Below are 144,179 nucleotides of genomic sequence, written 5' to 3' on the forward strand. Positions count from 1 at the left end.
TTACATATTTTGTACGTCAGGTTTGGGTGAAGAACTAGGGGAGGACAAATTGGTAGGAAGGACCGGATTATCCTTGGGCAGTGGTGGCTGGGGCTTGGCATGCTTGAGTGCACCAGCTCTACTGAACCCACCGAAGTAGAAGGTGCGACTGGGGAGCACTGGCCTTGGAGGTGGGGCAGACTCTGGAAAGTGGGGGGAACGGAGACTGCTCGGAAGGTAGAGCAGCCCCTCTCCTTGGAGGCCACCCTCATATACATCCAACACTAAGTGACTACTGTGTACCGCAGACTGCAACAGACTCCAGAGACTCCTTCACCTTCAGCCAGGGTAACAGCCCCAAATGATGAGAATGCCTTCGTGTGTGGAAAGAGACATCTAGAAATTAAAAATCTCACAATATCTCATAGGAATACATCCCCTTCATAATTGTTTAAGATTTAAAGTGTTACATAGAATTATTCTAATTCAAACCACAAATATAGTTTGAGGGCTTTTGAATATGGTCATTTATTCAACAAATCTTTATTGAGTTCCTACTCTATGGTGGCCACTAGGGCTAGGACCTAGGGACACGATGGTGAAAAATAGATTATTTCTAATGCAGTTTACCACTTATCCACCAAAGACAATGCTGAGGCATCTTCTTTTCTCTTTCGCAGAGGCAGAGGCCAAATTAGCTTAACTTTTGAAATGTAGAGATTGACTCTTGCTTAGAGCCCCAGAAAATAGGGTTAGGTGAACATGTTATATGCTGGTGTTAGATCACTGAAATATTAATTTAGAAGGCTGATTGTAATGGAGAAAAATATAATTTGATACAAAATCTTTCATTCATAGTGTTTTCCTGTAGTTTTTACCTTTCTCACAGCTGTTTCGGTCTCCTTTTAATACTGTAGGGTAAGTCACTGTGAAATCAGGAATGAGTGAGCATGTACCCTCTGTCTTCAAAGCTTGGCACACAGGCCTATGAACTTGGAAAGAGAACAAAGCTTTCTAATATGATAAACAAAGAAAATGAAGATTAAAAGCCTGGTTCCCTCTTCCTTGCATCAGCACATATCAGTTGTCAGACAGCCCTGAATAATCTACTCCTCCTGTTCCTGAAAGGTAAACAGTTATTATTAAATCATTTCCAAAAGGAGGTATATCTTAATTTTAAATAAAAATGGCACAAATGAAGTGACAATGCAACAAATATGAGAGAAACTTTCAGAATCACAATATTTGGATTTCTGATTCTTTCCCCCAACTATTACTCACTCTACTCTCTCCAGTGGTCCCTGAAACCTCACCACCACTGACATCCTGATAAACACTAAAAGGAAGAAGGAAAACAATCTAAAAGGCAGGATGGGTGTGGCAGTTAGAGAGGTCATGGTGAAAAAGAAGGAAAGTGCAGCTGCTCAAGTGTATGCAGATAAGTCATTAGGTTGAGGGCTGAAAGGGAGTGTGTGAGATTGCAGAGTGCCCACGTGGCCACTGACCACAGGCTTCCAATTAAGGAACACAACCTTCAGCTTCTTTTGTTTAGTTCTGACTTCCAAACAAAGCAAGTTGCAAGACCAGTCCCAACATCTCATTAAGCAACGGAAAGCTTGCTTCCTTTGGGAAAAGCCAGTAGAGGTGTCTCTTTATGCCCTCTTATTGCAAAAAGGGACAGATTTCTCCTGGCTTCTGCTAGTGGAGAGGACTTGCAAAGGCTGTGGTGGCAGAGTGCAAAGAGCATGGTATCTAGAATAAGGTATCAGTCCATATCCCATCCAATGCTGTTAATTACCCTCCCTGGGTCCCAAATTCTTTGTCTGTAAAGTGTGGAAGACTGAATAAGTAAACAAGACTCTAACTTTCTAAAAAGACTTCTTTCTGCTTTTTCCCTGTTTAACTCTTTCTTCTTTAAAAAAGCTTAAACTGTAAAATCATAAACTAGCCTACCTGCTTTCTGTATACCTAAGGTTGATATCATGCATTTTCTCAATGACATGATTAAGTTATGTTTAAAGATATGCGTGCACCAGTGCCAGGATGACACCCTCTGGGGTCTCTGCTACCAGTGTAGTCCAGGGACACATGCTCAGGACCCTGGTGTCAGGTCAGTGTCCCAGTCTGGACCTACTGCCCATTTTCCAGCTGATGCTTTCTCGGGAGACAATACCTTCCTTTCCAAAATGTTTACTGTTTGCTTAGAACAATGTTGGATAGGTCTTCATCTGACCCAGTACCCAAACAATCAGCTTATGCTATTTCTCCAAAGCACAATTAATTCACATAATTTTTTCAAGTCATCTGGACCGCTTCTTTGCATTAAAAAACATTTAAGATATCACCCAACTCTGGCCTGAAAGTTTTGGAATATCTTGTGGTATCACCATTTCTAAGTAGCTTAGTGGTCTAATGGTCATAATTAACTTAATCAGCCAAATATAAAACCTGTTCTATACTGCCCTGGTAGGAGTCAAATTCTAAATGTATTCATAACTTAATAAATTACAAGTCAAGAGTTGTGACACCGAGTTAACTTTCCTCCAGCCCTTGTTAGCTCAGGCTCCCAGATTTCTGCTTCAAGTTGGGAATTGCCAATACACTGTTCAAAGCATGCCATACCCATGAGTCACATCTTATCATCTTTCATATCCATATGACAGACCAAGCCCCATTTGCTGTTTAAATTTTATTATCATTGTCATTAATAATAAACCAATAGAAATAGGGTAACGAAGGGAAAAGTTCAGGATAAATAACTTCTTCCTTACAAACTAGAACACATGCGGACACACACATCCTCCTCTGGTGTGAGTTATTTCCTGCCCACATTCTGTCCTACAGCACAAATAGTCATACAAAACAGTCCACAGAACAATGTGAGCAGCTCAGCCCAGCTGTGTAAAGTCTTCAGCTGGTTCTTGGTCTAGATTACCAGCTTCTCCACACTAAGCGTACTAGTGGTTTCATCCTCTTCATTTGACCCAAAATATCCCAGGAGGTCCAGCATCCTCTGCTCGGCCTCTGTGAGGAATTGTCACAATTCCTCTGGAGGAATTGTCATAGAAGGCGAACTCCGGGTGGGCGGGGAAGCTGACACTTGTCTTTCCTACATTGAGAAGGGCTCAGAGGACTGACCCTCTGGTAGCTTTCTTTAGGGGATGTGGGGGAAGACTGCTTTCTTGAGACACTGCTGTGACTGGGGGACGGTCCCCTGCGGGCTCTATGAGGCTCTGTTCTCTCTCAATTCCTGCCACTAATCCTGCCTGGCGATTCCCCAGGTCTGGTTTCCTTGAGGGCTGCCCCTCACCGGGACAGGGCTTAATGGACCACCGGTTCCCCCTGTCCCTTGGGAATGCTCCAGTTTCTCAGGAAACAGGTGGGCGCTGCGACTCTGAGGCCTAAATCTGTCCTCTGCCTGGTCCCAGGTCGGCGTCCTGGAGCTGCAAGGGGGGCCTGCTGTGGCGTCAGGGTGGACATGCTCCTCTCCCTGAACGGCCGGGCTTGCTTGGTTTCATGAAAACTAGCCGTCCTTCTGAAGTGGGGATCCCTGGGGTGTGGGTCCTCTCCGACCGGCCCCCTCTGCTGCCCACATGCCTCGTCTGTGACTTGCGGATCAGGGTCTGGCTGGGGCTGATGGCACAGCCGGCCTGAGACACACTGAAATCCAGCCTGGGGGGAGGCCTTTCCCCGGCACTGACCGCAGGCTGGTCCAGAAATGGGGATTTGATCCGGAACTTGTTTGCTGCAGCTTCTTCTGAGCTTTCCAAGTCTAAGGGGGGCTGGCGGCAGCGTCAATGGCAGTGTCCGTCAGGGGACTCTGAGACACGTGGTACACTTTGGTGGTTTCCGTCAGACCTTTCTTCTTCATCTCCTTCAACTGCTGCTGGGCAAGGCGGTAGCTAAACAGAGGGGGGATTATCTTCTGGGCCTTGGGCTGGAAGCTCTCACCGCCGGGGGCATCATCCACGAAGGAGGCAGGAACACTCCGCCTGCAGGTCAGAGGGATGCCCAGGTCCCCCGGGCTCCCCGCGGGCCCGTCATCCCCCTCCGAGAAGCTCCCGAGCTGCTCACTAAGCTCGCAGATGTTCTCCACGTCCGAGTCCTTCTGGAAGCCGGGGAGTGAATAGAGCTGTGTCCAGCTGGGGTGCTACACTTGGGGGGCGGCCAAACTTCCTCCACAGCGTGGTGAGCACGGTGGCGATGACGATGAACAAGCACAAGGATATACCAGTGACCGTCACGATGTTGTTGGACCTCACTGGAACCTGGGGCTGAAGGGGAGATGGGCTAGATGGCCAGAAAGCTGCAAAAAAAAAAGGGGGGGGGGGGAAACAAATGTATTCTCCGGTATTGTTTCCTCCGTGTGGTTCTAAGGGCTCGGAATGGCTTGATCTAACTATCTAGCAGTTAAGGAAAGAAGGAAAATAAACAATTTCTGATCTTACATATGGATCTCTGCTGGCAGCTGAACCCAAACAAGGTCACCACCAAAGGGGGAACACCACAAAAACAGAGACTCATAGAAGTGAGGCGACTGGGTAAGCCACGATCAAGCTGATGCCTGTGCTTGGCAGCTCCCGCTGAACTCACCTTAAATTTTCTGCATAGAAGCAGCATGCAGGAAATTTCAAGGTAAAATCAAGGTTTTCACTTACAATAATGCAGACATGGTGTCTAGTTAAACATACCTATGAGAGGCACATTGGAAAGTTTTACCAAGTATAAAATTTGAAATGCAAAATGATTTAGATATGTTAAATTTAGGTAGCCTAATTTGCACATTGTAAGAGAAACTAATTGATGAAAATAAGATTGTCGGCAATATAATACAACTCATTTCCCCCTTCTATTTAATAATATCCAGAAACCGTCTTTGCTAAGTGCTAAAGCCGCTGTTTTTCTCCCTCTTCTATTTTCAGCTGCCCACTCGCCTTCCTACTTTCCGTGTGGTGTGGGTTCATCTTCTTTTTCCCTGCCCTCTCAAACTGCTTTGTCCAGTCTGAATTCCATATCTGACATTTCAGTTTCCTTTTAGTTGAAGTCCACTTCCCTTCTCGAGGTAAAACCACTGCTGCAGTTTGGTATGCACCGTTGCACACCTATTCTATGCATTTATACTATGTGAATAGACACATTTGGGTATATATAAATATGGGTTTATTGCATATATACATATATATACACATAACTTTTTTTGCAGTTTTATATAATTGAGATCATGCAATGAAGTGTTCTTCAGATTGCTGTTTTCGTGTACTAATATGTCTCCGGAGCTGTGAACATACAGGTCTGTTACACCATAACCCCAGCTCCTTCTGACAGCTATTCCAAACTGTGGACTTACAATGGGTATTTAACCTCCCGTTATTGACATTTCTGGTGTTTCTATTTTCTTTCTTCTTTTTTTTTCCTAGTATAAACAAGGAAGCAATGACTACTGTATTAGTTATCTACTTCTGCCTAACACATTTCTCTAAAATTTAGTGGCTTAAGAGTATAATAGTATTCATAATTGTTCCCAATGTTTGTCAGTCAAGAATGTTTGAGCTGCTTGGCTGGGTGGTTTCTGGCTCAGCATTTTTCTTGGGTTTGCAGTTGAGATGTTGACTGGGGCTTCAGTCACCGAGGCTTGACTAGGACTGGAGGATCCACTTACTCCTAGGGCTGGCAAGTGGGCGTTGGCTATTGGTGAGAGGCCTTAGTTTCTCCACACATGGGATGCTCCACAGGGCTGATTGAGCGTCCTCACAGCATGGTGCTTGTTTCCCCCAGAGCTAGAGATGCTGGCTAAAAACGCAGTAACGCCTTTCATCACCCAACCTCAGCAATCACACATTGCCAATTCTGCCACACTCTACTCATTAGAAGTGAGTCACTAAGTCTAGCATTTTTGAAGGGAGAGGTGTTAAAGAATTTGTGAACATATTTTAAATCCATCATTTTTACCCTTATACATCATGTTTGTGTACTCACATAAATATTTCTTTAGAGTAGGTTTCTAGATCTGGAATTGCTAGGCCAAGTAATATATGTACTTTTCATTTTGATAATTCCTGTGTCAGAAACTGTTAATTGTCCCTCCAATATCCATTTTATCTCTTCTTTCTTTTAGCGATTAATCTCCTGAGTTTTAGGTGGGTACAGGTTGAGAATATATTTTCCGCCTGCCTTGCTGCTACAGGGGGACATGTAACTAAGTTCTGGCCTGTGGGAAGTACTGTGTGAAACTTCTGGGTCATGTATTTAAAAGAAGCTGTTGTTCTACTTCTGCTTTCCCCATGGAGAAAGCTGTTTGGAGCACAGATATGGTGGTGAGAGGCAGCTTCTACCAGGTGATGCAGACAACATCCTTGGAGATGGTGACGAATTGCACAGAAAGAAGCCCAGTCCCTGGATAATCTGTAGAGCTGAGCCACCCTTCTTTCCAGGACTTGCCTCCAGCTGAGACTTTCCTATGAGAAAACAAACAAACAAACTTGCATCTTGTTTAAGCTGCTGTTATTTACTGTGCTTTGCCTCCTAGAAGGGCCTCCCGAAGGACGTATGACCTATGAGTATCCATTTCCCCCAACCTTGTCCACACTAGATAGTATCAGTCTTTAAAAATTTACCCTTTGCTTATGACTTTATAAGCCCCTTCATGTGCTACTGTACCAAATGCTAGGGACAGGCTGAAGGATATTGATATGAAATTCAAGAAAAAGTAAAACTACCACAATCTGTATTCCTAGAAAGCACAAAGATACAGTGTTGCTTTTGAGAAAGATGCTCCTACAACTGTGAAAGTACATAGACATTCCTCCAAAAGGCTCTGCAGAGATGCTGTGCCTGCCCTCAAAGGCATGACAGCCTAGCCGGGGCGGAACATCTGGAAATAGACAACTGCAGTACAAAGTGGAGCAGTCTGGCCGCGCAGGGCGTGGGGCTGACCCAGGGAGCTGGAGGAGGGAGCTGGGGCTGTGCAGCCCGTGAGGCCCCTGCTGTATGGGGGCTCACCTTCACAGGGCCAGCAGCCCCTCACCAGGGGAGTGAGAGCAACACCAGCGTGAAATTCCAGGCCTATTGTGAAGATGGGAGGAAATAATACATGAAACGGGTTGCATCCACAGCGCATGGACTTAGCAAATGCTCAGGAAAGACAGCTGTTACAATTAAGAAGCCATGAAGGAAAGTCTCCAGAACCCCCAAATTTCCTTTCTGTGCCCTTTTGTCCTCTCACTGGTGACTCCCATAAACTTTGTTTTAGTAACCATCCCCTAAATCTCCACCCCTGCAAAAAAACCCTCCTGCTTTTATAAAAGATATAAATCCTGTTTCTCACTGGGGTGAAAATGATGGGTACAGTTTGATGTACCACTTCTGTTGCATTTACACTTTAGTGCGGGACATACTGTGTTTGGTTACACCATGGGGAGGAAAGTCTATAATTATGACATTTCAGGCATCAGCAAAGCTAAATGGGGGGCACTCTGGCCAACTGGGAGTGCTTCACTGACGCTGTTAAAATCATAATCTTTAGGGAGCTGGCTGGTTCGTCCCCTTCCCTTCCCATCTCTCTTCTTCTCTCTCTGCCTACCCCTGCACACCTCCCCTCCCATCTCTTCTCCTCTCCTCTGCCCTCCTCTCTCCTCTCCTCTCCTTTCCTCTCTCTGTCTTTTCCTTGCCTAAATGGCCATCTGAGTCCCTGATGATTCAATGTGATGACGTTTCCATGGGCAGGTGTGTGTCTTGTTTAGTCACATTAAAAATAAATCACTTGGCCACACACAGTCGATGCATCAATCTGTTACTTTCCTCTGCTTTCCAGGAACAGATTGCTCAAAAACTAAACAACTGTTGGGTGAAATGCGAGCGAGAAAGGAGTGAGGTGAAGGGAACAGAGCCCTTCCAAACTTGCCCTTCAGGCTTCCCCCCCAATCAGAAAGGGAATCAGTCATGCCCACAATTATGCCAAAACGCAGTGTCTTGGTTGCATTCTTTGGACCAGTGACAGTGAGCTGAGGAAAAAATCTGGTTTGGAGAGGAGAGGTGGGGCTTGCGTTTACCAAATGAACACCTAGTATGTGTCAGGCTCTGTGCTTTCTTTTGCATCTGTTCTCTTCTTTTTTGGGGGGAGGGGGCAGGCACAGGGTTCGCTCTGTCACCCAGGCTGGAGTGCAGTGGCTTCATCATAGCTCACTGCAACCTCAAACTCCTGGGCTCAAGAGATCCTCCCACCTCAGCCTCCCAAAGTGCCACCATGCCCCGCCAGCATCTGTTCTCTTCTAACGGGGAATCAGGATCCTGGCTGAGGGACCCTGGACAATTTCACCTTTTAGGATCTCAGTTTCTTCAGACTAAAAACATTAAATGTTTTCTAATAATTCTTTTTGGCATGATGGAAAAGTCTTGGGGTTAATTAGACCCAGCTCCACTGCTTTGCACAAATTACTTAACATCTCTGAGCCTCAGTTTCTTTATCTCTAAAATGGGGATGCAACTCAAGATCAAATAAGATAATCTATTTGACACCTTTTTAATATAGGCAGCTAAAAATGATGGCGTTTAATTTCTCCCTCATATCATATACACATTTTCTCCCTCTTAGCAATTTTATAATTTTTACAGATTAAGGTGGCAGTTTTCCAGGAGGTATGAGTGGGTGACTGTGTGTGTGTGTGGGTGGGGGGGGGTTCTCTTTATCCTTGATGAAAACAGTCCCAGGGAGAGATAGCTGAGTTTTCTGCAAAAATCTTGGCGCTACAGAAAACCAGATCTATCCTCCATAAAATGCCTTGGGCATTCAGTCAGGGGGTAGCAAGTGTCCTAAGATGTCCCTGATGAACCATGCCTCCCCATAGTCATGTCCCTGTGTGATCCTCTCCCATATTGAATCTGGCCTGGCCTGTGGCTTTCTTTAACCAAAAAATGTTTTGGAAATGATACTGGATACTGAGCCAATTCTGGGTCTAAGTCTTAAGAATCCCTGGAAACTTATACTTTAGTACTTTTGGTATCCCTGAGCCAATACGTAAGAAGTTTGGTCTTTCTGTGCTGGAGAAACCACACAGAGAGAACATGTGAAGGAGACACCTTGAGGATATGTGGCTGGTGGGGGAGGGAGGCCCATCTGTCCCAGTGTCCCAACCACACCAGCCCTCCAACCGCTCCTCCAAGGCACCAACCACATGAGTGACCCCTCCTGGATGCTCCAGCACAGTCCAGCCTCCAGATGGCCACAGCCTCAGCTGATATCATGGGCAACAGAAGAACTGCCTGGCTGATCCCAGTCAGCCTGTGGACCCAGGAGAGCCGATAGAATGGTTGTCTTCAGGCATTCACTTTTGGAGTGGAGTATTACACAGCAGGAGACCATTGAAAAGGTCAGCAATATCTCTGGGCTTTGACTATGTTCCAAGCCATGTACCCTTACTAGGAGAGAGACAGAGGAACTGCCCTCAGGAACTTAGTTTGGGAAAGAAGATTGTGCATAGGCAAGCGTGTAGATTGTAGACATTTGCTAATGCACACACAAGTGTGTGCTTAGAAGCATGATGCAAACAGACTGGGTACTGATGGGGGTCACTGGGGCTGGGAGAGCAGGGCAGGGAAAACAATCTTCAGCTGGACTTTGAAGGAGAGGGCAGGTGACATGTCAGGGAATGGCTGGGGTGGGGTGGGACACCATTGATAGAAACATAGCAATAAAATTAGGAGAAGGTGGAGAGGGGCCCGATGAACTTAAAATTTGATATTAGCTGGACATAAGAATCATGGAGCTCAAAGGGGATTTTGCCAAGTCAGATTCTAAGCCTGCAGCGGGGACCTCAGGAAACCAGTTATTTCATGACCTTTACTTTCTTCATCCCGTTTGGTAAAAATATAACTTGCTAATGGCAGCATAATGCCTTCACTATTGTGTTATAGATGCCTGTGATTGTGGGAAACTTGCTCTTCAGCGCCCACCAGAATGGGCTCAGGGAGCCGTGCAGACCCTGTATGCAGAGAGCTCTAGCACGTTTCCCCCAAGACAGCTGGGGTGGGGGAGGGGGTGTCATCCGGGCTCCTCGGTTTGGCTGAGACATAAAAGGCTGGGGAAGCAGCAGCCGAGACCAGAGCTAATTGATTGGTAATTAGCAGGTTAATGGCTCACATCAGGGATAATGCAAGGCTGTAGCCATATGGTAGGAATGACTTTAAACTTTCCCCCTCTGCTTCTCTCCCCTCCCGGCGTTTGGTGGGACTTAGAAGCTGCTACCCGGGAAGATCTGGGTTGTGCTTGACTCCTCAGCTCCTCCCAGAGTCAGGGCAAGGCCAGAAGGTGATGGCCAGCATCGAGAAACACGGACTCATACGAAAATGGGCGGTTCTGCCATTCCCTTGAGGGACAGGGTGCAAGTGCAAGTTGGAGGGGGCAGGGACAGGCGCAAGTGGTCCCATCTCTAGATAGAGAAAGGTCAAGGCAGTCATTGTAGGAGGCAGTGTCACAGCCCGCCCTGCCCACACCCCTTCTAGAGAACACAGTCTGCCCACAGCTCCCAAAGGCGTAGCCCTGTGCTGCCCACACCCATCCCAGCTTCGGCTGACGGGACCAGACACGCTCTTGCTTTAAAACCTTTCGGTGACTCTTCATTGCTTTCGGAGTAAAATCAGAACTCTTTGCTCAGCCTGGAGGCCCATGGCCACACCCGTGCTCCTCTCCTGCTGTCTCCTGACCTGTCCTCCAGACGCCCCGAGATAGACGGAACCCACCCAGCACACGCACACTTCTCGGCCTTTGTGCATATCGTGAGCACAGATATGCCCTCGCCCTCCCCTGCTTTCCAGCTGGTGAAGTCCCACTCCTTCTTCAAGAGGACGGTCACAGTCATCATGCCCCCACGCTGACCTCGATTCGCCCTCCTCCAGGCCCCCCAGCACCTCAGCAGGAACCGCACTGGCATTTGCCCATTGAATTGGCACCGTCGGCCGATGTGTTTCTCTCTCACTCTGGGAGGGGTGGTGCTTCGTCTTGGTATCCTTGTCACCTGGCACAGTGCTTGGCATGAGGCAGGTATCGGCCAACACCTGTGAGTCGAACGAATGAGGGAGCGATTCTCTAAGGGTGATGCAGTAGGCCTCGGCTGATTTAATAGGGCTCTCCTCTCTGGGAGTCCAGCCTCACTGAAGCCCTGGGTTTGGGGCAGGTGCTTTTTGAGACCCTTCTGCCTGCTACCCGGAAAGCCAGCCTCACTTCCTGCTCACCATCACCGTCTCCTCATCACCAGCCTGAAATCCCAGGAGCATTTCCTTGTTTTCCTCTCCTGGAGAAGAAGAGCACAGAGCCAAAGAGCGGAGGGCTGCAAAGCATGGCTCGGATTTGATAAACAGGCAGGAGATTCAGCAGCAATCAGGAGAGAAGAACATGCATTATCCCTGGAATTCACAATGCCGTGCTAATGAGCAGGAGGGGTTGTGATTTGATCTCCTCCTGCCTCCTGCGTCCCAGGATTGGCTGCTTTGGAAAAGGACACAAGGAGGGGCGCTGTCACTGTGCCCTGGCACCCTTTCCCACACCCAAGCCTGCTTTTGCTGACCATTCGGAGCCTGGTGGTCCGCCCTGGGAGGGGAGAGCATTTTTTAGGCCCCCAGATGTGGCTTGGTCACAAAGGACCTGAAGACAAGGGGCTGCAGAAACCTCCAGGTGGCAATGGGGCTAGGGAAGGGGCCACACAAGATGGGGGACCCGCTATGACCTCCCCTCTGAAGAGGGCTAAGGCACAGAAAGTCTGAACATCCGGAAAATTTCTAAATCACCATTATCATTGATTAGCATCTATCAAGGTTTGTGACAGGCAGGAACAGTGATCAACACTTATTGAACCTTTCTCTGTGCCCAATACTTGGAGATTTACATTCGTTATCTTATCCAACTCTCTACCTCCACCCCAAACACACACACACTCTCACACCCACGAGCACACACTCCCACACACTCCCCAGGGTGAGGTGGGCATTATCGCCCTCATTTTCAGGGTGGAGAGAGAACTAAAACACCCAGCATTTCGTGACATCCTAACAAGGACTCCGGGGGCTTGGCTCCAGGTACCCAGGCTCCTCTCTGCAGTTACTCTCCACCATTTCACTCTGTTTTATTTCTCATAGCACTTACTCTCTGGAATGCCCTTGTTTCTTCATGTGTTTACTTGGTTTTGCCTGCCCTCCTCCACAGACTGCAATGATGATGATGATGGCCAACATTTATTGAAACATACCACACTCTTTTAAGCACCTCATGTACATTAACCCATTTAATCCTTCTCATTACCCTCCCTAATGGTACCATTGTTATCATCATCCCCATCTTACAGAGGAGGCCACTGCAAGCAGGGACCTTGATTTGTCTGTCCAGTTGAATCCCAACACCTTGAACAGTAGGAATTCGACAAACTCATCTACTTAACAGAACCACAGTGGGCTCTAATGCAGAGCCTGGGCGCCAACAATCTCCCAGACTGCAGCTTCCTGGCGCCTGGGAGATGGCCTGTGGCTCTGAATCCACTTAAGAGGCTCTGCCCCTCCATCCAGCCCTCTTCCCTCCATGCTTATTTTTCAAGGGCCTCCCATATGCAGAACTTGTGAACAGGGAGGAATCAGATCCAGTTCCTGCTCTCCAAGTAGATTACAATTACAATTTTATAAGCAGGGATAATCTATGTAGAAAAATTATGGTAAAATAAGATTTAAAGTAATAAAAAACAGTAAGAGAAACAAATAATGTGCTGTAATAATTTTGTCATTCATTCGTTCCTTCAGGAAGCATTCATTCACTGGGCTGAGGCTGAGAACACAGGGATGAGTAGCAAAAGCTTGGGGAGAGCAGGCTCCCGCCCAGCCCCCACCAGCCACATCTGTCTCCTGCCTACTCTTGGCCTGGCCTCCAGCAGGGCCTCAGAGGCTCTGGCCTGTGCAGTAAAGCTTGTAAGTGAGCCTCCCTCCCAGGCCTTTGGACTGATTGTCCCCTTCTGTATTCCTCTGGCCTCCCTCCCTGCTCCCTGGGGCTGGCAGGGGCCCCTGGGCCCCTGGCCTGGTTGCTCAGGCACAGAGCCATCTGCAGCCACCACACCCTGTGTCCTGCCTGCCCGGAGCTCTGCTGGGTGATTGATGGGGCTGCTCTTGCTCTCGCTCCCAAAGAGCTCCTTTGAATAATAACTTGGCAAAATTACTCTCTCTTTTTGCTTTCCCTATTTCTGATTCATTTGCTTTCTAAGTCATTCATCTCTTCTGAGTTAGAAAAAGAAACAGGGAGAAGAATGAGGAAGAGGAGGAGGAGGTGACACAGAGGAACCAGGGACCATGAGCCCCACCTCCTCATTTTACATAAAGGGAGCCAGAGAGCAGCTCTGTCACCAGCCTGTCCTGTTTCAGTGTGACTGTAAGGCTGTGCACCTCTGCCTCTGCCGGTAGGATTTGCAAATTAAACCTGATCTCTGGTTGTGGAATAAAAGCATGTGTGGGAGGTCTGGTGGGGGAAGAGGCAGGATCTTTCTAGGGCCCCTGAAGGTGCACCTTGAAAGGCAGCTGCCTACTCTACCCACCTGTGATGCTGGTCCTTTCAGCCTGCGGGATGGTGGAGTTTTCCCGTCCTTGAAGGAACGTGGCAGAGAAGGTAGAAGGAAGGAGAGGGAGGCTCGAGGGAACCACATCAGCTTAGTTTGATTACCAGGCACTGGGGAGGCAAAGCCCTCAAGGAATTCACAGACAAGTAAAATAGGTAAATGCAGTGCCGTGCAATACACGTGCTGGTAGAAGTAGGTACATGCGATGCGATTATACGGAGGAGGCTGTTTATTCTGCATGGAAGGGAACTGCATGGAAGGGAACAGCAAGGAAGACTTTACGGATGGGCTGATGATAAAGTGTTGTGAAATCTCACTGCGAAGGCCGGGGAGAGCTCTCCAGGTGTCAGGCACTGCAGAGGCAAAGGCTTGCGGGTGTGGAGCAGCGAGGTGTCCCAGCAGGAGCACTAAGTGGTGGTATCAGAGCAGGAAGAGCAAGATGGACATTGGCAAGACACGATAGGTGGGCAAGGGCCAGGTGGTACTGGCTGTAATAACAGCAGACTGTCACTGAGTGCTTATGTCGGGGAGGGCTTGTGTGCCAGACTCAGGAGTTTGAGAACTGCATTGGGAGAGTCATCTGCAGGAAGGTGTTCAGTCGGACCTGCGACAGCGTGGACGAGGGGTGAGAGCCAGGACAGGCTGGGCAGAGGAAGAACAGTCAGCAGTCTACTGCAACCGTCCAGGCAGAGAGCCATGTATGGACAGAGCCAAGATAGGGCCATGGGGAAGGGAGGGGCTTGAGAAGCATTTAGGATGCCGTGTGGACAGGCTTGGGGCTTGGCTGAAGGAGGAGGACATTAGAGATAAAAGCATCAAGGGTACCTCCTGGCACCACCAGCCGAATCAGAGATCACAGCAGCCAAAACATTCATGAAACACACCAACCGCCTACTATTAATAGGTGGTAGCACTATCTAGTCACTGGGGACACACAGACAAATCCTCCATTTTTCTTGAACATTCTTTGGGGTTATTTAAAGACAAGTTTAATCTGTGTATATAAACTCATATCCAGCCAAATTTGGGTGACTCTCAGTATTTTTTTCTTTTGCCGAAAAATGCACCCTTTTCTCCCCTGCCACACTAAACCTCACTGCCTCCTTTTCTTTCTGTATTTTTTTCTCTGCAGGCTACATTCACACAAATAGGGTAGTTACAGATGGCTCCATTTGTCCCTGAGTAGGATCAGGGCAGCCCCTTTGGGGCCATGGCTGGGTGGCTGAGGTTGGGAGGCCGGAAGCTTCCCTGGGCGTGCAGTCTCTTCCTAGCCATCTCTGCCGCTCGGCTTGAGTATTTTTCCCCTCGGGATGAATTTCCTCATAAAATAAATGTCTTGGCTGAATTAATCTTATTTTTAAAAGGAGAGAGTCATCATATTGTAAAGACAGATCATAAAAAGATGCATCAATCTGTCAGGAAGCTGGTTGAGATGAGTATTTGTTTAGCAGACAGTGTGCCCGGAGGCATCTGGACTTCAAGGCTGGGCCGGCGCTGGGCTTAGACCCTGTGCACACGCCTTCCCCCATGTGCCCATGGCCTCTGAAGCCTTTCTAGACCAGCTTTGGGCCTCGGGCCTTTTAATACTTAGACATTTAGGGCCAGCAGCTTTGCACGTGGATACAGGCAGTGTAGCAGCCTCCCACTTTGAAGAGGCCAGGGAGTGAGCCCCGACTTGGAGGACCAATCCCTCAGTTGATGTCCAAAACATTTTCACTTGAGAACTGAGTCATATTCGGGTCCTAGGTGACACTGCAGACAATCTCTGCATTTTTTTAAATTATGCAAACCAAACCTAAGTACATAGATGAAAAAGTAAACTGTTACACAGGTAATACGTGAAGTACATGGTATAAAATTATACACTGTGAAACGTTGCACAGGTAACACACAAGTACATAAGACAGGTGGAAGAAAAACATGGATATCCTCCTCTCCCGCGCCTCAGTTCACCACCGTGAACCATTCGGTGTGTGTCCTTCTAACCCTCTTTCTCTGCGTTTTTATCTGTTTATCTCCACATGGTATGCATATATCATTTGTCCTCTGTTATAGGAATAGGATCACATCAAACAGTTGGTACTTTTTTTCCCCTTTTACATAACATTCTATTTTAGGTTTAAAAAAAAAACTATAAAATTAATAAAAACTTAAACTTCAGAAGGGTAAAAGTAAAAAAAGCAAAAACCAAAATCCTTTCCTTCCTGTCCTTCCGTTCCCACTCTCCAGAGCAAACAAATAAAGTCAATGTATTTTTGTGTATCCTGTGGACATGAATATGCATATACAAGTATTTAAATGCATTCATATTTAATCTGTTCATTTGACAGATGAGGAAGTGAGAGCTCAGAGAGATCAAGCGATACACCCACGGTCACGCAGCTCACGGGGGCTGGGCGAATGCAGAGCTCTGTGTCCTGACTTCCAGGGGCCAACGGCTTTTCCACGGTGCACCTCCAAGGTGTCTGCCCAGAACTGGTCCCGACTGTGTCTCTAATCCCTCCCTACCTCGACCTTGTCTGCAAGGCTGGTGACACTTCCCCACATTGCCCATGCCACCCTCCCCTCCCACACACGCCCCCTCGGCTCTCAGTGTATTAATAGACCTCACTTGTGCAGCGTGTCTGGGCGGGCCCTGCCTGATCGTTTGTTTTGTGAATGCCTGCTGTCTCTGTCAGAGCTGTCCTCCGGGCAGAGCGGTGCTATAGAGCCTGGCAGAGTGGTTCAGTGGGCTTGTGTTTCCGCTTTTGTTCCTCAAACTGCAAATGACAGTTAGATGCGGGGGACCCTTTCCAGGGATAATTCCATGCAAGTAACCCTTTGCCCTGGTGGAACCACATCCAAGGGGGCAGGCCTATTACCCTCCCTCTGTGCCAGATCTCAGGGCCACCGCCTGACCTGGGGAGCTCACAGCTTGGCGGGGGAGGACAGGCAAACACACTGATGATCTGTGCTTTATCTGCAGTTAGCCTGTGTTTCTTCTCTCTTCTCTTTGTGGCTGTCAGCCTTATCTGTCTGGGGCCCAGATGTGTGATGTGTCTGCAGCAAGGCCAACATCTGGTGAAAGGAGAAAAGTCAGCCAGCCATATGGATGCGTTTGTTTCTGGTTGATGGCAGGATGGCGCCCATCTGGACATCTGGGAAGTATCCGATGGACAGAGTGAGCGTGCAGTACACACATATTTGATCCTGTCCACTGAGGGCAGAGCCTGGACTGATGAACTCTCCCCCAGCCAGGTCTGTTCGACTCAACTTGACCTTGCAGATGGACGTTGTGTTGCAAGGAGAAAAGAGGGAAGCCCAGAGTTGGACACTGGGTACCGGAAGGGATGTGTATGTGTCGGGGCATGAGGGACTGGCAGCTAGAGTAACTCTGATCTTGCAAATGAACTCTCTTGACGTCACAGTTCTGCCAAGGCTGAGCCTGGAGGTGTAGCTTAAGTGGGGAGCGCTGGAGTGGGGTGCGGTCTTCCCAGCCCCTTCCCTTTGATTCACTGCCACTCAGGAGCTGGTCTTGCTTCCCTGCAAAACACGCCCTCCCGAGATCCCTGATTCTGCAGCGCCCTCTCGTGGGTAACCGGAATCTGTCTGGAGAGAAAACCTTAGGACACAGGCATGTCAAGTCAAACGTGGGCGTATTAGATTCAAGTTCTTCCCCCTGTTCCTACCCACGGCCTAATATAAAATATATAAAATTCGAAACGAACAGCTGGCTTTTTACATACATGAGTGGGAGGCTGGTGGAAATCTGTTACAAGAGAGCAAAGAACTCAGGATGGGGCTCAGAGTGTGTTAGGGTGGTGTAGACAGAGACCGGACAAAATGCAAAATGGTGATGTGTGTGTGTGTATGAACTCCTGTGCTAAACAGATCCTGCCATGTTTCCAAATGACTTTGGTATATCCTCTTTACAGACCCCAGCTCTAAGTCAGGGCACCCTCGAGAATCTACTTCTGCGCTCTAGGTAGTGACAGGGTCCTGCCCGAGGCTTCCCAGGCCGATCACACACTCAATGGAAGGACATGGGTTCCAAGACTGTGTGACCTCAGGCTAGTGAAACTGCAGGTCTGAGTTCCCCCAGGCTTGAGGGGGCGTTAAACATGGTCCTGCTAGAAGGTCCCCAGCACAAGGTCTGCCAGCGCCGCCGACCCCAGCCCAGGAGACCAGGCTCACTGTGAGCGAGTCCCCTCCCCCTGCCCACCCCTGCTGACTACAGCCGCCTCTGCCTCTGTAGGGCTGAGGACCAGGTCCCACTCCTCTTGGTATTCTTCCTCCAGCTCCACCCAGAATCTTAAATGTGACATCCTCACCTGCTCTTTGTCTCTCCCAGTCTTCACAGTGTGTTTTACCCGCCCCCCAAGCCAGGCCCACCTCCCCCTTTCTACTGCTTCTTTTCCAAGAGAACTTTCCCGCCCCTGCCTTTGTTTCATTGCCTTCCACAGGCTTCTTCCATCCACCCACTTGCTCATCTCCTGCGTGCACCCCCTCATCTGCTGCACCCCAGCCCCACCTTAGGGAAGGGACCTCATCACCATGGTTATGACCCAGCCTCCTTACTCCCCCCTCCACACACACACACACACACACACACATACATCATGGACTTCCAACCCATGGAGAAGAAAGGCACCAACTACAAGCCCATTAGAAAACGCCTAAATCCGCCCAGCGCGGTGGCTCACGCCTGTAATCCTAGCACTCTGGGAGGCCGAGGCAGGCGGATAGTTTGAGTTCAGGAGTTCGAGACCAGCCTGAGCAAGAGCGAGACCCTCGTCTCAAAGAAAAGAAAAGAAAACGCCTAAATCCTACTCCCAGATGGCAGCCTTGGGGAAGGGTGTTTTTACACCATCAAGAAGACAACTTAGCAAGACTGACTGCGAGGTGGGGAATGCCCAGGAAACATGGGGTCCCCAGGGGCTCGTCATGTGGGGCAGATGGAAATGCCCGGCTCTAGGCCGAGGGGTGAGGCTGACCCTGCCCTCTGCCAGCGCTGCTCCTCCTCATGGCGTGTTCTGCTCCTCCTCATGGCGTGTTCGGAGAGCCCTTGCTGTCTCCACACAGACAGATACAGGTAGAGGCTGGAACACAGAGATAGAGGGGACCATGATGCAAGGACACAAAAGCCTGGGGTAACCACCAGCTGCATGGGGTGGGAGATGAACGTCTTGAGCACTCACCCTGGTGTCTCCTTTCACCCTCACAACGACTGTGACCGAGGGCTGGCATCAGCTCATGTCGCAGATGAAGAAACTGACGTGGGAGGTTGCCAGGGCCACACAGCCGGGGTGTGGCTGAGCTGAACAGCCAGTTCCAGCCTGCCTGACTCCCAGGCACTCGGCCTTGCTACAACCCCCAGCGAGAGGCACACACAGAAGCTGTGTCTGTCCTATTCCTCAGCGGCTCAGAGAAGGGAGAGAAGGGAGGGGCCAACAGCTAGAGCCAAGGGGCATGGAGGACACCCTGGGACAGGGGTGAAGACGCAGGGACGGGGGACACGCTGTTTATCCCTCCCTGTGGGAAGGGATTTGGGGCAAATACACATTCCAATTTCTGTTCCCAGATCATCTGGAAGTGGGACTGAGGAATCTGCATTTATAGAAAGCTCCTCCGAGGGGCAAGGTGTGCTGATGTCTGTACCTTACCTGGAAATGCATCAGAAAAACAAGATAAATCAACGATGGATAGAGGGAGGGACTGATGGACAAGATGGGATAAAGCGAACAGAGCAACGTGTCAACTGAGGAATCTAGAAGGTGGGTAACACTGTTCACTGTACAATTCTTGTCACTCTCTGCATGTTAGAAAAATTTTACAACATGATGCTGAGGGAAAAAGCTCCCAAATGACTGGGATGATTGGGCAGGTCTGGGACCACGATTGCAGGGGGAAGCTTCCTCAGAAAAATCTTGGCTGCCCTGGGAGGCCCTCTGCCCCCGGTACCCCCATTCTCGCATTCCAGCCTCCAGCCACTGGCCTCTGGTCTCCAGCTTCACAGCAAGCCCGGGTGCCCAGCAGCTGGACGAGGCACTGCCTTTCCCTAGGTGCTGGAGGAAGTTCATCTGCCCCGGTGCCTCCTATTCTCTGTGTAGGGCAGGATTAGGGGCCCCTGGGCTCTGTCCTGCTGGGTGGGGTGTCTGAGGCTGGGTCCCATGGGTGCACTTGCATGAATGGGATGGAGCAGACCCGTGGTATGCAGTTGGGGCAGAGCTCACAGACGTGCGGCTAGAAGTTCTCTTGGAAGGAACTGCTGGTAGTGGCCCTGCAGCACCTTGGCTGGAGCTGGGGAGCCGCAGAAGAAGAGATACACCTTGCCCTCCTCGGTGGCCACTTTCTGGAACACCTGGAGTAAGCGGGGTTGAGGAAAAACAGAGGGAGGACAGGTGGGGTCACTGGCTTGCTAGTGACTCACCCACCCACATGGAGGCAACAACATAGTGGATTGGCAGCAACGAGGGTCCCCATTATACACAAGGAATTTCATGGCACAACTGCTGGGCTTCAGAGCAGAGTCCAATCCTGCCATTCAATTAAATTTGCTCAATTTGCAACATGACCCAGACCCTCAGGTAGGGGCCCAGGACCAGATATAAACAAGACTTGGGCCCTCCACTCACAGGTCCGCCTCTGTGGGAGAGACACACTCTGAAACAGATGCCGCCTTGGAGTGCGATGGCAGAGACGTGCGCTAGGCGCTCCAGGAGCCCCGTGGGCATGTTGAGCTTTGTGGTAGTCCTCAGGCTGGCCACGTGCTATGATTTAAATATCTCTTTCCCAAAGTCAGTCTTTTCCCCCAAGTAAGCACAGTATTCCACCCCCAAATTCTGCTTATAAATTGCCTTTTGCCGAAAATCCTCTCTGATGCCCAAGCACCGCTGACACCCCCTCCCCGGCTGCCATGACCTAGGCCTGGGCCATCTGCAGCACTTTTGAAAGCAGCGCCTTCTGGGCCTCTTCCTGCAAACTATATGCCTGACTGGTAAGTGTGTAGGGAAGAAAAGTAACCATAAACCAATCTGAGAAATAAAATAGAAAGATGGCAAACGATTTTGTGTCTCAAGCCTCAGACTTGACGTTTCCTCAACCCTGTCCACTTGGGCCTTCTGACGCTCATTCATAGGTAATCAAGGCTGGAGGGGCCTTCGAGATCATATAGACTAACTTCCTCTCTGGACAAATGGGGAAACTGAGGCTAATTCTGAAACAAAGTGTGCTAATGATGGAGCCAGAATGTAGGCCCCCTGCCTTCCCGCTCTGAGGTCCCGTCTGGACTCTGGATGCTAACCTCATACTTTGCCCCTGTTAGGCCCTGGCCTTCCTGCCACCACCTCCAGCTCTCAGTGTCACCAGTCCCTGCAGGCTGTGGGGCTCCAGCGGCCTTACCCTGCTCCAGTCAGCCTGCCCAGGCTTGGTGTGCATCTGGAGCCCTGTGATCAAGTCCTTCTTCTTGGCCAGGATATCGAGGGCCATCTGCAGGCCAATGGCCTTCATATCATTCTTGCCCAGTGAAGATGGCATGTACATGTGCAGCTCCAGGAGGTAGCCTGGGGTGGGAGGAGAGGGTGGCTCTGAGGGTCAGTAGTGCTCATGATGGGAACAGGACAGGGTGTCAGCTGCTACCTCACCTGGGGGCTTGCAGGGAGACCAGGAGGTCTTGGAACTTACACCTTCAGCCAACCGTGTTTGCCTGGACCTGCTGTGTGGTCAGTGCTGTTAGAACGGAAGGAAGGCTCATCCCTTGAGCTGGGCCTACTATGTGCATGGCATGCATGAGTTATTTTATATCCACTGTTTAATGTGGGCTTCACAATCACTCCAAGAGTTAGACCTCATATTTATAGAAGGAGAAATGAATCCCAGGGCAGTGAGCAAGGCTGTCCTCGGGGTTTGTCCAAAGCTCATGCCCTTCCATGCCTTGTGATGTCTGCCCTCAGGCTGGCTAGGGACACAAGCATGCACACACGGAAAGGTGACTTAGAACAAAGAGTCAAGGACTGAGGGAATGGATCAGAGAGCAGCTACTGATATGTAAAGAAGGGCTGGGGACTGGGTTAGGTCTTGGAAAGGGCGCAGGATTCAAAGGGGAGGTGGAGGGAAGGCATGCTAAGGAGGAACAGCATGAGCAAAAGGCGAGAGGCTGGAACAAACGAGGTTTTCGAGGTTTTCGCGGGGCAGGGTGCGACTGCCCGGCTGGAGCAGAGGCTCCTGAGATGGGAGCAGGAGACACAGCTGGAAACACTGAGGCCAGGGTCTCGGGTGCCCAGCTAGGACATGGGGGAAATAGGGGAAGGTGGGGGGGTCTGAGCAGAGCAGGCATGATGAAAACAGCACGTTAGGAAAGGGAGTCTGAGGGCTAAAGAGACAGAGGAAGAGACTGGCACCAAGGAGCCCCATTAAGCTGAGACAGTGTTGGTCTGCCAGACACTGATTCTTCAGCCCTCAGGGTAGGTGGCGCTCCCAGGTGGGCACCTCTGTGTTCCAGCAGGTTCTCCTGTTTATCCAGTTGTGACATACATACAAGTGTTATCATGTTCTATGTGTGCCATGAAGGGAGAAGGATTGGCAAGCACTGCCTTGGACTGGTACACTGGTGCAAGCCAGAGGTGGTAGGGCCTGATCTGGGATACAGCAGGGAAGTTCCTGAGCTGACAGTCTCGTCACCCTCCTCCTCTCCCTCTCTCTCCAACCAGGCTAAAGGATTTATGTCAGCCCAACTTGCTCTCTATTGCTTCACCATAAGCTCATTTTTCATTTGGCCTAAGGTCTCAGCCACTGTTAAAATACAAATGGCCTTAAGAGAGACAGCACATTTCATATCACATGTCACTCTTGGTAGCACTGGGTGGGGTGGGAGGGAGATGTGCTGTGAGGGACGCCACCTGAGAGGAACCTGCCCCTCCTTACCCGCCCTTGGAGTCACCCTACCCCGGAGAGGGATGAGAGGAGACCGGAGGTGACACCACGGTGACAGGGAGAAGAAAAAGGGCCCGCAGAAGATGCCCTGGTGTGGCTCCCATACGGTTGTGTTGGAGACAGTCGTCCCATTCCTGGGGCAGCCTCCTAAGAAAATCATCCAAAGGAAGGAAAAAAACCACATGCACAAATATAGTAATTTCAGGGTTTTTGTTATGATAGTGGAGAATCAGGAATAAATGAAACGTCCAGTAGTAGGAGTTTGGTTAAATAATGTATGGCATAACCACTAACCATGTTATTTATTATACAGTCATTAAATACTACTACTTTTATTGAGCAGTTATTACTACTAATACTTCTACTGCTACTAAATTTACTGAGCAGTTACTATTACTACTACTACTGACACCATTACCACCACTACTACTAAATTTATTGAGCAATTGTTAAGCTCCAGTCACTGTCTGAGTCCTCTACAGATGATTCATCCTCCTGACAGTCCCATGAGGTGGGACTGTGTCCATAGTTTTCAGGTGATTTTTCAGATAACAGTTTTTGAGGCAAAGCCATTAAGTTCTGCAAAATAGTTAAGTTATATAGCTATTAAGATAGATCGTTCAAGGTTCTATAGCTATTAAGTATAGAATAAGGATTCAAACTCAAACAAAATAATTGAAGTTTAAGCTACAGAAATTAAAAACTATAAACCACCAAGTCTTTCATTCAAACCTTGATGTATAATTAAAGTTGAAATCAGAGGCCACAAGTTTCAGCTGCAGTTAATGAGAAAACTTGAAAGAAATTTGATGTAATAAAGTTGTTGACTCAAGTGGCTTTGAGAATGCAAAGCGCCGGGCTGGCTGTTACCCTTTGTTTACACAGATTAGAAAGAAGCAAATAGCAAATATTTATGTACCAGTAACTAGAAAATTTAAATTAAATCTAAACTTTTCCTCTAGCTTGTCATCATAAAATTGAGTTTCTAATGAATTAATATACATTAATTAATATAAAAGCATTTAGGAAAAAAGTCAATGCTATATAAATATTTGCTGTAATCGTTATTTACAAGAAAGGGCAAGGAGCTTTACTGTAATGTTCTGAGCTTTAATAGTTATCTTCCAAAGATTGTTGACTTGAACTTAAAGGCTTTGAATGTTTGTTATAGTAAACTGCATCTGTTTGAATAGTTTCTTGTAGAAAACTGTGTTTGATCACATGAACTTATACACTGTGTGTATCATAGGGGAATTTAAATTTTCTCATGACAACCTTGTGATAATTAAACAGCCAAATAAGATCTAGTTCCAACGAACTCAACCAATCTAGAAAAACTATACTAATTCTCTTAAAGTTAGAAACATATCTAAAGATACTTCTCTTTTGTATAGGTTATTTTATAAGTAAAGCAAAACAAAATAATGACATTAACTTTAAAACACAGTGCAAAACCTCAGTACTCCACAAAGATGTCTTATGAAGACTATGGTGTGACCCAGAGAAACATTTTATCATACCTAATAATGATGACAGTAAATGCTTAGTAAAAAATATAGGATCTGACACGTGGGTGGTGGGGAGGGAGATGTTGCAGGGGCTGGGGAGAGGACATTCAAACGTTCGTTTTTGATGAAAGTATAAAAGAAGGGACTAAAGAGTGAAAGATTTCATACATGCTGAGGTGTTGAGTCTTTATTTTAGATCATTGCCTAAACTTTTTGGTTGCCCCCTCATCAGAAAAAATGTCAAGTATTCATCCCCAGTAAAAATGTATGTGTTTATCCACGTTTGCCTCTACTAACAGATTATGTATATTACAAATGTATGTTACAGGAGAAGGAGCCATATTTACCCTACCATTTTAAACAACTAGAAAAATGGACAAAATACATGAAACAATGGTTTCCAGACATTGGTCAGCAGGTCGTGCAGCACTATAATTGCAGAGAAGGGAAACAGATGAAGTGAGCCCTACAACTGTTCCCCTCATTGCCTGATGCCAGTCTCATTGAAGTAAGAAGTTGGGATTCGGAGAGGCCAAGACAGCTAGAATTTGCTAGGTACACTACTGGAAAAGAAAACTGAAGAGAGAAAGAAAGGGAAAGGAAGAAAAGAGAGAGAGGAAGTGAGGGAGAGGAGGAGAGAGGAAGAGAAGAAATGAACCCATTAGATCTGGAAATCAAGATACAGTTTCCCCTGAGTCTTTGGCTGAATACTAATCTGTACACATGTGAAAGAAAATTACCAGAAAAACTAGGATGAGCAATACCTGGAGCTCAAGCAGCTGGAGATAGTTTGTCTTCCCATGAAGAGTGAATAAATCTTGCAATATACAGGGCATTAGGTAGAGTCCTCAGAAGCATATTACCATAGTACATTAACTTAACCCCATACTAATGGCTGCTCCAGATTTACCCCAACAAAAGTTAAAAGTGAGCGTCAAAAGGATGTGCCAGAACAAAGTACAGTACTATTTAAAGAAATACCACAAAATCCAGAATACAACAACATGATATTCATAACGTCTGGCATCAGATAAAAAATGACCAGGCATGTAACGAAGCCAGAGAGTATGACTTAACCAGGAGAAAATTAGTAATTAGAAACAGACCCAGAAATGACAGAATGATGGATTTAATGGACAAAAATGTGGAAATAATTATTGTAAATGTTATCAAGAACATCAAAGCAAAACAAAACAAAACAAATATGATGAGAAAAGAAATGGAATACATAAAGGAGACCCAAACAGAACTTCTAGAGGAAAAAAAATACAATAACAGAAATACAAGATGGATAGAATTAGCAGCTATTCTAAGTCCTTTGGTTTTCCATATAAATATTAAAATCAGTTTGTCAGTATCTATTTTTAAAAAACCTACTAGGATTTTGATTAGGATGGCAATGGTAGATAAGGTATTACAGAAGAAAAGATTAGTGAACTTGAAGACACAGCAATAGAAACTACCCATAATGAAGAGGAGATATGTGTGTGTATATACATATGTATATGTTTTATATATGTGTGTGTGTGCGTATATATGTGGGGGAGAGAAAGAGGGAGAGAACAGAGTCTTTGTGATCTGTGGGATAGTATCAGTGTAATTAAAGTGACAGGCAGGGGAAAAGGAAACAGAAAAAAAATATGTAAAGAAAACATGGCTGAAATTTTTCTAAATTTGGTGAAAACTATAAGCCCATATAGCCAAGAAGTTCAACTAACTCCAAATACAAGAAATATAAACCACACCAAGGTACCTCGTAAGAAAATTGCTGAAAACCAATGACAAAGATAAAAACGTAAAAGTGGTGAGATAAAAAGAGACAAAATGTGTGCAGAGGAACAGAGATAATGACAACAACCCTCTTGTCAGAAACTGTGCAAGGCACAGGACAATGGAAAGTCATCTTTAAAGTAACGAAAGAAAAAAAATCAACTGGTGACAACATCTTTCAAAAATCAAGGTGATATAAAAACTTTTGCAAACAAACAAAAGCTATAAGAATTTACCACCAGCAGACCTGCACTACAAGAAATGATAAAGGAAGTTCTTCAAGCAGAAGGAAAATTATACCAGATGGAAATCTAAATCTATGCACAATAATGGAATAGAGCCCAGAAATAGTAAATTTGCATATAAATACAAAAGATGTATTTTTCTGATTTTAAATCTCTTTTAAAAAGATTAAGGCAAAAAAAAAATTGTACTGTGGGGTTTATAACACACGTAGAAGTAAAATGTATGACAACACAGGCACAAAGGACAAGACAGGGGAAGTAGAGAAGTTCACTGTGGTAAGGGTCTTATCCTGTACAAGCAGTAGGATAACAGTATTTGAAGATAGACCATCATACGCTAAAGATGCGTATTACAAGTGCTAGAGCAACTACTTAAATAATAAAATAAAACAATCAAGTATAGTTAATAATCCAATAACAGAGGTAACATGGTATAAGAAAACTACATAATTAATCCTAAAGTAGGAAGGAAAAGAGGGAAAGAACAAAGAAGAGACGGGACAAACAGAACACAAGATGGCAGATTTGAACCGAATCGTATCATTAATTATGTTAAATGTAATGGGTTAAAAACTCTAGTTAAAAGACAAAGATGATCAAATTGGATTTTAAAAAAGAAAGACTCAGCTATAGGTTGTTTATAAGAAACTCACTTTAAAAATAAAAATGCAGATTGGTTAAAAGGATGGAAAAAGAAATACTATGACATAACTGAATTTTTAAAAGCTTGAGTGGTTCTACTGATATCAGGAAAAAATAGACTTCAGAACGAGGAATATTATCAGGGATAAAGAAGGACATTATATAATTTCCTGACTATAGCCAACTATAAGGTAGTTAGTTCATCAAGAACACATAAAGATCCTTAATGTGCACCCAATTTTGTTGTATAATGAAGAACGTGACTAGCCTTTGTTTCTGGTTCTTGGGAGGAAGGAGACTCTAAATCTTTGGAATTTCTGAACTAATAGGGGTGTCTTTGTTATGCATGAGCCCCTTGGATCACACCTGAGTTTATGCTAAGAAATGAGATGACTTAGGAAGGATGCCGGTCACCAGGAAGACTTACAATGTGATTAGAGGGTTGGGCCCAGAGTCAGGCCCAGTGCTGGTAGGGGGCCTGAAGATTGAGTTCAGTCATGTGGCCAATGAGTCCACCATGTCTACATAATGAAACTCCATAAAAACTCTGGCTGCCAGAGTTCAGGGGAGCTTCCTGGTTGGTGAAGACGTCCGTGTGCTGGAAGGGCAACGCACCTTGGTTCCGTGGGGAGAGGACCTGCTTCCCCAAACGCAAAGGCTTCATTGCTTCTGGTGGGGGCAGGACTTCTTGGTCGTGTCCACCTACCGGAGTCTCTTCCCTTTATGTTACAGAATCGGTGGTTCTCGGAGGACATCTCAGATCTGCAGCGGGGAGGGTAGAGAGTTACGGGTCTCTGGGAACGGGCAGTGTTAGGCATTTCTTAGAAGCTCCCCAGTCCTCGCTGATCTGACCAACTTTACAAAAAGGGAATTGCGTTTTCTGCCCTAACCAGTCAGGGAACACGGAGTTCTTTTCAGAGAGAACATCCGTGCTGTGCTGGTAAATTGCCTCCCTGGGGGAAAAATCAACAGCCTCAATTGTCAGCATCTGTCCATTTCTGTGGCGTGAATACTGCCACCACGGCTCCCACCCTAGCACTGTGTTTAATAACCAGCACGCAAAATTCCCGAAAACTCCGCAATGGCTGCATGTCTAATACAAGTCACTTTCAAAGCGTGACCAGAGAACATTCATCCCCACTCATCTGTCAGCTCCAGCCACACCTCCTGGCCTGGAACATTCTTTTCCCTCAGCCTAGAACAGCCTTTTCCTCTTCCCCAGCTGGCAAATTCCTTCAGTGCCCACCGCCTTGTCCGGCTCATTTGAAGTCACCACTTCGCTCTGAAGCGCTGCCCAGCTGCTCCAGGCTGAGAGGCGGGGTGTCCCTTGGCTCCCTCCAGGGGCTGCGCTGTGGGGTTGCTGACGGTGTGATCCCCGGGCAGGGAGCAGGCTGCAGGGCGTGGTACAGCCAGACAGACCCGTCCCAGTCAGTGCCAAACGGGCCTGTGGCATTTCCCGCTGGGGCAGGAGGCTGAGCTAGGAGCAGCCTTCACAGCCGTCGGGGCCCATCCGTCTGCCCACTAGAGAGGAGCAGGGGCTGAAGGCATGGGAAGGACTTGCCCATGTTCCCACGGGCGTCGGGTAGAGCCTGGGTCCCCTGACGCCTGCCTGGTGTCGTCACAGAGCGCATGTGGCTTCTTTGTCTGGGGCTGACCAGGCTGTTCCCCTAGTGCTGGGCATGGCCTCCTCGTGGAGGTCTGGAAGGTTCCCTGAGAGAGAGAGCTGCTCTCCTTTCAATTGTCCTTAATCCTCTGATGGCAACAGCGGAGGCTTTCATACTGGGCAATGGACTTTAACACCTCTGTACCACCTGCCTTCTCCCCCTCCCTGTTTCGTTTTAACAACGTGGGAAAGAGGGAGAGGGAGTGGCGGAGTACAGCCCCGCTCACAGCCTTCGCAGGCAGAACCTTCTAGCAAGAATTTAATATTAACGTGACTGTCGTTGTTTTTACTTTCAGAACTGTCCTCCGATTATGGCACATGATGTGGGTTTTCCATCAGAGATAAGAATCTAGATAGTCCTTTTGAAATACAGTAAAGTTTAAAGTAATGCTGGGATGTAAGAGAAAGATTAAGCCGAAAATATTATCGGTGAGCTGAATGTGCAAAAATTAGGAAGGCGGTAGGCAGGTGACCGGCTGCAGAAACACCCAGGTGATGTGTGGCCCTTAGGGCCTCTCTTCCGGGTTCCATGGAGAAGGCAAAGCAGCCCACACTCGGGCCTCCAGCCCCAGCCCCTCAGTCTTACAGGAACATCCCCCGCTTGGAAGCGGCTCCCCACCGTGCTCGTGCTGACTCCCGTAGGCCAGGCCTTGTCCCCTGGCCATGCGGCTCCCTGGGGCCTGTAGGATGTCAGCTCCGCAACACACCCTTGTCAGAGGCCACCACACCCTGTGCTGTGGTGCAGGGATGGGCGGCTAGAACCGCAAACCCTGCTTTGTTTTGAAACAGAAATTGCTCTATTATTTCAATCATAAAATCTATAAATGCTAGTTTTAAAAATCCAGATATTAGGAATGATTGCACAATAAAGTGAAAAAGTATCAGACCATGTTACTACCCTAAACCTTTTCTCTGTGCCCTTTCAGACTTTGTTTCTAACACACACACATTCTTTTACATAAATGGAACATACTGCTTTGCAACCTGCCTTTTCCACTTACCACATCTTGACTAGCTTTCCATGTTAACACATTTAAATTCACATAATCTTTTTTGAGGTGACTTACTATTCTAAGGATGATCAGTAATTTATTTCGCTACTTCCCTGCTGGGCATTTTGATTATGTTCATTTTCTCATTATTGTGAACCGCCATCCTATCTATTAATAAAATCGCACTTTTCCTTTCACTACCCCTTGCTCCTGATTTATTTTTCTTCATAGCATTTGTTATCACCTGGTGTATTACTTGTCTGTTTTGCTTGTTCCTTGTCTGTCTCCCCACTGGAAGGTGAGCAGTGACTGTCTATTTCGCTTATTGCTCTATCTCTGGCATCTAGAACAAAACCTGGAAAACAGTGGGTGCTGTGCTTAATCACTGTTTGCTAACGGGATGAATGAACAAGGGTCTGATGCCCTGAAGGACTCATACAACCTGTTTATCCACTGGCCTTGGGACCAGATGTGTAGCCAGATGGTGTCTGAGCCAGAGACACGGTGAGAGGGGAAGTAGGGTATGAGCTGGCCTGCAGCAGGGAGCAGGCCGGTCCCCCTGGAGGGATTGGTGCTGGGCCTCAGCCACTGAGTCCTGGTTTGAATGTCCTTCCTCAGGACCAAACTAGCAACCCTGGCCACGGGGCTTGGACAGCTGATCTCTCTGGCACAGACCTTGCTATCCTTCTTGATGGTCAACCTTAGCTTAAGAAGGGTTCAGGCTCCTCTACCAAGAAAAGGAACAGAGTGGTCACTATGCAATGGATATTATTTTTTATCCACCTTATGGATGAGAAGCTGAGGCTCAGAGAGGTTAAATAACTTGTCCAGGCCCCCAGGCAGGAAACCGTGGGATACGAATGCAACCGAGGCTCTCTGAGGCCAGAGCCTAGACACAAACCAGTCTCATCGCTCAGTTTCCCACATCCTCACACTCACCTTGTCCAGAGTTGAGCCGCCCTGCCCTGCCTTACCTTGCTCCATAGATGGCACCACTCAGACGCCTGAGACACGTCTTGGACTCTGTCCTGCCTTGCATCCCCAAACGCAGTCACCTTGAGTCTTTCTGTGATGTGCACCCCCTCCATCCCCTGGCCACTGCCTCAGGGGCAAGGCCCTCCTGAGCTGTCATCTTCATATTCACAAGAGCCTACCAAAGGGTCCCCTCCCAGCCTTCTTCCATAAAGAAATTTAGCTGGAATAGAAACTGCCCCAGCTTAATACAACATGTTCTCCCACCATGTGCGGGGGCTCCCATGGCTGCAGGGCAGGGCTCCCAGCTCAGGAGGCCCTTCGTGACCAGGCCTTGCTACCACTCCAGCTGATCCCTGGTAACTCAGCTCCAGCTAAGCCAACTTACCTGTGGTCCTCCAAGCACAGTTTACCCTTTCACAGCGCTGTGCCCCAGCCCTGCTGTTCCTCCTCTCAGCAATACTCTTCCCCATATTGTCTATCCACCAAACTCCTATGCATTCCTCAACATCCTGATATGGCATCTCCTCCCTCATTTTGAAGGCTTCTCTCGTCTCCCAAAGACAAAGGATTTAATATCTCCAGACATTCTACTTCTTTTCCCCAACATAGCCATGTACTGTAATGGAAGGGCTGACTCCCCCAGACAGTGCCTGAGCCTTCTCTGTGTCTCTGTGACCTAGTGCAGGGCCTGCCACCTTGTAGATACTTAATGTATGTCCTGAGCTGAGTGAGAATGCTCTACTGAGTCCTGGCCTTTAGTGGTGTCCTGCCTGCCTGTCATTCCTCTTCCTAAAGCCTCGCTCCCAGAGGGCTGGACTGGTCTTGCATTTTGCTTGTCTCCTCCATAGCCCTGGGGCTGCAGCTACACTCTTCCTATTTCCTTAGGGGCTAACAAGTATCCAATCACTCCACCCTGCCACCTGCTCCTGAGGGTGAGATGGGAAGGGTTCCCCTTGTACCTTGGAGGGGAAGAGATTGACTTCCATGATGCACAGGGCTGCCATGTGGGCCACTGTCAGCCTGATGGCATTCTCCAGAAAGAACAAGGTGCCAAGGACCAGCAGCCACTTCCAGAAGTTGGGCCCATGCAAGATGAGCAGGAGCCACATCAGGGGAGGTAGGACAGGTGGGTCCAACAGGACACCTGTGGGGAAGGAGGAGGGGCAAACTGTCACGGCTCATGGGCAGAGCCCTGGAACAGAGCCAGAGCTGAGGGCATCTCCCAAGCCAGGACGGTGCCCAGAGCCTTGACCTTCTCCTGGGGATGGGGTTGAGTAAGCGGTTGGGCTTAGGAAGCTTCATTAATTCTCTGTTCGGGGGGCTCGGCAAAGGGAGGTTGTAAGGTGGGATCGCTGATACCAGAGGCAAACATCTGAGCCATCTGCCAAGGACGTTCTGGGCAGAGGGGAGTACCCCCAAGGGGTCATGAGCATCAGTGTCCCCATCCCCTGACCCATCCTCAGGAGGAGGAAAGGAAAGACAGCAACAGCTTCCTGGGAGTGGAGAAAAAAAGAGCAGAAGACACTGGTCAAAGGAACAAGAATGCTGACTCCCACTTCAAAGGCTTGCTGCTGGCCCAGGGTAGCTGCGCTGTGTCTGTCTACTTCCGACGTGGTGGGGCCAGGCCAGGGGACAGTCAGGGTCTCCAAACCAAATCCTCTGTGACTTCCTGCGTCTCGAGGATAGTGAAGATGGAACATTTTCAGAGCACGTATGTGCCAGCTATGTAGGCAGTGGCTTCACATGTATACTATCATGTAATTCCTAAAATAACGTCAAAGGTGGAGAATTATACCTCCATTTTACACATGTGGAAATTGAGGCTCAGAAAGGCTGAATGAGTAAGTAGGCGGGTGGGGATTTGAAACCGGTGAGCCTGTGTTCCTTCCCCTTTCTCTGCTGTTCTGAGCCCAACTTAATCCAATCAGCACAAAGGGCTAAGCTGGCATAAAGGCAGGATCTTCCATAGCAAAACCTCTTCACCTGGCACATAAACTACAGCCCCGTGGCAGAACCCAAATCACATGCAAATAATATGCAGGCCAGCCTGGGACCTTCCTGGGATCTGGGACACAGGAGACACGGCAAGAAATGAAGATGGGAGCCCCGCCTGGGGAGAGGCAAAGGGACGGGCCTGGGGCACCTCCAAGTGGCCGCTCGTGCAGACGCAGGAGCTGGAGCAAGCGAGCAGAGAGCGACGCCCCTCGGGACGAGCCGCGCACCCAGCCAATGCCAGGCCTCTTGGTGAGCAGCAGCTCCCAGAACTGGACGGGGGTGACCTCCGCCTGAGCCTGGAGGCTGGAGACAAGCAAGAGACCAGCTCTTCCCACTCTGCCTTCCCTTTGGGAGCCCCGCCCCGCCCCATTAGATACCGTGCAGGCAGGGACTTTCGTCCAGAGTGCTGGCTTACCCAGGCACCGGTTCTCCGCCCACTGGGCGGGCTGGACACATAGGGGCTGTGCTCCGTGTGCTGGGCTGGGAGCTGCTCAGTCCTCCCAACACTCCTCCAGGCCACTCGCTGAAGTTCACAACATGGGCCACGGTGTGCACAAGGGACAGCCCAACCCTCCCACTCCATGAGCTGGTGGAACTGGATGTTCTGCCACAGTGGCAGGACCTGAGCCAGCCACGTGGCTTGCAGCCACGTGAAGCAGCGCCTGAGCACCAGCACCTGTCCAGGCAGAGTGACAGAGCTCCCCGAACTGGCTCTCTCCCTCCACCTTGTCCTTTCCCCGCCGCGTCTCCCTGCATCCTCCGGAGCTGGCTGTGCTTCCTGGACAGGCCCCCGCCCCACCGCCTGCCCCCAAGCCTTCGCTGCTCCCCTGGGTCCATGGCTGTGGTCTCCAAAGGAGGGGCTCCAGAATAGGGTGGGCAGAGAATGTTACAGAATGTCTGCTTGTGTTACTTTTTATCTAAACACATGAGAAACACAAGCCTTTCCTAATATTTAACACCTGCGTTGACATAGTGCCCTCATTTAGTTCATATGTCAGATAGGCACATGCCATGTGTAGTTCTCCAGGTGTCCTGGGGGAAGAGGAGGAATTCCAAAATGCAGAGAGGTTAACAGGGGTTCCCTCCCTTGCTTGCTCATGTGTTTTCAGTGTATTTTTGTGTGCCTGGTATGTGGACTTGCAGATTACGGTACCTGGCTTTAACTAAACTAAGCTATTGTAACTACTCTTCCCAGGAAGGGTAGCTAGAAAGATTCCCTACACAGAAACTGCAGATTGACAGCAATGTCAATAATGCAAGAGCAAGTGATCAGGAAGGTGAGTCACATGTCTCCCACTCCTGGTGTGAACTTCATCAGCCGTTATCAGGTTAACAATAAAACCCACTCTAACAAGAAGCTGGTACTAATTTTTTTAAATTTCAGCATATTAAGAGAGTACAAATGTTTAGATTATGTATATTGCCCTTGCCCCATCTGAATCAGAGCTTCAAGTGTGTCCATCCCCCAGACGGTGCTCACTGCACTCATTAGGTGTGAATGTACCCATCCCTTCCTCCCCGCTCCCATCTGCCTGACACCCGATGAATGTTACTATTATGTGGGCATATAAGTGTTGATCAGTTAATACCAATTTGATGGTTGGGTACGGTGCTGGACTTCCAGCACCATGTTGAATAGAAGCGGTGATGGAGAGCAACCTTTTCTGGTTCCAGTTCTAGATGAGAAAGCTTTCAGTTTTTCCCCATTCAGTGTGATGTTGGCTGTGGGTTTGTCATATATGGCTTGTATCCTTTTTAGGTAAGTCCCATCTATGCCTATTACAAAAGGGTGTTGAATTTTGTCGAATGCTTTTTCTGCATCTATTCAGAGGACCATATAGTCTTTGTGTAGTGTTTCTAAGAGAACAAAGGCTATAACGTGTCCTCTGATGAAAATGCATGTGTTAGATAAGCTTTGTTCAGGTATGAGTTAAGTGTGTGGCCGTAAGTTCAATGTTAACGAATGGATAATATATATTAAGTAAGGTGTCTTTAAACAGAGACACACATAAAACAAGGTTATGTGTTGATCATTTGACAAAAGTATTATGCGCAGAGGCTCACAGGAACCTAACCCTGTATTTCCTTCTAGGAGCACTGGGTTAGAATTCACTAATTCAGTGTTTACAGTGACTTCATAGAACATAACTACTATGAATAAAGAGAATCGACTTTATTTATAGATAAAGATTAAAAATAAATGAGCTAATTTTCACTTAGGGAATTGGAAAGAATAAAATACACGCATATACAAATGTAAGGATACACTATTAAATATAAAATCTGAAATTAAGGTACTAGAAAACCAAAAAAGTCAAAATGATAAATTTGTTTTGATTATGGCAATGGTTTTACAAATGTGTACATACAGTAGTCTTCCTTATCCACGGGCAATACTTTCTAAAACCCCCAGGGGACACATAAAACCATGGATAGCACCAAACTCTATATATACTATGTTTTTTTCCTATATATCCATACCAATGATAGTTTAATTTATAAATTAGTCACAATAAGAGATTAACAATAACTAATAAAAAATAAAACAATTATAATAATATACTCAAATAAAAATTATGTGAATGTGGTCTCTCTCTCTCTCAAAATACCTTACTGTGTGCTGTACTCAGCTTCTTCTTCTTCTTCTTGTTATCTGTCAATCTGATGACGAACAGGTCTACTAAATGACTAATGGGCGGGTACTGTGTACAGCAGGGATTCACTGGACAAAGGAATGATTCATGTCCCCAGTGGGACAGAAAGAGAGGACATGAGATTTCATCACACTACTCAGAACAGCATGCAATTTAAAATTTATGAATTGTTTATTTCTGGAACTTTCCATGTAATAATTACATTAATCCGTGTAATAATGGACCATGGTTGACCCCGGGTAGCTGAAACCATGGAAAGTGAAACCACAGATAAGGAGGGTTACTGTATTTCAAAATTCATCAAATAGTTCATTCTAAATATGCAGTTAATTGTACATTACTTGTGCCTCAATATAGTGAAAAACAAGTTGTTTCTTTAAAAAGACTAAGTAGAAAAGCATGATTAAGGAAAAAAGAGAGAGAGGAAAAAACCCAAATATACAATGTTAATATTGAGAAAGGCAATAGCACTCCCATAAGGAAGGGGCTACAGACATATGAAAATATTGTGTGCAAATGTTTGGTAGACTTAGAGAAATGCATTAATTTAAAAAAGAGGTAACAATCTCAACAGACTAATAATTATTTAAGAAATTAGAGAGGCAGTTAAATGCTAATCATTTAAAATAATGTCAGGACCAGCTTGTATTTATAGTTGAGTTCTATCTAATCTTCAAAGAACGATGAATCCAATGTCAAACCATCTTAAACTACAGAAAGAGATGGTAAGATTCCCAATTCATTTTACAAAGCTAGCGTTATCGAAACCCAATGAAGATAGCATGCAAAAAAGACAATTCTATACAAGTTTAACTTATAGAGACAAAAAACTCTAACTAAAATAAAACTGAGTTAAATCCAGAAGTCTACATAAAAAAACAATAATCCACCTTTACCATGAAGAACTTATTCTAGTAATGTAAGGATGGTTCAATATTAAGACATCTATCATAATTCATGATAACAAATTAAACAAGAAAAAGAGTCTTATTGTGTCAATAAATGCTGAAGGAAGCATCTGGTAAAATTCAACCTTCATTCTCAATTAAAACTATGAGAAAAATGGAAGAAAATTATCTAAATATGACATAGATGTTTACAAATTAATAATTTTCTCTCTTGCACTACGGCATCTGTAATGCTTGTTTAGTTTCCTTAGTTTATTGCATTAACTCCAATTTCTAAATATCATATAATATTATATATGGCTAGTTTCTGGGTTCGGAAAAAATAGACTAAAACCAATGATATATATCTATAGCTTATAGCTATAAATATAGCTATCTATACCTTATAGCTATAAATATAGCTATCTATATTTATTACATTTATTTTTAAATATAAAAATTGATATTGATATCTAAATATATGTATATCCATCTTTATTTACCTACCTCTCTCTTTCTCTCTCTCTCTAATATGGTTTATTTTAATTTTCATTTTACTTCTGAAGATGCTGAAGGACTTGCTGACCCCTTCACATGCAAACCAGTGCCTGCTTCTCTGAACTTGCCTTTGGGGCCTCACCTGCGCTCTGCTCACGTCCTTTCTCACCTGAGCCCCTGGCTCTTCTCAGGGCCCTCTCAAATAGGAATGATTTGGTGAATTTGCCTTCCCCTTTTTTTTCTCCTACACCCTCCACTTCTTGTGTCCTGGACCTCTGCTTTACCTCAGGTCTTTCCTCTCCAGCACACCTCAGCTCATCCCTTCTTCTCTCCTGGCCTCCGTGTCCGTGGCCTGAGGAACTGTGTAGTGAGTGTGCCCAACATGGGACCCGGCCTCCCATGGCTCCCTGTCCCGCCCCTCTGTGTCTAGGGTTTCCTGCTCCATCCGATCTCTCCTGCCCCCTCCAACGTTGCTCCTTTGGGCAATAAAATTGGTTCCATCAGAAAATAATATTAACTGAAAAATGAAGAATACAATATTATGTATATTAACCATTATATTAGTGCAAAATATGTATATGGATAAATGCAAATGTGGATAAATAAGCACACATTTTGTATGATGTTGCATACATTCTCCTCCTTTTAAAATACCATTTGATGCTAATATCTTCATTGATAAGGGAAATAAACATGAATCTAGTCTTATTTTTTTCTGTGTTTTCATGGAAAAAAATGAATCTAGTCTTAAAAGAGGAAAGGATTGTGGTTAACTGGGCATGAAAATCCCACAGAATCTTGAGTCGGGGGTGATTCTTCCCTAGAATTGGAATTAGAGTTTCGTTGACAAGAGGCTTTTGTCACCATGAACAGAGAGACCTCAGAGGGAATGAAAGAATACTGCAGATACGAGTTGGGTCCCACTTTCAGAATTCCTTATGTACATACACCAATCATGGAACCAGAGACACTGCCCCTTAGAGATCTATTTGGTTGGTCTTGCCTAAAATTTCCACTCTTTGTTCTGAATGAAATAGTCTTTAAAAGGGAGAGCTAGGGGAATGGTCATGTATGATGTAAGTGAAACTTTCATTGGGATGCTGGGGAGAGGGCAGGAGCTGCCTGATGAGTTCTGGACCCCTGTCAGATCCATGACTTCTCTCTGGTCCAATGCATTAATTATAACCCTGAGGTACGTTGAGGAATAATGGATTGAGTTATCATTTCAAGGGTCTGTCTTAGTGTGGTAAAAAAAAGCACATAACATAAAATTTACCAAGTACCTGTTTTTAGGTGTAGTGTATGGTGGTATCGACTATATGCATGTTCTTGTGCAACAAATCTCTAGAACATCTTCATCTTGCGAAACTGAAACTCTATATGTACTGAACAACTGTTCGTCTTCCCCCCACCCCCCACCAGGAGCAGGGTGTGATATGGGGAAGCTGTTCTTGATGTTTGTTAATTAGTAAATGAATGCAATGCTGATAGGCACCTGTGGAGGTCAGATGACTGATGTTTCCCAGATCATGTCCATGAATAGCTTTCTCTGGGGTGTGTTCAGCAAGGCCCAGTCTTTTTGGGTGAATTCCATGGCTATATCCTAAAAAATCATCCCTAAATCACCATCAATGTTCTGTTCTGTCCAGGGGATTCCATGTCAGCATCTGGAGGAAGGTAGTCAAGACGACAGCACTGAGGAAGACGTGTATAGAAGGCTCAGGGTTCGTGGCTGCAGTCAGATTGTCCTCATTGCTGGCCTGGCACGTGCCTTTTACATGCACTCACAGAGACATGCACACTCCGTACACACGGTGAGGTGTGGAATAACCTGGCCATTTCCTATGAACTAGTAATTCTACTTCCACACTGGTGCTTATAAGTTTTGAATTTGAAAATGGATAACTAAACTCTGTCCCTGCCAATTTCAAGTCAATTTACCAACTCATCCCAAAGCAACACTATCCATGATCTGGGACACTTCAGCTGTGACCGTGGGTAAGTAGTATGCAGTGTGAACCTCAGCTTCTCAGCTAAGAAATGGTTTAACAATCTGTTTGAGTGTTGAAAGATGCCATGAGCTAATATGTAAAGTGCTTCCTACCTTTCAAACCCATACGGAATACAGGTCATATCTATTATTCCTTAAAATGGCATAGAACATTGAAGCAATGTCCTACATTATGCAGAACTGGACGGGCTTCATGCAGAACATTTTGTCAGCAAGTTAAACTCTCTCATCCTTACAGAACTCACAAGCCCATTCAAGGTCATAAGTCCAGAGGGCTTAAAAGCTCAAGCCAGCGGCCCTGAAACTGCTGTACAGGATGGTCCTACACTGACCCCTTCTGTAGTGAGGCCTCAAATTCTCGGGGACCTCTAAGCATCAGTTATCATTTTATACCCTTCTTCTTAATCCAGTCTCTCCGCTCAGAGGTAATGGAAGCCTGCTGGTAGTTTCTGTTCTCTCTAGTTCTTCAAGAATTGCTGCAGGACTCTTAAGTTTACGCTACGCACTATACTCCTCCTCTTCAGCGCACAAAGGTAAGGAGAGACTACTCTCCATGCACTGCTTCCAGTTTTAAATTTGAAAAGAAAGATAAGTTATAAGGAGGAGAGCTGGATGGTTGGAAGCCTGGATCATAATGAGAATTTTATTTTTCTTAAAAAAAGCAATCAAATGTTCATGTATCCTATCAATACTTTAATAAATTTAAAATTGGAGAAAATAATTAAATGGTTCCTCATTGCCCTGTGTGGTCCCACCCTCCCTCACGCTCCCTCCAACCCTGCACAATCCTCCATCCCAGCACTTAGAATACTGGACTGATTGAATCACCTGATGACTCCCCAGTTGGACGGTGACCTTCTGCTCTTTCTCATCTCTCTTCCTTTAGACCCCATTGTAAGGTTTCTTTGAAGTAGCCGGCGCCAGACAAAGAAAGACGAACAGAATTGAAAAGGGGAAAACAACAAGGCTTTATTATGACTCTCCGGGGCGAAGTTCATGGGCCCCGTGAGAGAGAGACCCGGGAGGTCGAGGCACAGAAGTTTGAGTGGGTTTATATATGTTCTTAGGGTTGGGGGATGGGAGCTTCTTCGGCCAGGAGATGTCGGCACGAGGAGTAAGGAATTTCTTTGTTTCAGTTTTGGGGCAGATATTGAGGGATAGGAGGGGCTTCTCCTTTTTTCATTAGGGAAGGGAGGGGTGCCCGCCACCAGCCTTACACCTACCTATATAATCTTTGAAAGTCTGATGTGCTCAGGGATTTACACCCTCAAGATCTGCATTGTCCCCAGCGACAGCTTTCCCATACACAGGACGTTTTTTACCCACACACAGTCAGAAATACACTCTGCAGCAGCCCACCCCTCTGTATTTCCTCAAAAGGATCCGTGTTTACCAAAGATCACTAGAGAGCAGAGTAGCCTGTACGACAAAGAGTAAGACAAGGCATGGCACACCCACGGCAAACAACTTGAAAAACTTTTAGGAATTCTTTCTCCCCACATCCCTTCTAGGCTATTCTGCCTCTAAGAGCTCTCAAATCCAGCCCCCTCCACCCATACAGTGTTCCACCCTGCTGCTCCCTTTTCCTTCTCTCTAGCGAACTCCCTCTCGCCTTGCCAACATTTTAAAATGCTACCTCAATTTTACAGAGCAATCGCGCTGAACCACAACCCACACAGCCAAACCCACCCTGATTTAGAGAGCAGGCTTCTCTTTAGAATGATGTAACCTCTAACGAACACAAGTGAAATTGTATTTAGCAACGCCTTTAGTTTTGAATCACACGTATGATTACTTCCTCCATCAAAGATTTTATGATTTTTGTCCCATCTACTTTCTAACTTTTCACCCCAATTCCTATGGGTTCCTCTATACCTTTTAAAACAAAGATGTCACTGTTGTTGATGCTGTATGTGTGTTTGTTTTCTCTCCCCATGTTAGCCAGTCATTTAACAGTTGTAATCCTTAAAGCATCCTTATTTAGAGGATAAGCTGCTGAAATGAAGCCCTATGCCATTTCCTTACACCGCTTGCCTACGCTCCCTCACTGAGTCTGGTAAATCCACTTTGGCCCCGGACACTGATCCATTTTCCCTTCCATGTGGGGAGGGTTTAGCAGTAATGACAGCTCCTTTCTTCGCCTGACTTCTCCGGCATCCACAGCTTCCCTATTGTCTCTACTCAAAAAGGAGGGGCACTTCCAGCCCGCCTCCTCTCATCCGCCCTCCCTTGAGGGTAGGAGGTCTCCGTTCAGAGAAGTCTCTCCACAGGGCTTTGCATCTCTGGCATTGTTGCTTTTTGTTGTTTTGCATGTTTGTTTATAACAAATCTGGTCCTGACAGCCTCTAAGGTCCCTAGGACTCACAGTTTTGAAAACATTCTTTAAAGTCTGAGCAAGATAAGCGCCACCAAAAAATTTCCAGGTGAGAAGAGATTATAAAATTGGCTCACTGAATATATTCTTTAAAATCTGCCATGACAAAAAAAAAAAAAAAAGAAAAGAAAAGAAAAAAAAAGAAAAAAAGAAAAAAGAAAGGCTGAGAAACTGATCCAGACTAAAGAAAACTAAAGACAAATGACAACTAAATGGAATACTTAATTCTGGGCTGGATCCCTTAATGGACATTTTAAAAAAGTGTCACAGTTTATTACTGGATAAATTGACAACAATGATATGTGGTTAAGAGATTAGTTAAAAGTTTTGTGCCAATGCTAAACGGCAATGGTACATTTACACTGATAAATTTGCAGGGGATGATTGAATATGTAAAAGAATATTCTTTATTAAGAAATAGACAGAAAAGATGGCTGACCAGAGACACCAGCTGCCACAGCGTCTCAGTATGAAGGAAAAGTTTTAGATAAAAGAGAAAAAACAAATAAACATAGATTGGTGTAATTCTGAGGAGAGGGTGCCAGAACCTACAAGAGACTCCACGGGAAGAAGTTGCGGAACGGAACAAGAGGGAGCAAGATATCGGGGGAGACCAACCCCCCGAGAGGCTTGGGGTCTGGCACAAAGGGCGGGTGGAGCGGTTTGTTTCTCTCTCACTGCCGTCTCTGGCAGTCAGCAGGCTCCCAAGCTGCTGGAGAGACTTTCTGCTCCCACAAGCCCAAAAGCTGCTGCCACCAGTGAACTGGGAGCTTCTTGTGGACAAAGCACCAGGCTCTGAGTCCCCTGGGGTGCTTCCAGTCACCACCAACAGAGACAGCAGGCACCACATTGCTTCTCTACCCACCATGTGCCTTTGTCCTCCCCAGGAGGCTTGGCATCTCAGTTTTTGGCTTGCTCATTCCCACACAAACATTTTTCAACTCTGGCCCAGACTGCAGGAGCCACAGGGGTCCAGTGGGTCCTGGGGAATCTGGGAACATTCCAGGTGGGCTGCCTTCTGGAGGAAGGGACAGAGATGACCAGAGTGCTGGCTTTCCTCCATCCAGATTCTTTCCCTCGCCTTCCCCCTCCCCTCCCCGTGGCTGCCAAGAGAGACAATTGAGCCACCACACTGAGGCTTCCACTGAGAGTGCTACTCAAACCTTTTCTCTTAAAGTCCTGCAGCAGACTAAGGGGTGCTCAGACTGTGAGCTCCCTGCTCACAGGCCCTCCCTGGTGCTGTGTGCCCCGCAGCTCCATCGGAGCAGGGCACCCCCCAAAGTGGAGGGATAGCAAATCTGCTTGAGCACATCATAGGCAACTCGGGACCAGCATGCTTCTCCCTGGCATGGTCAGGGATTTATCTTTGAGGACCCAGGGGCCAGTACACGGGCCAGATGCTGTATCCCCAGGACTCAATTGTCAATGCTTGGGGGCATGGAGGGGAGACTTGTGAACTAATTTTGGAAAGCAAGGGAGCCCGTGTGGGCAGAACTGAGAGGAGAGTGCGGTGTGGGTCCCAGCTGCAGTGCATTTACGGAGCACTCGTACCCCAGAGGAGGGCTGCGCTCTCAGCCCAGGCTGGGATCCTGGGTAGGGAAGTTCCCAGCCTGCTGTGCAATCCGGGCCCTCCCCAATGCGGGTGGGCACCAGTCAATCCCTTGAGGACCTGAACAGAACAAAAGATGGAGGACAGAAGGAAGAAGTCACTCCTTTTTCCTGCCTGCTTCAACTGGAAGACCAGTGTTCTCCTGTCCTCAGACTGAGACTGACACCATGGACTCCCCTCGTTCTCAGGCTTTCAGATTTGAACTGAACTACACACCAGCTTTCCTGCGTGTCCAGCTTGCAGACGGCAGATCAGGGGACTTCTTAGCCTCCATAATTATGTGAGCCGATTCTTCCTAATAAATCTCCATACATATATGCACACATACATATATACACACACATATATATTTTTTATTTACATACATATATAAGTGTGTATACATATATATACACATATACACACACACACATATATATATACACACACATATATATTTATATCTTATTGGTTCTGTTTTCCTGGAGAGCCCTGCCTAGTAGTGGGGATGAGTCTGCACCCTGGCCGGATGAGCGTCTGTCTCTGCTTCCCACCGTGAGTCGTGGCCTGAAATCCTCACCGAAGCACACTTGCCTTGCCTTTGCCTTCCCTTCCCTAACTGGCCTTGCTGTTCTTTTCTTTCCTTTCCCTCCCTTTCCTTCCTCTAATCCTACATCATTTGCACCCACGGGAACCAGAGCATGAACGGATGACAAGGCCTCCCCTTAGGGCCGCAGTCCCAGGAGTTCCCAGAGCACTGGTTCCACAAGAGAAGTAATGGCGCATCTGGAGCTTCGGTCCACACTGGCACGTTACTGGCCCCATCTTGACCAAACACGTCTGAGCCAGCTGACAAGGCATCGCCTTTCTCTAGGCTCTGAGTTCACCTGAACCTGCTCTTTAAATCCTGGAGGTTTAGGGGGGCTGAGACCATGGCAGTTTGGTACAGTTTGGGAAATGTCTGGACAGAGTCAGGCACCAGGCTTTTGATAGCTCCCTTCATTTCTCTGCCTGGTGAGCTCCTACTCAACCTTCAGGTGCCACCACACATGTTCCCTTCTCCAGTCCACTTCTCCCCAAGAAAGCTGTTTTAGTTTTCTCCTCTAGTTTTCACTGCCCTTTACTTTTACTCTATCAGAACATATCTAAATTGAAGGAGAAGAACTTATTGAAAATTTAGTGTCTAACAATAATTCATTGAGAAATTAATTTATGTCATTTATTGCTTTTGTTGATTTACTGGGTAAAAACAGAGCTCTCTGGAGCCCCTGCCCTTTTAGGATAGTCTGATTTTCTTCCCACAGCAATAAGCATTCTCCAGCCCCTTAATGAGCAATAAATAATTCTTCCTGTCCCTGGTCGGGGAGAGGAAGTTGAGTGGGTCTGGAGGGGGCTCTGGTGTGGGAACCGCCTGCCAGGAAGACAAGTTCTATGCAGCACTTTGCGTTTAGACACCAATGGGGGTAAAGCCAGATTATCCCAGAGGGGGAGGAGAATGGGGACTTTGCACTGCAAGGTAGAAGGGTGATGTTTCCAGGTAGAGAACATTTGTGTTGTGTGAGTGTGTGGCATGCAGCACAGAGTGCTGAACACACAGTGTCCTGGAATAAGCCCGTGCCAAGTCACCCACACACTGGCACCATTAGGGACATCTTAACTTGCAGGACCCAGGTTGGTGAGGGGGTGCTGCACGCTGTGCTGGGAAGGCCCGGCCTGCATCTCGTGGTCACCAGGAGCAACTGCTGCCATGGTGACTAGAAGCTGCAGACTCTTCCAGACTGCTGAGTCCCTGTGGGGCCTTTGACAAACCCAGGGGAGAGGAGAATGCAAGGATCTGACCATGTAGGACTTCTGGTCAGGGTTACTGAGGAGGGTCCAAAAAGGTTTAATTTTCTTTTAATGAAAACAAGTCATGCCCATGGTGAAAACTGAAACAGCACAAGAGAGTAAACAGGAAAAGAGAATCTCTTCCTCCCTCAGCCCCTGACCTCTCTTTCCAGAGGTAACACCATTCCTAGGGCTTTGTGTATGGACAGATACATGATATATGTGATCACAAAGCTGCCTAACCACACATGCACACACATACATACACAGAGACGCACACACAGAGACTGACAGAGACACACACACACATACACAGACACACACATACACACCCACGCAGGAGTATGCTGTGTCGTCCTTTGTCTTTCACCATCTGCTGTGAAGATCATCCTATGTCAGTTTACCCAGCACCACCCCGATCCTTTTCAATGGCAGAAAGGACCCCATTTCTGGTCCCCTGTCAATGGGATTAATTTGATTTAGACACCCTCAGAAATGTTACATTAACTGCACCCAAGAGTCATGGTATAATTTCATTCCTATATTTACATAGGCATTCATATTTTTGTATATTTATATATAATATTTCCCATATTACTAAGGTTTGTATCTGCATCAATCTTTCTTTAGGATGCGAGCCCCCCAAAAGCAAGGTCTGAGATGATGACAGGTAAGTAGTCCCCAAGGGTTAGGCACAAGGGAGGAGGGTGAAACTCTAAAGGGACAGAGTCGGGAAGCTCCTCTGGGGTGATGGAACAGTTCTCTATCTTGGTCATGGTGGTTAAACAAGCCTGGACATGTGATAAAATTACAGAGAACTAAACACACACACACACACACACACACACACGCACACACAAATGAGAACATGTCAACACTGGGGAAATTTGAACAAGGTCTGCGGGGTTTTATCAGTGTAATTTCCTGGATTTTAATATTGTAATGTAGTTATGTGCGTTATTATTGAGGGAATCTGGGTGAGGAGTACATGGGAAGTTGCCGTACCGTATTTGCAACTCCCTGTGAATCTATAGCTATTTAATATTTCAAGATAAAAAATTAAAACAGCAACAAGGTTGGAGGATCCTCCATCCTAGAATTCCATTCCCAGCCTCTAGCACAAGGCCCGGCAAAGAGAGGTGCTCAATAAATGTAAGCTAAAGAAACAAATAGTCTTTCCTTTCTGGGCCTCAGTTTCCCCATCTGTACAATGAGGCCACTAGACTAAATGACCCCCAGTGGCCTCTCCAGTCTCACATTCTGTTCTGTTCGGGCAGTGCACATGCCCACCTGTGCAGCCAGTCACCTGGCCCCCTCCAAGCCTTGACCTCCCCACAGACTCTACCTGCCCTCCGTCCCACCTCACGGGGTGATACCCCATCCCTTTCCAGTAGAATATAATAGCAGTGTGACAAAATTAGTAGCCTAATTAAAATGGAAGATATAGCACTTTTTGAACAGTAATCTTTCCAAATACTTCTGCCATGAGCAGCAGTAGAGTTTGTGTGTCAGCTGGGCCTGGTTCATTCCACAGGTGACAGCACAGTGCAATAGTTAGTCTGGGTCTCAGCTGTCTTTCCATATTCTGTGTCTACCAAGCCCTGGTCTCCCTAGGATTTATTAATAGAAGAGATCCTGGGTTGTAGTGGACCATGTTGGTGCTCCACCCAGAGCCCCTTTCCTCATTTCTTCAATTCTAACTTCCGGGGACAGCTGGCCTAGGCTGCTGCAGTAGCTTCACCTTGAAGCTCAGAATGCTGGGAGTGCCTGAGGATTTCCATCCTTCTCTCCCAGTGGGTGCTGGGAGCATGAGAGCCCAGCTCCCTCGCCTCAGCTTGGGATATCTGATAGATCGCTCATGCTCCAGACTCCCCTTGTGGGATCAGGCTGAAGCCACCATCCTAGGACTTCTGTCTGAGGTTGCTCCTTGCTTGGCTTCCCCCTTCCCTCTCTGTTCCCCATCCCCTTACCAGTGTCTCCTGGGAGCTTCATAAGTGACTTGTGTACAAAGTCACATCTCAGCATTTGCGTCTGGGAAACCTGCATCAGCAATGCTATTCCCAACAGGTTCTGGCCATCGAGATTTATCTAAATGTCATTTCTAAACTTAGGGGTGAGTGTCACCATGGAGGGCTTCCCCTCCCAGACTGAGGCTTGGTGAGGTTCCCCAAGGAGGCAGCTGCAGAAGGTGGTTAGAGGATGAGCTGAGAACCAGGGTCGGCTAAAGGAGGAGGAAGAAATGGGGCCTCTACAAAGACTTAACACCAGCTACAGAGTAAACAAGCTACAAACAAAACAAGACCCAGCAAGAGCCCTAGAAGCCTCTGCAGGTGCTAGGAAGAGGGGTTGCAGTTTTTCTCTCCTGCCCAACCGTCCTCTGCAGAGTGTAAGGTTGGCCTGTCTGCCTCTGCCCCCACGCGCCCACTTCATCTTCTTCCATGGCCTGCTGCCTCTCCAGCTCTAGGTATCAGGGCTCTCCCCAGACCACATTACCTAAATAGCGTTATTAGATTTCTGGCTGACGTTCAGATGGTGAAGTCTCTCATTACTAAGGTATTTAGTGATGCAACTGGGAGACCAAGTCTTTCCCATAACTCCTGGGACATGCTCCACAAAAAGAGAAAATTCTCTTTCCATAGTGGGGAAGGTACACTGCTGTAAAAATGTTATATTAAAAAGAAAGCGAAACATAATCTATAAAGTCAAAGCTATTGCAATTTTTCTGAGCTGCTACATGTAGACTCTGAGGAGACTGACAAGTGCTTATCAGAGTCTCTTTATATATTTTGACCTGTGAAGGTGGACCCAAAGCTTGATGTAGAATTGGGTTGGAGAGATGGAAGGTACTGAAATTTGGCAGGAGAGGCAACAGAGTTCTGATGTAGGAGTGGAGGACCCAGATGGTGATAGACGCTGGGGCAAAGGAGAGACCTGCAAATGAGAACCTCCTCTGAGTGAGGAATACAGGATGGATTTTAGGACTGTATGGTTTTGGAGTCAAGAACTGTTAAGAACTTATTTACTATTAGAACTTACTTTCTGTTAAGAACTTACTCTCAAAACAAATGTGTGTAGCTGAGTCCATTTGTAGCAGGGTCCACTGTATTACTGAGAGCTCTCCCAATTAAATTCCATGTAGCACATACTATTTATTAAAAGGTAAGTGATACAAATGTGATAATTTGGAGCTTTCATATATAATATTAAAACTCAACAGAAACACAGTAATCACTTAGAACTTGGACCTACAGATTTGGGAGGTGGAAAGGAGTATTTTATGTCAAGCACACACAGGACATGGCAAGGCCAAGGCCCAACTGATTCAGCCAGTAAAGATACAGTGAGCTGCGTTCAGATTCAGACAATTTATTACTTACATTGACAGTGAAAGAAAGAGTAGCCAAATATGCCAACTCTCACATGATCCTTGTCCCACACACCAAAAAGGATGACACCAAAATGAAAGGAGCCAGATGACTGGAATGTGAGTTGCGAGATATACCATGGCCAAGGAGACAATTCTAGACTGGTCCTTTCAAAGCTATTTTATTTGCTTTTAAGCAACATGTACTAGATTTGCCTCTTCAGATCTACTCTTTTCTATCTCCACCCTGCTGAGTGACCCAGGAGGCTGACCTCTCCAGACAGCATCGGTAGGCTCCCTTGTTCTCTGGCTTTCAGGTGATTGACCAATGAAGACCGGAAAGCAAGAATGGCTATATTAATACCAAATAAGGTAGAAGTCATAACAAAGAAAATTACTAGAGACATAGGGAGACATTATATAAAGATAAAATGTTCAGTGCACAAAGAAGACATAACAATCCTAAATGTATATGCACCAAACAACAGAGCTGCAAAGCACGTGAAGCAAAAACTGATAGAACTGAAAGGAGAAATAGTACGGAGGCTCCTCACAAAACTAAATGTAGAACTACCATATGACCCAGCAATCCCACTGCTGGGTATATATCCAATAGAAAGGAAATCAGTATATGGAAAAGATATCTGCACTCCCATGTTTATTGCAGCACTATTCACAATAGCCAAGATATGGAATCAACCTGTGTCCACCAATGGATGAATGGATAAAGAAATTGTGGTGCATATACACAATGGAATATTATATAGCCATAAAAAAGAATGAAATCCTGCCACTTGCAACAACATGTATGTAACTGGAGAACATTATGTCAAGAGAAATGAGCCAAGCACAGAAAGAAAAATCTCACATGTTCTCAACTCATATGTGGAAGCTAAATATTAAAACAATTGATCTCATGGAGAGAAAGAGTAGAATGATGGTTACCAGCAGCTGGGAAGAGTAGCAGGGAGGTGAGGATAAACTAGGTATGGGTAATGGGTAGAAAAATATAGTTAGATAGATAGATAGAATGAACAATATTTGATAACACAATAAAATGACAGTAGTCAACAATAAGTTATGGTATACTTTAAAATAACTGAAAGAGTGGAATTGGAATACTACTAACACAAAGAAATAATAAATGCTTGAGATGGTGGATACTCCATTACCCTGATTTGATTAGTACACATTGTATACCTCTATCAATTCATCACATGTACCCATAAATATATACAACTACTTTGCACCCATATAATTAAAAATAAAAAAAAATTAAGTGTCTTGAATTTGATGGAGCTTATGTGGAGAAATAAAGTTTATATTTTTTATTTTAAAAAAATAAAAATAGCCAAAGGCTAGGAATACACATTCCTCCAAAGAAGATATACAAATGGCCAACAGGCACATTAAAAATATGCTCAACATCATTGGCCATTAGAAAAATATAAGTCAAAACCATCATGAGATACCATTTCACATCCATAAGGGTGGCAATAATAAAAAAGACAGAAGATGACAAATTTGGGGAGTATGTGGAAAAACTTAAAGTCTCATACATTGCCAGTGAGAATGTAAAGTGATTCAGCTCCTTTGGAAAAGAGTTTGGCAGCTCCCAAAAAGTTATACAGTAAAGTTACTGCACGACCCAGCAATTCCACACCTAGATATACACTCAAGAGAATTTAAAACATATGCCCACACAGAAATGTGTACATGAATGTTCACAGCAGCATTATTCCCCATAGTCAAAAAGTAGAAACAACTCAAATGTCTACCTATCAACTGATGAATGCATAAACAAAATGCATATCCATAAAATGAAATATTATTCAGTCACAAAAATTAGACATGCTGATACATGCTACAATATGGATGAACTTTGAAAACATTGTGCTAAGTGAAAGAAGTCAATCACAAAAGAATACATATTGCATGATTGCATTGTATGAGATGTCCAGAATGGGCAAATCCACAGAGACAGAATGCAGATTAGTGACTGCCAAGGGGTGGGGGACAGAGGAATGGGGAGTAATTGCTAATGGGTACAGGGTTTCTTTTGGGGGCAATAAAATGTTCTGGAATTACATGTGATACTACTTTGTGACTGTACTAAAAACCATTGAAGTGTATACTTTGAAATAAATAAACTTTAAATAATAGCGATAACACCAAATGTTGTCAAGTTTTCAGAGAAACTCATACATTGCTGGTCATTATGTAAAATGGTATAGCTACTCTGGAAAACAGTGGACAGTTTCTTATAAAACTGAATATGCAAAATAAGCACCACATGTACTCACCATCAAATTGGTTTCACTGATCATCACCTAAGAGCACATTTAGGAATAACATTGATCGGGTGTAGGGCAGATGTGGGTGGGGGAGGGGATGGGTGTCTATATACATAATGAGTGCAATGAGCACTGTCTAGGGGATGGACACGTTTGAAGCTCAGACTCAGGGGGGCGGGGCAAGGGCAATATACGTAACCTAAACTTTTGTACCCCCACAATATGCTGAAATAAGAATAAAAAATAAATAAATAACAATTAAAAAACCCCCCTAAATATGCAACTGTCATCCAACACAGCAATTGCACTCCTGAGCATTTATCCCAGAGAAATGAAAACTTATGTTCACACAAAAATATGTAAACTAATGTTGGTAATAGCCAAGAACTGGAAAAACCCAGAAGTTCTTAAACAGATAAATGTTTAAATAACCTGTGGACTACCACTCAGCAATAAAAGTGAAATGACACATGAAAATATCTTGATAAATCTCCAGAGAATTGAGTTGAGTGAAAAAAAAGCCAATCCCCAAAGATTATGTACTATATGATAACATTCATATAACATTCTTGGAAAGATAGAATTATGGAAATGGAGAACAGAATAATGGTTACCAATGGTTGGAGAGAGGTGAAGATGGGAGGCAAGTGGATGTGGCTAGAAAAAGGCAACATAAGGAATCCTTATAGTGATGGAAATGTTCTGTATCTTGTATCAATATCTATATTTTGGCTGTTATATTACACTATAGTTTTTAAAGATATTACTATTGGGTGAAATGGGCAAAGGATCTCTGTATTATTTCTTACCTGCATGTGAATCTGTAATTATCACAAAATTAAAAGTTTAATATAAAAAAATAGGCCACAACAATAAGAAATCACTACATACCTATTAGAATGGCCAAAAGCCAGAATACTGACAATATTAAATGCTGGTGAGGATGTGGAACATGCACAACAGAAACTCTCATTGCTGGTGAGAATGCAAAAATGGTATAGCCACTTTGGAAGACAATTTAAGCAATTCTTGCAAAGCTAAACATACTCTTACCATGTGATCCAGCAATCACCCTCTGTGGCATTATGTTGGTGCAAAAGTAACTGCGGCTTCAGGACATGAATTTTAAATCATTATAACTAGGCTCAAATACATCTTTATTAATCAAAATAGGAACCATTACAATCAACACATTTTTGCCAACGAGAAATGTTTGTTTATTTCTGTAGCATAAGAATCCGTGCTTCGGATTCCACGAACTATTGAAAAGCATTTTCTGCATCCTGCTGGTCGTGGAAGTGTTTTTCCCTGCAAAAAGTTGTCGAGATGCTTGAAGAAGTGGTAGTTGGTTGGTGAGACGTCAGGTGAATATGGTGGATGAGGCAAAACATCATAGCCCAACACATTCAACTTTTAAAGCATTGGTTGTGCGACCTGTGGTTAGGCATTGTTGTGGAGAAGAATTGGGCCCTTTCTATTGACCAATGCCAGCTGCAGGTGTTGCAGTTTTTGTTGCATCTCATCGATTTGCTGAGCATACTTCTCAGATGTCATGGTTTCGCAAGGATTCAGAAAGCTGTAGTGGATCAGACTGGCAGCAGACCACCAAACAGAGACCATGACCTTTTTCTGCTTCAAGTTTGGCTTTGGGAAGTGCTTTGGAGCTTCTTCTCAGTCCAACCACTGAGCTGGTCATTGCTAGTTGTCATATAAAATCCATTTTTCCTCACACATCACAATCTGATTGAGAAATGGTTCGTTGTTGCATACAATAAGAGAAGATGATGCTTCAAAACAATGATTTTTTTTTTTTTTTGTCAGTTCATGAGGCACCCACTTATCGAGCTTTTTCACCTTTCCAATTTGCTTCAAATGCCGAACAACCATAGAATGGACAACGTTGAGGTCTTCGGCAACTTCTCCTGTAGTTGTAAGAGGATCAGCTTCAAGGATTGCTCTCAACTGGTAGTTGTCAACTTCTGATGGCCGGCCACTGTGCTCATCTTCAAGGCTCTCGTCTCCTTTGCAAAACTTCTTGAACCACCACTGCACTGTATGTTCAGTAGTTCCTGGGCCAAATGCATTGTTGATGTTGTGAGTTGTCTCCAGGGCTTTACCACCCATTTTGAACTGGAAGAAGAAAATCACTCAAATTTCTCAAATTCCCTTTTTGTCTAACATCACTTCCACAGTCTAAAATAAATACGAAATAAACATCAAGTAATAAGTTATCAGCAAAAACATAAAGTGAGAAATGTGCATTAAAATTATGTATAACATAATCACATTTATTTAAGAATGTATTCCAATATCAAATGGCAAATTTCAACAATGCTAAAATGGCAAGTACCTTTGCACCAACCTAATATTTACCCAAAGGAGTTGAAAACACAGGTACACACAAAAAACCTGCACACAAATGCTGATAGAAGCTTTATTCATAGTTGCCCAAACTTGGAAGCAACCGAGATGTCCTTCAGTAGGTGAATGGACAAACTGTTGTACATCTAGACAAAAGAATTATTATTCAGCAACAAAAAGAAATAAGCTTTCAAACCATTAAAAGACACAGGAAACTTAAATGCATATTACCAAGTGAAAGAATCTAGTCTGAAAAGGCTACAGACTGTAGGATTCCAATTTACAGGCTGAGCATCCCTAATCTGAAAATCCAAAACCCAATAGCTCCAAAATCCACAACTTTTTGAATGCCCACATGACTTCACAAGTGAAAAATTCCACACCTGACAAATTTTTCCCTGTATTAACAGTATGTCATATTTTTTACTGTTAAGTATTAAATACTTATATGTAAATAAGTGTAAGAAAATGATTGCTTATCAGTGGCATATAAATTCAAAGTCAGGAATGATGATGATGTCAAACAACCATAGATTGTCCACATGGGTGGCAGAAATAATGATGCCTTTACTCTCTGATGGTCCAATGTACACAAACTTTGTTTCATAACAAAATTATTTAAAATACTGTATAAAATACATTCAGGCTATGTGTATAAGGTGTATATTAAACATAAATGAAATGTTTAGTCTTGGGTCCCATCCCCAAGATATGTATATGCAAATATCCCAAAATCCGAAAAAATCAAAAAGCCAAAACACTTGTGGTCCTAAACATTTTGGATAAGGGATACTCAACCTGTATATACATTCCAGAAAAGGCAAAACTATAGAGATAGTAAAAAGAGCAGTTGTTTCCAGGGGTTAATGGAGAAGGAAGGATGAATACGTGGAGCACAAAGGATTTTTTTAAAAAAACAGTAAAACTACTCTGTATGATGCTATAATGGTGGATATACAACATTACACATTTGTCCAAATGCATAGAATGTAAAACACCAAGAGTGAATCTTAACATGAACTATGGATGTCAGGTGACAATGATGTGTCAATGTAGGTGCATCAGCTGTAACAAATGTTCCACTCTAACACAACATGTAAACAACAGAGGAAACTGTGGGACAGGGGAGGGAGGACATGGAAACTCTGTACTTTCTGATCAATTTCTCTGTAAACCTAAAATTGCTTTAAAAAAAATAAAGACTACTAATGTAAAAAAGAAAAAAAGATCATCTTTGGAGGAGTCTATGAATTAATTGCTCTGAAAATTGTTAAACAGAGAAAGATTCAAACATTTGATGTCTTTCCAATACACGCTGGACCACTGGAGGATCAAATAATAGATAAGCAAAAGTTTCTCTTTATAGACATATTTCAGGTATTAGTTCATTAAATATGAAATGTCCAATTTGAATCAAAAGTATAGGTTATTATATCTCAAACAAGAAGCAGTACAATTAATCAAAGTATGCACCTAAACTATAGACACAATTTTCCCATCTTAACGGTAGCTTGTTTATGCCAGCAGCGAAGAAGCCTGGAGAGCGAGTGGCAATGAAATTGTGAAAGGTGTTTTCCACAACTTATTGAAACTGAATATTTCTCCTTGCAAGAAGTGGTCCAAAGCCTGGAAGAAGTGGTTGTCAGTTGGTGCAAAGTCTGGTGAAAATGGTGGATGACAGACAGTTTCCAAGTACAGCTATTGTAGTTTGAACAGTGCTGTTTGTGCGACATGTTGGTCAAGCATTGTTTTGCAAGACGATTAGCCTGTCTCTATTGACCAATTTCAGCTGCTTAATTGCGAGCATCCTCATCATTTCATCCAGTTGGTTGCAGTAGACATCCGCTGTAATCGACTGACCAGGTTTCATGAAGCTGTAGTGGATGATACCAGCGCTGGACCACCAAACAGACACCATTAGCTTTTCTTGATGAATATTCACCTTTGACTGTGTTTTGGCACTTCATCTTTATCCAACCATTGTGCCGAATGCTTGCAATTGTCAAAAAGAATCCATTTTTCATCACACATAATAATACAGTATAGAAATGATTCGCCTTTATGTTGTGACAGCAAAGAAAGGCAAACTTTGAGATGATTTCTCTTCTGACGCTTGTTTAATTCACATAGAACTCATCTGTCCAGCTTCTTTACCTTGCCGATTTGTTTCAAATGGTCCAATATTGGAATAGTAATGTCAAACATTGCTGCTAATTCACACATAGGTTGAGACGCACTCGCTTCCACTACAGCTTTCAGTTCATCATTATGCACTTCGGTCTTAGGTCACTCACGTGGCTTATTTTTAAGAATAAAATCACCAGAACAGAACTTCTCAAACCATCAGTGTACTGAGTGTTCATTAGCCACATCCTTTCCAAACACTTTGTTGATATTTCAAGCTGTCTACGCTGCATTGGTTCCACAACATTAACTCACACTCGAAAAATAACACAAATTTTTTACTTATCCATGGTTCTACAAAAATTGCTCTAAACATTTTTTAAAGATAATCACAAGCCACAATGTGCATTTGAAAGACTGAGGATGTACTTTCACAATAAAAAATAAAACAAGAAGTGTCAAAGTGAAATGTCAGATATCAACTGTCAAACTTAGTACTTAAGGAAATTGGACATTTCATACTTAATAACCTAATACTAAGGGAAGGAATGATATCTCCACTTTGTATCACCTGATCAATTAATCTGTCTAGGCAATGATCATAAAAGTCTGCTAAGAATACACAGAGAGACACAACCAGGTGGGAGAATAAAACACCATCTTATAGAAAGAAAGAAAGAGAGAGAGAGAAGGGGATGGAGGGAGAGAGAAAGAAAAGAGAAAAAGAAAAGAAAAGGAAAGGAAAGGACAAAACAAACCTCAGTCTGATGAAGCCTCTCTAGATCCAATCACCAATTTACAGAAAATACAATACAAAGGACATGCTAAATGACACTATGGGGATGCAATCAGCAAAATTAATATTGTGGGAAACTATAGGACAAATGACTAATCTCATCAATAAGTAAACTTCAAGGGGAAAAAACGGGTGTTAAGGAAATCTTTAAATTAAAAGAGACTTATGAGTCTAGTCAATCTTAATGTGTGAACTTCATTTGATTTTGATTCATATAAACGAACCCAAAATTCAAAAAATTATTAGACAATTATTAATTTGAATATTGACTAGATATTTGACGATATTTTAAAAATCATCAAATTTTTATGTGTGATATTGTGGTTGTGTTTTTAAAAACTTGTCGAGGCCGGGCGCGGTGGCTCACGCCTGTAATCCTAGCACTCTGGGAGGCCGAGGTGGGCGGATCGTTTGAGCTCAGGAGTTCGAGACCAGCCTGAGCAAGAGCGAGACCCCATCTCTACTAAAAATAGAAAGAAATTATATGGACAGCTAAAAATATATATAGAAAAAAAAATTAGCCGGGCATGGTGGTGCATGCCTGTAGTCCCAGCTACTCGGGAGGCTGAGACAGGAGGATCGCTTGAGCTCAGGAGTTTGAGGTTGCTGTGAGCTAGGCTAACGCCATGGCACTCACTCTAGCCTGGGCAACAGAGTGAGACTCTGTCTCAAAAAAAAAAAAAAAATAAAATAAAATAAAAAAAAAAATAAAATAAAATAAAAACTTGTCGAGCTTCACCAATGAAATGATAAAGTACCGGAGATTTAATTCAATATAAAATAGGAACGGGGGAAAGAGACGGGGGTATAGATCAAAGAAGATTGGTTATTAGTAGAAAATTGTTGAAACCAGATGGTGAGTATGTGGAAGTTAACAATAACGAAATTGAGTCACTTGTGTCAAACCCCTAACCAAACTGGGAGTCTGGGAGGTCATAAAGAAGAGACCCACATGCTTACATTCTGGAAATACCTACACATCTTGTTTGTATCCTGTACTGAGAATTTATCTCATGAATTTCCCCAGCCTTCAGCCTTTCAGATAAGTTGCTCTGACCAGGACGGTTCCTACCAAGTGTTACCTCCCCCAATGAGCTTGCTTTAAAAACGCTTTGCATAAACTTCTTCTCTATGTCTTTAAAAAGTCTTCTTTGTCCTAATTGTCCTCAGGTATGTGCTTATAATTTTCATGATTTGAACACCCCAAGTTGTAACTCTTCTGTATTCCTCCCTAAAATCTCTTGTTCTAGAAAGCCTCTCTCTCGGAGGTTTTAAGTTGACAGGTACATGGGTTTGTTATATTATTGTTTACTTTTGCAAATGTTTGGAATTTTCCATGGTAAAATTATTTTTAAAAATAAACAGTATAGAGTAAAGCGTTTTTATGAATCAAGACCAATGTCTCAACCCTTTTTACAATACAGCTAATTGCGTGGGAATTCTTTTTGATCTCTGCAACTAGTTCAGTCCCCATACCCATTCAATCACCAAGCCCTGTTGACTCTAACTCTTAATTGCCACTTCTTTCCATTTACTTTTGAGATAAATTTGGCCTGTGCACGGTGTCCTTCTACTTATGCCTACTGCCAAAACCATAGCCAGAGTGGTTTTTTTTAAAAAAACATAAGTTTGATCATACCAATCCTTTGTTTAAAATTTACTAATGGCATCTCATTGATCACAGAATAAAGGCTAAAATATTCAATATGCAGTGAAAGCCCTGCAGAATCTATTCTGACCCTGTGTTGTATGACACCAGCCCCCTGTGTATATGTATGTGTTCTTCCTTGCCTTTTCATACTCCAGGTACTTCTGAACTTACCATCCTTATTCTCAACTCAGAGCATTCACATATGCTGTTCCCTCTGCCTGGAATATCTCCTTTCTCCTTACACCTCATCTTTCAGACCTCACTTTAATTGCCACTTTCTCTCGGTAGCTTTCCCATTATTCTTGGTCTAGGTGAGGTCAAATATCTCACAACTTAATTAACAACTTGTCACAACTGAAATTTTAAAATTGTTGAAATTTTTTAATGTCTGTCTTTCCTGCTATGATATAATCTCAAAGAGAGAAAGAACTAGGTCCTATTATTGTACCCCCAAAGCTTAGCATCTCACCCTGCACATAGTAGAAGTCAATAAATCTTTGTGAAACTATAAATGACTGGCTCGATGAATGAATAAATCAATGAATTTGAATATAATACTGGTCAAATCATGAACAGAATTACCTGAACCATAATTATAAAATTACAGTTAAACTTAATGGTATCAATCATACCCCCGACAAAATATTGGCAAAGTGCAAATATGTAGGTATACAAACAAAAAGAGGAAAACAGTTAGAATGACTTCATTATATATCCAGGTTACAGTCCCTCACTGATACTCCAAAAGTGCTTAACAACAAAAAAATAGGGATGTGTCATAATATATCATTCACCCTTCAAAAGAGGCACACATGTATCCAAATAAAAGTTCTCATACAAGCCCCAGGGTTTCTCTGAAGGAGTAATAAAGACCATATACCCAAAACTTTTACATTTACTGTATATGCAATTATTTAAAACTGGCTACATATATAGAGTGCACACAATCTCTTAACTCATAAAATTGGTAAATTTAACTAATCTATTCAAGCTAAATTAAAGCTGAAACATTTTGAAGATTAGATCTTCACAACTTTTAAAATTAATGAGAAAAAACTACAAACTCCTGAACCAAAATTTTATTGTAAATTATTAGAGTTTTAGTGTGTGTGAAAATTTTTCAGAACATATGACATATAAAGATGTTAGCACATTGAACTACAATAGAAAATATTTTTGTACAATTTTTGAAATCACTAATATGCTTATATCTCCTGTGAATGAATGCAGTTTGCTTAAATCAACTTTGTCATGCAACATCAAGTAGGTTTAAAATTTTTATATTATTGTTTAATAACTTCCTAATAAGACTTCCAGGTTCTGCTTCACCTACACATAATATTTTTTTCAATGTATCGAATACTGTAGTAGCTTTTTCTCTCATCTCTGGTGGAACGTATTTAATATCTAAATATTCATATAGTTTAGATCTAGAATTATATAGCATGTTAATAACAGTTGCAATGTCAGCAATTTCATTACTGGTTTCTCCTACTGAAAATAAGTGAGAGTTATACATTTTTTGTAATTTATGTTCTGCTGCTGCTGCTAGAGCAAGGCTTCGTTTTAGGTGCTCTTTGGCGGCTCGAATGTCTTCTTTAAATTGTGGATTGCTGCTGTCAGTAAGAAGTGCCTGTCGCACCTGTGAATTGATATCTGAAATTTTTTTCAAAATGTCATCATTATTCAAAATCTGTGAGTGGTTTTCAGTTGTTGGTTCTTCAAGTGTTTTTATTTCAGTTTCGCCTGAGAGCTGAGGAACATCTTCTGATTCTGTAGAGATTTCCCAATCAGCATTTCTACTCAAAGTGGGGACAGGTGATTTTCTTGAGGTGACATATTGACTTGCAGATGTTTCAGTAACAGTTGGCGACAATTTTGGTGCCTTAGTTTGTTTCCTAACTGGCTCTGGCTCTGGCTCTGGCTCTTCATTTTCAATATAAGGTTCTTCTGCATGTAAAACAACGGAAACGTTATTCGGTTTGATGGACCAGAATGCTGTACTTTTAGTGCGTTTTTTCCTGCCTGCTCCCCGTGTGAAGCCGCTAGTCGGGAAAGGTGTAGTTTCTCCACTGACAGGATTAATTAAAACATCATTCTCAGCTTCTCCATGTGTAATTATCTCCTTTAATTTTGAAATCTTCGATACTATAGAATAAGCATTTTTGGGAGACTTTGATCTTTTCTCGCGGCCTGGCTCCCTAGTGGGAACACTTAGTATTAGGTTCTCTAAAACTTGTACGTAATGATTCAAGTTTTGTTCTTCGTCAGGTGACACAGTTATGCCTTAAGGGGAAAAAAATCAAATAAATAATAAGTAATATTTATTACTGTAAATGACACATTGACAGAATCTACTGACCTAAATTTATTTCATGTGCTATCACTTAAAAATTGAGATAAAGAATCAAGAAGCAACACACCTCTGACATAGGGTCAATTCTCACTTAAATAAATACAATTATTTTTTCAGGTTCTTATTAAAATAGATGAGCAAAATTAGTGTGAAAGTTGTGTATTAACACAATTCTCCATATTATTTTTTGCTCTTATTTTCCCATATACCTTATGATTCAACAGGCAACTTATTAAACCAAAATTGTTGATTATGTCCTCTAACACAGTGGTGTGCTGGAATAGGCTCATACTGGCTCACTAGAATGAATTATCAAATTTTTAGGAATTCTATTAACCAGATGTTGAAGACAGATCTCATTAAAAATTATCTAAAGTTTCAATCAAATCGTATTAAAAACAAAGGTAATAAATATCCCAAACTCATCATATTCTGATTATTTTATTTTACTGTTATCTATGCTCTTGAGGTTATTCGTATCGAGTGTACATGGATGATGAAGATGCAACATAATAGTGTGCCACTGTGCATGTCTTTCTACCTCCCTTTTCAGTGATGTCAAATTGGCAGCTTGAAATCGACTGGTGGGAGTATTTACACCATGTAAATGAGCAAATGCTACAGATCAGGGTTTCCTTCTCTCTATCAAAAGCCAGTTTTAAACATTTACCAGTATACTACTAACTTCAACATAACAAAGATCAAACTAGTCTGTGGGTCATATTCATTCAACTGGTTTTGTAAATAAAGTTTTACTAGAACCCAGCCAGTCTTGGCTTTATTGGAACCCAATCATTTGTTTATGTATTGTCTGTGGGTGCTTTGGGCTGCAACAGTAGAGTAGCTGCAAGAGACCACATGGTCTGCAAAGCTAAAAACACTATCTGACCCTTTATAGGAAAAGTTTGCCAATTCCTGGTCTAAATCACTTCACTTTTAACAACAAAATGGCAGTTCTATTTATACTGGTATTTTGCAGCATTTGAGTGGTAAAGCTTCTCATATCCAATGTGGAGAACAGAAAAGATTATTGCATAAGATATTCTGGAATTCTGTTAAACTCTTCTACTCCTGAATCAGGGGTATTTTAAGTACAGGGGGTTTCGAATTACATGAAATTTTAAATTGATTTTGCCACTATCATGGATGCAAAATGATTTAATTCAGGGAAGTAAGTCACTTTTTACCAAACTCTAAGGCACACTCCTACCTGAACCATCCCTCTGCAGGCTAAATAAAATAACAACTGTTCAGAAGGTACTTTCATTTGGCTTTTTGGTAAGCACAAAATACTCAAAAATTGCTTTATATTTACATGTTTCTTCTCTCTTCTTTAACTATTCTGTTAAACTTGGAAAGACCAGACGGAAGTTTAATCAAACTTGAAAGCATATTTCTAAATTTTTAAAAATTCTTAAAGAGAACAGTTTGGTGAGGAGGCAGTGTGGTAGGGGAAAGACACCAGACTTGTCTGGAGATCTAGATCCTAAAAAAAGATTCTGCATTTTATGTCGTGCTTAGAAAATCCTGTATACTCCAAGATCTATACAATGGATGGTGGGTGAAAATGGAAGATACAGAACATAAAGGTAGATTTTGATATTATCCTCATAATAATTTTTTAAAAATCACTCACATAGTATCATATATTTTTTCTGCAAATTGAAAATTTTTTAATAGACTAGAATTCATATGGGCAGTTGCCTCTGAGGAGACAGAATAGGACTGAATTTGGTCATTAAAGGGGACTGTAGATTTTATCTATAATGTTTTACTCCCTAAACACACACACAAACACATGCATACCCCCCAATCATTTAATACAGTAAACCATTAAAACTTACAATTATTTTTTATTTTTTTAATGTCAAGTAGTTTCTTTTGTTTTTAATTGACAAGCAAAAATTACATAAAAGTCACATTTTAAAAAGGAAAATAACTTGTTTATTTATACTCATATTTATAAAATGCATTGTCCTGAATCAGAGTTTTCTTAAAGGAAAATATTGAGGAAAATGAATATGTAACCTAGTGCAGTGAAAATAAAATCTTTGATTCTGGTCCTGGCTCTACCATTTCATAGCATCATGACCTTAGGTCATTACTAAATTTATCTGAACATTAACTTAACAATAAAATTAATATACTATATTTGCCCTTCTATCTCACAAAACCAAATGAATTAGATATTTAAAAATGCTTTAAAAACTACAGAGCACTAATAAGATATTATTCCCCATAAAGGTAACTGCTTACATTTCTCATTTTAAAATATAAATTTCCCTGAAAAATATACAGGAAATATAATGTTACCTAAAAAGAACATTAAAAGTATGTTTTGGATCTTATTTAGTAAGAAACACTAGAAGTCTTTCTGCTAAAGACAGGAACAAGACAAGGATACCTAAAATCTCCATGACTATTTAACATGATGTTGGAGATATCAATCAATGCAATTGGACAAGGGAAAATAATTAGAGACATGAGAATTGGGAAAAAAGGGGTAAAACTATCTATATACAGGTGATATAATTATAAATCTAGACAACACAAAAGAAATCTATTGAAAAGTTACCACAATTAGTAAGAATTTTATAAATAGCAAGTTATAAAAATCAACATACCAAAATCAATATGTAAACATAAACTGGTTAGAAGATATGAGAAATAAGATGACATTTAGGTAACAGAAAAAATGAAACAAAATATCTAATCACAGATTTTTAAAAACATGCCCAAAATCTGTATGAGGAATTATAGTAGGCTAAATAATGAACACCCAAAGATATCACCCTAGAACCTGTAAATGTTACCTTATAAGAAAAAAAGGTCTTTGCAGATGTGGTTAAATTAAGGATCTTGACATGGGGCAATTATCCTGAATCTGTGGTCCCCAACCCCTGGGCCATGGACCAGTACTGTTAGGAACTGGCCACACAGCAGGTGAGCAGCGGGCAAGCAGGTGAAGCTTCATCTGTATTTACAGCCACTCCCCAGCTCTCCAACACTCATATCACCCACCTGAGCTCTGCCTCCACCACCACCACCACCCCCCCTACCTCCATCCATGCAAAATTGTCTTCCATGAAACCGGTCCCTGGTGTTAAAAAGATTGGGGACCACTGTCCTGGATTATCTGGGTAGACTCTAAATCTGATCACAAATGTTCTTATGAGAGAGAGAGAGAGAGATGTGAGACATGCATGGAAGAGGTAATGTGGAGGGAGGCAGAGATTAGACTAGATGTGGCCACAAGTCAAAGAATGCTAGCAACTGCCAGAAACTGGAAGAGGCAGGGAACATAGTCTTTCCTTGAGCTTCCAGAGGCAGCCTATACCTTGATTTTGGCTCAGTGAAACTGATTTCAGACTTCTGGCCTCTAGAACTGTGAGTGAATAAACTTCCATTGTTTTAAACCACTAAGTTTGTGGTGATTTGTTATAGCAGTCACAGCAAACTAAACAGAAATATAATAAAATCTTTTGAAAGACATAATGTAAACTTCAGCAAATGGAATGATATCCCATGTTCTCAGACAAGAAAATTCAACATCATAAAGATGCTTAGATGTCATATTCTCACTGTTAATTTATGCGTTTAATATGCTCCTAAAATTATCATTAATTTTTTTCTGGAATTAGTAAAATTGATCATGAAGTTCATTTGGAAGAATAAGAATAGCCAGGAAAACAAAGGCTAGACCTACCAGATATTAAAATATATTATAAATCCTCTATTATAAAAATAGTATAGCATTGGCACATACATGGATGAATGGAAAAGAACATAAAATACAGAAGTAGACCCAATTGCATATGGAGAAACAGCTCAAATGGAAGAAAGGTTTCAATTTAAAAACTATTCCAGCTAATAAAGAAGCCATTTATAATTAAACTATGATCATTTTGCAATAATTTCCAATGCCTACCTCTATCATAAAAGAACACCCAATCAGATATCATGTGCTTTCTGATGAAAGAACACAATACCACCTATAAATTACAATATTAATAAATTATATCAACAAATTACATGTATAAATCTTTTATTTGAATCCCAATTCTATTAAACAAACTGGAAAAAAGAGACAATCAAAAAAGTTTGAACGCTGACCAGATAGTTAATGATATTAAGGAATTATTATCTTTTTAGTATAAAATTGTATTGTTTTTGTGTTTTTTAAAGTATATACCTTATATTTTAGTGCTTCATACTGAAATATTTACTAATGAAACTGTATGTCTAGAATTTGCTTTTTTTTTTTTTTTTTAAGAGACAGGGTCTCATTTTGTCACTCAGGCTGCAGTGCAGTTGTGCAATCATAGCTCACTGCAGCCCTGAACTCCTGGGCTCAAGTGATCCTCCTGCCTCAGCCTCCCTAGGAGCTGGGACTACAGGAGCAAGCCACTGCACCTGGCTAATTTTTTTATTTTTTGTAGCGATGGGGTCTCACTATGTTGCCCAGACTGGTCTCAAAACTCCTGTCCTCAAGTGATCCAGACTCTCAGGGGAGGCAATGAGCCACCACGGCCAGCTCAGAATTTGCTTTTAAATAATCCAAGCCCAAAAACTTAGGGTGGAAGAGTCAGGGAGGTGAGAGGAAAAAGAATGTGGGTGGAGCTAATCAATGAAACAAGATTAATCATGAGTTCATAATAGCTGAAGCTGATTATAAGTATATGGAGATTTATTATACTTTTCTTTTTACTTGTGTATATGTTTAAAATTTTCCATAATAAAATGTTTTTTAAAATCTGTTTAAAAAAGATTTTAATTCTGGGCAACTATCATAAATAAATCCAAAATGTACAACCAGCAATGGTTTAAATGCTTTAAAAAAGACATTGCCATTAGATCGTAATCTGATAAGCACTTGATTTTCAAGTCATTTAGCTTGTTTCTTCTCAAAGTAGTAAACAGGATACCCAGGTGGCTATTAGGTGAGTTACGGTGTCAAAGGACAGGAAAAGGAGATACTTAATACTAGCTGATTCCTAACAATACTGAAGTACTCATTATCCCCTTCTGCTGTTACTCAGGCAACACCAAAAAGCCTATTCATGGCTGCCTAGCAATAGAGCACCCTCCTTCCTATGTCACTTTTCCTCCCTTCTTCCTCCCTTTGTCTCCATATTGTTCTATTGTTAAATCTATCCTCTCTCCACACATTTTCCACCTCCTGCCTCTGACCCCCTAAAACATTTACATACTTCATGTTGACCTTTTCAGTTCTACTAATCAGGACTGCTCTTGCAAATCAGTTTGATTTTTATAAAAATGTTTGCAGGCAACAAAGCAAAAGATAGTGGAGCCTCAAATACCCCTACAGATGGCCCTGGCCACCAAGAAAACCTGTTTTTCTCCATTCTTCAGGAGGTGCTAGAAAGCTGAACAAAATTCAAATTCTCACAAAGAACAAACAACCCTGCTAGAAGTTGGGTTATTAAACTTCGGATATTCATAGTATTAATATATGCTAGTATACCTTATAATATGCCCTCTATATTTACCAGTTAGTGATCCAAGCAAACACAGCAATGTTCCAGAACGTGTAACAATCTCCAGCTGGAGAAAGCATGATGCTACTCTCCAGTGCCTCTTGTAGGCTGGACAGTTAACTGCTGAACAGGGTTGGGGCTCTGCGGGAATCTCAAATATGGGGGCTGTAGCTAAGTCTGAGGTTGTCTGCACTTCTCTTCTGAAATTGTACAGGCAGAATTGCCACACACAGAAATGATAGGAAAGTAAACAAAATGGTACTAAACAACTGTAGCAACAAAGGTGGTGGGAAATCTGAAGGGAAAAGTGGAAGATAGTGATTAAAAAGATCATAACAGCTCTCACTGACTGAATGATTACTATGTACCAGGCACTGTACTAAGTAAGAGCTTTGAATGTGAGGAGTGTTTTGATAAAGAAACAAAGGCAGATACTCAGAAAGGATAAGTTGTTTGCTTAAGATTGTATTCAACTTGTAAGAAGTAAGGATGGGATTTGAACACAGGCTACCTTAGTTCAAAGTGAGTGCATAACAACTACACAGTATTGTCATAAAGAAATGACACAAAGGACTTGTATTTCTCTAATGATTAATGATATTGAGCATCTACATATCTCCTTTGGAGAAATGTCCATTCTGATCCTTTTCCTATTTCTTAATTTTATTTTATTTATTTATTTATTTATTTTTTTGAGACAGAGTCTTGCTCTGTTTCCCCAGCTGCAGTGCAGTGGTATGATCATAGCTTACTGCAATCTCAAACTCCTGGGCTCAAGTGATCCTCCTGCCTCAGCTTCCCTCAGCCTCCTGAGTGGCTGGGACTATAGATGTGTGCCAGTGTGACTGGCTAATTTTTCTATTTTTAGTAGAGGCAGATCTCACTCTGGCTCAGGCTGGTCTCGAACTCCTGACCTTAAGCGATCCTCCCGCTTTGGCCTCCCAGAGAGCTAGGATTACAGGCGTGAGCCACCACACATGGCCAGAATTTTTATATATTTTGAAGTCTAGTCCCTTTTATGATTTGAAAATATTTTCTCCTATTCTGAATTGTCTTTACTTTCTTAACAATATCATTTGCAGTACAAAAGTTTTTAATGTTGATGCATTTCAATTTACCTATGTTTTATTTTGCTGCTTGTGCTTTTGGTGTCATATCTAAGAAAACATTGCCAAATCCAAGGTCATGAAGATGTACTCCTACATTTTCTTCAAAGAGTTTTACAGTTTTAGCTCTTACATTTAAATCTATGTTCTGGTTTAATTTTTTTTTTTTTTTTTGGAGACAGAGTATCACTCTGTTACCTGGGCTAGAGTGCTGTGGCGTCAGCCTAGCTCACAGCAACCTCAAACTCCTGGGCTTAAATGATCCTTCTGCCTCAGTCTCCCGAGTAGCTGGGACTACAGGTGCATGCCACCACACCCGGCTAATTTTATTTATTTTTAGTAGAGAAGGGCTCTCACTCTTGCTCAGGGCTCAGGCCGGTCTCGAACTCCTAAGCTCAAGTTGTCCTCCCACCTCAGCCTCCCAGAGTGCTAGGATTACAGGTATGAGCCACCACACCTGGCCTTGAGTTAATTTTTGTACATAGTTTGAAGTAAGAGTCCAACTTTATTCTTTTGCCTGATGTCCCAGCCCCATTTGCTGAAAAGACTATTCTCTCCACTGAATTGTCTTGGCCTCCTTATTTAAAATCAATTAAAACATATATAAAGGTATTCATTTTTATTGATCTTTTCCAATTGAGTTTTACCATTAAGGCATACTACCTTAATTGTTAAACTTTTTTCTAAGTTATAATTATATTCCTTTTTGTAATATAAGCTATAAGCTATTATTTTAGCCAGAAACCTTGATTAAAACTGGCATAATTACTGGTTCTGTAAATAAAAATTTATTGATATTAAAATTTTGAGTAAAGGTACTGGCTGAAAAACAAGGTTGACCATTACAACTGCCTTTGTATAATTTGACTGCATTCCGTTCCAAGCAATGAATAGTCAAATTATCTTGTTTGGGGTTATTTGCCATTTTTAGAACTGTTTTGTTATTAAATACACACCAGTCTGATGTATTCTCTATTTTAGTTCTTTAATTTTACTTTGAGACTGTTGATGTTCTGACAATTCTTTCTTGGTAGTAGCATTACAATAATAGAAGATAAGGGAAGACTCCTCTTTATTAGTACGATTTATGAGATGGGTGAAAAATTTAAGCAGTTCATGTTCAAGAATTGTATTTGGTCAACCTAATGACTCATTGTATGGTTTCCTGAATAACCTTTTCATATGTAAGTTCTCTTTGGATAAGCTCAATTTTGTAAGTGTCAGAAATTTAGAAAATTCTAGTCACTCAAATTTCTGTGCAATATTTTAAATATTTGCATACATTAAAATATGCTTGTAAACTGGTCTAGGTTGGTAAAGTTTAGTTTGTTGATTTTGGCTTTGGTTACAGAGGGATGTTAACTATAAAAACTCATTAAGCTGCACACTTGCAATTTGTGTATGTTATTGTATGTATGTTATATATTTTAAATATCCTGCTTGTAACTGTTTTGCATTATGATTACTGGCAATTACAATATAGATAAAACAAAAACTTTTAAAACTAGAGTTTATAAAAAATTTTACCAATAGATGTTATTTTCATTTTAGTTAGTAAAGCTAATTGCAGACATTTATAAACTAAGAGCTATATTTCCTAGTTTCATTATACCTTAAAACTTTTATTACTTTGAAATAAGAAAATATAAGAGTTCTTAAGAGTATGGATCTGAAAATAGAACTCAATATTTTTTTCTTTTATCAAAGAGTTAGGAGTGATTTTGCTTCCCTATCTCAGGTGAGAACTACAGTTTCTGTAGCTAAAAATATAAATTTTAAAAAATTATATAATTTTTAGGTCTAGTCAGTCATTTTAAACTATTAATACAAATAATGGTTCTAACACATTTAAATTTGCTGGGTTTTGTTGTTGTTGTTGTTGTTTTTTAGTACTCCCATCTTTATTTAAGAAGGGCGAAGGGAAGTCCTGGGACACCTGCCACCACCTGGCTTGTCCCAGCTAAGCTTGCTTCTCTTTTCGTGGGTGAGGGGAGAGGACCAGGCGAGCGTGGGGTTCTCTGGAATTAGTGCAGGTGGTGAGTGGGGCAGGAGGCGGAGGTGAAGGTGGGAGCAGACCTGGGACCCAGTGTGGAGACTCAGGGTACCCGGGATGGGGAGGGGGCAGCTAGCATTGCGTTTGCATGCAGTGTCAGGGCAGGAGCTGTGGCACGTGTCCAGAGGGACCCAGCGAGCAGACTTTCAGGTATACTTGTTCAGAACAGGGAAAGTACTGGGGGTGTTGGATTTCTTGAGGTTTTGCTCCCTTCTGACCTGGTCTCCCATTTGTCCCTCCAGGCCTTAGCTTGCCTCATTCATCTGTGTTGTGAGCAGGTATTCATTCACCTATTCGGGCTGCAGGAGAGGAGGAGGAAGGAGGCCGGGACTCAGGAGACAGGAACAAAGCTAAGAGACAACACGACAACAGGGCCAGGGCCCTAATAGGCGGCTACTATAAACACTGCAGTGTTTTAGCCAATCCCAAGCTATACTGTGTCTTGCGCTATAAACATTCCTTTCGCTCCATGCCTCTGTCTCCTCTTTGTCCCCGCTCCTCCACAACTCTCGGTGTCTCCCCGCCTGCTAATCCGACTTCTCGTCGTCATTCTGCTGAGTGTCTCCGTCATGCCCGTTCCTGTCTTCCTTGGCGTTGTGGGCCTGGGAGCCCTGTGTGGACAGCAATACGAGGCCGGTGCCCGCGCTGACCGCTGGTAGCGAAGGCGCTGCGGCCCCACAGGCAATGGGGTCAGACGCAGGGACAGAGGCTGTAGCTGGGCCAGCTGGTGGGCCTGGAGCTGCTGTCGGATGATGGAGTTCAGTTCAGGAGCAGTGACCTGCTTAGCCCTCTCCATGGCTCCCAAGACCTGCTGCTGGTGCTCTTGGGAGCGGTAGGGCAGAACCTAGGCACAAATCCCATTTAGCCTCTTGACTATTTCAGCCTGCCTGTGCATCTCAATGTTCAAGGTGCAGGGCATCTCATAGTACATCACATAGTGACGCTGCATCTCTGACTTCTCACTGGCCAACTTGTCACACTCTAGCTTTGGGCTCTGATACTAAGTCTACAGCAGCTGAAATTCATCTTTGACGCAATCGCAGGAGTCCGAGATGGGGAATTTGAGTTGCTGGGGTAGGTGTGAGGAGCCCCAATGCCTGCTTTGCGGAAATACCATGTCAGTCGCGGCGGGGGCCGCTGCCCCCGGCTGTGCACCCCAGCTTGGGCTGCTCCAGGTGCCGGGCGATCGCCACCTCCAGGGTCCGCAGCCGCCACTGCCTCCGAGCCTGGTCGCTACTGTTTCCTCCGCCTTTTTTAATTTTTCAAAGTAACTACTTCACAAACCACCCTAAGAAAACTTAGCACTCTGTTATCTATGCAAATATATTGTAAACTAATCAAGTATTTAAAATATTTGGAAGTCTCAAGTTCTTAAAAATAACACTTTCTCGAACCAATTAAAATAGCTAATTGCATATGTAAAACTACAATTGGTAAAAGGTATAAAAACAGGTCCAGCACTCTGGGAGACCAAGGCAGGAGGATTGCTTGAGCCCAGGAGTTCGAGGCTGCAGTGAGCTATGATTATGCCATTGCATTCCAGCTTGGGCAACAGAGCAAAATCCCATCTCTCTAAAAATAAATAAATAAATAAAAATAAAATAAAGGTGTAAAAAACAAATAATTTTTTCTACATCTATTTAAAAGAATGAAGATACATCAGCGTGGTTTTTGTAAAAACCCCAAACATAACACCTTTATCTGCTTCTGGAAAAATTTCATCAGTAAAGTTAAAATGTCATTATGAGTTGATTGCTTTAACTAACAATTTTTTTTTTTTCCTCTCCAGCTAAAACTTACCCTCAAAAAGGAAAAAAGTAGCTTCTGTGCTCCTAAAAAGTGATAGCGTACCAAAAATTACACTACACTGTAATGATAGTAATAAAATGCTAACATTAAAAATTTTATACAGTAACATACCCAGTTCCTTAAAGACTAAAGTTTTGATAGATAAGGGCTGCTGAGGTCTTTGTAGCCGAGGTCATTGTGGCTGGTATTGCCTTGGAGCCCACATGCACGGAGCTGAGTGGAAATGAGTGTGTGCAGTGAGCGGGTAGGTGCTCCATTCTCTGGATGTGAGAAGGACGGCAAGCGGAGGCTGAAGATACAGATGAGACCAAATTCCAGGCACACAGGCTGGCCGGGGATGGGTCCTGCTTTCCACCCCCCAAGCCCTGCCCTCAATAGCAGGGGCTCCTTACTGGACTCGGCCCCAGTGGACAGATAAGCAGCTGCTGGCTATGCTGGCCACCCACACCATTCGCTTCCACTGCCCAGTGGCTGATGACCCCAATCCCCAGCCTCTGGCGACCCCACTCCCTTCATCTTCTGGCTGAAGAATTGCAAGGAGTTCAATGGAGAGCGTAAGGAGCATCACATCAGGACATTGAGGATTCATGCTGCTCTCAAGTGCATACATGCTGATTCACTTGTTCAGGCATCAAAAACAACTCCAGCACATTCACACACCAGCTTCTCCCCAAGAACCTCCACAAAGAAAAGGGCCACGACTATCCTGCCACTGAAAATCCCCAGCCAACCAATGAGGACAAGTACCTGAATTTTGAAGAAAAGGTTGACTCTGAGAAATAGGCCCAGAAGGATCTTTATGTAGAAGAAAAGATTGTGGAGCATGTGGAAAAGCAGAGAACATTCAGCAAAAATAAGGTCTTGCTCTGTTGCCTGGGCAAGAGAGAAGTGGTGTCATTATAGCTCACTGCAACCTCAAACAAGTGGGCTCAAGCAATCCTCCTGCCTCAGCCTCCCGAGTAGCTGGGACTACAGGATAAGCTGTAACCATGACTACTGAAGTAAGCTCTGCATCTGAAGTGAAGGAGGACTCTGCCCAGTTAGGAGCAGATGCAACCACAGAGCAACCAAAGAAGTAGCAGAAACCCAGCAGAATCAGTCGTCTGATCCTGAGGAGAAAGATTCCCAGCCTTCTCCTACAGCTGAAAGCCAAAGCAATGTCCACCACCAGAAGAGACAGAAGGAGCCATCTGTGAAAGGGGTATTTCTCGATTCATAGCCCCATGGCTGAAGAAACTAAAGTCACAGACCTTATTAGTGGCCAAAGATGGAGACGAAAAAGAGCCTACCCATGCTGTTATGGAAGAACAGGTCTTAGATAAAGAGGAAGCTTTTCCGGAAGAAGAGAGACAGGCCAAGGGTGATGCTGAAGCAACAACTCAGAGGAAACAACTGGAGATTAAGGTTGAAGTCGAGGAAGAAAAGCCTTCCATGAGCAGAGCTGAGACACAGCCTGCTGAATTGGTAAGTAAGGAGAGAGAAGAGGAGAAGGTAAAGGAAATACAGGAAGACAAATCAGAAGGAACAGCAGAAAAAAGAGAGACCAAGAAAGTGCAGACCAATGAGCTAAAAGCAGAGAAGGCCTCTGAAAAAGCCACCAAGGAGACCAAAACTGTCCAGTATAAAGTGATCCTCTTAGATGGCACCGAATACAGCTGTGACCTGGAGGGATGTGTGGTGTATATGTGGAGAATCTCATGGGACCAGTGAGACACACTTGGGCAGGTAGAGAAATGTGCTAAGGACAAGTGTTATTTGACAAAGTATGTGAACACCTCAATCTCTTGGAGAAGGACTACTTTGGACTTACGTTTCAGGAAAACCCTGAGCAGAAAAACTGGCTAGATCCTGCAAAAAAATAAAGAGACAACTGCAAAATCTTCTCTGGCTGTTCACTTTTAATGTGAAGTTTTATCCTTGCTATCCTTTTCAATTGACTGAAGATATCACCGGATACCTGTGCCTTCAGCTCTGGCAAGACATTGCCTCTGGCTGCCTGCCCTGCTCCATTGTGTCTCAACTTAGAGACTGTGACCCCAAAGTTCTGGCAGCACTGACCTCAGTGAATACTAGTTTTCTCCCACACAGACTGAGGAGCTGGTAGAGATGGTGGCAGAGCTGTACAAAACCCACAGGGGCTTGTCTCCAGCGCAAGCTGATTATCAGTTCATAGATGATGCAGAAAGACTTCCCATGTACAGGGTTGACCTACATGATGCCAAGGACTCAGAAGGCATGGACTACAAGCTGGGCTTCTGTGCTGACAGCCTCCTCATTTACAGAGATGGGCTCATAGTCTATTATTTGGCTTGGGCAAAAATCTTGAAAATTTCCTATATGCCCAGTAACCTCTACATTAGATTTGGGTCTGCAGAGATGAAACGGTATGGGAGCACTGTTAGATTCAAAATGCCAAACTAACAGGCAGCGAGAAGGCATAGTGTGCACAGAGCATTACATTTTCTACAGGTTTAAACACCCACCAAAGCCAAAGTTCTTGACCTGGGGGTCCAAATTCCCCTACAGCAGCTGGACCCAAGCACAGACCCCCCAGGCAAGCACCCTCATAGATAGGCCAGCACCACACTTCGAGCACACCTCTAGTAAACAGGCCTCCAGGACTCTTGATGGAGCTCTGATTGGCATTGTGGACCAAAGTCTTATGGAAAATTCTTCTGTCTCTGCTGGGGAGATTTCGGCACATGGCCCTGAAGTTGTCAGCACTACTATGGTACAAGATGGGGACAGCAGGAGGGAAGTGAGAAGCCCAACTAAAGCCCAACATTTGCAGCTCATTGAAGGAAAGCCACAAGTGGTAAAAAACAGAGATGGTAACAATTTCTGATGCCTCACAAAGGACTGAAGTCTCCACCAAGGAAGTCTCCATTGTCCAAACTGAGACCAAAACCATGACATTTGAGTCTCCATAGATTGATGGTGAGGCTGGTGGTGACTCAGGCATGTTACTGACTGCATAAACCATCACACCTGAGTCCGTGTCGACAACCACCACCACACGCATCGCCAAGACTGGAAAAAGTGGCAAGTGTGAAACAAGAATTAACAAATTCATCGTGGTCACAGAAGATGCAGATATTGACGATGACCAGATAAAGAAGGTGCTGGGTAAGTGATCAGAGAGACCAGAGAGCAGCACCCTGGCATACTGAAGTGTTTTGTTTTATAACCACTTTTACATATTCTTAGTTCTTTTTTTTTTTTAATTAAGGGGTTTTGTTTTTGTTTACTGTTTACTTTGTGTACAACTACCTGCTTTTTATGGCTCATTTTGATCAAAAGACAGTGAACAAAGCCAGCCACACTGGTAAAGTGCTATTCACTTCAACAGGTGCTGTTGTGTGGAAAGGAAACTCTCTGACTAACTTAGGTAGGGCCTTTCCTTCTTCCAGATTCTTTCCATTGGATTCTTATAGTAAATATTTATAGAATTTTCCAATGGCAGTAAATATACTGTATGAGAAAATATTAATACAGATTAAAAAAGCATTTCTTACATTTTGAAAATTTTCTAATGTTTGAGAATTTCACTGGGGTATTTTTCATATCGGATCCTTTTGACTTTCCAGTCCCGTGACTTTTTACTTATTAACTGTTTTGAACATTTTCCCCTTGCTTTTGATGCTACGTATAGTTATGATGCCAGAACAGACTTATAGCAGCTTCAAGTTGTTATTTTTTTTTTTTTTTTTTTTTTTTGTTGAGACAGAGTCTCACTCTGTTGCCCAGGCTAGAGTGAGTGCCGTGGCGTCAGCTTAGCTCACAGCAACCTCAAACTCCTGGGCTTAAGCGATCCTACTGCCTCAGCCTCCCGAGTAGCTGGGACTACAGGCATGCGCCACTATGCCCGGCTAATTTTTTCTATATAGATTTTTAGGTGTCCATATAATGTCTTTCTATTTTTAGTAGAGACGGGGTCTCGCTCAGGCTGGTCTCGAACTCCTGACCTTGAGCAATCCACCCGCCTCGGCCTCCCAGAGTGCTAGGATTACAGGCGTGAGCCACCGCGCCCGGCCTCAAGTTGTTATTAAATGATATTTTGCTTTCCATGATACTGTTATAAAATAAAGTTTATTCTCTAAAAAAAGAAAAAAGACTAAAGTTTTAAGGAAGGAAAAAACATTATCTTGACTCTTGGCCAAAAAAGCAATAGTTTCTAAGCTGAGTAAAAAGAAAACTATAACACTCTCATCTCTTCTTTAGTAAAAGAATGGGGGGGAAACATAATTTTAAAAGATATATAATCCCAAATTTGGAAACTTTCCTATGGAATATCTTTACTTCTAAGGATAATAAAATATAGGGTTATAATAAAACTGGGTAATTTTAGCATTTCTTTGGGGATGCCTTATTTAATGCTACAACTGAAAACTTCAGAAGAACATTTATTGGTAAAATTTAGGGCTTTTAAAAAACTTACTTTTTAAAAAAGTATTTTTTGTGTGTTTCATTTGCAGTGATTATGTAGCTATCCCAGGAAACAAAACTGGAACATCAATATGGCATATCCAAATCCACACAGAATTTGGATTTTTGCACTTCAGCTAATATAGCTAAACTTTTTGAGAACTGTACTAAAAAACATATAAATATATTGTGAATATGGAATTTCACCTGAAATGTGTTATAAGCCAAAGGAAAGAATAAGTGGACCACAAGATACAATGACAGCAATTACCCAATCTGAATAACAAAGAGAAAATAAACACAGAGGGGAAAAAAAAATGAACAGAGCCTTAGGAACTTGTGAAACTATAACAAAAGATCTAACATTCAAGTCACTGGAGTCCTAGAAGAAGAGAAGAAAGAGGCTGAGTCTGGAAAAGTATTCAGAGAAATAATGCTGAAAATTTCCCAAGTTTGGCAAATGAACTTAACAGATTCAGGACACTAAGTGAACCTCAAACAGAATAAACTCAAAGAAATCCATGCCAAGACATATCATGGTTAAACTTCTGAAAACTAATGACAAAGAAGAAAATTCTTAAAAGAAACAAGAAAGAAATGACACCTCTTCTATAGGGGAAAAACAATTTGAATGACAATTCTTATTCTTATCAAAAACCATAGAGGTCAGAAAGAACTGGCAAAAAAGGACTATCAACCCAGAATTCTATATCAAAGGAAAATATCCTTCAGTAATGAAAAGATACTCAAGACACTCTTAGATAAAGGAAAATTAAGAGAAGTTGTTGCCAGAAGACCTACCTTAAAAGAATGGTTAAATGAAGTTCATTAAACAGAAAGTAAATGACAAACAAAAAAATTCTGGAACACTGGGAAGGAAGAAAGAATAACAAAAAGAGCAAAAATATGGGTAAATGCAATAAACTTTCCTTTTCCTCTTAAGTTTCCCAAATCATGTTTGACAATTGAAGCAAAAATTATAACACTCAATGTATGTAACGGAAATATTTAAGACAATTAATAATATATTATGAATGGGGAAGGGTAAAAGGACATAAAGGGAGGTGATATTTCTACATTTCACTCAAACTAATAAAATGTGACACCAATAGACTGTGATAAGTTATGTACCTATAATATAATACCTAGGCTATCAAAAGAGACATACTCAAAAATGCTGAACATCAAAACAGAATTCTAAAAAAAAAAGTTTATCTCTCAATATAAAAATGGATGCTGATTGTGTGTTTAAATACAATTTGTTTTAAAAAACTTAAGATTAAAAACCAAAAATATCATTAATTTAAACACGTGGTTTGAGATAAGAATAAATACCCGGTACATTAAAGGTAGTAGCAAAACACTACATAAAATGGGGGAAACTTGGTAGCTGAGTAAATAGGAAAAGATGAATTTTAAAACTTTGAATTTAAAATTTTAACTTAACAAAAAGTTAAAGTGCAATGGAATACATCTGATCTTGGTACTTTAAGAACGTATACATTTTTACTTTGCTCTGGCCAGTAACCTTGATATGGCAACTGTTTATTGCACCCAATTTAACCAAGAATTATGGAAGCTCATTTGTTAAAAGACTCAAATAAAACCAGGATTTTTATAATACTACAACAAAAGTGAAAAATAGAATGCCTTTATCCATAAAGAACTCACGTATGTAAAACTTAAACATACCCAAGCAACAACCAACTTATAGATGGTCCAGACTCTGGCTAAATGTCCTTAACTTTGGAGAACAAATTGCTTGTATTTTCCATCCATGTCATGAAATGGAATCACAAAGAATAAATTTCCCTTATTCTACAGCAGTTAAGTGCTACAAGAACTAATACCTGAAAGCTGTCACCACATAAGAACTGCCAGTTAAAATGCTAACACCTTCAAATTAAAATGAACTTAAATAACTGAGCTGAAGTAATGTACTTCCAACACAAATCAAAGTTGCAGTAACTGTGCTTCATTAGTGAAGTATATTTAAAGAATGGTCAGAAGGAAAACATTATGTTTTGTTACTCATCCATCAGTTTTCCTATAGCTTATTATTAATTCAAATTTTAATTTTTGGTGACAAGTAAACAAATAATTATGTTCATATTAATCAAGTATTACAGTTAAAGAAATGTCACTTTATGGCCTTGTATTTCATGCTATTCATGTTCTTCCATAGCGTCCTCCCACGTTGAATATGGGCTTGTCCCACGTGACTTGTCTTGGCTTGTAGGATATTGGCAAGTCTGACACAGCATAGGCTTGATAAGAGCTTGCATGCTGGGGCTTGTAAATCTCCTTCTTGGAAGCCAACTGCCATGGTATAGAAACTTGGGCTAGATTACTGAAAGATAAGAGGTCATGTAGAGAAAGATCCTGGAGGATGAGAGACCATCTTGGATGATACCATCCTCAGACGAACTCCCAGCTGAATGCAGTTGCATGAGTGACCTCAGCCATGGTGATATAAAGCATAACTGCTCAGCTGAGTCTAGTCAACCTATAGAAACCTGAGAAATAATAAATCTGAGGACAGTCTTTTATGCTATAATAGATAACCAAAACAGCCTCATTATAGTATATATTTTAAAAGGAATACAATTTTAGTTTGGATGAACACTTAAAAATTAAGAAGTTACCAGATGCGTAATGTTAAAATTTAACTGGAACCAAAATAAACTCATGACTTTTAAATATATCTCTTCTAGTTCCAAACAGATACCAAAATTATAGTATCACCCCACCACATAACTCTGGTATGTATCCCAAGCACTTTGGTCTTTAAGACAATGTTCTATTAATATTATGTCTCCTTAGAAGGACAGCTGATTCCCTTTGGAGCAGGGAAGATACAAAGTGGGCCTGGAACAACCAGTTAATGTCAGAAAACAGGAAGTATTTAAAAACATATGGAATCATACCAAAAGAACACAGAAGGCAGTTCACAGTAGCTCCAAATAGTCAAGTATGAGTATTTGAGCCTCGGAAAAAATTATAGTTAAGTTCAATAAATTTTGTATTTACAAAAAGCCACAGATATATGATACTAAAAAAAGAAAATATTTTCTCTTCAAATAACTAGTATTATATTTGTATTTATTTATTCATATACAAAAAATTACTGCTTATGTTTAATTTTACATATATTACCAGGAGATTAAAGTATATACATATAAGGGCTAACATGATCAAAAGAACAAAAAAAGAATCTTTTTTTTTCCATAAAACATCAATGGATAGGCTAATGAAACTTCCTGCTACTCTCCCATTGGCTACTCTCTAAACATTCACCTGTTAGATCACATGCTCCTCATTATCTCAAACATTAATGAAATATGTCTTGACATTCCATTCACAAGTTTGAGAGACCCTAAAGGCTATACCCTCAGGCACTAAACAGCATAAAGTGAACTTGCAGCACCAGAACCAAATGACTTTTACTTTTAGAATGTATTAGAAATAAGAGAAATCTGTTTTTCCTTTGAATACATTTGGTGATAGATTTGAACAATGTTGTTAGCTGCTACCTCAGTACTTCCCTCCCCTTGTGTGGTTCATTAGGACAAAGGTCTTCTAAGGACAATGATAGAGGCCAAAGGCTCATTATTGAGCCCTCTTTTAATACCAATCTAGAGAAGTAAGTTAAAAGGTTTTATCATCCTAGACTTAAACCTACACCATTAATTCTATTTTTGCTAACCTATTCAAAGAGATGACCTGGAAAAAATAATTTATTTAGGAGATAGCAAAAAAAAAAAAAAAACCCCAATGCTAATATTTCACAGTCTTGTATTTGCAGCTTCAGGCCCATAAATATTTGGTGACTTAACATTATAAAAGGCAAATTATATACTTTTAAATTAGTAGTTAATATTATTTAAATGCATAATTATGTTAATTTTACTCTAGAAGTTATTGTGAATTGTTTAAAAGCAAAAGGAATTCTCACTAAGAAGTAAAGCAAGTTATACAGTGAAAATACATTAAAGAGGCAAGCTTTTAAAAATTGGAAAGTAAAAAAATAAATTAAAAAATTGGAAAGTATTTAAAACTACACAAAAATTAGATACAGGAAATTAATTGAAGATATAAAAGTTTAAGCATATAGTAAAAAATGTGTTTATCCAGCACCATCAGGATGTGTGTATGTAGAGGAGTATTGACTTCTGCCTACTCCAGCTTCATTCATATCAAGCTGAATTTAGATTAAACCCAGTACTAGTAAGTTTGGCTTGGGCCTGTTAGAAAGGCACCGGCAGTTACAAGAAGTACTAAGGCTTTCAACAAATGTATTTACTTAACATGCCTGTGATATTTGTATTAAGATAAGCTCAAAACTATCTTAGTCTAGAAAAAAATTTGTCAAAGCTGTATTTTTCATAATAAAAACCTATGTGCCTCATATTTGACATAAGGGAGCATTTTTTTTATTTGACTCACCAACAATTGTTCCAATAGTGACCATATAAAACAATATATAACTGATTTAAATCAAACATAATAAGCCTGGTTTCTTTCAGTATACTTAATTAGAAAACAAAATTAAAATTACTGAGAGAAAAAGAATAAGACAGATACAGAGAAAGCAGCCATGTAACACTGCCCTACAAATCCCTTAATCCACTTCTGTGGAAAAGAGGTAAATTACATTTTCCAAGGTATCTTCTATGATCTACAATCTGTATATAGTTTCCTTATGTCTTATATCATCTATTTATTCAACACACACAAAATCATTCCTTTTTTCTGAGAAGTATGTTTTCATTTCCTATAGCCTTAAGAAAAGCTCAAGGAAGAAGGTGCAAAGAAAAAGTCATGAAATTACGAAGTCAGACAGAAGATTGTACTGAGTTAAGTGAGGATCCACCAAAGTGCACTGTGTAAAAGTATTAATGTCACTTCAATTAAAGTCTCCATATATGTTAGTCAGTTATGAACTACTGATCTACAGCTACGAAAATGCAATAACTGGTGTTAGTAATAATGATCAACAGACATCAAGAAAAAATATTATCTTCATTATGTTCTGGTCCTTTATGGCCAGGAAGGAAAATTTTACGAAGATTTTTATTTAAAACAGCTAAAAATTGTAAGAGCTAGTATTTGAAGAACTAACTTTAGTTATCTAGGCTACTTCTTCCAGAACTTCCACTACTATTCATGATAATTTAAGTTGTGTTGTATTTTCATTTTCTAAATGTTATTTTTAGCTAAGACCTTTTAACAACTCTAAAATATAGCTTTGCATAATTAGCATGCACTACAGGACTTTTTCCACACCTACCTGTTAAATTTTATTTACTGATTTAATTAAACAAAACTCCAGCATTATTAAGTGCTATAATGAACTTCTAAGACTAGATGGGCAAGCCTCACATAACCGACTTAAATACTTAAATGCCTCTAGGCGCTCACGAGACATTGTGACTACAGTAAAGTCTTAGCAGCTTGAATTTGACCTTTCTGGTTTCCAGCTTTCCAAGAAGGACAAAAAAGATCCTTGTGAAGTCCTAAGTTATAAGTCTGCTTGACTGAGGCTTTGAATCCTGTGCACCAAAGGATGCTAAGGGGAGTGCATCCTCAGGTCAGGGAGTGTCCTGGGTCAGGTCGCTCCCCACAATCCCCATGCTCTCCAACTTTTACAACAGGCGTCAACCTTTTTCTGTAAAGGACCAGGCAGTAAATACTTTAGGCTTTGCTGGCCACACTACGTGTGGCAACCACTTAACTCTGCAGTTACAACAGGGAAAGCAGTCATGGGCAATACATGAAGGAATGGGCGTGGCCGTGTTCCAATAAAACTTTATTTATAACCAATGAAATTTGAATTTCATCCTTTTTCACATGTCACGAAGGAGTGCATTTCATATTCACATTAAAAAACGTAAAAACCATTCTCTGCCGGCCAGCCATATCAAAACAGGCATGCCCGGCTGGCCGCAGTTTGCCGACCCCTGCTCTATCACATACGCAAAAGACCGCAACGGACCGCAGGGAGGAGGACGAGGGGGACTTGGGGAAGTCACCGGCGGAGCCGAGGCATCGACACCCCGAGAGCCCCTCCGCGCAGAGCGCACCCCGTGCGGTCTGGCCCCGTCGCTCCCGTCGCTGCGACCCCGGCCTCGCAGCGGGTCGAGGGGAGGAGAGGGACACGCCTCAGCGCCGAGGCCAGAACCCTGGACAGCGGGGTTTGGGAGGACAGCCCGACCCGGGAAAAGGAAGAGCCGGAACCCGGAAGGTTCCCGGAGGGGTGTCCCCAGGGTCGCTGCCCCTCAGGCCGGTCACTCACTCGGATAAGCCGGCACGGACGAAGGCCATAGCAACAGCGCAACTAAGAGGACTAAGGGCTTCATGGGCGTTGTCCGCAGCACTCCGCCATGCGACGGGAACGTCCCGGGGCCACCAGGCCGGGTGACCTCAGGGCCGAAAGGGGAGGTGCCGGCTCCGACCGTCCTACTTCAGGGCCCAGGACGCCCCGCAACGGCTGTCCGCAGCGCGCAAGCACAGCAGGGTGGGGGAGGGGAGTGTCGGCGGCCAGGGCCCGCTCCCGCCCCAGGCCGCGTGCCGGCTGGTGCGCATGCTCAGTCGCCGTCTGCTGCGTTCGCGGTGCGAGCGGGCACGTCTCGGAGCCGGGGTGCCTGCTGTGTGGGCTGCGGGGCGGAGGGATCGACTCGTTCCAAGCTCTGGGTGTAGCCACGGCTAAAACACGGTCCCTGTGCGGAAGAGACAGACAGAGACGGGAGACGCAAATAACTTGACAATTTAAACAGCGTGAAATGGCCACAGTGGGGGAAGCGCTAGGCTCTGCAGAGCGCAGAGGAAGATCGCCCCCCAAAACAGGGGTGGGGAGGTTGTCTAAAGGGAGAGAAGGTTGGAGCGCCCCGAGAACTGAAAATAGTTCAGGCTAGGTGGCGGGGGGGGGGGGGGGGGGGGGGGAGGGGGCGGGTAGTTGTTAGAGGCGAGGGAGGAGAGGTAGGCAGGGGTGTTAATAGCATCTTAAGGGGCTTGGGTATTTTTGTTTTGTTTTTCAAAATATTACGTTCAGGCCTGGCACGGTGGCTCACGCCTGTAATTATAAGCACTCTGGGAGGCCCAGGGAGAAGGACTGCTGGAGGTCAGGAGCTGGAGACCACCCTGAGCAAGAGCAAGACCTCATCTCTACTAAAAAAAAAAAATAGAAGGAAATTAGCCAGCCATAGTGGTGCATGCCTGTAGGCCCAGCTACTTGGGAGGTTAAGGCCCGAGGATCACTTGAGCCCAGAAAGGCTGACACCATGGCCCTCTAGCCCTGGCGACAGAGCAAGAGACTCTGTCTCAAAAAAAAAAAAAAAGTGTTTTAACTCCGTGTACTCTATGGTCTATGTGCTAACAGAAAAAGCTCCAAAATATGTGGGAAAAAAAAACACAGAGTGCAGAAAAATACATATATCCATTTATGCAAAATCATACGACAATTGTATGTTTATAAGGATTCACCAGAAATCATTCTGAAGGGAAATACAGCAAGCTGATAACAGTGCTTGCTTCTAGTAAGAGAGATGAGATTAAGGGAGAACAGGGGATTTTGAAGGGAGAATCTTGCTTTTTACTCTAAGTACTTTTCTTATCCCTTCGATTTTTTCTGAACGAGATTATAGTATATGTTATGCATTGCTCATGCCATTATTAATAAAAATTAAAACAATAACTTTTTTAAAAAGCTAGATGCTTGGAGAAAGGCAATAGTAGAAATATGTCTCTTATGACTCATGCTTTTTCTTACTGTCTTTACTGAAATATGTTTAAAGTGACAAATTCACCACCCAGAAAAAGTATTTAGCCTGCATTTCCACTTCACCTCTGGATTCTGTAGACTGTTCTGATAACTAATCATACAGTGTCATTCACTATATGTCTTTTCTCGGTGATTTTTTAAAAAAATGTGCTTCTCTGTTTTGCATAGCACCTTGATGGTGCTCAGTGAAGACTTACTAAAAAACAAGTCATGCTCTTCCAACCTATAGGAAAAGAGCACTTCCCCCCAAGAGCTATTAAAATCCTCTTGTGTTTCAAGGCTCAAATGCCACATCTTCAGGGAATCCCCACCATCTCTCCAATTAGAATTACCATGTCTTCTCTATTCCCTATTTCCATAATGCTATATTATAGCTGTTATTTCATTGAATTACTGCATTTTATGTTTTTACAAGTCAATCTTCTCTAGCCAGTTCTAAGTTATCCCTGTATTGCAGCCTCCCCAGCCCGGCCCAAATCTTGCATTCACCAGCTGCTCAATAAATGCTTGTTTGAGTTCAATTAAAATTAAAAGTTAGGGAATTTTTACATAGGCTTTTGTACATACAGAATCTTGAAAGGAGATAATAATAGTAATCCAGCTACAGATAAAACTTCCAGCACAATTTTCGGTCTCCAGAAGAAACTCCTCATCTTGAAGTGTCTTGATGTCTTTAGTTAAGGTGAGACAAATAACATGAAGTTTCATCTGCTCTTTTCTCTATATATCTTGCAAGTAATTCTGGGCAGTATATTCCTGATTGTGAAATCACTGTGTCAAAGGAAATGCACCAGTTTCCATACCCATCAATAGAACAGTCACTACTGAAACTGGGTGGCATTATCTTTGAGGACCTGCCATGTCAAATATGGTATAATCTGTTTCACTTTGTTTTTTTGTTTTGTTTTGTTTTGAGACAGAGTCTTGCTATGTTGCCCAGGCTAGAGTGCCATGGCATCAGCCTAGCTCACAGCAACCTCAAACTCCTGGGTTCAAGCAATCCTTCTGCCTCAGCCTCCTGAGTAGCTGGGACTACAGGTATGTGCCACCATGCCCAGCTAATTTTTTCCTATATATATTTTTATCTGTCCAGATCATTTTTTTCAATTTTTTTTTAGTAGAGACGGGGTCTCGCTCTTGCTCAGGCTGGTCTCAAACTCCTGAACTCGAGCGATTCTCCCGCCTCGGCCTCCCAAAGTGCTAGGATTACAGGTGTGAGCCACCACATCCGACCTGTTTTTCAGTGAAGCAAAGGGCTCTACATACTCTTCCTCTGTCTGTCCCCACCTTGGACTTTCCCTATACTCCTTCAAGTGTATATCTAAGACCACATTTGCTGCTTTTCATTCTTTCTTCTTATTAACCCAGTGGATTTGAGTGAATAGGCTATGGTTAGCCAGCGACATGTTTGTCTCTCTGGAAGAGGCATGTATGGGAAGGCCTTCCCCCATCATCAGAGATCACTTCCCCAATCCTTTCTGCCACCCCTGTTACTCTCCTGGGACCAATGCACAGGGCAGCTCTGATTGTGGCACTTGCCTACTTAACACGAATGCATTTTTTATATCTCAGATCTCAAATGTTACTTTCTAATAGCACTTGGCCTAATGCCTGGAAAATAGTTGAAATTCAACATATTAAATTAATAGGTAAATGAATGAATCTACCCATCTCTCTATCCATCCATCTATCATCCATCCATCCACACTGCCCTTCTGAAAATTACCGTAACACTATGAGCATGACAGCACCAGTGGCTTTGTCAGAGAAGGATTTCAGCCACCTGGGGGCAGCAGAGCCTCACCAATGGCAAGGATGGCGCACGAAATTACTTCAGAGCATCTCTCTGAACTGTGAGACTAGAAACTGGATTTTAATTTTGCTGGGCTACAGCAAGTTTTGCTGTTGTGTGTTTTGCTTTACTCTCATGCTTTGCATTCTAAATGCACTGAATAGTATGCGATAATGTTTAAAATGATTAAATAATAATAGACTTTGTTCTCCAAAATAAGATTTTCTTCAGTGCCAGCTACCTAGAGGAGCGTGACTGTTAAAGCTAATTCATATGCAGCTACATTGCAGACTGCCGGGCTGAAATCAGTTCTTAAAATGAGACCCGGGATCACACAGAAGAGGCAGGGTGGCCCTTGGGAGTGCCCTCTTTCAGTGAGTTCTGCCCCACCTGAGGTAGGCAAAATGCATTTTTTTATTCACTATCCAGGACTCTGAATTGGCTTCACGGGATGTTTTTGTTTTAGTAAATGGATGGCAAAACAATCCCGGAATGTGGGTGGGGATAGCTGGGAAGGGGTTGCAAGCATGCGAGCCTCAGAGTATTTTTAGCTCTGTCCAGGAAAACCCCCTCTCTTTCCTTTTGGCTCTACCAAAGTCAATGTGCGGCCTCGTGAAAGTCTGAGAGGGTAGCTGGTGACTTACAGAGATGGCAGAACAATGACTTATTGTTCCTTGGGTCCATCCACCTAGGAGTGTCCTGGAATTTTAAAAGAGTCCTCAAACACAAATTTAATTTGGATTCACTTAACTTTTGAAAAATGAAACATGTCCACACTGAATAGGAAGATTCTTAAGGACACAATGTCTTTTTCTGTTTGTACCTCCGGGACTTTTCACAGTGCCCAGCAGAGTGGGGGCTCTGAAAGTATGTGTTGAATAATACGTGACACTTTCTGGCAGGCCCCACCAAATCAAATAGAAGGTGACTTTGGGTAAGGAGGACCTTAATCTCTTTGGATCTCATTTTGCTTATCCATGAAATAATAACCCTTTATATTTGAATTGTGCTTTAGTCTAAACTTTAAACTCTATATTTCCTTTTACACTCACAAGTTTACTGGGAGAGTGGATTGAACAAGTACTGTATTAGCATCCCAGTTCCATAGATGAAAATACTGAGACTCAGGCTAAATGACTTAGCCCGGCCACCCAGCCACATCCTGATGCGCTAAGACTGTAAGATCCAGATCTTTTGATTCTCAGTACAGCACATTTTCACAGTGCCTGTCTGGATAAGGGATAACTGGGCTAGTCAGTCTCTTGGAACCTTTCTTCTATCTCCAGCAATAATTCTCTTACTTCACTGAGAATTAGTGAAGAAACTTTTTAAAAAATAACCAATAATGAAGACTATGTGGTATTAGCAGAGAAATAGACACATATATCAATGGAACTGAATAGAAAATCCAGAAATAGACCGCACAAATATGTCCAAGTGATTTTTTACAAAATGCAAAAGCAATTCAATGAGGGAAAGATAACTTTTTGAACAAATGGTGCTGGAGCAATTGGACATGCATAAGTAAAAACATGAATGTCAGCCTAAACCTCACACTTTATACAAAAAGGATCACAGGTATAAATCTATAAAACTTTGAGTAGAAAAACAGAAGAAAATTTTCAGCATCTAGGATTAGGCAAAAAGTTTTTAGACTTGTATGAAAAGCATAATTCACAAAAGAAAAAAAATTGATAAATTAGACTTGATCAAAATTGAAAACCTTTGCTCTGAGAAAGACCCTGTTGACAGGATGAAAGACAAGCTACAAATCTAAAGAAAATATCTGCAAACCACAAATCTAACAAAGGACTGGTATCAAGAATATAAAGAGTTCTCAAAACTCAGCAGTAAAAAAAAATCAATTAGAAAACGGGCAAAAGGCACAAACACTTCACTGAAGAGGACATACAGATGACAACATACATGGAAAGATGTTCAACATCATTAGCCATTAGGGAAATGCAAATTAAAACCACTGCCATGATGGCCGGGCGCGGTGGCTCACGCCTGTAATCCTAGCACTCTGGGAGGCCGAGGTGGGCGGATCGTTTGAGCTCAGGAGTTCAAGACCAGCCTGAGCAAGAGCGAGACCCCACCTCTACTAATAATAGAAAGAAATTATATGGACAGCTAAAAATATATATAGAAAAAATTAGCCGGGCATGGTGGTGCATGCCTGTAGTCCCAGCTACTCGGGAGGCTGAGACAGGAGGATCCCTTGAGCTCAGGAGTTTGAGGTTGCTGTGAGCTAGGCTGACGCCACGGCACTCACTCTAGCCTGGGTAACAGAGTGAGACTCTGTCTCAAAAAAAAAACAAAAAAAAACAAAAAAAAACAAAAAAAAAACCACTGCCATGAGATATCACTATATCCATATCAGAATGACTAAAATAAAAAGAGTAGCAGCACCAAATGCTGCAGAGGATGCAGAGAAACCCATATATTGCTGGTGAGATGTAAAATGGTACAGCCACTCTGCAAGGCAGTTGGGTAGTTTCTTATAAAACTAAACATGCAACAAATATGTGTCTCAACAGTTGCACTCTTGGGCACTTATCCAAGAGAACTGAAAACTTATGTCCACACAAAAACCTGTACATGAATGTTCATAGCAATTTTATTTATCATAACCAAAAAACCTGGAAACAACTCGGCTGGCCTTCAGTAGGCAAATGGTTAAACAAACTGTGGTGCATCCATATCATAGAATACTGCTCAGCAATAAAATAAATGAACTATTGATCCACGCAACAACTTGGATGAATCTTCAAGCAATTATGCTCAGTGAAAAAAAGCCAATCCCCATTGATTACATGTTATATTTTTATATATTGTATATTTATATAACATTCTTGGAGTGACAGAATTACAGAAATAATGAATGGGTTAGTAGTTGCCAAAGTAGTAGATGGAAGAGGGGAGAGAAGTAGGAGGAAAAGAGGTGTGGTTATAAATGGACAACACAAGGGATCCTTCTGGTGATGTAAATGTATCTTTATTGTATCAGAGTCAATATCCTGGCTGTGATATTGTACACATCTTGTTCTGCAAGAAGCTACCATTGGGGGAAACTGGGTAAAGGGCACATGGGATATTTCTGCATTATTTCCTACAAATGCATATGAATCTACAATTATCTCAAAATAAAAGATTAATTTAAAAAAACAGGGCTGAGCCCCATCCCAGACCAATTGAATCAGAATTTTGGGGGTGGGGCCTGGACATTTGGATTTTTAAAAAGAATTAGAGGGTATAGAAGATGTTAGGCAAGTGATTCTATTACACAGCTAGAGCTGAGCAGCAGTGTGACCTAGGTGACCCTAGTAAGCATAGAGTGATTGAATGAAGATGGAAAACTTGCTTGCCGGTGAGCTGTATTTACAATCACAGAGGATGAATGCTTAGTTTTCTATGTTGAAATTGGCAAATACTGCTAGTGGTCTCCCTGGTAGTCAGTGCTGCCCATAGAAGGTTCAGTGGTGGCCACACAAAGGCAGACCAGATTTTAAGGTCTTTATTTCCCTTTAATCTCACACTGAGTAGGAGAGCAAAGAAGAGTAAGAGTCAGCATCTCATTGATGCTTTTAAAAAAAAATTGAGGTGAACTTCATATAATGTAAAATTGGCCATTTTAAAATAAACAAATTGGTGGCATTTAGTACATTTACAATGTTGTAGTGTACAATGTTGCACAACTATGACTTCTATTTTTCAAAACATTTCCTTTTGTAATTTTTTATAGAGACAGGGCCCTGCTAGGTTGCCCATGCTGGTCTCAAAATCCTGGACTCGTGCAAGTCTCCCACCTCTGCCTCCCAAAGTGCTGGGATGACAGGCGTGAGCCACTGCACTTGGCCTTAGTTTCAAAACATTTTCTTACCCCAGAAGTAAACTCCATACCTAATAAGTACTTATTTCCCATTTCTCTCTTACTGCAACCCCTGGAAAACAGCAATCTCCTTTATCTCTTTGGATTTACCTACTGTGGGTATTTCATATGAATGGAATGATACAATGTGTGGCCTTTTGTGACTGGCTTTTTTCACTTAGCATGACTTTTTCAACATTATTCCATATCATAGCTTATATCAGTACTTAATTCCTTTTTTGGCAAAATAATATTCCATTATATGTATACACCACAATCTGTTTATCTTTTTATCTGCTGACGGACATTTGGGTTCTTTCCATCTTTGGCTGTTGTAAATAGTGCTGCTGTGAGCATGGCTGTAAATGCATTTGTTTGAGTACTTGTTTTCAATTCTTTGGGGCAATTCTTTGAAATGGTTGGATCAAATGGTAATTCTTTATGTTATTTTTTGAGGAACCACCAAACTTTTCCACAGCAGCTGGACATTTTGTATTCCCAGCAACAATACATAAGGGTTCAGATTTTTCCACATCCTTGCCAAAACTTGTCATTTTCTGGAGTGATTGTTTGTTTTAATTATAGCTACTCTAGTGAGCGTGAAGTGGTGTCTCATTGAGCTTTTGACTTGCATTTCCCAAAGGACTAATGATGTTGAGCATCTTTTCAGGTGCATTTTGGCCATTTGTATATCTTTAGAGAAATGTCAATTCAAGTCCTTTCCTCATTTTTTGATAGGGTTACTTCTTTTGTTGTTGAATTGTAAGAGTTCTTTATATATTCTAGATACTACTAGACCCTTAGCAGATATTGTCTCCCATTCTGTAGGTGGTCTTTGCACTTTCTTGATAATGTCTTTTATATCAAAAGTTTTTAATTTTGGGCCGGGCACGGTGGCTCACGTCTGTAATCCTAGCACTCTGGGAGGCTGAGGCGGGTGGATCGCTCGAGGTCAGGAGTTTGAGGCCAGCCTGAGCAAGAGTGAGACTCTGTCTCTACTAAAAATAGAAAGAAATTATATGGACAGCTAAAAATATATATAGAAAAAATTAGCCGGGCATAGTGGCGCATGCCTGTAGTCCCAGCTACTAGGGAGGCTGAGGCAGAAGGATCGCTTGAGCCCAGGAGTTTGAGGTTGCTGTGAGCCAGGCTGACGCCACGGCATTCACTCTAGCCCGGGCAACAAAGTGAGACTCTGTCTCAAAAAAAAAAAAAAAAAAAAAAAAAGTTTTTAATTTTAATGAAGTCTATTTGTCTATTTTTGCCTGTGGTTGCTTATGCTTCTGGTATCATATCTCAGAATCCATTGCCAAACTCAAAGCCATGAAGATTTTCCCTTTCATTTTCTTCTATTGGTTTTATAGTTTTCAGCTTTTATATTTAGATTGTTGATACATTTTGAGTTAATTTTTTTTATATAGTGTGATGTAGAGTTCCAAATTCATTCTTTTGCATGCGGATATCCAGTGGTCTCAGCATCATTTGTTGAAGATACTATTCTTTCCCCATTGAACAGTCTTGCCACCCTTGCCAAAAATCAATTGGCCATAGATGTGTGGGTTTATTTCTGGACTCTCATTTCCATTCCATTGTTCTATATAGCTATTCTTATGGCAGTACCACACTATTTTGATTACTGTAGCTTTGTGGTAAATTATGAAATCTAAAAGTGTGAGTCCTGCAACTGTTTCTTTTTTAAGATTGTTTTGGCCACTCAGAGTATTTTTTTATGTCTGTGACCCATAAACACAGATGTCTTTTCACTTACTTAGGTCTCCTTTAATTTCTCTCAGCAATGTTTTGTGGTTTTCAGTGTACAAGTCTTTTACCTTTTTGGTTAAATTTATTCCTGGGTGTTTTAATTTTGGGATGCTATTGAAAATAAAATTGTCTTTTTAATTTTCTTTTCAGGTTGTTCATTGCTTATATATAGAAACATGACTGAATTTTGTGTTTTGATCTTGTACTCTGCAACTTTGTCAAATTTGTTTGTTAGTCCTGACCCACTTCACTCCCCCAGGCCATTTGGAACATTCCAGAAATAAAAATTTTTTTAGAGCCACTCACAGACAGCTTCTGCTTCCTGCTTTAAAAATATCTTAAAATTTACTTGGATGGTATCTAGAGAGAGACAGATGTAGGCTTTGGAAAACCCAAGGGAGTAAGAAGTAACTTAGGGAAGAAGGAAAAGCATTCTTTGTTTTTTTTTTCCCTCTATATTTATAATAGAGCAATATGAGTAGATACAGATATGTAACTTTAATTCTTTAAGCAATGTATTAGCTTATTTGTTTTTTGTGGGGTTTTTTGTTTTTTTTTTTTTGAGACAGAGTCTCACTTTGTTGCCCAGGCTAGAGTGAGTGCCGTGGCATCAGCTTAGCTCACAGCAACCTCAGACTCCTCGGCTTAAGCGATCCTACTGCCTCAGCCTCCCGAGTAGCTGGGACTACAGGCATGCGCCACTATGCCCGGCTAATTTTTCTATATATATTTTTAGCTGTCCATATAATTTCTTTCTATTTTTAGTAGAGACGGGGTCTCACTCTTGCTCAGGCTGGTCTTGAACTCCTGACCTTGAGCGATCCACCCACCTCAGCCTCCCAGAGTGCTAGGATTACAGGCGTGAGCCACCGCGCCCGGCCTAGTTTATTTGATTAGTGACCTTAATATATTACCTAACTGAAAACTTTTTGTCAAAATACAGTAGGATAGATCAGCTTTGTTGTTGTTGTTGTTGTTCCATCCCGGTACCTAGAATGGTGTGGAGAAGCCTGATTTATTTGCAGGGTCCATGGTATCTTTTTATATACAATCACCACTGCCTTTTGTCTCTCATGTGGTCAGTGCGAAGAAGTACAATAATGTTCAGAGTCAGGACCTAATGGACAACACACTCTTTGGTTTAAAAAAAATTTTTTTAAAGAAATTCTCCCTTAAAACACAAAAAGTAATATAAGTGCATCCTAAAAAATTAAAATGACACACACTCCTGGTCCCATTCCTAAGTATTAACCACTCTTTTTTAAATGAAAAATTAGCTTTTATTTTAGGTTCATCCACAGGTGAACAGTGTCTTCAACATCTGTCCATTTGTACAAGTGCGATCAACACCCATAGGAAACAACACAGCTGCAAGGTGTAATGGAAAGATCACAGATCCTAGAATCAGAAAACCTAAGTTCAAATCCTGACTTTTCCAATTTGCAGCAACTGAGTGAAATTGACCTCTATAAGCCACATCTATTTTCTCATCTACAAAATATAACAGCGGCTTCATCAATGCTTGGCAGAGGAGCTTTGCACAATTTATCCCATATTCTTACATTGTCACTGTAAGGCAGGAATTAGAGCTTCCATTTTATAGGGAGATCTCCTCTGATCTCTCTACTGAAACAATCACCTTCCCTTGTCCTCTGCACTTCCTTTCCCCATAACCCTCCTTCATTGCTCTCCATGGCACATCTCACCATCTGATAGACTATTTATCAACTGCTTTATGTGATTTCTGTCTGTATGCCCTCACTAGCAAGTAATCTCCTAGAGAGCAGGGATTTCCCTTTTTGTAACCTGCTTTATCCCCAGCACCTACAAAAATATACTCAGATATTTGTTGAATAAATAAACTATCATACTGCTCTTAACCTAGGTTTCTCACATCATTTTTCTAAGCTACTTATAATTTTTTAAAATTTCAATAGATTTAGGGGGTACAAGTGGTTTTTTGAGCTACATATGAATGGTATAGTGGTATAGTCAGGGCTTTTACAACAACCATCACCAGAATAGTATATATTATACCCAATATGTAATTTTTGATCCCTTTCCCTGCTCCCAACCTTCCCCCTTCTGAGTCTCCAAAGTCCATTATACCACACTGTATGACCATGTATACCCATTGCTCAGCCCTTGCTTATAAGTGAGTACATGTGGTATTTGTTTTTCTGTTCCTGAGATACTTAACTTAGGATAATGGCCTCCGGTTCGATCCAAGTTGCTGCAAAAGACATTACTTCATTCTTTTTTGTGGCCAAGTAGTATTCCATATACATCTCACATTTTATTTGTCCACTCATCAGTTGATGGGCACTTGCATTGATTCCATATCTTTGCAATTGTGAATTATGCTGCAATAAATATATGAGTGTTTGTGTCTTTTTGATACAATGATTTATTTTCCTTTGGATAGATACCCAATAGTGGAATTGCCAGATCAAATTGTAGGTCTGCTTTTAGTTGCTTGAGGAATCTCCATACTGTTTTCTGTAGAGGTTGTACTAATTTGCATTTCCACCAAGAGTGTAAAAGCATTCCATTTTCACTGCATCTGCACCAATATCTATTGTTTTTTGACTTTTTAATAATGGACATTCTGACAGGGGTAAGGTGGCATCTCCTTGTGGTTTTAATTTGCATTTCCCTGGTGATTAGTGGCGTTGAGCATTTTATCATATTTTTTTTTTGGCCATTTGTATATCTTCTTTCAAAAAATGCCTGTTCATGTCTTTTGCCCACTTTTTAGTAGGGTTGGTTTTTCTTCTTGCTTAGTTGTTTGAGTTCCTTGTAGATGCTGGATATTATTAGTCCTTTGTCACACGTACAGTTTGTGAATATTTTCTCCCATTCTGTACGTTGTCTATTCACTCTGTTGGTTTTCCTTTTACTGTGCAGAACCCTTATATTAATGGTTTAATTAAATCCCATTTATTTATTTTTGGGTTTTTGTTGTATTTGCTTTTGGGGTCTTAGCCATAAATTCTTTGCCTAGACCAATGTCCAGAAGAGTTTTTCATAAGTTTTCTTCTAGAATTTTTATGGTGCTAGGTCTTACATTTAAGTCTTTAATCCATCTTGAGTTAATTTTTGTATATGATGAGAGATATGGATCCAGTTTCATTCTTCTACATGTGGCACTCCCATTTTCCCAGCACCTTTTATTAAATGGAGCATCCTTTCCCCAGTGTATATTTTACTCTGCTTTGTCAAAGATCAATTGGTTTTATTTCTGGGTTCTCTATTCTGTTCCATTGATCTATGTGTCTACTTTTATACCAGTACCATGCTGTTTTGATTACTATAAACTGGTAGTATAATTTGAAGTTGGGTAATGTGATACCTCCATATTTGTTCTTTTTGCTCAGGATTGTGTTAGCTATTTGGGCTCTTTTTTGATTCCATATGAAATATAAGATTATTTTTTCTAATTGTGTGAAAAATTAACATTGGTATTTTTATGGGAATTGCATTGAACTGTAAATTGCTTTGGGTGGAATAGACATTTTAACAATATTGATTCTTCCAATCCATGGGCATGGGATATTTTTCCATTTGTTTGAGTCACCAATGATTTCTTTCGTCAGTGTTTTGTAGTTCTCTCTGTAGAGATCTTTCACCTCCTTGTTTAAGTATATTACTAGTTATTTTATTTATTTGTTTATTTTGCAGGGATTGTAAGTGATACTGAGTTCTTAATTTGATTCTCAGCTTGGCTGTTATTAGCATATAGAAATGCTACTGATTTGTGTACACTCATATTGTAACCTGAGACTTTATTTAATTTATTTATCAAATCCAGGAGTCTTTTGAAGGGTTTTCTAGATATGAGATCATATCATCGGCAAACAGGGATATTTTGACCTTCTCTTTTCCTATTTGGATTCCCTTTCTTTCTTTCTCTTGGCTGATTGCTCTGGGTAGGACTTCCAGTACTATGTTGAATAGAAGTGGTGAAAGTGGGCATCCTTGTCTTCTTCCAGTTCTTATGGGGGTTGCTTTCAACTTTACCCCATTCAGAATAACATTGGCTGTGGGTTTGTCATATATGAGCTTTTATTGTTTTGAGGTATGTTCCTTCTGTGCCTGGTTTTTTCTGGGTTTTTATCATTAAGGGGTGCTGGATTTTATCGAATGCTTTTTCTAAATCTATTGAGATGATCATATGGTTTTTGTTTTTAATTCTGTTTATGTGGTGAATCACATTTATTGATTTGCTTATGTTGAATCATGCTTGCATTCCTGAGATGAAACCCACTTGATTGTGGTGAATTATCTTTTTGATGTGCTGCTAGATTCAGTTTGCTGGTATTTTGTTGAAGATTTTTGCACCTGTGTTCAAAAGGGATATTGGTCTGTTGTTTTCTTTTTTTGTTGTGTCCTTTCCTGGCTTTGGTATCAGGGTAATACTGGCTTTGTAGAATGAGTTAGGGAGGATTTCCTCCTTCTTGATGTTATGGAACAGTTTCAGTAGGATGGGAACCAGTTCTTCTTTGTAAGTTTGGTAAAATTTGGCTGTAAATCTGTCCAGTTTTGGGCTTTTCTGTTGTTGTTGTTGTTGTTGTTGTTGTGAGATTTTTATTACTGATTCAATCTTGCTACTTGTTAGTCGTCAGTTCAAGATTTCCTTTTTTTTTTTTTTTTTTTTGTGATTCAAGCTTGGGAGTTTGTGTGTTTCCAAAAATTTATCCATTTCCTGTAGATTTTCAGTTTGTGTGCTTAGTGGTAGTCTCAAAGGACCTTTTGTGTTCTGTGATATCAGTTATAATGTCTCGTTTTTCATTTCTGATTGAGCTTATTTGAATCCTCTTTTATTTTCTTGGTAAATCTAGCCAGTGGCCTGTCAATTTTGTTTATTTTTTCAAAGAACCAACTTTTCATTTCATTGATCCTTTGTATTGTTTTTTTGGTTTCAATTTCATTTAGGTCAGCTCTGATATTTGTTATTTCTCATCTTCTGCTAGTTCTGGGTTTGATTTGTTCTTGTTTTGCTAGTTCCCTGAGATGTGATATTAGGTTGTTAATTTATTATCATTCTGTCTTTTCGATGTAGACATTTAGTGCTATGAACTTCCTCTTAGCACTGCTTTTTCTGTATCCCAGAGATTTGGTGGCCTGTGTTACCATTGTTATTGAATCAAAAATTTTTTTTATTTCCATGTTGATTTTCTAGCCACTCTTGATGGTTTGTTATGAATACAGTATTTCCTGAATTATTTATGAGCACACATATACACATTCATTTTTTTAATTTATAAAATGTAATCATACTATGCATGATGCTCTGCAACTTGTTTTCTTCTCCCGTACATATTCCAGACTTACTTCCATGTCAATATATACAAATCTACCTCCTTCTTTTGTTGGCTGAATAATATTCCACAGTATGCATCTACAATAAAGTTTTTAACTCTATGTGTTGTTAGACATCTAGAATGTCAACTTTTAACTGTTACAAATATTATAAATATTCAGCAATAAGCTTCCCTTATTAATATACTTTTGTAAATCTCTGCAAAAATTTTAGTGGACTGGATTCTTAGAAATGACCTTACTCAATCAGAGTACATGTATATTTAAAATTTTGTACATAGGGTCAAATTGCCCTCCAAAATGTTGGTACCAACTTACTTTCTCACAAACACAGACAATGTGAGTGTTTATTTCACCACGTCTTTGTGGTGGGACCTTCTTATTTGACACTCCACATTGATAAAGCTGATCCATTTTCAATCATTCATGCACTACAAATGCCTTTGTTTTTACTGACTTGCAGTTTAAATCTTACTTGTGCTATGATTGGCCAAGTCTTACATGGTCAGTTAATGAAGTTTCTGTAACCTTTTTGGTCTTTTAACATTTTGATACTTTTCTTTCAGTTCTAGAAGTCTTTTTTGTTTTGTTTTGGTTTGGTTTGGTTTGGTTTTAGTTTTGGTTTTAGTTTTTGTAGCAACAAGCAAAGACATTACATTAATCAAACTTGATCACAAATTACTTCATTTCAAGACATAAGTCCTACCATAAATCATTATTTATGGATTCTCTAGACCATACCATTGGTTGGAGGACAACATACAATCCATGAAAAACACCACCATTACCTTTTACTACTGTCTGTTTCAGCACCAAACTTCCACAATACAATAGCATGGCTGTTGGTAACGTGTACTGATGTTTTATTTGTTTAACTCACTTGGGCTACAGTTTTAGCAGGGCCATAATAATACTCTCTAGACATTTTCATTACTTGTTCAAAGGTATGTATTTCTCAACTTTCATGGATACTTAAAATTTCAGTGTTGGAACTGTAAATCCAGGTCTTTCTTAATTTATACCAGTACAGGTGACAACAGCCACCAGGTGAGTTTTAGAAAGCTAAATCTCTCCCAGGTCTAAAGAAAATTGTAAATTTTTTATATCGTCTTGTTTTCAGTTTATAAAACACTCTACTGTGAACTTAAATAAAGGATATTATGTAATTGCTTTTGTTATTGTTCTTGTTCAGGGCCCTATATGAGTTAGGTAGTGGTTGATTTGGGAAGGAGTGGGCAGCCTATTGGAGATTGTGCTTCTAGACTCAATTCTGCTAGTCCAAGTGTCTGTTTCAGCATGAAGGGAAAAGGCCTAGCTTGTTCTGTTCCTCACCGGAAAAGATTTCCAGGCTCAGATGGTAATAAATCAGCCATCCTATAAGATCAGGGTGCGCTGTACTCTGAAGGGCCTAGGTAGGGTAACCAACCACCATGTTTGCCTGGGCAGGACTGTCCTGGTTTTAACACTGAAAGGTTTGCATCCCAGGAAATCCCTTAGGCCTGTACAAACCCAGACAGTTGGTCGCCCTAGCAGTGCAAATGGGCTCAGTGACATCTATCTATTACTTTGTCATTTTGTAGCAATGACAAAATGGTTATAAAAAATTGTGGCATGTTTTAACATTCACATTTTTTAAAATAACCTATTTATAACACCTCAAACATATAATTCATTATACTTGTGCTATTATTTTAAAAACTCAGAATTTTTAACAACATTAATTTACACACAGCAGTCCACTAATGGAGTAAGTTAAAAATTGTCAAGTGAACATCTCCTTCCTTCATTTTTGTTAGTCTATCTCTGGGACTATAGGAATATCCTCATGTGGATGATACATTCAAATTCTAAATGTAAGCCCCTCTGTGATTGTGAGGCCTGGGCCATGGCAGGCTTTGATGGGGTGGAAGGAGTCAGTGATCATCTCACCACTAAACTGGCAAAATGCAAGACACTCAGAAGGGTGAATTACCAAGAGCCAGGTCAGCCGGCCCCTGGTGCAGGCAATAGGGGACCATTGAAGAGAATTTATAAAGTAATAAAGCCAGCTGAAAGTTGATCTGCTTTTTATAATCACTACTCACTGGCAGTTCCAAAAGATGTCAATGATAAAATAATCCTCCCTGAAAAAAAATTGCAATAGCAGTGATTACTGAGTTTGAAGCATATACATGAAAGCTGGGAATTAGCACACGTGTTCACTGCTTATACTTGGGAATCATTCATGCTCCCCCTGGTGCAGTATATCCCTCAGTTCATGTGATACAATATATCCCTATACCGAGATGGTGGATTTGACATAAGCAATGATGCCACACTGTTATAAAGACAAAGGCGCAGAGCCTAAGTTCCTTCAATCCTGTCATTCTTTGAGACTTCTTGGAGTTTTTATTTGTACTTAAAATTGAAAACACTGAAATGGTGCAAATTATGAGATGTACTATTTTTGTCAGTAATTGCAAATTTTAGTTCATACATTAAATATGTTTAACATTTATATTTATTCTTCTTTTAAAATAGTTGTTATAAACTAAACAAATCAGGGAAATCATTGTTGTTTTGTTTTTTTTTTTTTTTTTTTGAGACAGAGTCTCACTCTGTTGCCCAGGCTAGAGTGAGTGCCGTGGCGTCAGCCTAGCTCACAGCAACCTCAAACTCCTGAGCTCAAGCGATCCTCCTGTCTCAGCCTCCCGAGTAGCTGGGACTACAGGCATGTGCCACCATGCGCGGCTAATTTTTTCTATGTATATTTTTAGCTGTCCATATAATTTCTTTCTATTTTTAGTAGAGGTGGGGTCTCGCTCTTGCTCAGGCTGGTCTCGAACTCCTGAGCTCAAACAATCCGCCCACCTCGGCCTCCCAGAGTGCTAGGATTACAGGCGTGAGCCACCGCGCCCGGCCCATTGTTGTTGATTGTTACAGAAGATAATCTTGTCATATAGAGGACGGGGAGTGTTAAATAATTAGGTATGCCATTGATGGAGAAGAACTGTCCCAAGACGAGGAAAAGTGAGGAGAAGAGGCCCGACAGGAGTACTGCTCGGCGGCATTAGCCTCGCAAAGGATATTTATGGAGGATTGGAATCAGGCTCTGGGCATTGCAGGGTTGCCAGCTATCTTTAAAAAAAAAAAAAAAAACAAAACTAGTTCATTTTCCCACCAAAAGGCATAGATATACTGAAATAAGCACAGTCAGCAGATTGTTCTAGGTCAAAATTTGGGGACATTATGCTAAGTACATAAGCCAGTCACAAAAAGTCAAATACTAAATGGTTTCGCTTATGTGAGGTTTCTAAAGTAGTGAAACTCTTAGAAACAGAAGGGCTGGGGGAAGAGGGGGAAGGGGAGTTGTTGTTTAATCAATGTAGGGCTTTAGTTTTGCAAGATGAAAAAGTTCTAGAGATCTGTTGCACAACAATATGAATACAATTAACACTACTGAACTGCACACTTACAAATCGTTAGGATGGTAAATTTTATATTATGTATTTTTTTTACCAGAAAAATAAATTAGTAAATTTTAGAAAAATGCACCTTTTGAAAATTTTTTATCTAAACATCTGTAATACATAAAGCCAATTCTATTTAGATCCAGTATTTACATTCTAGAGATATTGTATGTTGTCTAAAAATATTATGCTTTGGAGTGACCCAAACTACAGTCTGTAACACTAACAGGTAGAGGTGTTTTACACATCTACTGAAGGGACACACCTCTGCAAACTTTTTTAATTTCTTGATAGATGCAGTCTGGCCTGCTGTTACCAATCATTCAGGTATCATGAAGCACATGTTACATCCCTGCTTTCGAGGACGGACATGTATGAGTTTATCATCTTTTCCCCATAGAGTAGAAAATATGTAATAGAATTATAATACAAATTCACAGTCAGTAAAGAAAAATGTAGTATTTTCATTTCATTATTAAAATATGACAAATTGAGGTACCGATGTTATTCTAACTTTAATGTGTAAAATTTTGGTCTAGCTCACAGTAGGCCCCTAAGGAAAAATTTTTGAATGTTGTCATTTTCTTGTCTTTCTGAAAAGGTTAAGTCTTCTGGCTTGAATAATCTGACATTTTTGTTCATTTGCTTACTAATTTATAAGGCAATTTAATAGATTAGCACACATACGCAAAGTAGACTCCTCTAGGCACTAGCTAAAAAGCACAATTTCTGTGATCCATGCTCCAAATTATTTTTCTATTCAATCCTAAAACCTGTGACCACCTGCCTACTTGCTCCAGTATAACAAGCTGGAATGGGAATGAGACTCGGTTAGACTTAGCATCTATTCTTGGTTGAGGGGGAGCATCATTTTATATATTAAGAACTCAGAGCTGTGTTTTCGTAAATGTGGAATTTTGTAACAGCAGCCAATCTGAAATCCAGCCTTGCTGTTCTCTCCCTGAGCTCCATGGCCCCTCTGAAATGTCTCGCCTGACCCACTCCTGCACCAGCCTTCTTGTTGCTCCTCCCCTCTTGCTGTGCCCCCTTTCTGCAACCCCCTAACACCAATTTATTGAGAACTCATTGCCTTTTATTTTCTCCTTCATAGACTACTGCTACTATAAACATTTTGGCGGATATTTATTTCTTCCTTTTAATATTCTGATTTCTTTTAACTATTGAGCTTTTGAAAAGGAATGCAATGCTTATGTAAAACTGGTCAGAATTTCAATGATGGTTATTTTAAAAGTTGGATTTGCTGATGGAAGAGTGGTTTCCAATTAGACCTTCAAACAGAAGGCAAAAAAAAAAAAGTATTGCCATTAATAAAAAAAGAAATACTGCTAGTTTACAAAATATGAAATGGTAAGATTTGGCTAAGATAAAATGAATTTGGCTAAAATAAAATAAAATGAATAATGTAAATGAATTATTCTTCTATTTGTTGTTTGGCGACTAAGGGAAGAAAAAGCCATTTTTCCTATTGCCTGAATAAGAGAAAACAAAAATGAAAAAAAGAAATCAAAGTTCACGTAACTCAGGTTTTAGAACTTTTGCTCCTGGCCACGATGGAGTGACAGGGGTCAGATTTATCTTCGTGCCTGAAACCAACGCCCTCCCCTCTAAAAAGCACACAGAATATGGGAAACAATGGTTTTCACAACACTGGACATGAGGCAATGGACAGTTATCCCTGAGAAGTGGAGAACAAATAAGATAAGCCCTACGGTTGCCCCAGCTCTCACCTTAAGAGTTCCCAGGCTGCATTGCTGGAAGAGGGACTCCAGGAGTACAGTGGACTCCTTGGGTTGAGGAGGTGGTGCTGGGAGAGCAGGGAGAGACGCAGGCAGCTAGAGTTTGCAGGACAGAGAACCGGGGAGGAGCGAGCTGCACAGAAAGGCACAACCAGCAGACAACTGACCCCGGCATGTGTGTGAGGAAACCACCTGAGGCCATGGAGAGAACCACCCAAAGGAACCAGAGGGAACTCAGGCTTTGGGGCACTGGCACTACCCTTTATCTTGACCTGGGGACAAGATACATGGGTGTTCTTTTTGTGACCAATCACTGGGCTCTTCATTTCTGTGTTACACATTTTTTGATGAATGTTATATTTCAAAATAAAAAAATTAAATATTGACATACACTGTCAAATTGTTCTTCAAAAATTTTGTATAAATCTATTAATACCTCTGGACCTCCAAGGAGCCATGCATCCCTTCCACGTGGCCCCCTTGCCATGCTGCACGGCTTACACAGGTGTCCTGTGGTCTAAAGCTGATCCGCTGTCAATCATCCAACGAGAACATTTTGCAGATGTGTAGCATCAAGATCTTCATCTATGTCATGGATAATTGTGACGTTATGAAACATGCCATAACCATCTGTAGAAACTTTGTTTTTCCAGTCTTCCAACATTTGTTTTTGCCATTCCATCTTATCTGTCACTTTAAAACATGTTTCATTCCTTCCTTGCGTGAAAGAAAGATAACTTAAAATATTAGAAATATTAGTATCAGAAAAAAATGGCAATTCTATCTACTGTGTTTACATCTTTTAAAATTTGGGACCAAATTAGTTTCTTATCTTACAGAAATACCAAGAGTTGGTCCATAGTTCAAACATTCTCCACAGGGTATTCCACTCAACAACCATCATACCTCATCATGCAACAATGCCTGTTAGCTGGGTGCAAGCCTGTAGTCCCAGCTACTGGTAAGGCCTAGGGAGGAGGATTGCTGGAGCCCAGGAGTTCAAGGCCATCCTGGGTAACACAGTGAGACCCCATTGCTAAAAAAAAAAAAAAAAAGAAGAAAATACTTGTCTATGATCAGCTTCCATATGATCACGTAATAGATAGAATAATCTCAAATTTAACACGATCCTTCATGTAACTCACAACTTTTACAGTGTCAATGTCACTAAGACACTATTGGTTCAGCTGAATTTTTTTCTTTTTCTTTTTTTTTTTGTTAGCAAGACCTTCTTGATTTACATTCTGGCCCAGCTCCTTTCTCTGCTTCAACTACCCCAGAGTGCTTACTCGTCATCATATCTGTGTATCAGAACATACTTCTGCTCCAAACCTAATCTCCAAATCACATAGACAATATAATCCATCATCATTTTATACAGTTCTGAGTTAGTTGTGTTTGTGGTAATGAAGCTGAAAAAAAAAAGAATTCTACCTCCACCATGCTCAAATCACACATATACTAAAAGAAGTGCCTGGTTAGCATTATCTGTGCATCAGGCTGCATTGAAAAATAGTTTTCTGGCCTTATCGGTATCATACATTGGTCTTCCATGTAATTAGCCAGTGTCTAAATACCTTGATCTATGGTACTATTGGAAAGTAGTCTTTAAATTACCCTTTTTGTTCAAGATTCTCCCAACATTTCCAAGCAAACATTCTTGAAGTTTTTTGCTAATAGCTTCACAATTTTTTTGTCCTAGTCATGCAAAGTGCTGCTTTATAAGAAGCCAGCAAAGCAATACTTACTGTTCATATATGAAATATTGAACATCTGCTTCTGTTGGCTTTTTAATTCAATATTCTTTCTTTCAAATAATTCTTTTGGTTGTGAATTTGTTTCTTTATGAATTGCATGTAAATGATGTCTACATTTTGGTGGTTGAATTGCTTCATTAGCCAGTATATCTCTGCAAATAACACATTGAATTTTAGTATTTCTCCATTAATTAGAGCTGCACAACTGAACTAAAAAATGAGAGATCATACTTCTGAGTCAATCTAGTAGAAGCTCTTTTGGTTGTCATTGCTTCAAAATTATTTTCATCATCACTATTTGGTTTACTACTAGTGCTGCATTTAGAAAAGGTATGTCTTTTCTAGATTAAAAAAAAATCCAACGAAGCTTATTTTGGTAGATTGTGGTTAAAAATAAATAAGACAAATTTTACTTTCCTAAATTGACTAAAAATGTTAACTATAAGTTAAATAGCACACTTAATTAAGAATTAGACTGATTGCAAAAACAGGTTATAAAATGCTTACTTTCTTCATATTTTTATATAGTTTTGCATTACAGTTAATCAACTAACCTTAAACGATCACACATTGCAATGTGGTCCTACTGTGCATGAAAACATGAACCTTGCCCGCTCTGAATTGAAAAAGCATAAGAAGATTCTAATTATGTCTAAAGGACAAGCTGGCCCAGGACATGGGGACAGAGGGGACCAGGGAGAAGGGAGCTTTGGTTTCTCCTTGGGTGACTGACCTGAGGCTGGGGTCTGTGAATGTTGAGTGTGGGCCACTCTCACCACAAATCTGAATAGCAAGGCTTTCCCAGAAGCCTGGATAAAATGTGGCACTGATTTAATAGCAACATTGTTTTTGCAAAAATAAGTACTGCCACTTGAAATAAACCCTGATTAAAAAGGAATGTATCAAATTTCAGAAATGCTAATCCATGAAAAGCCATACTTCTTCAAATCTAGGAAATACCATGAAAACATTTTGAGTCTATCTGTGCCTGCTTTTTCCAGGAGTGAGTGTGTATGTGTGTGTGTGTGTGTGTGTGTGTGTGTGTGTCTGGAAGAGGCTGTCACTTCTCTCAGTGGGTAGTTTGCAAGGCTGTTACCCAAAAAGAGCTCACTGCTAAAGACCTGGGAGGAAGTAGGAGAAGAGGAGTGGCATCTCCTGAGCGCAGGGATGATAAAATTCCTTTCACGTGCCCAATCTTTACTTTCTCACCTTTGACACAGTGTCACAAACTGTACGTGCTGTCTACTGTTACAGTTCTCTTTTTCAAGTCTCCTCCTGACCTAGGATGATGCAAGAATATGTTGACGCACTTGGGAAGCCGTAAGTCCATTAGGAAGGGAAAATTCTTTGAAGTTCTGAATGTGTGTTTTGAGACTGAAGTTTGCCCTGTAGGGAAGGCCCTGCATCCTCTGGTGACCACAGTGGCTTTCTGGATCATCATGAATTAAGGTATCTTGGAGCCACTGTCCAATAAGCCCCCCAAATCTGGGTATTTCTCTTCTCTCACTGCAGTTAGCTGGTTAATTTGTGTTAGTTCCATTGGGAATGAACTGGAATTGTAGTGTCAGTACATACTTGAGACATTATAACTAGTTCCTCCTCAATATCCAACTTCTCATTTGTTCCAAAGCCTCCGAGTCTGTGGATTGACTCAGATCTGGGAACTGGATGAAAGGCTTGAGTCTACTCATTGGTAGCTCAAGTCAGAACCCTATTTGTGAGAGTCCTGGAGGGCTTTAGTTCTTGTTTATAATGTTGTACAGCCAAGGGGAGTTTCAAGGGGTACTCACTCTAGGTCCATCAGTACAGTTATAGATAACTAATAAGGTATATCCAAAATAGGGTAAATCAGCTAAAAAGAAGGACATAGACCTTTCCCTTCCTTCCCTGCTCAGTGTAGGGGGTTGGGGGAGGCACCTGGAGGCCCAAGATAAAAGGGGAGGGGCAGCATGGGTGCAGACACCTGAGAGGGATTGGGGGAGTGTGTTCACTGAAAAATTAAGTGAATTGATCGAACAAAGACAAGAATACCTGAGACTAATGGGAGTCAATGATTCACTGATGAAGAATTCTGATATTTACAATCAAGAAAAGGAGAATGACTACAAAGAATTCTGAGTTCTCTCATTTGGAATTTGGTGATACTGGTATGAGCATTTGGTTTATTAGGTAGATCTAGATTATGGGAATATCAATATATATGTATGTACATATAGGTATTTAGATGTATATTTTTATAGACAGGTGGCTATCATATAATATATAATATACACACAGATAGATATAGAAATAGGTATAGATGTTTGAGTGCCTTCATATACTTGTGAGTAAGTATGCGCTAAGGTTTGAATGTGTTCCCTCCAAAACTCAGGCATTGAAACTTCATGGCCAATGTGATGGTATTAAGAGGTGGAGTCTTTAAGAGCTGATCAGGCCATGAGGGCTTCTCCCCTGTGAACAGGATTAAGGCCCTTATAAAAGAGGTTTCACGCAGGTTGGGCCCTCTCGCCCTTCTACCTTCCACCTCCTGCCCTGTGAGGACACAGCGTTCCTCCCCTCCAGAGGAGCCTGCGACAAGGTACCACCTTGGAAGCAGAGAGCAGCTCTCACCAGACAACCAAACCTGCTGGTGCCTTGATCTTGGACTTCTCAGCCTCCATAACTGTGAGAAAATAAATATCTGTCCTTTATAAATTACCCAGTCTACGGTATTTTGTTATAGCAGCAAAAATGGACTAAGACAGTGTGTGTGTGTATGTGTGTGTGTGTGTGTGTCTCCTAGCTGGGTCCACTGACAGTGCCTGGAAGCAATGACTCCTCAGTCAATGTGCTCAGGCAATGAGCACATCTAGTTTCCTGATCTTGGTTCCTAAATCACACTTTTACTAAAAGGTGCCAGTATTCCTTGGGAAAATTGCTCATTCTAAGGCTAGAGCAGGGAAAGTGCAAGACATGGCTAGAAACTTTTATTGTGTCAGAAAGCAAGGAAATGCTCAATGAAAGATGGAGACATATCAAAAGGACACAGGAACTGGCCAAATCGGGGACAATTTTAACATCTGAATAAATAACAATAGTAAGGAATTACAACCCATTGAATAAAACGGGAAACCATGAGTCCATACGGATATACCTCTATAAAAGAATAAATAAATGGGAAGGAAAGCCCTTCTTTCCTTCTAATCCATGCCATCTAATCCATGCGGAAGGGATAATGGAAGTAGAGACTCTGCATTGGCAACCATCATGGAGAGAGTCAGTTGAGGTGGGAATCGCCAAGAGATGCTAAGGCTGGATGGAAGCTTGATGAGGAACAAGATATTGCTATAATCTCCGAATACCTCCTTACAAAATACGATTATATTATATTACCAAGAAAATAATCATATTAGGATGAAGAAAAAGGGCAGACACAGCAGGTGACGAGGGCTAACATCACCAGTGTTGGGACAGGTCAGCACCACGTGCCCTGATGGGATGCACCGAGAAGAACACAGCATCCGTTCTTGGTGCCCCTGACTCTTGTCAGAAGGAAACATCAGCGTGACCCAGGTCAAAGGTCACCCTACAGAATGTAAGCTCTGTAGTCCGTTTCTGTCAAGGACATGAAAAAACAGGAAAAGGCAGAAGAATCGTTCCAGACTGGAAGAGTCTGAGGAGATACAGCAATTAATTGCAACGTGTATTTCTAGATAGGCTCCTGGACCAGACAGGAAACAGAGACATTGTTAGGACATGCAGCAAATGTGAATGGGGACTATGGACAGGACAGCTGTGGTGTATCACTGTTAATGTGCTCATTTGGAGGTTGTATACTGGTTTTGTATCCCAGTTCTTTGGGGAATATACAAAAGTTCATTGAAAGACTAATGATAATGAGTATATATAAATTTAAAAATTGGTTAATAGAGAAAATTCAGTGTTCTTAGCAATTGGAGAAAATGATATAGGAGTTCTCTGTAATTTTTAGAAGTTTGAAATTATTTCTATATAAATTATAATATGATGCACTTCTGCATCATCTCTGCATCCTACAGACTGTACTGATTGTTTAGCACCTGATATCACTGAATATCATGTTTTTTCAAAAGTGTGCTTTGACTCTTGAATGTCCCTAGAGTCTACATTTTGCAGATTTTATTCTTTCTCCTATTTTTACTTCATAGAAGCAATGGGAACCAGCCATTGGTCAGTCAGATTATGGCTGTCCCTTGGTGGGTGGAGGGCGGGGAATAGAGAGGTTTATCAGGGAGCCTGCCCCCCATATCATGGGTCACTTCTCTAATCCTTGCCCCTTCCCCACCCTTCTGCCTAAGTACCATGTACTTTTGTCATTCTCATATTAAATGCTCATGTAATTATCTGATTAGTATCTGTAATATCCACAAGAGTGAGAACCTCAGTGCCTGGCACATACCAGGAGCTCAGTAAGTGGAAGAAATGAATCAATCAGTCAATTTTACATGAAATCACCTAGCACTTGGTTCTCAGACTTGAGTGCACATCGCAGTCATCTGGGGAGTTATTTTGCTTTTAACAACCCCAAATCCTTGTCTCCAATGCAGACCTAGTAAATCAGAATCGCTGGAGGTAGGGGCTTGGCATCACATTTTTTAAAACTTACCAGATAATTTCAATCTATAGCTAGGGTTTAGAAACAGGAATGGTGTCTCTGTCAGAGTAGGACTGCATACCAAGAGGGCATGCCAAAACAGTGCTCATGGCACCAGGAGAGAAGTTGCAGCCACTCTAGAACTTCCCTGGCGAGTGGGCTTGTCTCTTCCACTGAGAGCCTTGGGAAATGGATTTTGATTTGGCTGAGTGGGAGCACTCCCACCCCCACATGCATGCTTTGAATAGCAAATGCATTAAATATTAAAGTAATATACACAGTGATTCAATAATAATAAACAAGAACGGTTCTTATTCCCCAGATGAAGTTTTCCTCTGTCTGGGCCCTAAAGAGGGAATTTTCCTTCCCAGCTCCCCATTAAAGCTAGCCCACGTGCAGCTGCACTGTGGACAGTCTACAAAGGAGCTGCTTTGTGAAGTAAGTCCTGGGAGTGGACAGCAGAGGCAGGATGCCCCTAAGTGGGTGACATTCTTTAGAAGTCTTCTCCCTACCTGAATGGAGCAACCTGAGTTTTGTGTTCTCTGTTGTGGAATACTGAATGCCTCTGCAGGCTGTTTTGTTTCATTTTGATAAATGGTTGGTAAGATATTTTTGGCTTTGGCTGGGGCTGAGAGAAGAGCTTTGTGGATAGTCGCTAGCCTCATAACTCTTTCAGCTAGTCCAGGGTAGCAACTGTCATACAGTTATGTGCTGCATAATGACATTTGGGTCAACAATGGACCACATGTATGATGGTAGTCCCATAAGATTATAATGCCATATTTTTGCTGTACCTTTTCTATGCTTAGATGTGTTTAGATACATAAATACTTAGCATCAGGTTACAACTGCCTACAGTATTCAGCACAGCAACATGCTGTGCCTGTTTATAGCCCGGGGCTACACCCTCTAGGTCTGTGTACACTCTATGATGTTTGCACAGTGATGAAATCACCTAACACTGCGTTTCTCAGAACATCTCCCCATTGTTAAGCAACACATGACCATATTTCTCTTGGTTGTCCCAAGTCACTGTCCAGCCTTCCACCTGAGCAGCTCAGTCTCAGAGGGAAAGATAGACACTCTCTCAGTATGCCACACCTCAAGTCATGACTCTGTGCCCAGATGTGTGTGTCCCAGACACTCCATCTCTCTCTTTCTCAATATCCCTCTCTTCTCCTCTCTCTTTCCAGAGTAGTTGAGCCTGGAAAAAGAAAATCCACCTTCGAAAAGTATTCAACTCCCTTCTCTTCAGGGTCTTCAGTGTGCCTGACCCTGTGCTAAGGATTTGAGTGTGTTCGTAGCTAAACCCACTAAAACCCAGCACAGTCCTGCAAGTGTGGTCCTACTCTCCAGATACCATTTCTCAGAGGGGACTTGCGCTCATAGAGGTGAGTTATTTCCCAAGCTCACGCACCCCCAATTCTGAGGCTACGGATGTACACAAACAAGTCAGACAGAGCCTGTGACCAGATCCCAACTAACCACTGCCAAGTCGTGGACCTGGGCGAGCTGTCTCCTCAGTAGAATGGATTGTTGGGAGAAGTAAAGAGAACAACAAATACGAAAGCCCTTAACAAAATACCTGGACACAGTAAGACCTTCAAAAATAGGTGTCTCTCTGTCTCTCTGTTCGTCTTTGCTTCCTCCCTCAGTCTTTCCAGCTGGAGCGAGGTTGTCTATCATAAGATGTCAGCTCTGAGAGGGAGCATGAGCCGTCGTCTCTTCTCCTGAATTCATGCCGTTCTGAGCGCTCACTGCTGCAGGGTTCCACTCCTTTGCTCGCTGGGTGATAAAGTCAGCTAATGCAATGAAAATGAGTATTAGAAAAACCCACAGATGTCACCATCTCTAAGATACAGAAATAGCTTATTGATGGAGAAAACTTCTTCCCTGGAAAATTAAAGGCGTTGAGAGTCTGGTTGGGGCCAGAGGTCTGCAAAGACCAGGTCTAGCAAGCTCGCCAGGCCCTCTGCGTGGTGAGTGCTCTGTGAGGCAGCATCTCTGGCACCCGTGGCACTTGCTCCGCCTCACCGCAGACACTGTGCATGAATCCGCGTCATGCCCAGCCATTGGCCCGGCCGTCGTGCAGCCTGGTCTACCAGTCTTTCACCCTTGGCCTTGCCCATCACTGCTGGCCTTTTTATTGGGTTACATTTTACGCATTGATATCTAGTGTTTTTTGTTAAACATGTATTTTCTAGATGAGTCCTTTGTTAGCTATGTGTGTTACAAATAGCTTCTACTTCTATCCTATGGTCTGTTTTTAAGCTCTTTATGCTACCTTTGGATAAACAGGAGTTCCTAATTTTAATGTCATCTTTTCATCACTCTTTTCCCTACTGGCAGTAGGAGGCCGTGAGGGTGGCGAGTCCTCTCAGGGAGAGCATGGAGACAGAGGAGAGGCATGGAGGGAAGGACACCGCCAGGGTCCCTTTCCCTTGAAACCTCTCTCCAGGGCCAGAAGCACACTTCAGCAGGTGACCTAGACCAGGGGAAGGCACCCAGCTCCGTCACAGTGTGAAACAAGACCGCTTTTAATGGAGGAAATGAAATTACGTAGAAGAGAAATTAACCGGAACCCATCGCACCACGAATACTTCCAATGAAGAGAAATCACTCCGTATTCACAGCTCTGTAAAAAGTGGAGTGTTCATCATAAGCAAAGGTGTGCTCACTGAGCCACCACCAAGACATCTGGAGTGGCTTCTCTGGTTGAGATGGTGGCAGGTGCTAAGCATGTTCTTTGTGTCCCTCAGAAACCATGTAACCAGGTCCCAAGGCAGGCTTAGAGCCCAGCCAGGATCTTCTCCCTATCTTAAAAATGCCTTTGGTCAGGTGTGGTGGTTCACACCTGAAATCCCCAGCACTTTGGGAGGCCAAGGCAGGAGTATTGCTTTATGCCAGGAGTTCAAGATCAGCTTGGGCAATATAGCAAGACTCCATCTCTACGAAAAATAATTTAAAAAAAAATTAGCCAGGCGTGGTAGTGTACACCTGTAGTCCCAGCTACTTGGAAAGCTGAGGCAGGAGGATCACTTGAGCCCAGGAGTTGGAAGTTGCAGTGAGCTCTGATCATGTCACTGCACTCCAGCCTGGGTGACAGAACAACACCCTGTCTCTAAAAAAATAAATAAATAAAAGTAAATAGAAATGCCTTTGATCTCTTTGTTCTAATTATAAAAATCACATATATTCAAACTAGAAATTTTATAAATGTAGAATGACAAAAGCAAAAAATTATCCCTAAGATAGCTAACCACTGTTAAATTTTGTATGTCTGTGTATATATTAATATATATGTCTACATAAACAAAATTGGTGTCATAATTTAATATATTTACATTGTGAAAAAATTAGAAGTAATAGACAGTCATATGGAAAAAGTAAAAATCACCTTCATTCCCACCAATATAAATATTTCAGTCTATAGCCTGCTGGGGCTTTTTCATATGCCTGTGTTTCCATATCTTATTTCTTTAAGAATCAGGATCATGTTATATCCACCCTTTAAAACATCCTCAACGGCATTTTATCATTGACTGTCATCATCTTCATGACAGCTGTCTTTTACTGAACACTTATTCTGTGCTTAGTGAACCCACCTCTACCCTGTCAGGCAAGTATTCACACTCCGCCCCTCCCTAGAAAAAACTTTAAACTCAGCCAGTGTGTAACCAGTGTCCTGTCGGGTCAGAGTGCTCTGCTCACAGAAGGGCTCAGGACTGCATGGAAACAGAGCTGCTCAGCTGTCCTGAGAGGGCCCAGGCACCTCCACTGTGTGCAACTCCTGATGTGTTAGACAGCATAGGAAGGACAAAATAGGGTGACAAAAATCATGATGTATTTGAGATGCTTACATTTAATAAGTTGACACTTTTAAAACACCATCAAAATACATAATTCATCATAATCATGGTATTCACTGGATATTTATAAAGGTAGTAATTCACCAGGCTCTCCTGGCAGTCACTAAAGGGACCCAAGGTTGAAGCTGAAGGTTGAACATCTTCTGTTGCTGTTAGTACATCTCTGTGATCACAGGTAGAATTTCTTTTGAATGTAAGATCCAAATTCTAAAATTTAAGGCCGTCTGTGAATTTGAGGCCCAGGACACCATAGCCCCTGAACGGAAGGAAGTATTGATAGACACCCTATGCAGCCCATCATTAAGCCCATAAAAATTCCAACCTATTGGGAGAATTGTCCCAGGAAAAATGTCTCAGGAAATTGGAGAAAACCAGCTAGCACTGACAGTAGCACTATTTCTGGGCATAAAATCTGCAGGGAAAAAGTTATCACCTCTGTTATCAGGTATAACACAGTTACCAGTTATCAGTTCATCCTCCTATTGAATGTATGTAGATAATAAAATAAGTAAAACCAGCAGCTTCTTCCACAAGCCATCATAAATCATCCTAATCTTTCCAAGTACAGAATACGGACTCCAGCGACTGACCAGAATTTAAATCCTGCCTCTCCCTTCTCCTTACTAGCTGTGAGACTCATTGCAAGTTTTTGACCTCCATTCATCATTGTATAATAAGTTTTTAACTCTATCTCATAGAACCAGTGCAAGGATTAAATGTAACAATGATTATGAAGACTTTTAGTACTTAGGAGGTGCTCAGTCAACATTGGTGCTTTTCTGAATAGTGATAATTATTTCCAGGTTTATTAATGAATATTTAAACTGCGTGTTACCTAAACGTGTATCAAGCTGGTACCGTAATCACAAAGAGAGGAACTACAGTCCCAGTGGCTGTAAACAAAATTAATTTGACTATCAAATATCCTTAATGTATAAGGAAAACTACAAAAAAAAAAATCTTAAACTCTTTTCTATAATCATATTGTCGGTGGCAGTGTTGGTATCATTACTTTGAAGCATTGTGTGTGTGCACTGTAAAATACAGCAAATGAGTGAGTGTATGATCTTCCAATTCTACCGTCCCAGAGTCAGGAAAACTGGGATTCTCACATGAGAGAACGGGGATTGACATTAAAGTTAGAAGAATCATAGCAATTAATGGCAATACAGAGACCTCACTTGGACTCTGATTCAAACAAAGATAGTGTAAGATAGTGACTTTTGAAGCAATTGTAAATTTGAACGTTGAATGGCTATTTGATGATATTGAAGAATTTTTAATTTTGAATGTGATCGTGGTACTGTCATTAGCTTTAAGGTGTGTTTGTTTTTTAGAGATAATATTAAAATACTTAATGATGTAAAAACATAACGTCTTGATAGACTTCCAGTGTCCAGTTGCACACGTAAGGAGCTTGGAGGTTTCTGTTTCGTCCCAACAGCAAGTAAAAAGCTGAACAGCCTGAAAAATCAACAACACTTCTTAGATCCATAATAGAGGTGGGGACACAGGACAAACTGCTGCCCCCAAGATTGGAGAGCCGGACAGACGGATACCGAGAGCTCCGGCTTACCCCGGCAGAGACACGTGAGCAGAAACCTTCGCGGGAACCAGTGTGGAGGTGGGAAAACCTGAACTGTTAGTTGACAAATTGCTGGAGGTTCAGTGTGGACAAGTCTGACAGTTAAAACTCCAGGGGACCCAGTCAGAGGAGGTGGGATATCACAATATTGTGATATTTATCTTCAGAAGCTCAACCACATTCCCGCAGTAAACATCAGAGAAAAATCCCTTCATGCTCCCAGCAGGAGGAGGTGAAAAGGAACCATTGAAAAATACACCATAGCACTTTGTTCTTTTCAACAAGGCCTACCCTGAGGAGAAACTAATTAACCAGACCCTAACCTGCTGGGATGTTATCAGAGCCGAACCTAACTGGGAGAGGGAAATATCCAACGCCAGCTCCCTCTAGCCGTCCTGTCCCACCTGAGTGAGGATTAAAGCATGGAGAAGCACTGGTGAAGTTCACAGTTCGTAGGTACAGGCTCACTGAAGACTGAGACCTACTCACAGCACCATCGTCACCTTCCCTCCCCCACAGCTCACCATCACACCACTGAATGCCTATTTACAGCAGTTCCTTTTACCCAGTACATCATGTCTGGCTATCAAGAAAAAACGACAAGGCATACCAAAAGGCAAAAAGCACAATTTTGAATAGACAGAGTAAGCATCAGAACCAGACATGGCAAGGATATTGAAATTATCAGACCAGGAATTTAAAATATCTATGATTAACATGCTGAGGGCTCTAATGGGTGAAGTAGACAGCATGCAAGAACAGATGGGCCATGTAAGCAGAGGGATGAAAATCTCAAGGAAGAAGCAAAAAGAAATGCCAGAGATCAAACACACTGTAACAGAAATGAAGAGCGCCTTTGATGGGCTTATTAGTAGACTAAACACGGCTGAGGAAAGAATCCCTGAGTTTGGGGATATCTCAACAGAAATCTCCAAAACTGGAAATCAAAGAGAACAAAGACTGAAAAATACAGAACAGAATGTTCAAGAACCATGGAGTAACTACAAAAGATGTAACATATGCAAAATGGGAATACCAAGAGGAGAAAGAAAGAAAGGAACAGAAGAAATATTTGAAACAATAATGACTAGGAATTTCCCCAAATTAATGTCAAACACAAAATCAAAGATCCAGGAAGCTCAGAGAACATGAGGCAAGATAAATACCCCCCACCAATGCGCCTACGCATATCATTTTCAAACTACAGAAAATCAAAGATAAAGTTCTGAAAAAAGTCAGAGGGAAAAACCTATAGAGAAACAAAGATAAGAATCACATCCAAATTCTCCAACCACACATGTAAGAAGCAAGTGGACTGAAAAATTTAAAGTGTTGAGTGAAAAACCCACCAACATAGAATTCTGTGCCCTGCAAAATTATCCTTCAAAAATGAAGTAGAAATAAAAATTTTCTCAAACAAATAAAAATTGAGGGAATTTTTTTTCCAGGAGATCTGCCTTGCAAGAAACGTTAAAAGAAGTTCTTGAGAGAGAAGGAAAATGATATAGGTCAGAAACTTGGATTTCCATTTAAAAAAAGGGCCCTGAAGAAGGAATAAGTGAAAGTAAAATAAAAATGTCTACTTTTTAAATTCTTAATTGATCTAACAGATAATGGTCTGTTCAAAATTATAATAGTAACAATGCATTTGATTATGTATATTTGTGTGTGTATATACTTATGTATGTGTGTGTGTATATATGCTTATATGTGTATTATGTATGCTTATGTATGTATACATATATTATATATATATACTTATATATAAGTTAAATGAATGACAGCAATGACACAAGGGACAGGAGGGTGGAATTAGGATTATTTTGGTATTAAAAGGTATTGATACTACCTGTGAAGTAACATAGTATTATTTGAAAGTAAACTTGGATTAGTTATAAATGAATATTGCAATATCTAGAGCAATTGCTTAAAAAACAAAAAAAAAGTATAACTCATAAGCTAAGAAAGAGGAGAAAATGGAATCATAAAATGCTCATTTGAAACAACAAAAGGCAGAAAAAAGAGTGGACAAATAGAATAAAAAAACAAGGGCAACAAATCAAAAATAGTAACAAATATGGTAGATATTGATCCAATGATATCAATGGTCCAAATGCACCAACTAAAACACAGAAATTGTCAGAGTGAAGGAAAATCAATAAGCCTCTAACCAGACTAACTAAAAAAAAAAAAGAAGACACAAACTACAAATATCAGAAATAAAAGAGATGACATCAATCACTGCAGATCTTGTGGACATTAAATGAACATTGTTATTATTTATAGATAATAAAGGAATACTATGAACAACTCTATGCCCAGAAATCTGATAACCTAGATGAAATGAACCAATTCCTTGTAAGACACAATTTGCCAAAACTCACACAAGAAGAAATAGACAATCTGAATAGGCCTATATTTCAAAGGAAATTAAATGAACAATTAATGACCTTTCAAAACAGAAAGCATCAGGCCCAGATAGGTTTACTGGTGAATTCTACCAAGCATTTAAGGAAGAAATTATACCAATTCTCCATGATCTCTTTCAGGGGATAAAAAGAGAGCTAGAGATGTAACTTTGTTACTCATTCCAAGAGGCCAGCATTACCCTAATACCAAGATGAAAAAGATACATTACAAGAAAATAACAGACCAAAATCTCTCATGAACATAGATGTAAAAATTCTCCAAAAAAATTTGGCAAATCTAATCCAATCATGTATAGAAAGAATTATACACCCTGAGCAAGTGGGGTTTATCTTACATATGCAAGGTTAGTTCAACATTCAAAAATCAGTTAATGTAATCCATCACATCAAAAATCACATTATCATATCATTCAATGGAAAAAAATGCATTTTACTAACTCCAACACCCATTAATGATAAAAACTCTCAGTAAACTAGAAATAGAGGGGGAACTTTCTCAACTTGATAAAGAATATCTACCAAAAAAAAAAAAAACACTTCTGGAGCTAATAAGTGATTATAGCAAGGTATAGGATACAAGGTTAATAAAAAAAGTCAATCACTATCCTCTACACCAGCAATGAACAAATAGAATTTGAAATTAAAGACACAATACCATTTACATTAGTACTTCCCAAAATGAAATACTCAGGTATAAATCTAACAAAATATATACAAGATCTACATGAGGAAAACTACAAAATAATGATAAGCAAAATCAAAGAACTATACAAGTGAAGAGATACTCGATATTCTTGAATAGGAATACTCAATATCATCAAGATGTAAGTTTTTCCAAGCTTGATCTATAGATTCAATGCAATCCCATTCACAATCCCAGCAAGCTATTTTCTGGATATCAACAAACCGATTCTAAAGTTTATATGGAATGGCAAAAGACCCAAAATATCCAATGTAATATTGAAGGAGAAGAATAAAGTTGAAGTACTGACATTACTCAACTTCACAAGTTACTATTCAGCTATAGTAATCAAGACAATATGGTATTAGTGAAAGAATAGACAAGTAGATCAATGGAACCAGATAAACAGCTCAGAAATACACCCATATAAATATAGTCAACTGATCTTTGACAAAGGAGCAAAGGCAATACAATGGAACAAAGATAGTCTTTCTAACAAATGATGCTGGAGCAACTGGACATCTACATGCAAAAAAATGAATCTAAACACAGATCTTATGCCCTTCACAGAAAATGACTCAAAGTGGATCACAGACCTAAATGTAAAAACCAAACAATAAAACTCCTAGAAAATATCATAGGACAAAACCTAGGTAACCTTGGATATGGTGATGACTTTTTAGATACAACATCAAAAACACAATCCAGGAAAGAAATGACTGAAAAGCTGGACTTCATCAAAATTTAAAACTTCTGCTCTGTGAAAAAAAACGTCAAGAAAATTAGAAGACAAACCACAGACTGGGAGCAAATACTTGCAAAAGACAAAGGACTGTTATCTGGTAAAGAACTATCATCCAAAATACATAAAGAACTCTTAAAATTCAACAATAATAAGCTAACATCCAATTTCAAAATAAGCTAAAGAACTCAACAGATACCTCACTAGAGAAGATATATGGATGGCAAATAAGCATATGAAACGATGCTCCACATCGTTTTCATCAAGGAAATGCAAAGTAAAACAATGAGATACCACTATACTAGAATGTCCAAAATCTGGAAGAATAACACCAAATGCTGGTGAGGATGTGGAACAACAGGAACTTTTCTTCATTGCTTGTGGGAATGCAAAATGGTACGGCTACTATGGAAGGCAGTGTGGCAGTTTCTTACAAAAACTAAATGTACTCTTACCATATGATTCAGCAATTGCACTCCTTGGTGTTGAAAACTTATATCCACACAAAACCTGCACATATATGCTAATAGCAGCATTATTCATAACTTCTAAAACTTAGAAGCAATCAAGATGTCCTTCAGTAGCTAGATGGATAAACTGTAGTACACCCAGACAATGGAATATTATTCCTCACTAAAAAGAAATGAGCTATCAGGCTACGGAAAGACATGGAGGAAACTTAAATGCATATCACTAGGTGAAAGAAGCCACGATGAGGAGGCTACACACTGCATGATTCCACCCCTATGTGACATTCTGGGGAAGGCAAAACTATGGAGACACTACAAAGACCCTTAATTTCCAGGGTTTGGGGGGAAGAAAGGGTGAATAGGTGAAGCACAGAGGATTTTTAGGACATTGGAACTGCTCTGTGTGGTACTATAATGGTGGACACATGTCATTATACATTTGTCCAAGCCCATAAAATATACAGCACCAAGAGTGAACCCTAATGTAAACTATGTACTTTGAGTGAGGATGATGTGTCAGTGTAGGTTCATCAGTTGTCGCTCTGGTGGGATATTGACAATGGGGGAGGCTGTGCATGTGTAGGGGCAGAGGACATATGGGAAACCTCTTCCTTTTAATTTTGCTGTGAACCTAAAACTGCTGTTAAAAAAAGAACCTTTAATGTGTATGTGTGTTGGGTTTGCTTCAAAATGATATAGAAGGAAGAAGTGGTGAGGGTATAAAGAAACATGGCTGGCCTTATACTTTTCAAAACTGGGTGATCGGGGTTCATTATATCAGTGTTTCTCACACTACCTACAGAGAATAGCAAAAATCAGTTTTTGTTATTTCCAGTTTGTAGCAGATTGACACTCACAGAATATAATAAAAATGAGTTATTTTTTAAAAATGAAAAGAGCCAGAAAGCAAAAATTGCTAAAAAAAGAAAGAAAGAAAGAAAAGAAAACAAACCAAAAAAAAAAAAAAAACACACACACACACACAGAATGATGGGAGTATGTCAAAGAGACAAGAGCCAACTGAAAGAATTCCCAACGGCCAAAGCTGGAACAATTTGAACAATAAAATAAAGTGGCATCAGATTATAGCCCAAACTATAAAATGAATATTCATGAGTACATGTGATATAAATAAATTGTTGAATAAATAAATGAGTAGAGACAAATCTCCCATGCATAAGAATTCCAAATAATTTATGTAGATACTCTGTTCTCAAGTAGGTGGAACATAAATCCTCACTCCTTAAGTGTGGGCTGTGCATAGTAACTTCCTTCCAAAGGGGACAGTATGGAAAGGGGAAAAAAGAGTAATTTTCTAGTGAAAACACTTGACAAACAGCACCTTGGCCAGGTGATGAAGGTCAACTTCAACAATGACAAGCCATGTTGATAGTATGTACCTTGATAAAATGTGATGAAAATCGTACTTTCCCTCTGTGGTCTTCCTCCCGAAACTACAAAACCCAGTCTAAACATGAGAAAAATATCAGATAAATCGCAGCTGAAGGATATTTACCAAATAGCTGACCAGTTCACCTCAAAACTGGCAAGGTCATCAAAAGTAAGGAAAGTCTGAGAAGCTGTCACAGCCCAAAGGAGCCTAAGGAGACACAACAATGAAATGTAATACGGTATCTTGAATGGGATCCTGGAACAGAAAAAAACAGTAGGTAAACACTAATAAAATATGAATAAATTGTGGACTATAGTTAATAATAATGTATCAGTAGTGGTTCATTAATTGTGACAAATGTACCATACTTATGTAAGATGTTAACAATAGAGGAAACTAGGGATGGGGAATATATTAGTAGTAAATCTCTACCATCTCACAACTTTTCTGTAAATCTACAACTGTTGTAACATAAAAAACTAATTTTAAAAATGAAAGAAGAAACAAAGATATGCAAAAATACAATCTCCAATTTTTATTAGACTCGACGAAGTTATTTTTGACAAATATAATTACAACAAGCAACCTATGGAAAAATAAAATATAAAAATTATACACCTTGTTTCTTAAAAGTATCCACATAGATGTATGCACTCATGTAATGATATAATCGTTATTACACTCATAACTTTGTCATTTCACTATCGTAACTATACAAAATTTATGGATGAAATAGGAATTCTTCATGTTTACCATCTATAAGGACACTTTCAATGAATACTGTGTATGTCAATATTTAAAGTTTTAAGTTTCTAATGTGAAAAATGAGCTTTTTCTTGTGTATAACCTCATCCCAGGCAGATTGAATTAATGATGACAGTACTCACAGAGGACAAGGTAGCATGTCTAAGCTCTTTCTGTGTTTTGTTTTAATAGCACTCATTTTAAGAAACCAATGTCCTAGAGATATATTGATGGGGATGGAAGGAAAAAATTTTAAAGCCATTTCAGCAAGCTCATAATACTCACTTTTTAAATTTCATACAAAATAATCCGGCTTTTTTTTTTCTTCCTCTACTTAGAATGTAGAAAGCTGGAAATGCCTCTCTCCTATCCTAAAATGTGAAAAAGCTAGATAAACTCCAAAAATCATAACTTTCCTTGCGACTATCAGAGAGCTGAAGTTGCAAGACAGCCAAGTAACCTGAACCCCAGAGAGGAGCCAGCCCCACCCAGAAGGGACAGACGCACGAAGTCTCCCCTGCGTGAACACAGGAGAAGAGGTGCTGCCGTATGATCGGGCAGGAAGAAGTCAGCTACAGTTTTAGCACATTAAAGACCAAGTACCGAATAGAGACAAGGAGCGTTTGCTCCCGGGCTTCTGTGGAGTGCGCAGGAGAAAGACGGGGCGAGACCGGGACCGGGCGGGCAGGGCCCGAGGCGGGAGAGCGTCCCCTGGTGGCTGCAGGCGGTGACAGTCCACACCCCGGAAGCAAGCGCCTTAAATGGCTGGGCGAGAGGCAGCAAAACCTGTTGTCCCCAGGGCACAGGCACAGGCCCGCTGTTAACTAGGGGAGGGGAAAGAACCCTCTATCCTTGGGAGAGGGGCAGGAAATGGTCTTGGGTCTAGGACCCTACTCCGATGCCCACAGAAGTCAGCTACGACTGGGGGAGGGGCGGGGAACTCGCTAGCACCCCAGACCAACCACAAATAGGAAGCTGAGTTTGGCTGCTGTGGGAAGGAGGGGCAGGAATGTTGAGAAAGCACTACCGCCCCCAAACCCAGGCCCAGGGGACCACCCTAAAACTGAGTCTGGAAGGACAACAGAGAGCCCCCCCCCCCCACTCACCCTCACTTTTATAATTTCCGTACCTGTCTCCTCATGGATGGATGGTGATCTACACACTTTCAGTAGCACTACATCATACCACGCTGTCCACGTTTTATATATTTACATTTGTCCATAATAAAAAGTTTAAAACACAAACCAACGCATATGTTGGCAGCAGTAACTTTTCCATGCGTAGCAACCTGCCACACCCCCAAGCCTGGGAGTGAGGCTGCTGGGTTGATGCAGTATTCTGCTTAGATGAGAATTGCCACGGAAACCACACGTATAAACTGTAATCAAACCAGAAGACAAAGATAAAAGCCTGATGTGCTAAAGAATTAGAAAAGTCTTTTAAGGTATCTTGGTTGAACATCTTTATCTCACATATAAGGAAACTGGGCCCAGGAGGTGAAGTGCTTTGCCCAAGGTCACCTCGTTGGTTACTGGGAGAGCCAAGACTCACATGTGGGGGCCCAGACTCCTGGCTCCCCTTACACTAGTCTACACTGACAAAATTCAGGATGTAACTTGGGATGTGGACCCACATCATTAGCACCACGCAATACATATATAAAATAGAGGGTTTTTTGTAACTGCGAAGTTGCTTAGGTTAGAGAAGAGGCCTTGTTAGAAAGGGAAAGTCCCTCCAGGGCACCACATTAGGAATCAGCCTGTTCTTCCATAGAGCTGTTAGGTTTGTTCCAGGTAGGAACCCGAAAATATCATAAAGCCTGTGAAACAAAAGCCGCGTGAGTCTGTAGAGTTGTAAATCTAACTCCTGACCACAGATAGCTGCAGACACCGGCATTTCTATACCCACCCATCCCCCTCCCCTATCTCTGCAGGTGCTGCTCACTCTCCCCAGAAAAACCCTCTATAAAACCCAAGGCTTTCCCCTCCCTCCTGGTGGACGCTCTTTTGGCCTCCACCCATCTGCACGCAGATGTCAAAATACACAGTATTTTGCTATACCGCAGGCTTTCGTGTGTCTCCCTCTGGGCTCCAGCTCTGGACCTAACAGAGCACACTCAGACCTATAGAGCCAGATTATTGCTAAGCCATGGAAAGAGCAGGAAATGAGTCTCCAGGGCCATCTCTCCTGGCTTTATTCAGTATAAGTGAATCCTGAGTACTCTCCTCACCACAACCAGGGTGCTGCAGGCTGTCTGAGTCTCCTCCGCTGTGTCATGGACATAGGAAGGTCACTAAATAAAGAATGCTATCTACCTGGTGTGCCCATTACCAATTTTCTGATTTTAAAGAAGCTCTTTGGAAAATATTGCTCTAACCCCAGATCTGGTGGGGGATGTGATCATACGAAAACATAACAGTTGTATGTATTTGCCTTCACATTCACTTTATTTTTCTATTTCATTTATGTCTTTTGGTTATAAGTCAAGTGACTTGCCCAAGATCATACAGTTGGAAATTGATTGAGTTGAGATTTAAACTCTGTTCTTCTGACTCTGGTGTCAGTACTTTCTGCAACCGCACAATCTTTCACCACCTGTTCTTGCTCATTTTTCAAGTGCAATTCAAAGTCTGAAAGATTTGGGTGTGGAAGTTCAGCTGCAACTTGGGAGAAAAGAATCTGTTGTTTAAAATGAAATATCTTTCATATGCAAACATTTATTTTGCACAAAAGTAGCCATGATTCTCCCAAATGTTTCTTTTCTTTTCTTTTTTCCTCCCAAGTACAAATTAATGCCTGTGAGACCTTCCAGACAGCTCCTCTGTAAACTGTGAGGCTCCTCTGGAAAGATATTCGGTGAGTACTTAGAAGAGCCTGTTGGGAGCTAGAGCAGAAGCAGCAGTATCCTGAGGTTAGTGCCCCATCCCTTCAGGCTCATGGATGAGGGGAGAGCCACATAGAGAGTAATTCCAAGAGTCAGCTACAGTGGTTGGGGAGAGAGCCATAGCAGGTACTTGAACATTCTGTGCTGATATTGCACATCTATAAGGCCAACTCCATCTTGGTCCAGTATTTACATAGACCCTAGGCATTGTCACGGAGTGGTCCATTACGGGGCTGATGATGATAACAACTGGAGATGTTTCATTATGTCCAGTGCAGGCACACGTTGTTCTAACCCTTTCTACTTTCTTCCCAGCCTAGCTTTGCTTTTTAGTGGTAAAGCATGCCAGCATCATGAAGTATATGTTATTTAATACTACTCTCTGCTTTCAAGGACAGACTTTTTATGCTTAGTTTTTCTCTCCTGTAGGGAAGGAACATACAATATGTCAGAACAGATACCTTATATTTATTACGAAAGCATAGTAAACTAGGGTTTAGTTTAACACATTCTGGTCTAGTTAGCAGGGGGCCCTCAACAAATAGTTTGTGAACATTTTCCACTATTCCCTTTGAAAAGGGTGCACAGCTTAGCTTGAACAATGTGGCTCGTTTGTTTACCAATTTGCAGAAGAATGAACTTGTAGTGTCAGTTGCGTGAAAAGTAGAATGTTTTAATAATGTATTAATAATTCAGTTGCTAACACGACTCTGCTGTCTTCACTCCACATTATTTTCCTGCTCAATCCTAGCACCTGTGGCTCCTGGTTACTTGCCCAATTCTGGCAGCAGGAATGACTGCGTAAGGCTCATAAAAACTTGGCGTGTATTCTTTCTTTGGCATTATTTAATATATTTATACCCCGTGGTGTATCTAGAGGCAGACAATGTTTTCACCACTGAGTTTTAAATATATTAAAAGACATATTCCAGAAGCAGACCAGCCTGGCTGAATTCCTGCTAGATTCAGGAATTCTCTGGAATGTCTGGCCAACCCACTCTGGCACTGCCCTTGGGCAGTGGGGGTGGGGAGGCTCTTCTTCCCCTCCTCCCACGACAAAATTCACCTTCTCTTTACTTCTTTATGGCCCATTAGTCCAATAGACATGTTGGTGGTTATTATTTTCTCTGTTCATGAATTGATTTTTTTTCTTAATTTTGAACGTTTCTTTAGGAACACAGTTTAAAGCTAGAATCAGTCAGGATTTCACTCACGGTAATTGAAGAAATTGGCTTTCCAACTTTTAGAAGAGTGCATGCAAACAGAAATCAACATTTATTACTCTTAATGAAAATCAAATGATATTAGTTTGCAAAATATACATAGGCAAAATATTCACTAATATCAAATGCAAATGATGTTGATCCCTTATTTGTTATTCAGGAACATAGGGAAGAAAAAGCTAGCTTCCATCTTTACCTCAAAGAAAACAACAAAATTGAGCAAAATATATCAAGACCAAAGGAACTCAGGTTTTAGCAGAATTGGTCTTTCTAGATCAGCAATAAAGAAGGAACATGGGCTCTTAAAGACGTTATAACTTCACTTACCAATAGTTACATGAAAATAGGAATTATTCAACACAGTGCTCAAACCAAGGAGTTTTTTATTTTGGGCGAAAAATAGATTACATCCTCTTTTTATATCTTATATAAAAAATGCCTAGGTAGATCAAATAGTTAAATGTGTGAATGTCAAGCAATAAATAGAAGAAAATAAAGTTTCATATCTATTAAGTTCTATTCGCCAAACAGAATCTCTCTCTAAATGGGGAATAACTCCCTAGATTTAAGAACAATGATAGAAACTCAAAGGAAAGTAGCAATAGATTTAACTATATTGAAATGTTTAAAATGTACGTAAAACTATAAACAAAATTAAAAGACAAAATAGAAGTGGCAAATATCTTTGCTAAATACAACTTATGTACAAACAAAAAACCATCAAGGTCCAAACAGATCAATGGACAAAAAAATATGAATAGACAATTCTTTAAAAAATGAAAATAACTGATCAAGAGGCAAAAAATACATTTAACCATAACTGTTTGCAAATTAATGCAATAACAAATGCCATTTTGCCAAATTCAGATAGTGTACATTATTTCAAATTGATCATAATAAGCAACTCTGGTCAAGGTGCCGTAAGAAGAATTTTTGATCACTGTGGTGAGTACAGAGATGTTTAGCTTTTTGGAATGAGTTCAGTCATGTATACCAGTAACCTGAAAAGTGGTGATCTCTTTTGACCTGAAGATATCATTAGGCTGATTACATTTTTGTGATGTTCTTTAACATGCTGTTGGATCCACTGGTTAATTAGATTCAAGCTCAATGTTTTTCCTTTTTTGGGCATGGATGATGCAAATGTGTGCCTCATTCTGCATCACATCAGGAGGTACAACGTATCTGATTATTCCGTCCTTAGTAAGGCAAAGTAACACAGAGTCAATCACTCAGCCTTTATATCCCTGACATAACTCTATTTCATTTTGACATATATATATAAAATAATCAAAATCAGATTAAAAATCACCTTAGAAAGAAACTACAAACATAAGTTCTATTTGTAACAATATGAGGGGGGTGTTTTTTCTAATACATGTTGTAAAAAAATACATATTTTTTAAAAAGCATGCTTACCTTTGCCTTTTGTTTTTATTCTTTTTATTTATATAAATGTATGGGGCACAAGTATAATTTTGTTACCTGAGTAGATTGCACAGTGGTGAAGGCAGGGCTTTGAGAGCATCTGTCACCTGAATAATGTACATTGCATCCATTAAGTAATTTCTCATCACCCCCCCACCTCTTAAAAAATATTTAAATGTTAGGCCTGTAGTTGCTTATATATATGGTTAGAGTACTTCAACTTACAAAGTGGTTGATTCACAATTGGTACAATTAGAATGCCACTCAGAGAAGCCTTCTTTCAATTTTCTATACCACATCAAAACCGGTGAAACTGGGATGCTTCTAAAAAGGGAATTATAATGCCTTAGATTTTGGTCTGGTTATCACTGTAAGAATTTCCCAATCCCAAATTCTCCCTACTACTCGGTCTATGGAAGGACTCTGTCCATGTTTTCAGTTTGCCCTCGTTTAGACTCTGTAATGGGAGTTTTGGCTGCTAGAACACCCTCCCCAGTCTTTGTACTACATGAAATGAGCTGTTTGCCTCTATCTAAAGGAGCCAAACGGGCACATCCATACATGAATTGATAGTGTTTTAACGGACTCCTCTCCTGGGAAAGGGGCACTGTCCCACACCGTGCTATAAGCTGCATGGTCTTAGATGTTATTTAAAAAATATGCCTGAAGATGTGTATTTACCATCCAAGACAGTAACGAGACTTTAACTTTAGGGCTACCTTGCTACACAGCTTCCACACACCCTGTTGAATTATGGTGTTTGTGGGGGTCAAAAAAGCTCACCCTGTGGCTGGTTGATTATGATGGATGGAATTTGGGGGGGGGGTCAAATCATTTTATAGTCCAGGGTGAGTAAAACATAATCAGGAATCTTAGATTGTCTGACACAAACATATTTTGAAATTTTCAAGTAGTGACCTCACTATTTAGAGTCTACTCCTAACTCCTTCCTTTGCCTGTCCAGCGACACCAAAAGTTGGAGGACCAGAGAGTCCCATGAACCTTTTCATTAATATTTTATAGGAAGAGTCTTACCCTCCTGATGTATGGATATAATCAAAATATCCTGATAATATGCTTACCATGAAACAAAATTTTTCTCACCTGAATAAAATTAACCTGAGTACAGTATTTTCCCCCGACCCATACCCATGGGGGATATGTTCCACAACCCCCAGTGGATACCTGAAACCGTGAATAGTGCTGAACCCTATATTTACTATTTTTTTCCCTATACATACATACACATGATAAATTCTAATTTATAAATTAGGTACAGTAAGATATTAACAATAACCAAGAATGAAATGGAATAATTATAACAATATGCTATAATAACAGTTATGTAGATGTGGTCTCTCTCTCTCTCTCTCTAAATATCTTCTTGTAGTGTACCATGAGTAACTGAACCCGCAGGCAGCAAAAGCGAGAGGCTGAGGAGGGGCCACTGTATATCCGCCTTCTCAGCATGTGTGTGCCTTACTCAGCTAGCCAGCGTACCTGCTGTCTCCTGCTCCCCAGGCCCTCTAGCATCATGCACCAGTGTAGAGGTCCAAGGCCGCGTCCTGTGGGTTGGTGAGATGAGCAAGGCTCCCAAGCACAAACCGAAGCACAGCCCATGCAGCTGGTATAAGTCTGCAGCAAAATGCCAAAGGTGTTCTGTCGTCCCCACCTGTGAAAGCAAACTGCTTGTGGCATCAGTGTTTATTGGGATGGAGGAATACATTTCTACACATGACGACGGCCTAACGTGGGCTATGAAAGCTATTGCGGTTGCAGTAAAAGTCATCATCATTTCATTCTCCGAGTTATTCTAAACTGTGCATCAGCCATACCATCAGGTAGAGATGTGATAGAAATCGTCACTCCTGCGTCTTTTACGTTTTGGATGGTGGCACTAACTGCTGGGTTTCTCCCAGGAATGCAGTATTAGTCTTCGATTTGGTAAAAGGGGGGCTGTCTGGGTTCTTCCGACGACAGTAGCTCTCACTCCAGGGACATAGTGTGAAGATCCTGCCCGTGTCCAACTATGATGATCTCAACTGTACACTCAGGAATCTGGGGAAAAACCATCCAATAGGTTCAAATATCTTCAATTCCGTGGTTTGAGTAAAATAGAAGTTTACCAGCTTCTCTCATTCTCTACTGCTCTCCCTGTAGATCTGTGAAAGTAATTCTTTGGGATAATTCCTAAAAGTGGGAGTGCTGGGTCAAAGGCGATACGTGGATTTTCATTATAAACAATGAATTGACTTACCAATCAACTTGGCAAAACAGATATCTTGTTTTAATCTTTGTGTCTTTGACTTTAGTGATGCAAAGCACTCTATTTGGACCTCCCTTCTCCACCCAGTGTCCTTAGAACCCCTGTTACAATGAGGCCACTGAGAAATAGACTCAAATCAAAGCACCATTTATTCCCCCTGCCTACTGGGAGCCCCCAGCCTCACTAATGGGCCATGGTAGCTTTCAAGCTCCTGGTATTTGTCTTTTCTCAGTGCATAGTTACTTAATCAATGACCACCAGTCCTTTGGGGAAGGCTTGGAGTCAAATTCTCAGCTGCCCTTGCAGTGCCATTGCTGGGTCCCCAGCTTCCCTTTCATCGGGATCTGTGAACTGACTCATCTTGGAATGGACAGTGGGACCACCACTCTCCGGAATGGTGGCTCAAGACAGGCCTCCGATGACGAAACCCAGCCTGGATTTATTATTGCTGTTGATGCTCAGGTCAATTGGAGCCTTAATGGGTTGCCCATTTTATGGTCGATCACATAGGAATAGTTAACTCAGGTGCACCATGCCATGGGATACTAGTTTAAAATAATAAAGTGTACCTAGATGAAGGATGTGTAAAGCTCCCTAAATATATTGAAGTGGGGAAAAAAAGTTGAAGAAAATGTGCAGAATTTTATCATTTATATAAAATACACAGTGACTGAAAAACCTTACATTCATGTATGTACATGTCTATAGGTAGACGCATAGACAATGTTTTGGAAGGATGCGCGCCAAATTGCCGATAGTTATATTGGAGGAGAGCTGTGGGACTGGAGGGGAATTAGGGCTGGTAAGGGGAAGCTTTGTTATTTTTTTTTTACCCTTTTTGCTTGACTTTTTGCCAAAGTGTTTTCAGATATGGTTCATATCACAGTAAGAAACAATAATACCTTTTAATCCAGAAGTCTATGAAAAGGTAATGGTACGAACATACCTCTCATCTCTCTCTCTTTGCCCTAGTAGGCTTCTGTCTACTATGCTGCAAATATTTTGGCCAGTGGCCCCATTTCTGGATCTTGCTGACAATATTGACACCTAATTACACAGCATAATTTAATATCATACTTTTTTTTCCCTCTTGTGGTGTGTTTTGTCTCCTTTTCATGGTAGCAAATTCTCATACTTCTGTACCCCACACAGCATCTAGCAATGGGCTCAGCAAAGACTTATTAAATAAATAAAGCCTCATGCAATTCTTTCCTTAAAGCAGAAGGGCCTTCCTCCCACCATACCCCTATGCCAAATCTATCAAAATCCAATTAATTCTTCAAAATTTTGCTCAAGTGTTATTTCCTCTGGGAATCTTTTTCAGACACATTTCTTCCATTAGAATTTATTGTGCTTTTCCTCTCTTCTCGTAGCACTTTTAAACACACATTCTTATACCTATGATACAATATTTATTTTATTACAGTGACTGTATTGGAATTTGTCACTCGTCCCCTCTAACCCGAGGGCAGGGAGCCAGGTGTGTCACCCACCCCTCACGATAATGCAGTTCTTCACCCTCGCCAAAGCCTTGCATCAGCAGGTACTCAATAGGTGTGTTGAATTCAGCTGAAATTAAAAGGATGGGAGAAGCTGTTATACAGAAATTTTTCTACACATGAATCTGCTTTTATATAATCCCACATGGAGCGATCAATGGTAATTCAGCCACCGAGACAACCTCCCACATAATACTTACTCTTCCTCTCTCAGAAAGAATCCTCTCCTCCCAACAGGGCTATGATCCTATTATTTAAGCCCAGCCATGCTCCCTTCCTCTGCTAAACTCTCCACAAATCTATGACCATAATTCTCCAAGGAAAGTTCCTGCCAGTGAATTTGCTGGGTCAGAGAGAAGAATTTCCCTTCTCATCAGCATTGGGTATTATATACCTTTGCCAATAGGCTTGGGAAGATAACGGTGCCTTCTTGTTTAAACTTGCATTTCTTTGATTTGGAGAGCTCCATCTTGTCCTCCCTCCCCAGCCTGCCCCACCCACGCACTTTTCACTTTTCGCAGTCCTTAGTGTCAACACTTTCTGATCTTTAATGTTTTCTCACGTTACTCCAATGGCATTAACAGGTAATTGTCTTTGGTCATCCAGGGATATGCTTGCCCCCGTGGGCAGGAGACCAGAGCTATATCAAGCCTGCAACTTCGACCTGGGGCCTGCAGTGCATCAGCCTGGCCTAGTTAATACCCACTCACTCTTCACCTCTCACTTCAAAAGTCAAAAGCCTTTGCTGACTCCAGATGAGCTCAGGTTGCCCTGTTCTTAGCTCTAATAACCATTTAAAAATTGTATGCTTATTTTACTACTATTTTTAATCTACATGAGGACAAGGGACCGGTCTTTTTATTGCTCATCATCTGCCATCATCGTGTTTAACATCTAGAGGAGCTCAATAGATGTTTCCGAAATGAATCAAAGAAAACCCTCAGTTGGTAATTCTACATGAAACCCCCCCTAGCACATCGATTCTCAGCCCTGGCTGCACGTTAGAATCATCTGTGAAATTTCTTTCTTTTTTTTTATAAACAATGTCTATCCCTACAATAGACCTTTTAAATCAGAATCTTGGAGTGATTCTTCTCCTGCAGCCAGGGGTTAAGAAACTGTTGATCTGGTGCTAAGCTCCCTGACAGGGAACGTCATTGGCCACCAGGGGGCGCCCAAACAACACCAACAGCTCCAGGAAGATACTTGCAGCTAACTTTCCTTCTAAGTTCAACCTTTCTGTGACAATTTTTGACAGGGGTCTGTTTTTCATGTTTAGCTTTTGAAGGACACACACACACACATTAGGGTTTTAAATAGCAAATACATTCAAAGATCATGATGGTTATATGAATAGCGATTCAAAAATAATAAGGTATGGCCCTATAAGTGATATTTGCTTCATTCAGTCCAAGTATCTCGAAAGAGGTTTACTGTTTGCCATTTCCTGCTATCTGCAGCTGGGCTAAGGATGGGTCTTGGGCTGAAACTGCTTTGTAATATAAAAAAGTGGAAATGAACTGCAGAGGGAGGGTGTTCCTTGTGGGTTCTGCCCACCCCGCCAACCCTCCGTTGCTGCCCCAGAGAGAGCCAGCATTGAGGTTTTTTCTTTTCTTTTCTTTTCTTTTTTTTTTTTGAGACAGAGTCTCACTCTGTTGCCCAGGCTAGAGTGCCATGGCGTCAGCCTAGCTCACAGCAACCTCAAACTCCTGGGCTCAAGTGATCCTCCTGCCTCAGCCTCCTGAGTAGCTGGGACTACAGGCATGTGCCACCATGCCTGGCTAATTTTTTCTGTATATATTTTCAGTTGTCCAGATAATTTCTTTCTATTTTCAGTAGAGATGGGGTCTCGCTCTTGCTCAGGCTGGTCTCGAACTCCTGTTCTCAAGCGATGCACCCGCCTCGGCCTCCCAGAGTGCTAGGATTACAGGCGTGAGCCACCGTGCCTGGCCAGCATTGAGTTTTTAATCCTCAACTGGGTAATATTGACTGCGCTCTGTGGGCTGCATTTGGTTTTAACACGTGGATAGTGAGGAATTTTTGGCTGGGAAGGGATGCAGTGGGCAGGCAGTGGTCTTAGATCTCCTAGGACAAAGACAGGTGACAACAGTCATCTTTTCTTTCGGCTGCCCCCAAGTCCAGGTCGAGACTTCAGTCTTAGCTGCTTGGTCTCAAAGTTTAAGGCAAGCCACCACTCAGTTTGTGACTTTTAAGTGACAGATCTACTCCAGCACCAGCGATCACTTTGCTGGCAGTGAAGTATGGTACCCAACTTTGTGCCTAAACGGTCAACTCTTCTATCTTCAGGACCTTCTGTGGGCCAGGCCCTGTGCTAAGGATTTGAATACAACCACACATTAACTCGCTAGAATGTAACTACCTCCCTGCAGAATAGCTTCTTAGTTTTACAGACGAAGACGCTTGAGCCCAGAGAAGTTAAGTCATTTGCCTGAGGGCACACATGTCTTCTGATCCCGAGGCCATGGATATAGCCAAGTCAGAAAAGCCTGGGATAAGATCCCATCTACCCCACGGACAGGCTATATAAACCTGGACAAGTTGTGTGATCTTCCTGAGGCTCCATTTCTTCACCTGTAGAAAGGATTGTTATAGAAACCAAACATACACAAAAGCAGCCAGTAAAATACGTGAACACCGAAGATACCTCATAAATACATATGTCTGCCTATTTCTCTGTCTGTCCCTCTCTCCTTCCCTTACTCTTTCCGTCTGGAGCAAGGTGGGTCATCAGCTGCTGGCTCTGAAAGGGAGCATGGTCCATCACTATGTCTTCTGAATCCTTGCAGCTCTGGGCACTCCCTGCTCCGTGGCCCCACTGCTTTCCTGGTTGGGCAATAAAGCCCTTGCTCACACACACCTTCCCCTAGGTATGAAGATGAGTATTAGGAAGAATTCCCAGATGGTGAATGTTCTAAGACACTGAAACACTTTTACCAAGGGAGGAAATGTCTCAGGAAATTCACAGTCCATCAGGTGTCTGGCTGGGTGCGAGGGTGTGAATGCCCAAAGGCAGGAGGTGAACGGGGATCACACTAGTTCAGGGGGCTTCACAGTGTCCTTCTCCAATATGCCCCAAATAATTGTACACTCTTTAACAGTTGCCCTCTAAAGTTTTTCATTATAAGTAGTTTGTTGCTCATCACAGGAATTGACATTTATAAAGAAAACTTTTACATTGTTCTTTTAAATATACACAATGGAAAATAATTATTATGTAATTTGATTTCCACTGTCTACTTAAAACATACACAAACTAGCTCATTGTCAACAGTCAAAAATTTTACATCATTTTTTTTTTCTTCAACTCAGAATTTTACTTAAAAATATATCATTATGTTTCAAAGTTCTCTGTGGCCCAGGCTAGAGTGCAGTGGTACATCATGGCTCACTGCAACCTCCAACTCCTGGCCTCAAGTGATCCTCCCTCCTCAGCCTCTGGAGTAGCTAGGACTACAGGCTCTTGCCACCATACCCAGCTAAGTTTTTTTATTTTTTGTAAAGACAGGGTCTCACTATGTTGCCCAGGCTGGTCTCAAACTCCTGGATGCAAGTGATCTTCCTGCCTTGGCTTCCCAAAGTCCTGGGATCACAGGCATGAGCCACTGTGCTCAGCCTCAAAGTTTTTTTATTGATTACTCTATCATTCTTATTAGCAACTAAAATAAGGGAAAACTGATTTTAATTTTTTTATTTCGTATGATTCTAAATATTAAAAAATTCTAGATTGAGTTATTGTTGCAATTATTAGTATAAAATTAACTAAGACATAATTAAAATTGGTTTTATTTCTTAATATAAAATGTTGAATTACATTAACGATGTTTAATTTGTCTTAAATTATATATATTTCTTAATGAAATTGGCTTTTGTTTTTCAGTTATTTCATATGATAAATATGATTATCAGTATGACCATACTTATGATTATAAGTATGATAAATATTACTGATCATTAGAATGAGATAAGGTTCAGCATAAATCCTATTTCTGGTTTTATTTCTATATGTGCCATACACGAGGCCAAATATGTGAGGGAAGGCATGTGTTAACTGGCTCGAATCAGCCCCTTCACAATGTATACCTTTTGAAAACATCGTGTTGTACATCGTAAATACATACAATTTTTATTCCTCAATTAAAATTTTTTAAGTGGGAAAGACCGCGACAGACACCTTCCCAAAGAAGATATACGGATGACAAATAAGCGTCTGAAAAGATGCTCCATATAATATGTCATCAAGGAAATGCAAATTAAAACAACAATGAGATACCATTACCTACATGTTATTAATAGAGTGCCCAACATCCAGAACACTGATGACACCAAATACTGGCAAGGATGTGGTGCAAGAGGAGGTCTCTCTCATTGCTAGTGAGAATGCAAAATAGTACAGCCGCTTTGGAAGACAGTGCGGCAGTTTCTTACAAAAGTAAATATAATTTTACCATATGACCCAGCAATGGTGCTCCTTGGTATTTACCCAAAGAAGTTAAAAACTTATGTCCACACAGAAACCTGCACATGTTTATAGCAGCTTTATTCATAATTGCCAAAGCTTGGAAGCAACCGAGATGTCCTTCAGTAGGTGAATGGATAAATAGACTGTGGTACGTCCAGACATTGAAATACTATTCTGCACTAAGAAGAAATGAGCTACCAAGCCATGGAAAGATATGGAAGAACCTTAAATGCATATTACTAAGTGAAAGGAGCCAGTCTGAAAAGGCTACATACTATTAATACATGGTTCCAACTACATGAAATTTTGGAAAAGGCAAAAAACTATGGAGACAGTAAAAAGATCGGTGGTTGCCAGAGGTTGGGCGGGGGAAGGGACTGATGAATAGATAGAGCGTAGAGGATTTTTAGAGCATTGAAAGTAATTTGTATGATACTATCATGGTAGATAACTGTTATTATACATTTATCAAAACCCATAGAATGTGCAACACCAAGAGTGAACCCTAATGTAAACTGTGGACTTGGGTGGTGATGATTGTTAATCAGTTGTAACAAACGTACCACTCTGGTGGGAGATGTTGATAACGGTGGCGGCTATGCAGGTGTGGGGGTAGGGAATATTTGGGAAATATCTGTACCTTCCTTTCAATATTGCTGTGAACCTAAAACTGCTCTAAAAAAAAAAAGTCTTTTTTTAAAAAAAGGACACTATAGTAGTCTTCCATAACTTATTTAATCCTTATCATGTTAATAAAACTTATCCATACTGTTGATGTCACTGTTATACATTTGTTTTCTCTGCTTTTTTGTGTCTTCACAATTATTCAGGATCCTAAGAGCTTTTACGAAGTTTATCTCTAACAATAACTTAGAAATATTAGAAATTAAATCTAGAATTTTAAAAAATATGTATTTATTCATTTGCTTTAAAATAACAATAAGGGCTGGGCATGGTGGCTCATGCTCGTAATCCTAGCATTTTGGGAGGCTGAAGCTGGAGGATCACTGGAGGCCAGAAGTTCGAGACCACCCTGGGCAACATAGCAAGACCCTGTTTCTACAAAAAATTTTAAAATAAAAAAAATAGCAGGACGTGGTGGCACGTACCTGTAGTCTAGCTCCTGGAAAGGCTGAGGCAAGAGAATCACTTTGCTTGAGCCCAGGAGTTTGAGGCTGCAGTGAACCACTGCATTGCACCACTGCACTCCAGCCTGAGCAACAGAGCATGACCCTATCTCTAAAAAGCAAAAATAAAACCAAACCAAACAAAAACAATAAAGACCCATTGTGTGTTAACATAAAAACATGTATTTTATTAGAAATAATTATATTTTCCAAGACATGAAAAATTTTAGTGAGAAAACTAAACCACTACTTTACAAATCTCCTTAATGTCTGGCCAGATAGAAAACAGCCAGATTTTGTATCTATTTCCACATTTAATTTGTTTGGATATGTTGTTTGGCAGAAGTATATGCAGGTAGTCTAATGTCACACAGATATGGAATCGGAAAGGGGAGGAATAATTCAATAATCTTTTCAGATTGTTGTGGTCAGTTTTTAAGGTTAGTTGCGAGGTAGACTCTGAAACCATATCAAAAAACTTTTAGTGCACTGTGACATTAAAATCCATTGATATATATATATATATTTTTTTTTTTTTTTTTGAGACAGAGTCTCGCTCTGTTGCCCGGGCTAGAGTGAGTGCCATGGCGTCAGCCTAGCTCACAGCAACCTCAAACTCCTGGGCTTAAGTGATCCTCCTGCCTCAGCCTCCCGAGTAGCTGGGATTACAGGCATGTGCCACCATGCCTGGCTAATTTTTTCTCTATATATTTTTAGTTTGCCAGACATTTTCTTTCTATTTTTAGTAGAGACGGGGTCTCGCTCTTGCTCAGGCTGGTCTCAAACTCCTGACCTCGAGCGATCCACCCGCCTCGGCCTCCCAGAGTGCTAGGATTATAGGCGTGAGCCACCGTGCCAAGCCCATTGGTCTATCTTGCAGTTTGAATGGCCTTTTACTCACATGCAACTTTTCAATAATCCGACTGACCCTAGCACTCTCACCCAACAGGCAGCCGCCATGTTACCCACAGAAGCCCAGGCAGCTGAGGTGGCTCCACCACTAGGAGAGGCTGATAACAGTGCCCTTGAGATTTTACTCTCTCTGGCTCACGGGAACGCACTGAAGTTTATAGCACGAGGTTACATGGATTTACAGATTAAATCATCTCCTGTTAACTCAAGTAACCCTCTCAAGACAAATATTGTAAAATTGGACCTTCGAAGGGGCCTTGGATCAAAGGTAACACCAGTAAAGGAAGCATGAGTGAAGGACAAGAAAACGGCAAACTCAACACGTTTCCTGCCAATTTACAAGTTATAAACAGCAACCATCAAATAATCAGACCTGTCAAGAAGTTAGCCAGAAAGACTTGAAATTGTCAAGAAGACTGTTGGAGATACAGTCATGAGTGCTTGAGGATGGGGACGAGTTCTGAGAAATGTGTCGTTAGGTGATTTCGTCGTCGTGGGAACATCATAGAGTGACTTACACAAGCCTAAGTGGTGCCGCCTACAACACACCTATGCTACATGCTTTGCTCCTGGGTCACAAACCTGTGCAGCATGTTACTGTACTGAAAACTGTAGGCCATCGTAACACAATGGCAAGTATCTGTGTATCTAAATATATCTAAACAGAGAAAAGGTACAGTAAAAATATGATATATGAAAGATGAAAACTGGTACACGTGTATAGGGCAGCTTCGTTATATCATGGGGCCACATCATACATGTGGCCCATCATTGACTGAAATGTCATTATGCAGCGCATGACAGTATTTCCACCCACTATTGTCAACCATCAACATTACCTCATGTATACACTAGGCCTGAAGACATTAGCTATGAGAATATGAAGCAAAGCATTTAAATAGCTCCGTGTGTGTGTGTGTGTGTGTGTGTGTTAGTTTAGAAAAGAAGCACCAGAAGAACTTTTTTGGAAAGAAAGCCCAAAATAGTTTTTGCTGTCAAAAGGAAAATATATTCAGTCTTGATTGTATTTGACCGCAGTACATATAAGATGTTGTATACAGATTGTTCTCCCTTTCTTTCCAAGAAGACATCCTAGTGTAAAACAACAAACAAACATTAGAAATAGTGAATGAGAATTAATGCTGGGTGTTCTGAATATCTTGCATATGATTCAGCAATAAAAGACAAAAGAAAGACTGTACTCAACTTTCAAAATTTGGTGCCAGAGTTGTATGTCCAGTAATATACTCAGCATGCTCGATTTAGCTCATAATTTATAATTATGTGTAGCTGTTTATTTCTGCTCAGTGACAGGCTATGAGCAGAAGGTAACGATGGTGAGGATAATATGGTCATTGTTTTGAAGAGTAATCAGGAATTATCTGAGTTACTTTTAAAATTCTCCTTTTACAAATGAATAGAAAGTCATTCTGTTGCGTTTTTTAGGATCCAACCCCCACCCCGATCCCCAAATGTATGCGTAGCTGATACTTAAATTGCATACTTAGGAGCAGCTTAAATTTCAGAGTCATGAAATATCTTAACACCTTTCATATTTAGCATGAATAAAATATTCTGTTATTTATTGAGCTGATCAGCTCACAGGTTAATATGACCAGCTATCGCCCACTCCTCCCATCCAGCCTGGCAGAACAGGCATGATCACTCTCTCCTCACTCTCTCGCAGCGCTTCATACATAAATGTGATGTGGCATTGTCCACAAAGTGCCACGGCCACGAATCATATTGCTACGAACTGGCTAGACCAACTTCTTCAAAGCGTGAGCTATTTCTCATTTTTTCCTGCATCTCCCAGAGTGACTGACATATAGTAAGTACTTATAAAATTAATATGCTTTATTGAACTATCTATACCATTCCCGAGCTTCTTTGGATTTCAGAGGCCATATACTGGGTGTGATGCTCCAACCCATCTACCAAGTGACCTGTAAGACTGAGCTTCAGGTGAGGCCTAGAGTAAGAGCAGGTTCTGTAACGGGTCCAGGCTGTGGCACAGGGCACCCTACCTGGGGCTCAGGCCTTGACCTGACAGATCCAATGGCACCCAAAGGTTTACAGGAAGAAGAGGAAGAAGAGGAAGAGGAAGGAGAAGAAAGAAGAAGAAGGGGAGAGGGAGGGGGAAGAGGAGGAGGAGAGGAAGAAGAAGAAGAAGAAGAGAGAAGGGAGAAGGGAGAAGGGGGAAGGGAGAAGGAGAGGAAGAAGAAGAGAAGGAGAAGGAGGAGAAGGAGAAGGAGAAGAAAGGCGGCTGTATGGAACAGGATAGTCCCAATAAGAGAACCATAGCATAGTCCCACAGGGTTTTCAAGCAAAGCTACACCTTCCTAAGCTGAGAGCTATTCTTCCTTTGAGAAGAATACCCTGGCTTGCCTCAAGGAATTTGTAAGGTCTGAACGTTTGACTATTTGGTTGGTTCCCCAGGAAGTCAACTTGGAGATGGGGTTTGGTGGACAGGAGGTATATTAGACACTGCGCTTGGCAGCAACAACCTGTAAGAGAGTAAGAGAGATAGGATTAGACAGGGGGAGAAGTTGAACTGCTATAGTTCCAACAGAGGCCCCAGCTGCTCACACATGGAACTCTGGAACTGGGATGTCCCCAAGGAGTTGTCCTGCCTTGAAAGGGAAAGGGGACCAGTATGGCCACATCAGTGAGGTATTAGATGTGGGCTTTCCCCATGGAGGGGGCATAACCCTGGGCAAAGCTGCTCCCATGGGCTTTGAGAAATGTCCACAGGTGGCCCAGCTGTGATAATGTTCCTGGCAATTGGGGTAATGAGAGTCTCAGTCCTGGATTAGGGGCTCTGAGCAGAGGACAGTATCCATACACCATGGGACTCTGAGTGGCTATGTGGCTTGAGCTTCCAACCATGAATGATGTGTTCTCTGATCAACTAAGCCATAACGTTTGAGGTATGCAGAAATAATCTCTTATCAAATGGAGGTGGTATCTATGAGATGAGGTTCAAGCAGGTGTGGAAGACACACACAAGTCATGCCACAAGTCACGCCACCTTCTGCCGCAGTGCTGGTCTTCCCTCAATTCAATCCGTGCCCTTCTGAGGACCTCCCATTGCTCAGTAGGCAGAACTTAGAGGAATTCACCTGGTTGTCCACTCTAGGTGGAAGGAGAATCTGAGAAACGGGTCTACATTGAGTTTTGGGAAGTTGCTGACAGTTTGGCAACCTGGTTAGGGATTTGGGAAGAACAAGATTGTAAGATTGGTGACAAGAAAATCTGGGTAAGAGGTATGAGGATAGATGGATGAAATAGGCATAACATGTGGGGATATGTGTGTCCCATGCGAATGTTTACCAGAGGGCCAGAGGGCATCCATTGTAGATGAGGCTCTTAGAAATAAGGTGGCCACATCAAGCAAATGCAGTTATCGATCTAGATTCGATCAGCTAATAGCAGAAACCAAGACTGAGCACCATTTCCCAGGGAGACCCGTCAACTATGCACTGGCAATGTTGTCACATTGCACTCATCAATTTGTCCTGATTGAAACAGACACCTATCAGGCAGAGTCTGATGAAAATAGTATGACAAAGAAAAAGAAAAAGAAAGAAGATAAATTTTTAAAGAAATTAAAAAATACGAAATAGATACCTATTGTGGGGTATTAGTTTATCTTCCCTGCCCATCACGCTCTTGCCAGCATACCATCTGTGGTGTTAGAGAAAATTTTATTTATCATCATTAAATTCCACGTGCCTTTTTTTTTTTTTTTTTTTTTTTACAAAGTACTCACTTCATAGCATTAGCAATGCAGCAATGGGCTCCCGCCTACGGGATTCACTGGTGATATCACATACCTCACCACCCAGATGCAGGTGGCCCAACAGAACAGAGAATGACCAGCTAAAGACTTTTTGTATTATCTACCAGAAAACAACACCTGCAAGGGTCTGGGAACCAAGGAGTAAAATTGGGAGTGATCCCTCTCATTGCTATATCTAATAAAATCATTGGGAGAATTCTCGATTCCCATCCCTGAACTCTGAGCTCTGCTGATTTGGAAACCTAAGTCCTCAAGAAAGACATTTACTCCTTTCAGGAGATATAATAATAATGGTACCACTAAACTTGAAGTTGAGTCTTCCACCTGATCATTTAGGATTCCTCATGCCACTGAATAGATGGGCTGAGAAAGGATAACTGTACTGTCTGGAACAGGTGGTACCAGTTACCAAATTGCATTGCTGCTGCACATCTGTGAAAATTGTGTTGCTGCTACACAAATTGTTCTGTTGCAGAAAGGACAACCGTATCTAGAGTCACTCTAAGGAGTCACTGGGGTGCCACTTAGAATAGAAAAATATTTAAAGAATAGTAATTGCATGCCCAATATTAAAGGCCAACTAAAGACTATGGTAACCTACTAAAGCCAAGAAATACCAAAGACTCAGACCACTCAGGTACAAGTGTATTTTTTACCAAGTAAATAACCCCAACTAGCCATGGTGCTGGCTGCAGGCCAGGGTAACGTGGAATGAGTGGTGGAATAAGAAAGTGACAAATATCGGCCGGGCGCGGTGGCTCACGCCTGTAATCCTAGCACTCTGGGAGGCCGAGGCGGGTGGATTGCTCAAGGTCAGGAGTTCGAGACCAGCCTGAGCGAGACCCCGTCTCTACTAAAAATGGAAAGACATTATATGGACAACTAAAAATCTATATAGAAAAAATTAGCCGGGCATAGTGGTGCATGCCTGTAGTCCCAGCTACTCGGGAGGCTGAGGCAGGAGGATCGCTTAAGCCGAGGAGTCTGAGGTTGCTGTGAGCTAAGCTGATGCCACGGCACTCACTCTAGCCTGGGCAACAAAGTGAGACTCTGTCTCAACAAAAAAAAAAAAAAAAGAAAGTGACAAATATCAATTATGGCCTTGTGACCAGTTATGGAAATGAGACCTGAAGGATCTATGCATATTTCATGTACATATTAACCAACAATACCATATTTTATATGAGGAGTATTGCTGGTGCTCAGTTTTACAGTAAGTTCAATAGACCATGAGAAGCAACATTCAGACTCGATGGGAAGGTCTGGAAGAGACCCTGGACCTGAGGTGGATACAATAGCTGAAGGGACTTGCCCTTCCCCATTTTAGAGGATAAAAGGAGAACGCGCCTTCGTTTGTAGCAGAGAGGGGCTCCATGTCTGACGTTGTTAGATTACAGATGGAGGACAAATGTTGAATATCGAAGGGGTCTGTGCCAGTCTGGGTGTGTGTCCACCAGACCCATTCAGGTCCTCCAGCCCTGCTCAGCCCTGTATCTCCAGGAGGCTAATCCTTAAAGACGGTATTGCTCAGGCTCTTGGAGGGGCTGAGAGGTTCTGGAGGGAGGTTACAAAGTGGGAGAAAGGAACAGCCCAGAGTACTTTCCTCTGGACCTCTTCACCTCAGGCGGCATCTCCAGAAGTAGCTGAGTTTCCTCCTCGCGTCTGTCTCCCACAGAAAAGGCCTGCCACGGTTCCACTGGGTGGCCCTGGCCCTGGGCTCTGGTTGCAACGCTTTTTCCCTCTCTCCTTCCGCCTAATGGCAGTAGCGCCTTCTTACCTTTGCTAATGCTTGGGTTATTTCATTTCCCCTATTTTATTTCTTAGCTTTCCTATCACCTTCGAGACCAATTTCCTGTGTTAATTTTTTTTTTCATTTGTAGTGCTTATGTGGCTTCTACTCCTTCATGAGACCCTGACAGATTTCTGTCCAAGAAGAGAAAAATGGTTAAAAAATAATAATAATCAAAATAGTTTCTATTTATTAAGAATTGGCTATGATCCAGTCCCTGTGCTAGAGATTTTATATGCATTAACTCATTTAACCCTCCCAGTAACTCTAAAAGGTAAGCCCTTCATTTATCTCCATTTTGTAGACAGGTGGCACAACTTGCCTGAGGTCACACAGATAGTCAATGGCCTAAATGAGACCTGAACAAATGTCTGTGTGACACCAAATTCACACTCATCTTAGTCATTCGTCACCATAATGCATATTACACAAACAACTGAACAATATTTTTTTAAAATATGCAAAGTGGCAATTATGTATTATTAAGTTTTAAAAGTAAGATAGAAAACTTATGAATGGCATCCTAGGAGGTTTTTCTTAAAAAGTCTCATATGTATCCATTTATCTCATAAACGCTACTGGATATGTCAAAACAAGCTGTTTCTACGTGGTAAAATTACAGATTGTTTTTATTCTCTTCCACATGCACCTGTGTGCTGTCTGAATTTTCCAATCTAAAGATCTGGGTGTGTATGATCTTTATCAATCAAGACACAGGTCCTAATCGTCACCAGGCTCGTGTCAGTCCCAGTGTGCCACCTCACGGCCCTGCCATTCTCACACCAGCCAGTAAGAAAGAGGAAAGGGAGAAGTACATACCCATCCTTTGAAGGAGACCACTGGGAAATGTCATATACTTCTGTTTCCATGGCACTGACCAGAGGTTAGCCACAGGGTCACTCCAGGCTCCAAGAGAGGCAGTGAATGTAGCCATTGAGCTGGGTGCCAACGTGGGTGCTGTTAGAGAAGAAAGTAGACAGGCAGGCAATTGGCATTATCTTGCACAGACCGTAGAATCAGTATATTGTAGAATAAAAGTGAGTTGTTGCTTTAATTGATAATTCTACATAGCATCTAACTAACTGGATTCTATTTGTATCCAGATAGAGATGTTTTACCTTTTGGCCTTTACAGGGAGTGTTGTATATGGAAGACTGATTTTTTTTTTTTAAGTAAACGTTTTATTTTGGAATAATCTTAGCCTTACAGAAAAGTTGAAAATACAGCACAGAGAGCTGCTTTACCCGGCTTCAGTTTTCCCAAATATTATCATCAAATTGCCATGGTGTATTTGCCAAAACTAAAAAGCCAGCCAAACTGTGAATTTAATTCAGATGTCACCAGTTTTCCCCTTACTGACCTTTTCTGTTCCAGGGTCAAATCCAGGACCTCACATTATGTTTAGTTATCATACCTTAGTCTCCTTTGGTCTGTGACAATCTCTCAATCTTTCCCCCCTTTTTATGCCTTGATAACCTTGACAGTTTGAGGGGTGCTTGTCAGGGATTTATGGAATGTCCCTCACTTTGGCTTTGTCAGATGCTCTTTCATGGTTGTGGGTTTGGGGAAGAGCTCTTCGCATCACGTCATCGCCAGTGCATGACATCGCCAATGATACTAACCTTCGTCATTTGATTAAGGGAGTGTTTGCCAGGTTTCCATACAATAAAGTTGTTATTTTTCCATTTCTATACTCTACTCTTTGGAAGTAAGTCACTAAGGTCAGCCCACACTGGGGTTATCTACATATGTTACTTGGTATCCTTCTGTTACGAATATTTGCCTCTGCTATGTGGGAGGAGGAAATTTTAAGGCTCATGGTGTGTTGCTTTTGCTTTAAGACAATGAATAAATGATGAGACCATCTGATAGGCATATGATCAATGCTCGGGACAACCTGATATAGCCCTGGTTTTGAAGACCATACAATCTTGCCAGGGACAAAAATATGTAAGCAAAAGAGTCATGGTCCAAATCGAGAGGTGCTCTAGAGGTGTGTGTCCAAAGTGCCATGGAGCCTCAATGGCCCAGGTGAGGTGGGGTTTATTCTCTGGGAAAGAGGAGGTAGAAAAGGCCTCAGGGGGGATGGAATCTGAGAGGAAGCTGGGTACACCTGTTAGGTTAAGTAAACAACTGGAGGTTCTGTTAACCATGAACAGGAAAAAAAAAAAATAAAAGAACAAAAATCTGGTTTGTAGGCTATGAAGCTCAGTGTTTGATATGCTGGATTTGAGATGCAGTAGACATTTGATAGTCCAACCTGGGTCCTGGGAAGAAGAAGGAGTTTAAGAGACAGATTTGGAAATCTACTCTCAGGAAGATGTGGGAGGCCTCGAGAGTAGTTCAAGTCTTTACGAGAGAGAGTGGAAAGTGAAAGGGGGTGGCCAAGAAGAGGAAAGGATTCAAAGGTCCCGCCTACCCAAAACCTCTCTCCAGGCACACACCTCCTTTACAGCGTGAAGCAAGACCACATTCACTGCAGGAACAAGACATGTATGGGAGAAGCAGTCTGCACCCAACCCCAAGGCAGATACGAGGGTGTTCTTCATTAAGTGAAGGTGCTTCTGCTGAACACCACTAAGGAAGGATATTTGAATAACTTGACGGCTGTGCTAATGGATGAGCATGACTTCTTTCTTTCTCCCTGAACCCTAGTGATTAAAACCAAGGGAAAACATCTTTTATGACATTAAAATGCTCAGGTATATGTTTGTTCTAATTATATAAGTTACATCTGGTCAACAAAAAAATTAATAACATTAAGAAACAAGTAGCAAAAATTACTCATAATCCCACCCTACAAAATAATTAACAACTAAAATTTTTGTATGCAAATACACACACACGAATAGATATAATAATACAATGAATGTACATTGAGGAAAATTTAGAAATGATAGATAATTGTATGGTAAAATTAAAGTTACCTATATAACATCCTGGAGATTCTTTTATACCTATGTTTGCATATCTTTTGCCAACCAAAAAATGTAATCATACTGTGCACAATGTTCTATAACTCTCCTTAAAAATATGCTATGATTAATCATCATTATCATCATGATCATTAGAGTTATTAATTATTGAAACGTACTTTCAGGGAGTTATCTTTATTCCCACTTTAAAGATTAAAAAATTGAGGATGGCAGATATTAAGTAAATTGTGATCTGGAACAATTTTAACCAAATCTTATAGACTCCACACTCAAGCACTTAATCTATGTCAATAAATACTCATTTAGAACATTGGCTTAAAATTAATTGTTCAACTAATTAAAGTTACCAATGCAAAACCTCAGTTCAATTTAAAATATTAATCATTCTCTTATTCTCCTTATAAGTCTAGAGAATTTTAATAATTTTATAAAGAGCTTGGATTAATTTTGGTCTCATTTATAAATTTAATTAAATGCTTTAATTATTTCAAATTGAATTTTTACATTTAATATAGTCAATTTCTTTTTTTTAAGTATTTCAGTTATCTCATTAACAAAAAGACCCTTCGAGAGTATTTAAGTAACACTTCTAAATTTAATAAGTTCTAAATAAATATGAGTCTTAATGCTTTTAATTGTTCCTCTACTATTAATAAAATAAATAAAATTTAAACATGAACAGCTTTAAACCAATTTACTCATTTACGCATTATAAGTTAGAATCTCAAATCTAGCACACTAAATTCCATTAAACATTATAGTTAGATAAAGATGAGTTCATTAATACATAAATATTAATAGTGCTTATTTGATTTACTTCTTAATCTTTATACTTAATTCTAAGTATCTTGAATCAAAATATTTATCCAGTTACAGTTCATGTAATGGAGGAGAAGAAGCCTGTATTGGACTAACTCTTACCAATAACAATTATAAAGTCTGGAAAAATACAAAAAACAACTGTGTGAAGGCACTGGAGGACAACTGAAAGTAGAGAGAAATGGAAATGAATATTATCCTTGAAAAAGGGACGTTCACTGGGTGAGATCCACATTCAATCGGCTTTTCCCCTAGTGCATGTCCAGGTTCACTCACTGCAGTGCCTGGGGAAGTCGAGCTCAGAGAATGGCGCCTTTACTAGGTTGATGAGATGGAGGTCAGAATTTTGGAAACAGCCCAGAGGCACTGGAAATTGAGGGGAAGAATCCTACAAAGGAGAAACCCACAAATGAAAAGATCCAAAGTGTTCATATAAATTTCCCTCAAATCCTTGACTGATTCCTAAATTATATGTGCACAGGAGAAATCTTCAAGAAACCTAGCTAGCAGAAAGAAGGTTAAAAAACTGAGATGAGATTTTGGAAGTGTGCCAGAACTCAGGAGATAAAGTGTTGTATTTAAGTCCAACCAAAATAGTGGAGTTTGGTAAATATGGTGGGCTTTCCATTGAAACATCAAAAGGGCCATACCTTAAGGGTAAAGACCACATTTTGGAACCAAGGACAAAATGAATATATCTATCCTAACAAAGCCTAAAACTAAGCCCCACAGGATCAAGTTGATCTGCCAATAATTTAACCATTTCCACAGCAAATGTAATACTTGTTAGAGGAAGATAACCTAACCCAGAGTTTCTACAACAACCAATTCACAACAACAAATATACAATTTTTAAAAAGTACTAGACATGCATAGAAGCAAAATATGTGACCTATAATCAAGAGGCCAGTAGAAGCAGACCAACAAATGACTCAGATGTTGGAATTAGCTGAAAAGGGCCTCAAAACAAGTATAAATACCTTATATAATCTATAGAAAAAGATGAACAAAATGGGTGAAAAAATAGGGAATCTCAATAGAGAAATGGGAAAATATGTTTTATA

The 144,179-nt window shown here is 41.5% G+C and overlaps 2 protein-coding genes and 3 pseudogenes across 2 annotated transcripts; 1 reads left to right on the forward strand and 4 right to left on the reverse strand.

Moving 5' to 3' along the window:
* Positions 1–2,905: 2,905 nt before the first annotated feature.
* Positions 2,906–19,618, reverse strand: LOC138397816 (thrombospondin type-1 domain-containing protein 1-like; annotated as a pseudogene).
* Positions 19,619–19,781: 163 nt separating this feature from the next.
* Positions 19,782–41,533, reverse strand: NOX5 (NADPH oxidase 5). Its single transcript, XM_069491885.1, is given in 14 exon segments — positions 19,782–19,800; positions 19,802–19,899; positions 20,940–21,100; positions 21,705–21,820; positions 22,482–22,616; positions 29,687–29,994; positions 31,224–31,376; positions 31,379–31,408; positions 32,408–32,474; positions 32,476–32,562; positions 32,765–32,830; positions 32,832–32,935; positions 34,869–34,981; positions 41,302–41,533. Coding segments are annotated over 14 exon segments (1,689 nt in total).
* Positions 41,534–43,924: 2,391 nt separating this feature from the next.
* Positions 43,925–80,294, reverse strand: SPESP1 (sperm equatorial segment protein 1). The gene is made up of 4 exons (XM_069491898.1): positions 80,231–80,294; positions 58,022–58,974; positions 51,594–51,886; positions 43,925–44,069 (listed from the first exon to the last, which is right to left on the reverse strand). The coding sequence occupies exons 1-4, from the start codon at positions 80,292–80,294 to the stop codon at positions 43,925–43,927; spliced, it is 1,455 nt and encodes a 484-aa protein (XP_069347999.1).
* LOC138375022 (TLE family member 5 pseudogene) lies at positions 68,229–68,833 on the reverse strand (annotated as a pseudogene).
* LOC138380905 (band 4.1-like protein 2) lies at positions 70,500–74,904 on the forward strand (annotated as a pseudogene).
* Positions 80,295–144,179: the final 63,885 nt, after the last annotated feature.

Source organism: Eulemur rufifrons, chromosome 2 (genome assembly GCF_041146395.1).
Source record: "Eulemur rufifrons isolate Redbay chromosome 2, OSU_ERuf_1, whole genome shotgun sequence".
Taxonomy (NCBI): domain Eukaryota; kingdom Metazoa; phylum Chordata; class Mammalia; order Primates; family Lemuridae; genus Eulemur; species Eulemur rufifrons.

Bases quoted from the DNA above. Each gene is read 5' to 3' on its own strand.
- SPESP1 (XM_069491898.1), bottom strand. From the start codon at position 80,294: ATGAAGCCCTTAGTCCTCTTAGTTGCGCTGTTGCTATGGCCTTCGTCC. The intron at 58,975-80,230 runs GTGAGTGACCGG...TTTCCCCTTAAG, and splicing joins GTCCGTGCCGGCTTATCCGA to GCATAACTGTGTCACCTGAC. The intron at 51,887-58,021 runs GTAGGTGAAGCA...TTCTTCTTCCAG, and splicing joins CATTGAAAAAAATATTATGT to TTCAAAATGGGTGGTAAAGC.